Genomic DNA, 144179 nt, shown 5'->3' with positions numbered 1-144179 from the left:
AGGAAGTGGTGAAGACCAAAACTGTGAAGGATTTCAAAGGGGCGTGGGATAAACACTGTTGATCCATAAAGTCTAGAGGATGTATATGAAGAGAAGAGGCACGGGGGCGGCTTGCTTGCAGGAAAGACGGCTACTACCTGGAGATTAATATCCTTATTCAATAAACATACACACAGTTAATGTGACTCCAACATTGCTCTATGCTTCAACAGCAAGAGGAAATGTGGAAAAAAGGATCTGCATCCTCAAAAAAAGCAGGGGAGTAGCTTGCTTGTTACGGTGGTTACTACCCCAAACCAAATAAGCCTCATACTTCATTCTCAATGCATATCCAGCATAGCTCTCTGCTTCAACGGCAGGGAAAATGGAGAATGAAGAAAAGATAATTTATATTCAGACAACAACCACTAAGGAATAAATTACAAAATCTGGGTAAACAAGCATGGGTGTAGCTTGCTTATTACGGCGGTTACTATCCCAAATCAGCTAAGCCTGATACTTCTCTTCACTTGGAATACATATCCAGCGCAGTTCACTGCTTCAACGGCAGGGGGAATGATGTAAAGAGGATATATATATTCAGACAACCAACAAGGATTGAATTGCACAGGCAGGGTAAACAAGCTTGGGAGTAGCTTGCTTATTACGGCGGTTACTACCCCAAACCAATTAGCTAGTTACTTCACTTAGATGCAGCTTCTGCACTGCTCTCTACATCAATGGTGGGGGTGGAAGGGAATTGGAACCAAAAAGTTACCAATAAGGGCCCTGACTTCAACGGTCAGAGTAACAGATAAGTATGAAAACAATTAGGTGTGAAAACTTGCTGGGCAGACTGAATGGGCCATCTGGTCTTCTTCTGCCATCACTTCTATGTTTCTATAACCTTCGGATGAAATGCTCCATACTGGTCCTAAAATATCGTGAAGACAAGGCATATATAAATGTCAAGTGAATTGTCTAAATCATGATGTGGTCCCAAACCATTATTATATGATTGATGCTGTTCATTATAGAGAGAACTAGAATGGAAATATAAAATAATCATGACATATCAATCTCTCTTTCTCTCTTTTGTTCTCTCTTGTTCTGACATTTTCTAAACCCTGCAGGTTGCAATAACCTCTCAGCTTCTCCCCAAACAGCATCTCAAGCACTGAAACTTTCCTCCTAGACAACTGTTGCGGTCCCGGTCGCTAGACTAGCGACCGGGTCCTTACCGCTTCTGCCGCCCTCGGAGTCGCACTGGGATCCGCTGGGGCCTGGGTCCGCTAGGCCGCGTTGCAGCAGCGTCTCCACAAGGGAGACATCGCTGAGGCCCGATCTTGGCTCCACTCCCCGCCAGCAACGCGTGCGAAGGCCGAGGATTTAAAGGTCCAGCACCCGGAAGTGCTGGACAGCCCCCAAACTGACGTCAGATGCCGGCAGGGTATTTAAGCCGGCGTCTGCCTTCAGTTCTTCACCTTGCAACGAGGTCTCTCCTTTGGAGTTCTAGTTGCCGTTCCTGCATGCTGTTCTGCAGTTCCTGTTCTGCTCCTGCTGTTCCTGATCCATTCCTGCTGTTCCTGATCCTCTCCTGCTGTTCCTGTTCCTGCCTCTTCGGTTGCTTCTCTGGTTCCTGACCTCGGCTCGCGCTTCTCTCTCCGTGTCTGCTACCTGCCTCGACTTCCGGATTGTCCTAACGCCTCTCCGCTGCTTGTCTCCTAAGTCCCAGTGGTCCCGGTCCTCACAGGTTCCTCCTGGAGGGACCGAGGACTTCCAGGGTGAAGATCTCGTCACCTCGACTCTTCGCTGCCACCGCATAACTCCCAGTGGTCCGGATCCCCATGGGCTCCTCCTGGGGGGATTTTGGATCTCCAGGGCGAAGACTTCACTTGCTCATCCAGCCATGTACCGCCTCCCGGCCTTCTTTCCTCCTACGGAGCTGCCGCTCCGCCAGGCCGGCCCAAGGGTCCACTGTCCAGTCCATAACAGCAACAACACCACTCAAAAAATCATTCCATAGACAGAGCCCCAGTGTCCTGCAGCTGAGCAAGGGTGGATTCTGTGGCAAGAGTTAGAAAATTATGCAGCAACGTTTCTGAAACTCTGCTGCAACTATAGGGCAGGTTTGTGTAAATGTACCTATATTGATATACTGACGAAAAAGAGACGGTTACAGATATTAAAATGTACATTTGAATGTACTTTTATAAACCTAGTCAGACAATACCATATTTTGTCAATGATTGTCCCCTACCAAATTTAGGAAGTGAAATAAAATAACTGAATTCATGATAGTTTGGCATTTGCAAAATAATAAATATATGGATTACCCAGCAATGCATTTGTATAAGTCTGGGTGAACCTACAATCTCTACAATGTATAAAATATTAGTCTTAACATTCAGAAGGCAATTCAACAAGGTTTGTCTGTCCAGGGATCATATCCCCAGTGGGTCTTACACTACCAACTCATCAGGCTCTTCATGCCAGAGATGCAGAAAACATTAGTCAAGAAATATAAAACTTTCTTTTCTATAGATTAGAATCTGTATTAAAGAGTCTCCAATGTAATGAATCCTCAGATTGTCTTTACAAATGTTCCTCTACTGAAAGTATTTGTCATGTTTATTATGTTTATTTATTTATTTATTTAACAGTTTTTATATGCCACTACCTCTAATATATTATTCAATGTGGCATACAAAAGTGCATAAGCTTTGCCATAATGGCTTAGACCAAAGGTACATCAAGTCCAATATCCTGTTTACAACAGAAGCAAAGCCAGGTCACAAGTACCTGGCAGAATCCCAAGGGGTAGTTAGATTTTATGCTGTTTATCCCAGGGATAGGAAGTGGATTTCTGCAATTCCACCTGAATAATGTTTTATGGACTTTTCTCCAAGAACTTGCTCAAACATTTTTTAACTCAGCTACACTAATATGGGTAGATTTTAAAAAGTGCACACGGGCGTACATGTGAGCGTGCTACCCGGCGTTCACACATGTATGCCCGATTTTATAACATATGCGCACAGGCACACGCATGTTATAAAATCCTGGATCAGCACGCGCAAGGGTGTGCACAATTGTGCACTTTGCGTGCACCAAGCCTGCTCCAAGCTGTGCCACCTTCCCCCGTTCCCTCTCAGGCCACTCCAAAATCGGAGGGAATTTCCCTACTCCCCATCCCACCTTCTCTTCTCCAACCTCCCCCGCCCTTTCCCCCCTACCTTTTTTGTCTTCTTATGTTTCAAAACTTACTTCAGCCTATGGCCCTTCCCCCGCCTCACTCCCAGACGGCTCTAACCTCACCCCACCCCCAGACTGCCCCTTTAGTAAAGCCCTGGGACTTAGATGCATCTCGGGGCTTTACGCGCATCGTCGGGCCTTTATAAAATAGGCCCAGTGCGCATAAGGTACTCTACACACTTAAATCCACTGGATTTACATGCGTAGAGCTTTTAAAATCTGACCCATAGTTTTCAACTCATCCTCTGGCACTGAATTCCAGATCTTAATTATGCATTGACTTAAACATTATTTTCTCATATTAGTTTTAAATGTATCACCTATTATCACCTATTATCACCTATTATCACCTATTTAAATGTATCACCTATTATCACCTATTATCATCCCCATAACGGACACCTTACACAAGACCATGGCCTACTGGAATAAATGCCTCTCAACCATCAACGAGCTTCTAACCAGCCTCAACCTGGTTCTAAATACCAATAAAACAGAAACCCTTATAATAACACCGGAAAAATCTACCCTGCCTACCTCCAGCAACTCTCCAGACACCTCAGGATACACCACCTCACCGCAAGTCAGAGATCTGGGTGTAATTCTAGACGACAAACTCAGCCTCAATAAATTCATTAACAACACCACCAAAGAATGCTTCTTTAAACTACACGTTTTAAAGAAAATAAAGCCACTTCTACGCTACAGAGATTTCCGTACAGTTCTCCAAGCCATCATTCTCCCGAAACTAGACTATTGCAATTCACTTCTGCTGGGACTCCCCGCATGCTCTACCAAACCCCTCCAGATGGTCCTAAATGCCACAGCAAGAATTCTCACCAATGCTAAAAAAAAAAGACCACATCATCCCAATCCTCCGGCACCTCCACTGGCTTCCCATTAAATACAGGATACAGTTCAAAAGCAGCATGATGATTCATAAGGCCCTTCATAACATATCCCCACTCAACTTAACCTTCAAGCTGCAACTTCATACTTCGGATAAGCCGACTAGAAGAGCATATCAAAACAGACTGATTACCCAGCCAGCAAAATCCTCCCTGAGAAAACGCGCTCTATCAACTGCGGGCCCGTCTCTCTGGAATTCCCTACCACCAGACCTCCGCCTGGAGCCGTGCCATATTACCTTTAAGGCGAAACTCAAGACTTGGCTCTTCCTGCAAGCATTCCCAGAGATCTAAGAACTAGAATATTTAACACCTCAGTCCTTTGATTTTAATGTATTTAGACAAGACTATCAATTGCCTTTATTTATATTTAGACAAGACTATCAATTGCCTTTATTTATATGCTTAAAGTTGAACTCAGTTTTGTTCTTTTACTATTTATTTAGATCAAGTGTTCTGATCTGTTCCAAGATTTGTTCCATGTAAACTGCCCCCGGCAGCTTTGTTCTTTTACTACTATTTATTTAGATCAAATGTTCTGATTTGTTCCAAGATTTGTTTCCATGTAAACTGCCCCCGGCAGTAGTTCTTACTGTTATTTGTAAACCGGAGTGATATGTATTGTATACAGGAACTCCCGGTATATAAAAAAAAAACTATAAATATCACCTAGTAATTTCATTGTATGTCCCCTGTCTTTGAACTCTTTGAAAGAGGAAACAACCTTTTAATGTTTACTTGTTCCACTCCACTCATTATTTTATAGACCTCTTTTGTATAATTAATTTAGCAATACAGACAGCATTTGGTTTCCTGGCCTCTCCTGGTGCTGATAACCTAACCGTTAAGGAAACCGATAGTGAATGAAATGGAAATGTGCTATTCTTTGGGGGGAAGGGGATGGAACAGCTCCTCTATGAGGAAAGGCTGAAGAGGTTAGGGCTGTTCAGCTTGGAGAAGAGACGGCAGAGGGGGGATATGATAGAGGTCTTTAAGACCATGAGAGGTCTTGAACGAGTGGATGTGAATTGGTTTTTTACACTTTCGGATAACAGAAGGACTAGGGGATATTCCATGAAGTTAGCAAGCAGCATATTTAAGACTAATCGGAGAAAATTCTTTTTCACTCAATGCACAATTAAGCTCTGAAATTTGTTGCCAGAGGATGTGGTTAATGCAGTTAGTGTAGCTGGGTTTAAAAAAGGTTTGGATAAGTTCTTGGATGAGAAGTCCATTAACTGCTATTAATCAAAATTACTTAGGGAATAGCCACTGCTATTAATTGCATCAGTTCACCAACTCGAGCGTACAAGGGAATCCTTGTGCGGTGGTAATCTTGTACGGAGGTATTTAATGAGGATAACCGATTTGCAGTTATCCTTTCTTTTACCTCCGTCTATTATTCTTTTTATTAAGGTCAAAAATATTTTTTATTTTTTAGTGCTCTTTCGTGTGTTTTTTCTTAAAATCCCTTCTCACCTGCTGCTTTTCCGTCCCACTGCTAGTCTTTCGTCATACTTATCAAGGGCATCGCCTTTGTTGATTTCTCATGGGAACGGAGCTGCTTGTCCGACACGGGCCATGTTTCGGCACGGGTGCCTGCTTCAGGGACTGTGGGAGAGTGTGCTGTGTCCTATGTGGGGTTCACAGCATTCTAATGTCTTGTCAAAAGTTTCTGCTGTCTCTCGTGCGACGCCTTCTGTGTTTGCCTGGGGTGCGACGCCTTCTGTGTTTGAGAGACAGCAGAAACTTTTGACAAGACGGAGGTAAAAGAAAGGATAACTGCAAATCGGTTATCCTCATTAAATACCTCCGTACAAGATTACCACCGCACAAGGATTCCCTTGTACGCTCGAGTTGGTGAATTGTTGAAAAGGGAAAGAGGTTGGTTAGTGATTAATTAATTGCATCAGTAGCATGGGATTTTCTTAGTGTTTGGGTACTTGCCAGGTTCTTGTGGCCTGGTTTGGCCTCTGTTGGAAACAGGATGCTGGGCTTGATGGACCTAGCATGGCAATTTCTTATGTTCTTATGATTAGATCAGACTAATTGCATTCAAAATACTATCTCTTTCTTTGTTTTTTCGGTATTTCAAATGTTTGATGCAGTTCATAATTTAGGAGATGCAAATGACACTAAGGCCTGGATTTATCAAAATGCGATAAGAAAAGGGGTGTGTTTATGCTAATATACAATTTATCGCAATTTGTGCTAATTACTGGGCAACAAATTTTCACAAAAGTCATGTTAATGAAATGAAATTAGTCAATTCTTATAAATTTACACGTGCTAAACATGAATGTGACTGTGAAAATGCAAAATTGACTTTAGTTTTTTTGTAATATGCAATAATATAATTACATCTTGAACTGTATGCCAATAGTAGGAGACCTACAGTTAATACCGTTTGAAAAATGAAGTCATAGACTACGTCTTGGATTTCTTTGCTTGTCTCTTGTACACCTGTTCGGGAGCATCTCTGCGGAGTGTCCAGCAGTAGTCAGCCAGCATGGTAGTGGACCATTTTCCCTGGTATCTTCTTTCTAATGTTGCGATATCCTGATGAAAATGTTTGCCGTGTTCATCACTAACCATATCACAATTGTCAGGAAAGAAATTCAGATGAGAATGCATGAAATGGATCTTTAGAGACATATTGCAGCCAAATTTCTGATACTGCATCAACATGCATTCTATAAGTTCCTTGTAGTTTTCTGCCCTAACATTCCCATGGAAGTTTGTAGACACTAGGCGAAAAGCATTCCATGTTTTTTTCGCATCACCCTGCAGCAAGTTGTCGAACCGGTCATCTTTAAAGAGCTCTCTAATCTGAGGACCCACAAAAACTCCCTCTTTAATCTTTGCCTCACTGAGTCGAGGGAATTTTTCATGCAGGTATTGCAAAGCTGGCAAAGTCCGGTCCATGGCTTTCACAAAGTTTTTCATCAACCCTAGTTTGATGTGAAGGGGTGGTAGCAGGATTTTGTGAGCCTCGACAAGAGCTGGATCCTGGATATTCTTCTGTCCAACTGCTAAATTTTGTCTGCGAGGCCATTCCTTCCACAAGTAGTGCAATTCCCTTGATCGACTATCCCATTCATATATGAAACACATGTATTTTGTATATCCCTGCTGAATTCCCATTAAAAGGGCAACTACCTTCAAATCACAACAGATGTGCCAACTGTACTTGTTATATTGAATGCAATTCAGTAGCTGCTGTAAGTTATGGTACGTCTCTTTCGTGTGGACAGCGTGTGCTACTGGAATAGATGGAAGACGGTTTCCATTGTGCAAAAGCACAGCCTTAAGACTCAGTTTTGATGAGTCTATAAATAGTCTCCATTCTTGTGGTTCATGAGTGATTTCTAAGGCATTCATGAGGCCCTCAAGATCGGAACAGAACACCAGATTACCTTCCTTTCTGAAGAAAGGCTCCAACTGCTCATGTCGCTTTCGATATGAAGCAATTGTGACATCTTCTTCCAGAAGATTCCATTGTTGGAGTCTTGAACCTAGCAATTCTGCCTTGTTCTTTGATAAGTCCAAATCACGAACCAGGTCATTTAGTTCTTCCTGTGTTATTCTGTGTGGGGTTGATAATGTACCACAATGAAAATCTGGATCACTGGATGCTAATTGAGCAGGAGAAGAACAGGTTGGCTCATGCTCATCCTCATCAGCTGAATCAAGAGAGTAATCTGCTGGAGGTGCCGGAATAGGAAGTCCCTCACCATGTGGAACTGGTCTCAATGCAGACGGAATGTTCGGGTAGACTGTTAGCGACTTATTTTTCTTCGTTATTCTGACGGAAACAGGAAGAACCAAGCAGATCTGGTTGAAGACATCCATAAGATAGGTAAGAAGGGAGAAGTGGTGATCGTGGGTGACTTCAATATGTCAGATGTAGACTGGAAAATCACATCTGCAGAAACTAAAAATAGTAGAGCGATAGTGGATGCCATGCAAGTATCTTTGTTCAAACAAATGGTGTTGGAACCCACGAGAGAAGGAGCTATACTCGACTTAGTGCTCACTAATGCAGATAATGTCTCAGATGTCCAGGTGGGCACCCACCTCAGCAGCAGTGATCATCAAACGGTATGGTTTAATATCACTAAAAGAACAGGGAAAATAACCACAAAGACCCGAGTTTTACAGTTCAAAAACACAGACGTTGAGGAAATGGGGAAGTACCTGGAGGAAGAACTTAAACGATGGGAGAACGAGAGAGATGTGGATCAGCAGTGGACCAATCTAAAAGGAGCAATCACCAAGGCAACTGCTCTATATGTTAGAAATGTAAAGAAAAGAAAAAGAAAATTGAAACCTATCTGGTTCTTAAAGGAGGTGGCTGACAAAATTAAAGCTAAAAGAACAGCATTCAAGAAATATAAAGGATCCCAAAGGGAGGAGCACAAAGAAGAATATTTTTATCAACTGAGGGAGACAAAGAAATTAATCAAGTTGGCAAAAAGTCAAGCAGAAGAGAGGATTGCCAAGGAGATAAAAAATGGTGACAAAACATTTTTCAGATACATCAGCGAAAAGAGAAAGGTCCAAAGGGGTATAGTGAAATTGAAAGGTGGTAATGATCAATGTGTGGAGAGAGACGAAGAAATGGCAGAAATATTAAACAAATACTTCAGCTCTGTGTTCACTAAAGAAGACCCTGGAGAAAGACATTCTCTACACAACAAGAAACTGGAGGGAAGTGGAATAGATGAAAATACTTTTACAGTAGAAAATGTGTTGGAAGAGCTAAAGAAACTGAAAGTGGACAAAGCCATGGGGCCTGATGGGATTCATCCAAGGATATTGAGGGAGCTCAGAGATGTTCTGGCGGGTCCGCTGTGTGACCTGTTCAATAGATCCCTAGAAACGGGAGTGGTGCCGAGTGATTGGAGAAGAGCGGTGGTGGTCCCGCTTCACAAGAGTGGGAACAGGGAGGAGGCTGGCAACTACAGACCGGTCAGCCTCACTTCGGTGGTGGGAAAAGTAATGGAGTCACTGCTGAAAGAGAGAATAGTGAACTCTCTACAGTCTGGAGAATTGATGGACCAGAGGCAACATGGATTCACCAGGGGAAGATCCTGTCAGACAAATCTGACTTTTTTGACTGGGTAACCAAGGAATTGGATCAAGGAATAGCGCTCGATATCATATACTTGGATTTCAGCAAAGCTTTTGATACGGTTCCACACAGGAGACTGGTGAATAAAACGAGAAGCTTGAGAGTGAGTGACAAGGTGATGACCTGGATTGCAAATTGGTTGACGGACAGAAGACAATGTGTGATGGTAAATGGAACCTTCTCTGAAGAGAGAGCGGTTTTAAGTGGTGTACCGCAAGGATCGGTGTTGGGACCGGTCCTGTTCAATATCTTTGTGAGCGACATTGCGGATGGGATAGAAAGTAAGGTTTGTCTTTTTGCGGATGACACTAAGATCTGCAACAGAGTGGACACGCCAGAAGCAGTGGAGAGAATGAGACGGGATCTAAGGAAACTGGAAGAGTGGTCGAAGATATGGCAACTGAGATTCAATGCCAAGAAGTGCAAAGTCATGCATATGGGGAGTGGAAATCCGAATGAACTGTATTTGATGGGGGGGAAAGGCTGATGTGCACGGAGCAGGAGAGGGACCTTGGGGTGATAGTGTCTAATGATATGAAGTCTGCGAAACAATGCGACAAGGCGATAGCAAAAGCCAGAAGAATGCTGGGCTGCATAGAGAGAGGAATATCGAGTAAGAAAAGGGAAGTGATTATTCCCTTGTACAGGTCCTTGGTGAGGCCTCACCTGGAGTACTGTGCTCAGTTCTGGAGACCATATCTACAAAAAGACAAAGACAAGATGGAAGCGGTACAGAGAAGGGCGACCTGGAAGGTGGAGGATCTTCATCGGTTGACATACGAGGAGAGATTGAAGATTCTAAATATGTACACCCTGGAGGAAAGGAGGAACAGGGGTGATATGATACAGACTTTCAGATACTTGAAAGGTTTTAATGATCCAAAGACAACAACAAACCTTTTCCGTAGGAAAAAAATCAGCAGAACCAGGGGTCACGATTTGAGGCTCCAGGGAGGAAGATTCAGAACCAATGTCAGGAAGTATTTCTTCACGGAGAGGGTGGTGGATGCCTGGAATGCCCTTCCGGAGGAAGGGGTGAAGACCAAAACTGTGAAGGACTTCAAAGGGGCATGGGATAAACACTGTGGATCCATAAAGTCAAAAGGCCGCCAATGAAGAGTGGGTGACTCGCCAGAATGATGGCTACTGCCTGGACACAATACCCTTATTCAATAAACATACACATGCTTACTGTGACTCCAACATCGCTCTAAGCTTCAACAGCAAGACGAAATGTGGAAAAAAGGATTTGCACTCACAAAGAGGGGAGTAGCTGGCTTGTTACGGTGGTTACTACCCCAAACCAAATAAGCCTGATACTTCACTTTCAATGCATATACAGCATAGCTCTCTGCTTCAACGGCAGGGGAGAAGAATAACTGATACTTCACACATCCAGCAGAGCTCTCTGCTTCAACGGCAGGGGAGAAGAAAAAGGGTTCGCACTCACAAAGAGGGGAGTAGCTGGCTTGTTACGGCGGTTACTACCCCAAACCAAATGTGCCTGATACTTCACTTTCGATGCATATCCAGCATGGCTTTCTGCTTCAACAGCATGGGAGAAAGACTGATACATCACGCATTTCCAGCATAGCTCTCTGCTTCAACAGCAGGGGAGAAGAAAAAAACAACCAATAAGGGCTGTATAACATAGTCTGGGTAAAACAAATAAGCATGGGTGTAGCTTGCTTATTGCGGCGGTTACTTCCCCTACTGCCCCTAACTAATCAAGCTAGATATTTCACTTGGATGCAGCTCCATCACTGCTCTCTACATTAATGGTGGGTGTGGAAGGGAAACAGAACCAAGAGCTAAGAGAAACAGATAAGTATGAGAGAAAAAATGTGTGAAGCTTGTTGGGCGGACTGGATGGGCCGTTTGGTCTTCTTCTGCCGTCATTTCTATGTTTCTATGTTTCTATGAGAAGTAACAGTCACTTATGTGATTCTGCGGCTCTCTCCACATCATGGGGACTGCAAACGGCATTGATGGTCTTGTGCCATTTAACCACCATGAAAGCTGTGTTGCACATGTAGCACAGCATATATGCGGCGCCCAAGGCTTGTCTTGGTCGCCAATCTTACATCCGAAATAAAGATGATATGCCTTCTTCACTTGAGAACTTATACTTTTCTTCTGCTTTGCAAATGTCACTTCCCCACAAATATAACAGAAATTGTCCACGGTATTAACACACTTTTGAGGCATTAGTATTCTGTAATTAATTTACCTAAATGGATAAAATAGAAACAGTTTTATGCAACAGTAGTTTAAACTGTATCCCACGAAGTCTGAAATATTTCAAATGCTCACCCTTTCTGACTGGACTTCATATAGTACACTGCTGATGTCAGCTTACTCAGCAAAAGCATGGCAGTAGAACTGCTTTGCATCAGAAAATGATGTAATAAACTTTGGATGATGTGTGCATGATGGTATTATGCAATATGATGCAATATTATATCATTCTAGGCTTATTTAGGATGTTGTTACAGTCCTACTGGATAAATTTACATGACTAAACATAGAAAGTGAACAATATTAAATATCTTCAAAATGAGAGCCAATAAAAAGTTTTCATGGTCATATTTGTGTTCAGCACAAGTAGGACCTTGTTAGGTCAGTAACACTTTCATTGTTGCCCAGTGTTACTTATGCAAAGAGTTAAGTGAGGGCAAATTGTGATGACATTTTCTGATTGTGCAATAAGTGCCATACTGTTGTAGTTCCTGCATTCAACCACTGGGGGGAGAGAGGAGAGAGAGAGAGAGAGAGAGAGAGAGAGAGAGAGAGAGAGAGAGAGAGAGAGAGAGAGAGAGAGAGAGAGAGAGAGAGAGAGAGACTAGCTGTAATGTCCTTGCCCAAGATAGGAATTTGTATCCCTATGGTAGGTCCACCTAGTAACTCGGGGTGAGGGTTAGGTGTTAGTGTAGGGGTTAGGGGCCACTTTGACAGTCAATGTGAGACGTACGAACAGAACAGTGGTCTCTTGTGAAGACTGGATGGCCTTCAGAGTGAGGAAACTCACTCCAAGATGAGATTTGTGCAATGTTCTCTCCACCAAGCTTGATGTTACCCAGGTAGAGAGTCCATCAAGCTAGGTGGAGAGAACATTGCCCAAATCTTCACAAGAGACCACTGTTCCATTCGTATGCCTCACATTAACTGTCAAAGTGGCCCCTAACCCCCTACACTAACACCTAACCCTCGCCCCGAGTTACTAGGTGGACCTACCATAGGGATACAAATACCTATCTTGGGAGAGGAAATTATGGCCAATCTCTTTCTCTCTTTCTTTCTCTCTCTCTCACATCACTACATGCAATAAAACCTTACAACACAGGCTAACACATGGCTTAACACAATTCAAAAAGGTGTAGTTAAAATCAACATTAAGTCCATTCTAGAAGCACAGTCCAGATGTATTCCACACATTAAGAAAGGTGGAAAGAAGGCAAAACGATTACCAGCATGGCTAAAAGGGGAGGTGAAAGAAGCTATTTTAGCCAAAAGATCTTCATTCAAAAATTGGAAGAAGGATCCAACAGAAGAAAATAGGATAAAGCATAAACATTGGCAAGTTAAATGTAAGACATTGATAAGACAGGCTAAGAGAGAATTTGAAAAGAAGTTGGCTGTAGAGGCAAAAACTCACAGTAAAAACTTTTTTAAATATATCCGAAGCAGAAAGCCTGTGAGGGAGTCAGTTGGACCGTTAGATGATCGAGGGGTTAAAGGGGCACTTAGAGAAGATAAGGTCATCGCGGAAAGATTAAATGATTTATTTGCTTCGGTGTTTACTGAAGAGGATGTTGGGGAGGTACCCGTAATGGAGAAGGTTTTCATGGGTAATGATTCAGATGGACTGAATCAAATCACGGTGAACCTAGAAGATGTGGTAGGCCTGATTGACAAACTGAAGAGTAGTAAATCACCTGGACCGGATGGTATACACCCCAGAGTTCTGAAGGAACTAAAAAATGAAATTTCAGACCTATTAGTAAAAATTTGCAACTTATCATTAAAATCATCCATTGTACCTGAAGACTGGAGGATAGCAAATGTAACCCCAATATTTAAAAAGGGCTCAAGGGGCGATCCGGGAAACTACAGACCGGTTAGCCTGACTTCAGTGCCAGGAAAAATAGTGGAAAGTGTTCTAAACATCAAAATCACAGAACATATAGAAAGACATGGTTTAATGGAACAAAGTCAGCATGGCTTTACCAAGGGCAAGTCTTGCCTCACAAATCTGCTTCACTTTTTTGAAGGAGTTAATAAACATGTGGATAAGGGTGAACCGGTAGATATAGTATACTTGGATTTTCAGAAGGCGTTTGACAAAGTTCCTCATGAGAGGCTTCTAGGAAAAGTAAAAAGTCATGGGATAGGTGGCGATGTCCTTTCGTGGATTGCAAACTGGCTAAAAGACAGGAAACAGAGAGTAAGATTAAATGGGCAATTTTCTCAGTGGAAGGGAGTGGACAGTGGAGTGCCTCAGGGATCTGTATTGGGACCCTTACTGTTCAATATATTTATAAATGATTTGGAAAGAAATACGACGAGTGAGATAATCAAATTTGCAGATGACACAAAATTGTTCAGAGTAGTTAAATCACAAGCAGATTGTGATAAATTGCAGGAAGACCTTGTGAGACTGGAAAATTGGGCATCCAAATGGCAGATGAAATTTAATGTGGATAAGTGCAAGGTGATGCATATAGGGAAAAATAACCCGTGCTATAATTACACAATGTTGGGTTCCATATTAGGTGCTACAACCCAAGAAAGAGATCTAGGTGTCATAGTGGATAACACACTGAAATTGTCGGTGCAGTGTGCTGCGGCAGTCAAAAAAGCAAACAGAATGTTGGGAATTATTAGAAAAGGAATGGTGAATAAAACGGAAAATGTCATAATGCCTCTGTATCGCTCCATGGTGAGACCGCACCATAATTACATAATTACACAATGTTGGGTTCCATTAGGGATGTGCAGACAAAAAGTTTTCATTGATAAGTTGATAAGTTGAAGTTGAGGGTCGATTTCGTTCAATATGGATATATGGAGAATTCCATAAGTTGAGGGTCTGTCCATAAGTTGACCAGCTCCCATTAAAGTCAATGTGGGAAGGATTTCCAGCCTATTTTTGGCTGCAGAATTGGGGTTTTCTTATCAATTGTCATGAAACTTCTGGGGAGCAATCATCACAACAACAAAAGAGCTCCAAGGTACTTAGACTGTGGCAAAGTGGCACCTAAGTGGCATGAATAGCCTAAGGCACTGGAAAGGTGCAAAGGGGTACCAGAAGTGGCAAGAGTGCTTTAAAAGAGGCACAAAGCAGTAGTGAGAATGTCAAAAACACACCTCAGCTTCAAAACAGAGCACCGATAGCAGATGCATGAACCATCAAAGGCAGCACCACAGGCAAAGCGGCAAGACAAGTGGCATTGACATCCAACAGCACAATGAAGGGGGAACATAGCAAGCAGATAGACTAGCACCAACACACTGAGGAACCATGAGAGTGGCAAGAACACCACAAGGAGTTAAGTGAGTCATCTGGTGTATGGCAGCAAAGCAGAGTGGCAGAAAGCTGATAGGGGCAAGACAGGCTGGCAGAGTGGAGGTAGTCTGGTCTGGTCCCTGTGGTTTTGATAGGGGAAAGACAGGCTGGCCCAGGAGAGAGCTCCCTTTCCTTTGTGCAGGGAAGGACTCCCTGGAACGGGTCCACCCCTAGAGTTGGGTGTACCCGGTGTTTACATTGGCGTCCAGTGAATATCGTTGGCGTCTAGTGAATTCCGTTGGCGTCTAGTGAATTCCGACTGTACTTACACACTTCAGCTGATGACAAAGGAAATTGAAGAAGATCTCTCAGAAATAAGAATACTGCTACTCCAGTCAAAATCTGCAATATCAACCTATGTTGACTTTGTACCGTAGAGGTCAAACACTTCTAGGAACACAAAGCCTGGATGAACAGGCACAGCTATCGAGCTCAAACACTTTTAGGAACACAAGGCCTGGATGAACAGGCACATCATTCGAGGACAGAGGTCAATCCCAGCTAGGGACACAAGGCCTAGATGAACAGGCACAGCAATTGAGTTAAAACACCAGTAGGAACACAAGGCCTGGATGAACAGGCACAGCAATGGAGGTCAAACACCAGTAGGAACACAAGGCCTGGATGAACAGGCACATCATTCGAGGACAGAGGTCAATCCCAGCTAGGGACACAAGGCCTGGATGAACAGGCACAGCAATTGAGTTAAAAAACTTGTGGGAACACAAGGCCTGGGTGAACAGGCACATCATTCGAGAACAGAGGTCAATCCCAGCTAGGGACACAAGGCCTGGATGAACAGGCACAGCAATTGAGTTAAAACACTTGTGGGAACACAAGGCCTGGATGAACAGGCACATCATTCGAGGACAGAGGTCAAACCCAGCTATTGACACAAGGCCTGGATGAACAGGCATAGCAATTGAGTTAAAACAGTTGTGGGAACACAAGGCCTGGATGAACAGGCACATCATTCGAGGACAGAGGTCAATCCCTGCTAGAGACACAAGGCCTGGATGACCAGGCACATCATTCGAGGACAGTGGTCAATCCCAGCTAGGGACACAAGGCCTGGATGAACAGGCACAGCAATTGAGTTAAAACACTTGTGGGAACACAAGGCCTGGATGAACAGGCACAACATTCGAGGACAGAGGTCAATCCCAGCTAGGGACACAAGGCCTGGATGAACAGGCACAGCAATTGAGTTAAAACACTTGTGGGAACACAAGGCCTGGATGAACAGGCACAGCAATGGAGTTAAAACACAAGTAGGAACACAAGGCCTGGATGAACACGGACACCCGGATAGTAATTTTTTTTTTTTTTAATGTATTTATATTCTTATTTTAAAATGTTTCTAGCACTTCATACTTGATTAAACTCAGATACTGTAGGTAATTCCCTATCCCCAGAGGAACACAAGGTTTGGATGAACAGGCACAGCAGTCGAGCACAGAGGTCAATCCCACCTAGGGACACAAGGCCTGGATGAACAGGGATAGTAATTTTTTTTTTGTTATTTATGTCTATTCTAATTTTAAAACGTTTCCAGCACTTATTTTTTATTTTTAATTTTTAAATACCGAGGTTTTGGTATCATATACAAATCAGTCCGGTTTACATAGAACAGTGAGATGCACAAAAGGAAGGGGCTTTACATATAACTGTAAGACAACGGGCTTTACATATAACTTTACATATAACACAGACCTGCGTCTCGAACCCTGCCATAATAAATGTAATCAAACCTCAAAACATGGCTGTTCGAACAAGCTTACACTCAATGATCCTCTACTCTTCTGAAATGCCGATTACTTTTCCTGTTCTCCCTGAATCATTGCTACACGCTGAGTTTATCCTTCTCACTGCTAATTTTGACTTTTTTGGTATCTGAACTACCATTTATTATTAGACTTGCCATTAACTAGGGAATATGGTCACAATTGGTTTATTGTATTTATTTTTTATGTTGTTGTTATTTTGATATATATCATGTCCACTTTATTTCAAATTGTCTGTAAAGCCTGTTGCTGAATTATTGTTTATTGTAAACCGAGGTGATATTTTTAACGTGCCCCGGTATATAAAAATCACTAAATAAATAAATAAATAAATAAATAAACTATAAAACAACGTACAACTTGAACATACTTGATACTTGGAACAGACTTCATACTTGATTACACTCAGGTACTGTAGGTATTTCCCTATTCCCAGAGGAACACAAGGCCTGGATGAACAGGCACAGCAATTGAGTTAAAACACTTGTGGGAACACAAGGCATGGATGAACAGGCGCAGCAGTCGAGGACAGAGGTCAATCCCATCTAGGGACACAAGCCCTGGATGAACAGGCGCAGCAGTCGAGGACAGAGGTCAATCCCACCTAGGGACACAAGGCCTGGATGAACAGGCACAGCAGTCGAGGACAGAGGTCAATCCCAGCTAGGGACACAAGGCCTGGATGAACAGGCACACCAATTGAGTGAAAACACCAGTAGGAACACAAGGCCTGGATGAACAGGCACAGCAATTGAGTTAAAACACCAGTAGGAACACAAGGCCTGGATGAACAGGGATACTCGGATAGTAATTTTTTTTTTAATGTATTTATATTCTTATTTTAAAACGATTCTAGCACTTCATACTTGATTACACTCAGGTACTGTATGTATTTCCCTATCCCCAGAGGAACACAAGGCCTGGATGAACAGGCACAGCAATTGACTTAAAACACCAGTAGGAACACAAGGCCTGGATGAACAGGGATACTCGGATAGTAATTTTTTTTTTTTAATGTATTTATATTCTTATTTTAAAACGATTCTAGCACTTCATACTTGATTAACTCAGGTACTGTATGTATTTCCCTATCCCCAGAGGAACACAAGGCCTGGATGAACAGGCACAGCAATTGACTTAAAACACTTGTGGGAACACAAGGCCTGGATGAACAGGCACATCATTCGAGGACAGAGGTCAATCCCAGCTAGGGACACAAGGCCTGGATGAACAGGCACAGCAATTGAGTTAAAACACTTGTGGGAACACAAGGCCTGGATGAACAGGCGCAGCAGTCGAGGACAGAGGTCAATCCCACCTAGGGACACAAGGCCTGGATGAACAGGCGCAGCAGTCGAGGACAGAGGTCAATCCCACCTAGGGAACCAAGGCCTGGATGAACAGGCGCAGCAGTCGAGGACAGAGGTCAATCCCAGCTAGGGACACAAGGCCTGGATGAACAGGCACAGCAATTGAGTTAAAACACCAGTAGGAACACAAGGCCTGGATGAACAGGGATACTCGGAGACTCATTTTTTTTTTTAATGCATTTATATTCTTATTTTCAAACGTTTCTAGCACTTCATACTTGATTACACTCAGGTACTGTATGTATTTCCCTATCCCCAGAGGAAAACAAGGCCTGGATGAACAGGCACATCATTCGAGGACAGAGGTCAATCCCAGCTAGGGACACAAGGCCTGGATGAACAGGCACAGCAATTGAGTTAAAACACTTGTGGGAACACAAGGCCTGGATGAACAGGCACAGCATTCAAGGACAGAGGTCAATCCCAGCTAGGGACACAAGGCCTGGATGAACAGGCACAGCAATTGAGTTAAAACACTTGTGGGAACACAAGGCCTGGAAGAACAGGCACAGCAATTGAGTTAAAACACTTGTGGGAATACAAGGCCTGGATGAACAGGCACATCATTCGAGGACAGAGGTCAATCCCAGCTAGGGACACAAGGCCTGGATGAACAGGCGCAGCAGTCGAGGACAGAGGTCAATCCCACCTAGGGACACAAGGCCTGGATGAACAGGCGCAGCAGTCGAGGACAGAGGTCAATCCCAGCTAGGGACACAAGGCCTTCATGAACAGGCACAGCAATTGAGTTAAAACACCAGTAGGAACCCAAGGCCTGGATGAACAGGGATACTCGGAGAGTAATTTTTTTTTTTTAATGTATTCATATTCTTATTTTAAAACGTTTCTAGCACTTCATACTTGATTACACTCAGGTACTGTATGTATTTCCCTATCCCCAGAGAAACACAAGGCCTGGATGAACAGGCACAGCAATTGACTTAAAACACTTGTGGGAACACAAGGCCTGGATGAACAGGCACATCATTCGAGGACAGAGGTCAATCCCAGCTAGGGACACAAGGCCTGGATGAACAGGCACAGCAATTGAGTTAAAACACTTGTGGGAACACAATGCCTGGATGAACAGGCACAGCAATTGAGTTAAAACACTTGTGGGAACACAAGGCCTGGATGAACAGGCACATCATTCGAGGACAGAGGTCAATCCCAGCTAGGGACACAAGGCCTGGATGAACAGGCACAGCAATTGAGTTAAAACACTTGTGGGAACACAAGGCCTGGATGAACAGGCACAGCATTCGAGGACAGAGGTCAATCCCAGCTAGGGACACAAGGCCTGGATGAACAGGCACAGCAATTGAGTTAAAACACTTGTGGGAACACAAGGCCTGGATGAACAGGCGCAGCAATGGAGGTCAAACACCGGTAGGAACACAAGGCCTGCACAGTAGACGGTCAGGCACAGCGATTCATGTCAGGAACATGTGCTGCAGTTTATTATCTGGAGCATAGGAGGCAATTAGAGCTGCTGCAAGGCTTTGAATAGCTTTCATTCATCTTGCCATTCACAGGGAAAATTTGGAAAGCCAAGCAAAGGCTGGTTTACTTTCAAAAACACTAGCCTTTCGATCAACTCTGGTGCCAGCCATGAGCGGTGAGGGCTCATGATATCCCCTGTCATTGAAAAGACACGTTCACTGGGCACACTGGTTGGTGGACATGACAGATATCCTTCAGCTACTTTGGCTAGGTGTGGCCAGACAGTGGACATGTGTGCCCAATATGCCAGCGGATCTGTCTGCATGTTCTCTATCGGCTCTGAGAGATACCGTGTCACTGACAGCTGTGCTGCTGTCTCCTCCTGTGCTTGGGAGGGCTCAGAGTCACTCAATCCATCGCCCGTTGCACAACTGATGAATCTTTATGGCCAACATGCCTTGGGCGTTCTGACGTGGAGGAGGAGGTACTACCTGTCACTGACACAGGGCTACTCCTGCCTGGGCTAGCAGCACAACTCTGTGACGTGCCTGCTGTTTCCACCTCTGCTTCAAGCCTAATCTGACTGTTTCCGCCTATGGCGCTCCTGTTCACGGACCTTACCTAACAGCAGATCCTTCACATATGACAGACAATTGGTCTGTAAGGCGAGTTTACCTTTCACACGGGGATCACAGACAGAGGCGAGCATGTATGTGCTGTCCTCTGTTAAATAGGGATGTGAATCGTTTTTCAACGATTAAAATTATCGTCCGATAATGTTTATATCGTCTTAAATCGTTATAGAACACGATACAATAGAAATTCTAACGATTTATCGTTAAAAATCGTTAAATCGTGTTAGTGCGCACTAAATCGAGTTAGTGCGCACTAACTCCCCGTTAGTGCGCACTAACTCGATTTAGTGCGCACTAACTGAAAATGATACAAATAAACACTTTCCAGGTCACTGAAGGTCAGTTAGGAATGAATATGTGTTCCTATTGGCTGGCTGCCCTCTTATCTATTGATGTTACCAAGGTTACCACTGAGGTGATGGTTGGGGGGATGGGAAATGGAACTGGAAACTAACGAACACCAACAGAAAATGAAACAAAGTGTTCACACTTCCCAGGTCAGTAAAGGTCACGTAGGAATGAATATGTATGTATGTATTCCTATTGGCTGGCTGTGCTCTTATCTATTGATGTTACCAATATGGTTGGGGGGATGTGAAATGGAAACAGTTGGAAGCTTGACAAAAAAAGTAATGTAATGATCAGCACTCACGTGACTAGAACTTGTTTGTTTATTATTTTTGTTAGCAGGCACCTGAAATGCTAGTGCATGTTGAATTTGCCAATCACTGTGCATTTTAGAAAGGTGGTCCTGGCTGGAACTGTACACAGTTCAAATATATGTAATTGATTGTTGGTAAGTGTATTTTTTAAGTAGCCACACTGGCACCAGTATGTTTACTTTTCCTCCTACTTAACTCACTAGCTCAGCTTTGTAAGAAGGGCTTCTCTGCTTGTGTGTTGTTTTTGTTTGGTGTGAGGAGAGCAGAAACATCAGATCTTTATTCAATCTACTACAGTCATCTCTTACAGTGCCCTATCCCTATTAATACCAGGAGTGTTGTGATCTTCCTGCACACAGTGCCCTAACCCTGATACCAGTCTGAGACAGCTCCCTCCCTGCATTACTAGTGAGAGGCTGACTTCACAGACAGGGGGGAGCTGCCTGACCCTCACTCCTGACTTCCCCCATGTCCCAGCTAGTGAATGGTGTGTGGGTGAGGGGGGGGGGGGGGAGGATGGTGAAGTCTGAGACAGCTCCCTCCCTGCATTACTAGTGAGAGGCTGGCTTCACAGACAGGGGGGAGCTGCCTGACCCTCACTCCTGACTTCCCCCATGTCCCAGCTAGTGAATGGTGTGTGGGTGAGGGGGGGGGAGGATGGTGAAGTCTGAGACAGCTCCCTCCCTGCATTACTAGTGAGAGGCTGGCTTCACAGACAGGGGGGAGCTGCCTGACCCTCACTCCTGACTTCCCCCATGTCCCAGCTAGTGAATGGTGTGTGGGTGAGGGGGGGGGGGGGGTGGATGGTGAAGTCTGAGACAGCTCCCTCCCTGCATTACTAGTGAGAGGCTGGCTTCGCAGACAGGGGGGAGCTGCCTGACCCTCACTCCTGACTTCCCCCATGTCCCAGATAGTGAATGGTGTGTGGGTGAGGGGGGGGGGAGGATGGTGAAGTCTGAGACAGCTCCCTCCCTGCATTACTAGTGAGAGGCTGGCTTCACAGACAGGGGGGAGCTGCCTGACCCTCACTCCTGACTTCCCCCATGTCCCAGCTAGTGAATGGTGTGTGGGTGAGGGGGGGGGGAGGATGGTGAAGTCTGAGACAGCTCCCTCCCTGCATTACTAGTGAGAGGCTGGCTTAACAGACAGGGGGGAGCTGCCTGTCCCTCACTCCTGACTTCCCCCATGTCCCAGCTAGTGAATGGTGTGTGGGTGAGGGGGGGGGGGGTGGATGGTGAAGTCTGAGACAGCTCCCTCCCTGCATTACTAGTGAGAGGCTGGCTTCACAGACAGGGGGGAGCTGCCTGACCCTCACTCCTGACTTCCCCCATGTCCCAGCTAGTGAATGGTGTGTGGGTAAGGGGGGGGGGGAGGATGGTGAAGTCTGAGACAGCTCCCTCCCTGCATTACTAGTGAGAGGCTGGCTTCACAGACAGGGGGGAGCTGCCTGACCCTCACTCCTCCAGGGTATTGTGATCTTCCTGCACACAGTGCCCTATCCCTTATACCAGGGGTGTTGTGATCTTCCTGCATGCAGTGCCCTATCCCTATTAATACCAGGAGTGTTGTGATCTTCCTGCATGCAGTGCCCTATCCCTATTAATACCAGGAGTGTTGTGATCTTCCTGCACGCAGTGCCCTATCCCTGATATCGGGATGTGTGCAAGAAGATCACAACACCCCCGGTATCAGGAATAGGGCACTGTGTGCAGGAAGATCACAACACCCCCAGTATCAGGAATAGGGCACTGTGTGCAGGAAGATCACAACACCCCTGGTATTAGGGATAGGGCACTGTGTGCAGGAAGATCACAACACTCTTGGTATTAATAGGGATAGGGCACTGTGTGCAGGAAGATCACAATACCCCTGGTATCAGGGTTCGGGCACAAGTTCTAGTCACATTGACTGATCACATTACTTGTTTTGTCAAGCTACCAACTGTTTCCATTTCCCATCCCCCATATACTGTCAGTAGGAAACTTGGTAACATGAATAAATAAGAGGGCAGCCAATAGGAATACATATTCATTCCTAAACTGACCTTAACTGACCTGAAAAGTGTCAAATTGTATCATTTTCAGTTAGTGCGCACTAACTCCCAGTTAGTGCGCACTAACTCCCGTTAGTGCGCACTAATCGGAAAAAACAATTTTTAACGATTTTTTAACTAAAAAATCGTGCCTAAGACGATTTTCTTGCCCTGCCACACGATTTCTATCGTTAAGACGATATGGAAAACGATTCACATCCCTACTGTTAAAGGCCTTAATCTGTCTTTCACCTGCTGCTGCAAAACGTCCAGACACTGCAGCACCTCAGCAGTCATTCCCTCTTGCTGTTTAAAGGCCTCCAAATGGTCATCCAGGAATTTCACTATAGGGATGATGTCGGCCAAGGTGGCACTTCTGGAACTCAGCTCCTCCGTGACATCCTTGAAGGGCTGCAGGATTTTTACCAGCTGACTCATGACTAACCAATCGCGATGCCCTAGGGGATTCTGCACACCTATGTCCATTCTACCAGAAAGTTCATGAAGGGGTGTCTGCAGCTCCAGTAACCTCTCCAGCATCATAAAGGTGGAATTGCACCGGGTGGCAATGTCTTGAATGAGACGCTTCTGAGGCATATCCAAATCAGTCTGCTTTTGTCGGAGAACCTGCCCCGCCTTGACACTTCTGTGGAAGTGTGCTGCTATGTTCCTGCACTTCTGTATTAACCTACGCAGGTATTCATTCTCCTTGTCATTGGACTCCAAGCCCAGCGCTGACTTCACTACCAGATGCAGAGTGTGGGCAAAACATCGGATGTTCTTAAACCGCCCATCGCTTATTGCCTTAACCATGTTTGCACCGTTGTCTGTGACAAAAAAGCCTGCCCGCGTTTTACTGTCTCGCTGGTGTACTTTCCAGCTCGCCAGCATCTTTCTGATGCATGCTAGAATATTGGCTGCGGTATGGGCCTGGTCCGCCAGGTGGGTGTGCAGTAAAGCCCACCTCCACCCTGACACTTCTTCAGTAATAGAGCTGCTGGCTGCCCCTGCCTCTGCCATGTCCCACCAGTGTGCTGTCAGAGAGAGGTAAGAGTGTGCAGCATTCATGGCGGTCCAGATATCACAGATGAAATGCACTCTTCCATCTGCCTTACCTAGCAGTGCTTGCAAGGGACTGCGACACTGCTTGTACAGGCTGGGGATGACCTTTCTACTAAATGTGGTTCTGGAGGGGACTTTGTAATTTAGAAGTACAACCTTCAAAAAATGCTTGAAACCCACATTCTCCACTAACTGCAAGGGCTGGTCATCAAGGGCAATCATTTCCCCAATGCTCCTGGTTACAACTTTTTAGGCTGCCTGCCTCCTACCCCGGGATAGCGTTACCGCACTCCACCCCATTTCCTCCATGGTGGATTGTCGCTTCTGCCACATGTCACTGGATTGCTGGCCTGCCGCCTGACTGCTAGAAGGGTATGAGGATGTGGGCTGACTCTGCTGCTTTCCTACCACTGCACACTGCTTGAAATGGGTCCCCCGACTGAAACTGCCACCATCCCCAGATGGCAGTAATCTTGTTGGGTGTTGCCTCTTAATATGATGGTTCATGCCAAAATTTGTTAGATGTCCCATTTGCTTGCCTCTGCTAATATCCCTGGCACAGTAATTACACCGAGCATAACGCGGGTCTTCTGTCGCTTTAAAATGTTTCCAGATCGGAGATTTCTTTTCTGATCCTCCTCTCTTTACCACCTTGGGGTTGGAAGCTGGCACTGGAGTTGAGGTACTAGTGGGTTGTGCACCCTGAGAAGCAATGCCAGCGGGGGCACCAGTCGTCACCCTCTGTCTCCTGACACCTCTTCCTCCTCCTCGATATCACTGTAATCTCTCCCCTGCCGCACAGTTCTGGAGGTGGAGGCTAAGACAGGACTAACTGATTCTACAGAAGATTTGTCAGCTACTACTTCTTCCATTTCTGATGAGAATCCCACCCAAGAAGATTCTTCTTCTGAATCAGAAGCTAACAGTGCCAGCGCTACCTTGTGACCGCTAAGTCTTAGTTGAGACTTCTGTCCTCCGGCTGCTCTTGGGTGTCTAAATTTTGTCGGGATTGACTCTTCCCTCTCCTCCAAAACTACAGGGCCAGAAACAAGTGGTGGCGATGGGGAAGTATCATGGGCCGATTTCGTTTTTTTTGCCATGGAACTGCCATCCCCTACAAAGAGTTTAGATTGCGACAGTTGCCTTTTTAGCTGTACTGGTGATGTTGCACTTGTGTCTTTTGCGGTGCCTCCGCTGCCAGTCCCAATAAGTCGATTGCATCTCTCTTTCCCTGATATTATGGATGATTTTATGTGGTAACACTGCCCACTGTCCCACAATAATAATGTTCAGTCTGTTTAAAATTCCCAAATGAACAGACCCACTCAAGAACAATGTTCGGTCTGTTTAAAACACTAAAATGAACTGACCCACTCAAGAAAAATGTTCAGTCTGTTTAAAATACCAAAATGAACAGACTGACTCAATAACAATGTTCACTGTCTTTTTAAAATACCAAAATGAACAGACTCACTCAAGAACAATGTTCTTAAGTCTGTTTAAAAATACCAAAATGAACAGACTCACTCAAGAACAATGTTCGGTCTGTTTAAAACACCAAAATGAACTGACCCACTCAAGAACAATGTTCACTGTCTGTTTAAAATACCAAAATGAACAGACTGACTCAAGAACAATGTTCAGTCTGTTTAAAGTACCAAACTGGACAGACTCACTCTCAATAACAATGTTGTAAAATCTGATTAAAATTCCCAAATGAACAGACTCACTGAAGGACAATGTTCAGTCTGTTTAAAATGCCCACCGCCTCACTGCCTCCCTGGCAGTGCACTCAATGTGTGTGTGCAGTGCACACAGAACTAGCTTGCTTTTAAGCAGATAAGAGGCAGAGTACTCCCGGCCCTGGAACTTCCCAGCATAAAATGAACAGACTCACTCAATAACAATGTTCAGTCTGTTTAAAAATACCAAAATGAACAGACTCACTGAAGGACAATGTTCAGTCTGTTTAAAATGCCCACTGCCTCACTGCCTGCCTGGCAGTGCACTCAATGTGTGTGTGCAGTGCACACAGAACTAGCTTGCTTTTAAGTAGATATGAGGCAGAGTACTGCGGCCCAGGCACTTCCCAGCACAGACCCACTCAAGGACAATGTTGTTAAGTCTGTTTAAAAATACCAAAATGAACAGACTCACTGAAGGACAATGTTCAGTCTGTTTAAAATGCCCACTGCCTCACTGCCTGCCTGGCAGTGCACTCAATGTGTGTGTGCAGTGCACACAGAACTAGCTTGCTTTTAAGTAGATATGAGGCAGAGTACTGCGGCCCAGGCACTTCCCAGCACAGACCCACTCAAGGACAATGTTGTTAAGTCTGTTTAAAAATACCAAAATGAACAGACTCACTGAAGGACAATGTTCAGTCTGTTTAAAATGCCCACTGCCTCACTGCCTGCCTGGCAGTGCACTCAATGTGTGTGTGCAGTGCACACAGAACTAGCTTGCTTTTAAGCAGATAAGAGGCAGAGTACTGCGGCCCAGGCACTTCCCAGCACAGACCCACTCAAGGACAATGGGTTGAGTCTGTTTAAAAATACCAAAATGAACAGACTGACTCAAGAACAATGTTCAGTCTGTTTAAAATGCCCACTGCACTGACAGACTAAGTAATTGGAATTTAACAAAGCAGGAATTTTTGACCCTCCAGAAACATGGATGACATTGAAAATATTAATATCTCTCTCCAAGCCAGCCCAACACCCTCAATGGTAAATAGTGGTCAATGATAGCTGACTAGACCACTAGACTGCTTGAAAGAAACAGGAATAGGAATACTAGTGACTGTAGCTGACCCATGCCACTAATACAAGACCAGGAAATGGAATATTTTTCTTTCCTTTGTTAGCCTAACACAGAATCTGTTCTGTGTTGTCTAATATCTGCTTCTGGTTCTGCTTCTGGTTCTGGTTTTGCTTTACTGCCTGCCTGCCTCAGCCTGCCTCAACCTGCCCAGCCCACCTCCCCACAGAATCGCTGGAAATGTCCGTGAGCCCTCGTGCTGCTGATGCTTATATAGTGGGCTCGTCAGTAAATCCTCAGAGAAGCACTGAATGACAGCGCGATTCGCTGCATTCAGTGCTTCTCTGAAAACGTGAACACAGATTTGCTGCGTTCCGGTATCCATGCCGACCTGTCCAACCCTTTCCTGTGAGTCACTGCGACTCACAGGAAATGGTCAGACAGGTCGGCATGGTTACCGCAGGGGCGCCGCCATTTTGAGGTAATCTGGGGCTCCGAGCTCGCAGCTAATGGCGGCGAGAAAAGCGCGCCTCGCGGTTCAACTTATTCAACGTAGCTATGTTGAATACGTTGGAAATCGCGATCGTTGCGCCTCATCACTTTTTTAAGTTAAAAAAAACAACACCCCTGGTATCAGGGTTAGGGCACTGTGTGCAGGAAGATCACAACACTCCTGGTATTAATAGGGATAGGGCACTGTGTGCAGGAAGATCACAAAACCCCTGGTGTCAGGGTTAGGGCACTGTGTGCAGGAAGATCACAACACCCCTGGTATCAGGGATAGGGCACTGAGTGCAGGAAGATCACAACACCCCTGGTATCAGGAATAGGGCACAAGTTCTAGTCATATTGACTGATCACATTACTTTTTTTGTCAACTACCAACAGTTTCCATTTCCCATCCCCCCAACCATCACCTCAGTTGGAACCTTGGTAACATCAATAGATAAGAGGGCAGCCAGCCAATAGGAATACATATTCATTCCTAACTGACCTTTACTGACCTGGAAAGTGTCAATAATTTGTATCATTTTCTGTTAGTGTTCCTGAGTTTCCATTTCCATTTCCCATCCCCCCAACCATCACATCAGTGGGAACCTTGGTAACATCAATAGATAAGAGGGCAGCCAGCCAATAGGAATACATATTCATTCCTAACTGACCTTTACTGACCTGGAAAGTGTCAATAATTTGTATCATTTTCTGTTAGTGTTCCTGAGTTTCCATTTCCATTTCCCATCCCCCCAACCATCACATCAGTGGGAACCTTGGTAACATCAATAGATAAGAGGGCAGCCAGCCAATAGGAATACATATTAATTCCTAACTGACCTTTACTGACCTGGAAAGTGTCAATTTGTATCATTTTCTGTTAGTGCACACTAACGGGAGTTAGTGCGCACTAACACGATTTAACGATTTTTAACGATAAATCGTTAGCATTTCTATTGTATTGTGTTCTATAACGATTTAAGACGATATTAAAATTATCGGACGATAATTTTAATCGTTGAAAAACGATTCACATCCCTAGCTATTATAGCTAGCTACTGACTAAAAGTAGGAGGGAAAATAAACCTATTAATTTAAGTGGCCAATTCAAAAATGATGCAAATGAATATTATGCATATATCAAACAAATTCTAGTCACATGATTGATGACATAATCACAATATCCACAGACACACTACAGTAGGATTAGAACTTCAAGCTAATAGCTCTATCCCCCATTCCCATTCCCCATCCCCCATATAAAACAATCTGTAAAAAACAGCACCTCGGCTGTTGGTAACCTTGGTAATGAATAAAAAACAAGAAGACACCCAATAGGAATACATATTCATCCTTAAATTGACAAAAAAGTGTCAATTTAGTATCAATTTATATTACTGCGCACTAACATATTTATTTATTTATTTATTTATTTAAAATTTTTTATATACCGACATTCATCCAGGATATCACATCGGTTCACAGTGTAACGCAAATATACGCCATGCATGGCGCTTTACATGGAACAGATAAAACATGTTAACAAGGGAATAACGGGATAAGAGAACATGGGATAAATTGCATTAAATATTAAACAAGAATTGCAATTATATACATATGTACAATGTTGAGAGAACTGAGAGAAAAGGGATTTGGGAATATTAGGGGGGGAGGGGGGAGTGGAGAGCAGAGGGGGGAGAAGAGGGGAGAAGGGGGCGGAAAGAAGAAGGATGGGGCAAAAGCGGGGTACCGAAAGGGGGGCCGTGGAAAGGCAGAGTGGAGATTAGGTGTATGCTTTGGCAAATAGCCAGGTCTTAAGCTTCCGCTTGAAGGATTTCAGGCATTCCTCTTGCCGTAGTTCAACTGGCATTGTGTTCCAAAGGGTCGGCCTGGCGATGGATAGTGCACGGGCTCTTGTGGAGGTTAGTTTGTGGAGTTTGGGAGAGGGGATAGGCATGGTTGCGAGATGTGCATGTCTGGTAGGTTTATTGGACTGGTGTAAGCGGAAGGATTCATTGAACCAGTTCATTTCAGGATTGTATAAAGCCTTGTGGATGAGAGAGAGTGCCTTATATTGTATACGGGATGCTATTGGGAGCCAATGTAGATCTTTTAGAACAGGTGTAATATGGTCATGTTTGCGTAGGTTGGTCAGGATTCGGGCTGTTGTGTTTTGCAGAATTTGAATGGGATGAATGGCGTTGTTAGGAAGGCCGAGGAGCAGGGAGTTGCAGTAGTCTGTTTTGGCAAAGATAGTGGTTTGAAGCACTGTCCGGAAATCAGGGGCATGCAGTAAGGGTTTAAGTTTTTTCAGTGTATGGAGTTTAAAGAAACCATCTTTAAGTATATTGTTGATAAATTTCTTCAGGGTAAAGTGCCCGTCGAGGATGATTCCCAGATCATGGACTTGTTGGGCAAATTTGAACTGTGATAGAGGGGGGAGGATCGAGTGGTTGGGGGGTGAGATGAGCATGATTTCAGTTTTAGTTGTGTTAAGGGCTAGGTGGATGGAAGAGAGGAGATTGTTTATGGATTGGAGGGTATCATTCCAGAAATCCATGGTTTTCGAAAGGGAGTCAGTGATGGGTATGAGCAGCTGAACATCATCAGCGTATATGTAATGGGGGAGATTTAGGCTAGAAAGGAAGTAGCAGAGGGGAAGGATGTAAATATTGAAGAGGGTAGAGGAGAGGGATGATCCCTGAGGGACACCTTGATTAAGGGGGATGGCATTGGATACGTGATTGCCTAGCTGAATTTTGTAGTCTCTGTTGCTGAGGTAGGATGTGAACCAGTTGTGGGCAACACCTGTAATGCCTATTTCAGTTAGGCGCTGTAGAAGAATGGGATGGCTGACGGTGTCAAATGCGGATGAGATGTCAAGGAAGGCAAGTATGTATGATTGTCCTTTCTCAAATCCTTTAAGAATGTGGTCAGTCAGTGAAAGTAATAGAGTCTCCGTGCTGTGAGATTTACGAAAGCCAAATTGTGCGGGGGCAAGAATGTGATTGTCTTCAAGGTATTCTGTCAGTTGCTTGTTGACAGTTTTTTCAAGGAGTTTAGCGATGAATGGAAGGTTAGAAATAGGGCGATAATTGGCTAGATCAGAAGGGTCTAGTTTGGGTTTCTTGAGGATCGGTTTGACAATAGCCTGTTTCAGGGGGAGCGGTACCTGTCCAGAGTTAATGGATAGGTTGATAATGTTTGTTAAAGGTTTAGCAATAATATTGGGTATTGTGAGGAGATGTTTTGTGGGTATGGTGTCAGATGGGTGCGTGGAAGGTTTGGCTTTTTTGATAAAGGTTTCAATTTCTAATGTTGAGGTGCAGTCTAGAGAGGATAGCACTGTGGTATTTTTGCTAGTCATTGTATGGATGAGATCAGGTTCAACGAGGTTGATGGGAATAGCAGAAGAGGGGAACTTTGATAGATATATCAATGCGCACTGTCATGATAGACATATATCAATGCGCACTGTCATGATAGACATATATCAATGATAGACATATATCAATGCGCACTGTCATGTACCTAGTGCGCACTAATAATCCGTTAGTGCGCAGTATGGTGTGGCGGCATGTACTGCGCCCTAATTCCAGAGACCGCGCACTAATGGATAATCCATGCGCACTAACATCCGTTAGTGCGCAGTAATAAAAAAACGACTTTAACCCGAAAATTCATGGAATTTTGATTCTTTTTTCCAACTTGCCGAACAATGACGATTTAGACAATGTCGTTGGCATTGCCTAAATCGTGAAAAACGAATGCACATCTCTACTATCTAACCCACCCCTTGGCCTTACCTAAATTCCCCCCACACCTTATTCGATGGAGTTACTCCTGCCTCCGGCAGGTGTAACTGGTACGCACCGGCACGCGAACCTCCGGCACGGCCGATGTGCCAGAGGTTCTGGGAACGCCCCTGGCCATGCCCCCAGACCACCTTCACACCCCGGCCACGCCCCTGATCCACCACCATGCCCCCGGCCCCACCCCGATCCACCCATTTTCGAAAGACCCGGGACATATGCGCATCCCGGGGCTTGCGCGTGCCGCTGAGCCTATGCAAAATAGGCTCAGTGCACGCAGGGGTAGGTTTTTGGGGGTTACGTGCGCATCTTATGTGTGCAACTCTTTGAAAATCTACCCCTGAGTTTTTAAAATTCACCTTTAGTGGTGAATTTTGATTTTCATTTCCTTCACTGGCTATTCTCTTTCATTGAATTAAAATCTCTCCGTCTCTCTCTCTCTCGCACATATACACACACACAAGCACTTGCAAGTTCTTTGAATAAGTTATAACATCCATCAAACATTAATACTGTGTTATATCCTCACAGATATGCCCTTAGAAGTTAAAAAAACATGTTTACCTCATTATTAATTTGTCTCTAAAGGTTTGCATAAGGGATGATGTAAGAAATTATTTCTCAACCTAGCAATTAAATTGTTACTGCTCTTCTGACAATAATAGTTGTTGTCTCTAATAGAAAATATTCTAATACTAGGATGAGCTCTAGAGGAACAAAACAAAAATATTTGCAATATAAAAGGAAGGGGAAACAGGATTCAATGGAAAATAAAATTTATCTGGAAGAGATTCCACTTCTCCTGTCTCATTTCTCACTGTAAAATACAAGTTTAGCAGGAACATTCTCTCTGACTGGAACACTTTGCAGATGGTTTAGTTTGTGTGATCGTCCAGCAGACAGGAAGGATCAGGGTGCTGTGTAATACAAATTATTAAGAGGTGCCTGATGTTTTCAGAAGTCATGCTGCTTTTATTAACATTTCTGGAGCCATCATCAGAAAATTCACCGCCCAGATCTGGCTGCAGACTGAACATTGGTGAAAAAAGAGAAGACATTCTTAATTACTCACAGAATGGTGATCTGATACTTGGGGGAATTGTTCAATTAACTTTAACAAATAATGAAGATCGTTCTGCATTCATAGAACATCCTTATGCATATTCTTGTTTTTTGTAAGTATTACAGATTCTTCTAGTTTTATGTGTAATGGATGATCTGTTTTGGCAGCTATACTATTTTATCTCATGGATCAAAATGTTGCATGAACTACTTCAATTGTATGCAAATATGTCTCATGGATATTCATTATTAATGTCAATATTCAAAAAACTCACTGAGCATTACTTGTCAAGATAAAGTTATATTTATATAACTTCATTTGTATATTCAGTGGTTCTTATCCAGATAAAAGTGTGGCTGAATATATCTGGATAAAGTTATCTAGATAATTTGACGCCTGCTATTTGACTGACCAGAGTTACCCAGGTGACTTTGCCAGCCAGTGATGAATATCGTATCTGCGCAACTAAATTTAAACTGCCCTGGGAACACTACTAGTGCTGTCCCTTTTCATTCAGCTACATTTTGTGGGTGCAGTAATTTGCCCAGAGAGGATGCAGCCAGTCAATGGTGGTCTAGCAACAAGATTAATCTAGGTACCCTCCAAAGCAGCAGGACAAATCTTTAGAATATTAACTCCATTGTGGATAAGCAGAAATCCTGTGTGGCTGGGAGTTGCTGTAGAGAAGTTTGGGGCACGCTGCTATTGTGGGGAGAATGAAGGCCTCATGTAAAATGGTAAATTGTAATTTTTTTATAATACTACTATTGCTTATCATTTCTATAGCATTTTGTACAGCACATGCAGTGCTGTACAAAAAAAATAAGAGACAGTCCCTTCTCAGTAGAGCTTTTAATCTAATCAAGACAATCCTACATTTCAAAAGAGACTTCGGGAGTTTAATTTATTAAGAAAAATGGTTGCAATAACTAAGACTGTGATTAGGATAAGATTTAAAAGCAGCTTTGAAAAGAATGGATTTTGGATTGAATTTGAATAAGGACAGAGAGGTTGCGTGACATCAATACCGGAAGTCTATTCCAAGTATACAGAAAGGAAAGGTGGAAAGCACCGAGCTGGGAACGAGCAGAGTTCATGAGGAGAGGGGTAGGAAGAGATAAGAGAGGAGAGGGAGTGAGGAAATTGTAAGGAGCCAATATACAGGTCGATACAGTAAAGTGTGCTCCGTCGGAGCGCACTGTCAGCCTGCTCTGGACGCGTGTTTTCCCTTACCCCTTATTCAGTAAGGGGAGGAAAACACGCGGCCCACCCGTGGCACCTAATAGCGCCCTCAACATGCAAATGCATGTTGATGGCCCTATTAGGTATGCGCGCGCGATTCAGTAAGTAAAATGTGCAGCCAAGCCGCACATTTTACTCTAAGAAATTAGCGCCGACCCAAAGGTCGGCGCTAATTTCTTCCGGCGCCAGGAAAGTGCACAGAAAAGCAGTAAAAACTGCTTTTCTGTGCACCCTCCGACTTAATATCATGGCGATATTAAGTCGGAGGTCCCCAAAAGTAAAAAAAAAGTAAAAAAAAAAAAATTTGAATTCGGCCCGCGGCTGTCGGGCCGAAAACCGTATGCTCAATTTTGCCGGCGTCCGGTTTCCGAGCCCGTGGCTGTCAGCGGGCTCGAGAACTGACGCCGGCAAAATTGAGCGTCGGCTGTCAAACCCGCTGACAGCCGCCGCTCCTGACAAAAAGGAGGCGCTAGGGACGCGCTAGTGTCCCTAGCGCCTCCTTTCCCTCGTTTGCACCGCGTAGCCTAATTTAAATACTGAATCGCGCGTACCGGCGAGGGGCCGGTGCGCGCGCCGGGAGAGCTAGTGAAGGAAGCTTTGGTATTATCATAAAGATTTTCTAAATGTCTCTTGTCTGAATGACCAACAATAAAGCCAAATATTTATTTTCATATCAACAATTACTTTTTTACTGTTTAAATAATTCTGTAGCCTAAGCCCACCCCGCACCCCCACCCTTACCCTTTGTCTTTATTTTGCCTAAGTAACCGGATATGGAATAAAAGTGACATAAGAACAATTCCGGAAATGGTCTCTGACTAACAGAGTAAGCAAGAATTCACTATGGGAAAAAACAAACAGGAAATGTGTCACCCCTAATAAAACACAAAAGAAAACATACCCAGAACTCTGTACTCAATGTTTTCTGCTATTTGGGACTGCAAACCTAGTCAAGCTTTAAACACTGATGCTGGAATTATCCTTAAAATCAAAGAATAATCCTTCCTGTGCTGTTCTTAAAACTGGTTTTACCAAGTCACCAATGAATGCCTCAGACCAATAACATACGTTACCCAGCCAGGTCAGCCTCTTCCCCTTGTAAATAACTCTATCTAATGCTATCCTCTCCTCTATTTCTCTTCTCCCAGTTCCATTCTCCTTGTTATTTGTAACTGCCTCCTTCTACACCACCAAGTTACTTTGTTATTTATTGTGCACCCCTGTTTAAATGTAAACCAGCATGATGTGATTGTATCATGAATGCCAGTACATAAAAATCTTAAATAAATAAATAAATAAATAAATAAGTCTTTTCCCCTTGCTTGTCTGAGACCACTTAATCTTCCCAATATCCGCAGTAATTCAGGGCTAAGCAGTCTCTGTCTCACTCTCTGTCTCACTCTCTCTCTCTCTCTGCCACAGGTTATCAGACGGGGGGGGGGGGGGGGGGTGTGCAAATAGAAATGTAAGCACTGACTATTGGGCTGCAATAGGTATCTGAGCAATTCCCCTCTCTCCCATTACCTCCAGACCTCAGCAGTCACTTTACTTCCTCTAGTTGTGCTCTCTCTCCCCTTCAGGATAAAACCATCATCTGATGGGAGCCTACCTGTGGTTTAGATCAAAACAGCAGGATTTGAATTTGGGGAGAAACAATGCAAAGGGGTTTTCTCCCTGGGAGCTAATTCATTGAACCTCCTTCTGGGGCCGATGCTATAATAAACGCGCCCGCTTTCTTAATGCGCACATGGCGTCTGCAAGGGGGGGTGCCATGCTAAAAACAAATTAGGGGGTTGCGCTAGCAAGGAGGTGCTAGGGTCATTGCGTGACCTTAGCGCCTCCTTCCTAATGCGACCCCGTGGTTACCGGCATCAGTCTTCATAACTGCAGTCTATCGGTTATGAAAACCAATGCTGAGTATATCGGCATCGGTCTTCAATGAATCCGGCTGAGGTTTTTTTTTCTTTTTTTAACTTTTAAAGAAGTACAGAAAAGCAGTTTTTTTCTGCTTTTCTGTACTTTTTTTCAAATCGCTCAGCAGGCGTTAATAGCTGAGCGATAAATGTGCGTCTGAGACGCACATTTATTTTTTTTGTATTGGAGTGAATGAGTAATAGCCTCATTCACATGCATTTGCAAATGATGAGCGCTATCTCATTCACTCCACGTGGGACACACAGTAAATAGGCACTAATGCCCCTATTGCATTAGGGAGTGGATTAGCGCCTATTTAACCTGCATCTGACTGTGGGTTATACAGTGCACTTGGCTGAGCGCATTGTATTGCATCGGCACCTGTCTGTGGCTTTGAACCTTCTCTCAGCCTTCCTATCTAAGTCTGCCACTGTTACTGCCCTGCCTGCTCCTGGATCTCTTATACTACCTTGAAGAACTCCTTAAACTTTGGACACTGGTTAGCCAGTTTATGTTTAGATCAGTGTTGTTAATGCTACTATTGCAGCTGCCTTTGCTGCCTTCAGTTTGTTGGACTCTTTATAGAACTGTTATTGTTTATCTTTGCTCCTCTCATGTTGCCTTGGGGATTTTGATGCCTCTGTGCTGCTTGTGATATCCCACTCTATGTCTTGGAGTTTTAAATGCCTCTGTGTGATGCCCCACACTCTATGCCTTGGGGGAGGTTGATCCACTCTGTCTTTCCGTCTCACTCGATCTGCTATTGTCTTCTCTTCTTCTCTGCAACTACTATTAACTTCTGAAGTAGATTGCAGTGAACACCAGTCTGACACTTGTCTGTTTCTTCTCCGTCTCAGTGCTTGTATGTTTGAGAATGGATTCAGCACACATACACAGTATATGATAGACCTTATTTATTTATACACTGTGAGCATTATTGGATTTAGTATTGTACTGTACAACTGTAATACACCACATACTTGTAGCCAGACATGGACAGTATTTGCCTCTTCCAAGCATTCTAATTTTACTTGCTATGCAATACCACTAATCCTGTTGCATTGTTCTTCATCTACCATTTTTTATTCTAATCACCAGCACTGCTTTTGTGGTTGCTCCAAGCTATTCTTGCTATCTTTGGATGATTCCTCCTATGCTCCAGCTGTCTTTGGGTTTCTTTCAAAATTCCCTTCCCCTTAGATTTGTCCTGGAAATTTGATGCTTTTCACACTTGCTACACCACTCATAGACCCGTGGAGTCTTCATGTGACTCATGGTACCCATTGCCCCACAGCTTTTGATGCCGTTCATCTTCCTGCATTAGATCTCACTGTATATTTTGGGGCCTTGCTGCCTCTCTTCTTCGGTTTTGTTCTTCACCCTGCCATTTCTGATTTTATTTTATCCACTGCTGGTCCAGGCCAAATGTGCTACCTTTAGCAGTTTCCACCTCTTCTCCAGCTGTCTTCAAGATTCTTCCCAATTCTCTTATCCTATGGTAACTGCTGACTCCTGATCATGCTATGGCAATGTGATACTTTAACCAGACCTTACCCAGTTATCCTTTATGGTTTCATTTTCTCTTTGACTTTTTCTTCATGCCCTTGCTGTTCTTATAGACAATTGGTGTTTTCAGGTACTTAGTTTTTGATGGATTATGCCATAGCAAAATACAGGGGAAGCAGAAGTACAGCCCTCAAAATCAGAACCATGCTCTTTTATTATTACTGCTTCTCAAGTATTTGCAAGGAAGAAGAAGAAGATGAAGTATGTCCTAGATTCCCTGACTCATAGGATATTGAATAGCTACTGGCTGAAGAGAACTTGGGGTAGGATTGCCAACTGTCTGGATTTTCTCAGGACAGTATGAATATTAGAGGGACTGGAAGCCATGAGGAGGGCTAAAATGACTGGAAAATGTATAGATTTTAGCTCTCCATGTCCAGATATGGATCCCTTTTATATATCCTTTACCAGGCTTCTCATCTAATTTTTCTGTGGAGCTCTGCTTCTCTACCCAGCACCACAGTGTCTCAACTAAATGCTTCCCCATCCACATAGTCTCTTTTGCAGTGTATAGTTCAAGCATCAATTGTTTGAACTGTGTAGGGCACCATAGTCCACATGATTCAATTAGCTGACCTTTAAACTGAGCCCACAAGAGGAGCTAGAACATGGGACCAGTGATTGCCAGGCCCTCTGGGCCCAAGAAAGGAAGCAACAAAGCAATGGCCAAGCCAAAGAAAGAAGACATTGAAGCTGTGGTCAAGACCAGGCCCTCTCAGCCAAAGACAAGAGGCATAGAAGTGGTAGCCAGGTCCTCCTGGCAGAATAAACAAGCCAGGCAAGAGGTAGCTGGGCCCTCCTGATTAAAAAAAAAAAAAAAAAAAAGCGCAGAGCATCAGCAGTGATAAGCCTACATGGCCAAAGAGAGGAGCAATGTCATTCCAACTAAATGACGAAGAGGAGGTGTCCCAATGCCATGAAGGAAGCTGCAACTGCTCTGCTTGCACAAACTGGGAGAAGACAGTGATTGAGTGTGGGTGGTGGAGAAAGCATGCATATATGTGGGGGGAGGGAGAAAGACACATCATATACATGTGGGGAAGGGAGAAAGAGACAACATATATATGTGGGAGGGGGAGATAAAGAGAGTATATGTATGTATATGGATATATGGAGTGAGAGAGACAGTGCATGTGTGGTGAGAAAGAGAGAATGTGTGTGTATGTGTGTATGAGGTGGGTGAAAGAGAGTATGTGTATGTGTATATGGGGTGAGGGAGAGACATCACATGTGTGTGTATGGAGTGGGGGATAGAGAACACATGTATTTGTGTTTGTTCATATAGAGTGGAAGAGAGAGAGCACATGTGTATCTGCACCTCAACGACTTCAGATCAGTACTACAAGCCCTTATCATGTCCAAATTAGACTACTCAAATGCCCTACTACTAGGCCTTCCCAAAAACTCCATTGGCCCCTTACAACTGCTACAAAATGCCGCAGCACGCATTTTAACAAGCACCAAAAAAAAGAGCATATTACTCCCATCCTAAAACAACTCCACTGGCTTCCTATAGCCTCCAGGATCCACTTTAAGACACTCTCACTCATACTCAAAGCCATCCACAATCCAAATATGCAATGGTTCAGCGACTCCCTACAGTTTCGCTCCTCCACCAGACCTACCCGCATGCAGTATCTTGCCACTTTACAAACACCCTCCCCTAGACTCACACATCTCACCTCAACCAAGGAACACTCACTTTCCATTGCAGGTCCAGCGCTATGGAACTCCATACCCTCCAACTTACGCCGAGAACTCTGCCCAAAAAAATTCAAGCAGGAACTCAAAACCTGGCTGTTCAAGCAAGCTTACCCCTGAGACCTTCTCTTCGGCACGTTCCTCCTCCCCACCCCCACCGTCCTTCCCTCCATAATTCACAGCCCTCTGTTTCAAAGTTATAATGTGTAATCACCTCTCAGTAACATATCTATGTATGTTCCAGCAATGTAACTATGTTTGTTACCTCATCTTATAGCCGCCCCCCCCCCCCCCCGACAATATCTTAAATTTATCACTTGTACTCAATTCCATTGCTTGTACATAAGTTAAAGAAGATTAATTTATATATATATATATATATATATATATATATATATATATATATATTCGAAAAAAGAATATTATACTTTAAATCTTCCATCCCTTATTATAGTTTCCCCTCCGTAGTTCACCCCACCTAGTAGCTCCTTGTTTATGTTCTTCCCATTCCCAAGTTTCATAATAAGTTCTACTGTAAAGCCACTGTGGCTGCATTTCTGTTTAATGGTAACCGATGTGATGTTATTAACGAATGTTGGTATATAAAAACGTCAAATAAATAAATAAATAAATAAATAAATAAATAAATGTGTATGTGGGAGAAAGTACATGTATGTGTGTTGGATGGGATAGAGTGAGCCCATGTGTGTATATGTATTTGGTGAGGCAGGGAGACAGCATGTGTGTGTGTATGAGGTAGGAGAAAAAGCAGGATTAATGTTGAGAAGGTAGTAAAAGAAGGGTACTTGGATGCTATGTAGAAGGTAAAAGACAAAAGAAAGAGGCAGGTAGCAGGGGAGATCATGAAAAACAGAGGAAGATAGAGTGCTGATGAGAGGATTATAGGCAGAGGAAATAGTTGATCAAAATACCTCTAAAAGTAGCTGCCATTAATTTTTCTACTATGGAAAACCTTTTCTCAGCTGGAGTAAATAACCAGGATGCAAACTTTACTAAAGTTTCTGTAAAATGATTTTGGAAACATACGTATCGAGCAGTGCCTGAACATATACCATCATCTGTAATGCTTGGGCAGGATCACACTCTGAAAACACAGCAGCCTGCTTCAAATAATCAATCAGGGATGTTAAACATGTTTGTGATTCTAGAGTCCAATTAATTAGTGGGCCTCCCTTAGCATCGGTGAAAATTCCATAAAGAGGTGCTACTTTCATTGAAAAATCCTGTACAAAACGTCTACCAAAAGTATAAACCCTAATATAGATTGCAATTGCTTCAGTATGGTTCAAGGCTGCATCTGAAGCATTTTTTCTTTAAAGCTAGTGGTCAGACCTCTACTTTTCTTTGATATTGTTAATCCCAAAAAAAATCCACCATATGTTTTTCTATAGACAATGTTCTAAAGGAGACAGCATATCTTAAAATTAACCAGACTTGTGATAAAGTTTCTAAATGCTCAATTTCAGTGTGATCAGTCAACATAGACTGATACATTAGAAAAAAATGTTTTAAACGTTTTGCCACATCTACTGAAAAAATAGCTGGGGAATTTAAAAAACCTTGTGGGTGGCACATCCAGACCAACTGAGTGCAATCTTACTACCTAGCCATACTGCAATATTCCTAATATTAGTGGATATTGATCCAATAACAACCCTTATTTGAGTGATAAGTAATATGGCAATTAAAGTTGGTATAGCAGCGTGTCTTACACTGGCTGCTCCTACTACATACCTCATCATATCTCTTGTAATACTTCTTATTAATACTATTTCAGTTCTACACTGATTTGCATTTAAATTAGCCATCTCAACTGCTGAAGCTGGGAAGTATCCTTCTGAGACATTATCCCCTGAAGTCCAATGTTCACTAGCAATTGGTCTGTGCCTGTTAACTGAGGTAGGAAAATCTAACATTTTTCCCTATCCAGCCTGAAACAGTTAATGTTGTGGCAGCAATAATTATAGAATTATGTCCATTTACTTGTCTATCTATTATTCTCCAAGTAGGTATTTGTAATTGGACAGGGGGCTGCAGAATAGTATCTTGGGTATGTTAGTTAAATACTGTTCACCTGTATCCCATCCCCCATGCTGAATTATAAAAGTAATATTTTCTTGACCACTTAAAACTGGATAGCCTTGTGCAGTGACTTCCAGTTGAAATACTGGCCAACCCCTGAATTGTTGAGCCATTATATAGGGCTTAACACTACTCTTCTCTGGGTACCTAGGCTTTTAAGAAAAATTGCCCTATTAAAAATATAACTTTGTCTGAGTATTGAATAGTCCCATCTAAGGTGCCAAATTGTCTTGGTTCTGTTCTGATAGATAGTTCTAAGTAAGAAGGATGTTAATAAGGAGTGGCCTTAAGGGTTACTGACTTGATCTTAAAACCCATGTCACAAAAAATTAATAAATCAGTATACCTGAGAGTATATTTAGTTCAGTTAATTTTTTATGAAAACTGAACCACTCAAATAATTCAGTCAGAGATATATTCTCAAAGGAAGAACATATTTTTTATTTTACATGAGAAAATTATATAATTAAATTTAATTGATTTAATCAATAGAAGTCATAGGTATATAAAATAAAATTAAAAATGGTTGCTTAGCAAATACAAGTTAAATCAGTCAGAGTCTCATGCGTTCTATATTCTGGATAGAATAACAGCAACCCCGAGTGTCTGAATTTCATTGTATATATACCCTTTCTATTGTGGACCGTTGATGGCTTATAGTAAATCTTTGTCAATATGCCCATGTTCAACTAACTCAGAATTCTTCTGTCCTCATGCGTTCTAATTTTCTAAGCATCTACATATATGCATGTCCAAGAAAATATATAACTATAAAAGATACTTTGATCTTACATCAGGCATGCTAATTCAAGACAACTGTGTGCCTTTGACCTAGTATAATTATTCTATCTAATTGACAAATAGCATATTATTTAATTTATCTAACTTTAATATATATTGTAATAATAAAAAGAACTGAATCTCATAATGATTAAAATATATGAAATACTAAATACCATAGACACATGTCCATCCTAATGGTAGAAAGTCAAAAGACATTCTTGTTTATCTAGAGTTTGATGCTAATTAAGACACAGACTCTGGCAACTCTGGCATGCTAGAAGACATTAATCACACTTAACAAGGTGTTAGAAGCGTTGGCAGCGGCAGGCCGCGTCCGGGACCAGGTGTCATGGCGGCCGGCCGCAGTCGGCCGCGATTGAAGCAAAGCCGACAGCCGCAGTAATACTAACTCACCCGGATCGCCGGCATGGTTGAGGCTGCCTGCAGAAGCAGGCAGCCTTCTTCTTCTCTCCCTCTTGGCCACTGCCATCGCTGTCGGCAGTGTGGCTCCACAGCGATCTGGCTCCTCCTCCTCTGCTCCTTAGGGCCGTGGGTGCGGCTGAAGAGAATTCTTAAAGGAGCCATGACAGGAAGTGTCATGGCTCCCCCTGAAGCTCCTCCCCCGGTTTCCTGTACTTAAGGCAAGGGCTGAGCATTCAGTCCTTGCCTTGGTATTGAGGTCTTTGCTTGGTTCCTGTGTTCCTGGTATCCTGGTTCTTCATCCCGCTTCTGCTTTGCCCTCCTTGCTGGATTGATTCTTCTGGACACCGACCCCTGGACTGGCTTTTGGATTTTCTTCAACTTCTCTATAGAGACTACCTACGACCTGCTGGAGGCGCCATCCATCTGGAACCCACGACCTGCAGGAGGTGCCTGCATCCAGACCATCTTCAGTCTTCAGGGAGTCGCCTAAGTCCCAGCGGCCATGTCCCTTCGGGCTCCTCCTGGGGGGATCACGTCCTTCCAGGGTGAAGGTCGCTCTACGTCTTCAACAGGCCTCGCCATCTGACGATAGAGATCGACGAGGGGTTTCCTCTTTCGCAGCAGCACAGACTCTACCTCAGAACAAGGGTCCACGCTCCAGGTCCTAACACAAGGTGCTGTCTGATTTCCCAGTCCTGCAGCTGTACATCATGTGTTAAGAGATTTTATTGTATTTTATTATTTTGTAATTCTCTTATTTAGTCTTATACCTATTTGTTAGCAATTTCAATTTTAATTTTAATGGGCAATTCAATATTTTTTTTGATATCTTAATACTTTCAATATTTTTAATTTTACACATTTTATTAATGTAATCTTATAGTTTGAGTTTTTTGATATAGTCAATATAATATGTTTTATTGGACCAGGATTAATACTTGGTTCTCATTTTATGACATGAAGTGTATACAAATGTTCGGTATATAAAAATGTAAAAAAAATAAATTAAATAAATAAATAAATAAATAAATAAATACATTCATAAGAGAAATAAGAACAGAGTTTAGGAAAAAAAACATTAAAAATTGTTAGTCATTTTTTTTAAAAAGGTTCAAAACAATTCAAAATAATTCAGAATTGGTCAGAGGTATTTCTTCACGGAGAGGGGGGTGGATGCCTGGAATGCCCTTCCGAAGGAAGTGGTGAAGACCAGAACTGTGAAGGACTTCAAAGGGGCGTGGGATAAACACTGTGGATCCATAAAATCAAGAGGCCGTCAATAAAGAGTGGGTGGCTCACCAGAATGACGGCTACTGCCTGGAGATAATACCCTTATTCAATAAACATACACATGGTTACTGTGACTCCAACATCACTCTAAGCTACAACAGCAAGAGGAAATGTGGAAAAAAGGATTCGCACTCACAAAGTGGGGAGTAGCTGGCTTGTTACGGCGGTTACTACCCCAAACCAAATAAGCCTGATACTTCACTTTCAATACATATCCAGCATAGCTCTCTGCTTCAACGGCAGGGGAGAAGAAAAACTGATACTTCACGCATAGCTCTCTGCTTCAACGGCAGGGGAGAAGAAAAACTGATACTTCACGCATATCCAGCATAGCTCTCTGCTTCAACGGCAGGGGAGAAGAAAAAAGGATTTGCACTCACAAAGCGGGGAGTAGCTGGCTTGTTACGGCGGTTACTACCCCAAACCAAATAAGCCTGATACTTCACTTTCAATGCATATCCTGCTTCAACCGCAGGGGAGAAGAAAAACTGATACTTCACGCATATCCAGCATAGCTCTCTACTTCAATGGCAGGGGAGAAGAAAAACTGATACTACACGCATATCCAGCATAGCTCCCTACTTCAACGGCAGGGGAGAAGAAAAACAACCAATAAGGGCTGAATAACACAGTCTGGGTAAAACAAATAAACATGGGTGTAGCTTGCTTATTGCGGCGGTTACTACCCCTACTACCCCTAACTAATCAAGCTTGATATTTCACTTGGTTGCAGCTCCATCACTGCTCTCTACATTAATGGTGGGGATGGAAGGGAAATAGAACCAAAGAGCTAAGAGAAACAGATAAGTATGAGAAAAAAATGTGAAGCTTGCTGGGCAGACTGGATGGGCCGTTTGGTCTTCTTCTGCCGTCATTTCTATGTTTCTATGTTAGGTTATTGGTTTTTATACCATTGCATTTTTTTAAGGTACAGGGTACCCATATACCATGTCATACTGAATTTATGTACATGTCTCAAGCCATTCTTTATTACATGCTGACAAGTCATGCCCTGCTATAATATAATTTTAGTATATCTGGAGCAGATAAATTCAGATCTAACTTACTGACTCAATCTAACCCTCCACTTCAGTTTCCTGATTTTAGATCTAAAGTCTGAGCTAGGAAATGCCTATGATTCAGTTCCAATCCTACAGGATATATCTGTAAAAATGCAGAAGTTAATTGTTTATCTCTATGAAATTGATTCAGTCTTTATTTTATTTATTTATTTTATTTATTTATAGCTTTTATATACCGACATTCAAATGAATATCACATCGGTTCACATACAACTGGGGAGTCAAAAACTGGTAGAGAGAAAGGAAGGATAAAAGTTACAATTAACAGGGAATCATAAGGAACTGGGAGAGAAAGCGGAACGGTCTAAGGGGCCAAGTCAAAGTGTGAGCAGAAAGAATACAGCAAAACTTAAAACTTTGTTGCCATAGGAACTATATTACAAAGTATATTTACAAAACTGTATGACAGTGAGAAGCATTAGCTGTTGCTTTAAGTTTAAAAGTGTAAGATATAATACTAACAAAAGAAATTATATATATTTCAAAGGGTCTTTTACAGGTACACATTTCTAAAACTTGCTTTCTATGTTTAAATTTCCATCTTTTGCTGCCCCTTCAGGTTTTCTTACATGGGAAATACTGCTTTTAGATATTATTTCTAAAATACCATACTTGTATTCATCACTTCTCATTCTATCTTCATTATTCCACCCATTACCCTTATGCTTTTCAAACATAAAATGTCAACTTTAAGAATATTTAAACTCATGTTTATATCCAATCTTTTATTAAGAAACAAATGTTTGTTGTTAGAAATATAGCCAATGATCTTGAAAATTAGAAATGAATAAAATACATTATAAACTTCCAAATTCAAGTTAGGAAAATGAAATACATTAACTAAAACTGCTAAAGAACAGAACTTGCTAAGGAAAGGTTGCAATATTCTTCAATCACAGTTCCACAATTCTTTTAGAATGACAATTATATCTATGAATTAAAGAGCATATTTTCTGAGAAAATAGAAATAGTGAAATGTTGAGAGATTTCTATAATTGAATATAATGTATTATAAGATGCATTCATTTCTGTGCATTTATTGATAATTCTAATATTCCTATAGCCAAAATGCTAATTATTTACGACACCTGCTGGCCTTTGCTTTTGCCATTGAGGAGATCAACAATAGCACAGATCTTTTACCCAACATTACTCTGGGATATCTGATGTATGATTCTTGTGTAAGTGATAGCATCTCAGTTTTAAACATAATGAGAATACTGTCTGTCAATACGGATGAGGTTCCCAATTATGACTGTTCTCAGAAGGGCAGAGTCATGGCTTTCATTGGACACTTGATGTCTTCTCCAACCTATTCATCAGCACAAATCACAGGGATTTACAGATACCCTCAGGTAAGGAAAATAATTATGTTTTTCAATTTCTAACATTGTATAACATATGATTCCCTTTTTAAATGTCAATATAATTGAATTAGATATTTCATTAAATGTTTTTAAATAATCAATATCAGTATTACAAAAAAATAAGGTTTAGGTACGCCATTAGAAAACAAAATAAAAACAGATAAAGCATGGCAGCATCATTTAAATCTCATAAATGAAGTAAAATGTGGGGAAGTTGAAGAACAGAAGAGGTTCAAAGTACTATGCAGTAAGTCTGCTTTGAAAATTATCCATAAAATCTTCCCACACAATGTACTTCTGTTGAAATGTCCACAAAACTGTTTTCATGAAAATGTACGAACATACTTTTTAAAATCTGAATTTAGGCATGTAATTGCACACTCCTTTCCAACTCTGTGACCAGGAATATCTGTGCTCTGTGTGGGTAAACTTACGCATGAAAATATTATGGGGCGGATTTTAAAAGCCCTGCTCGCCGGCGCGCCTATTTTCCATAGGCCCGCCGGCGCGCACAGAGCCCCGGGACTCGCGTAAGTCCCGGGGTTTTTCTAGGGGGGTGTGTCGGGGGCAGGGCCGATCAGCGTGGCGTTTTGGGGGCGGGACGCGGCGTTTCGGGGGCGGGCCCGGGGGCGTGGTTTCGGCCCGGGGCGGTCCGGGGGCGTGGCCGCGCCCTCCGGAACCGCCCCCAGGTTGCATCTCGGTGCGCTAGCGGCCCGCTGGCGTGCGGGGATTTACTTCTCCCTCCAGGAGGCGTAAATCCCCGGACAAAGGTAGGGGGGGGGTTTAGATAGGGCCGGGGGGGTGGGTTAGATAGAGGAAGGGAGGGGAAGGTGAGGGGAGGGCGAAAGCGAGTTCCCTCCGAGGCCGCTCCGATTTCGGAGCGGCCTTGGAGGGAACGGAGGCAGGCTGCGCGGCTTGGCGCGCGCCGGCTGCACAAAATCGGCAGTCTTGCGCACGCCGATCCTGGATTTTAGCAGATACACGCGGCTACGCGCGTATCTACTAAAATCCAGCGTACTTTTGTTGGCGACTGGTGCGCCAACAAAAGTACGCGAACGTGCATTTTTTGTAAATCTACCCATATATGCACACAACTTTACCTGTGTATCGACTGCTGGAAATTTTTCAAATGATCATATCTGTGGAAAAAGTGATGTTTTACCCAAATAAGCCTTTTGGAAAATTATCCTCCCTGTGCCTTCCATATGCACCTCCTCCTCTCTGCCCCCCCCCCCCCAGGATATTTATAATCTGATTGGAGACACCACTCATTACCAGAGCTTAGTATCAATGAACTCATACAAACTCTGTCATGTCTTCTCTGATGGGAAAGAGGGGAAATATTTAACTTCATGTCATAGAAACATAGAAACATAGAAATGACGGCAGAAGAAGACCAAACGGCCCATCCAGTCTGCCCAGCAAGCTTCACACATTTTTTCTCTCATACTTATCTGTTTCTTTTAGCTCTTGGTTCTATTTCCCTTCCTCCCCCATCATTAATGTAGAGAGCGGTGATGGAGCTGCATCCAAGTGAAATATCTAGCTTGATTAGTTAGGGGGTAGTAGGGGTAGTAACCGCCGCAATAAGCAAGCTACACCCATGCTTATTTGTTTTAACCCAGACTATGTTATACAGCCCTTATTGGTTGTTTTTCTTCTCCCCTGCCGTTGAAGCAGAGAGCTATGCTGGATATGCATCTAAAGTGAAGTATCAGGCACATTTGGTTTGGGGTAGTAACCGCCGTAACAAGCCAGCTACTCCCCGCTTTGTGAGTGTGAATCCTTTTTTCTTCTCCCCTGCCGTTGAAGCTATGCTGGGTATGCGTGAAGTATCAGTTTTTCTTCTCCCCTGCCGTTGGAGCAGAGAGCTATGCTGGATAGGGGTGTGCATTCGGATTGACCGCATTAGTAAAACGCAACTCATATTTTTTTTTTACTTAAAAAATTGATTCGACATAAACGATCGGATTTCCCACATATCGAACATAGATATGTTCGATATGTGGGAAATCGCGATTGTTGAGCCAAAATAAAAATATAAACCCCCTCACCCTCCTTAATCCCCCCCCCCCCGACTTACCACAACTCCCTGGTGATGGAGCGAGGAGTGAGGACGCCATTTCTGCAATCCTTGGCGAGAAGCATGTGACGTCGGCGGCACGTCGAGTGACGCCGGCGTCACGTGATTCCCGGCTCGTTCGCGCCGGACGGCTCGTTCGGCCCAAAAAGAACTTTTGGCCAGCTTGGGGGGGCCTCCTGACCCCCCCAAGCTGGCCAAAAGTTCTTTTTGGGCTGAACGAGCCGTCCGGCGCGAACTCGCCGGGAATCACGTGGCGCCGCGTCACTCGACGTGCCACCGACGTCACATGCTTCTCGCCAAGGATTGCAGAAATGACGTCCTCACTCCTCGCTCGATCACCAGGGAGTTGTGGTAAGTCTGGGGGGGGGGATTAAGGAGGGTGAGGGGGTTTAAATTTTTTTTTTGCACATATGTACATATACCCAACTCATTGGATTTTTTTTATGTCCATATTGGCCGCAAGTGGGACCCCCTTTCGGACATAAAAAATATGAACATAAAATTTTGCTCTGCACATCCCTAATGCTGGATGTGCATCGAAAGTGAAGTATCAGGCACATTTGGTTTGGGGTAGTAACCGCCGTAACAAGCCAGCTACTCCCGGCTTTGTGAGTCCAAGTATTTCAGATTGTAACATTACCAAGGGGACATTATATACTATTTTGATATTCTAAAATAAAAGTCTTCACATTAAATGTTCTTCCAATGACATAGCAACAAAGTAACATAATACATGATGGCAGATAAAGACCAAAGATCTGCTGACGAGGTGTTCAAGTTGTTGCTGTGAAATGATGAGGATTTAAATACTTTCCAGCTTTCTCCAACAATGATAACCCTGCTGCTTATTTTGCCCTGGTTTGACATTTGTGGAAAGGTATGAGGTGTACTTCATGGGCTGATTACGCAGTCCATCATCAGTCTATATGCAGTGATGCTGAGGTGAGTAGGGGCAATCACTCTCACAATACCAAACCAGAAGAGTGAGGAAACCTGCAAGGGCTGCTGCATCCATGTTTCATATTAGATGCAAGGTTGAACTGCTAAGAAGACTTGCAAAGAGAGAGTAACTGACCTCCTAATCTCACTTTCTCATTACAAAAATAAAGGCAAATATTGCCAGAGATGAAGAAATTGTTGTTATCAGATGGCTACAGGCCACCAGGCAAAGACTGAGCCAGTCTCATTTCTACCCCATTGCATGCATAAAAGTATAGTTTCTGCTTTTCTTGGAGACATTAGAACTACAAGTTCATAGATATAATATAGGGAGCGGAGGAGAAGTTTAAATCAGAACAGGATCAGACAATCTTGGGCAGATTTTTAAAAAGTACGAGCGCACGTACTTTTGTTCGCGAAACCGGCGCAAACAAAAGTATGCCGGATTTTAAAAGATAGGCGCGTAGCCGCACGTATCTAACCCACCGGCGGCGCAGGGCTTTTAAAATCTACCCCTCTTTGTTTGTCTGAAATCTAAACAGATTGGAAGTGTAACAGTCCCTCAATATGACAATCCATAAACAGGCAATGAATACACAAACAGGAGGCTTCTTTTATTTTCTGTGCATTCTCCTGTAATCTCATCTCTTTCCTCCTGGAATATATTTTTATTTTATATTTATATTCTGCTTTCCACAGCACTTCAAAGTAGATTACATTCAGGTACTGTAGGTATTTCCCTATTCCCCAAGAGTTTATAATTAAGTTTGTACCTGAGGCAATGGAGAGTAAAGTAACTTGCCCAAGGTCACAAGGAGCAACAGCAGGATTCAAACACTGGTCTTCTGGGCTTTAGCCCACTGCTCTAATCACTAGGCTACTCCTCCACTCAGACTGCTGTTGGCCTTCTTATTCCCAAAGGATTATCTGCTTATTATTCAAAACTTAAATCTCTCCTCTGAATTCTTTATCCTTTTTGGATCAAAGCACCAGATGGAGGGTTATTTAGACAGGCAATTCATCTCAACCTCTGCCTTCAGGAAAGGGCTAAGGATAGAAGCCAAGTTTGGCATCCTATATGCCTAGCCCCGCAGTTTCAGCATCTGGTGATTCCTCCCAGCTCACCTCCAATGCCAGAGTCCTCTGTTATTTTGGTCGGTCATGGGTCAGCTCCAAAACCAGCTGCTCTCACCTCTTGCCTGGGACCATGGGGAAGACATGGCAGGTTGCCACACTAGCTGAGCCGTGCCACACTGGGGATGCTGCTCAACTGAGCGGGGCATCTCTTGGCACACACGACTTGGTCATATTTAAAGGGTCTGCCTCCAGAAATCCAACATGGCACTTGCGGATGATGTCACTGGCTCTTCTCTACTTAAGGCCAGCTCAGACCAAACTCAGACACCTCAGCAATATTTACTCCTCCTTGGATTAGCTGTTTTATGCATTGCTGCTGGTTCCTGATCCTGCCTGTATTCCTGTTTCCAGTTCCTGCTTCCTTGGAGTTCCTGCGTCTTCATCTGGTAGTCCCTTATCTTTCTTCATTCCTCTTGCTGTTCTTCCCAGCCTTCCTTCCACTGGATTTATTCTTTAGCTTGGACCCGGGCTTCATCTTTATTTTAGATTATTGGCTGACCTGGGAATTCCTCTTGACCTTATTGATCACTGCCTGCCCTGATCTTGGTTTTGTGCTCGTCTCTGCTGTCTCCCTGGCAGTATGTAGAGTTCATTGATGTTATCAGCCAACAGCAGGCTGATGTTCTACCCTTGCACAGGGTCTATGATTGCCCTATAGTACTTCTGCTGGGAAAGATCTCACTGTGGGGTAGAGTGCATCCTCTTTCTGAGTCGGAAAGCATAGCAATGTCCAAATATAAACAAGATAAACTGGCCAAGGGATTTATTCAACCCTCTTCCTTTCCTGCTGGTACTGGATTTTTCTTCATAGCCAAGAGGTATGGGTCCCTTTGACCATGCATTGATTACCGTCGCTTGAACAAGATCATGAAGAAGAACCAGTACCCTTCACCACTGTTCACTGAACTATATGATCGACTGAAGGGGAACACATTTTTACCAAATTGGACCTGTGGGGAGCATGCAATTTAATTTGCATTCGAAAAGGTGATGTGTGAAAATCGCTTTCAATACATGTGATGGCCACTACAAATATCTGGTCATGCCATTTAGCTTATGAAATGCTCCCATGGTTTTCCAGATGATGGTGTGAGATATTTTAAGATATGCTACATTCACATGTAATTGTCTATCTGATGATATTTTTATACACACTAGAAATTTGGACTAGCAATGATCACATGCCAAGCAAGTGCTACATCATCTCAAAAACATCATTTTTATGCCAAGCTAGAAAAATGCTCTTTTGAGCAGAAAGAACTCCCCTTCCTGGGGTATATCATATCCATAACTGGACTCCAGATGGATCCTGAGAAATTGAATGCAATTCTCCATTGGTCCTGACTGGTGGTACTCAAGGCACTGCAATGGATCTTGGGCTTTTCTAATTATTGCCACCAATTTATCCATAACTACTCTTCACTGGCTTCTCTGCTCGTGGCCTTCTCTAAAAAGGGAGCTGACCACTGGGTATGGAATCAGGAAAGCCTCCAAGCTTCAAACTGCCTTAGACAGGAATTTATGTGTGATCCTTGTCTTTGCCACCTGGACTCCACCAAGAGATTCATACTATATGTCAATGCCTCCACACTTGGAGTGGGAGTGATCATGCTACATGACCTCCAGGATGCTCTCGTAACCTATGCCTTCTTCTGGAGAAAATTCTCCTCAGCAGAGATAAATTACACTATCAGCAACTGAGAACTGCTAGCAGTTAATTTAGCCCTTGAACAGTGGTGACTCCTGATGGAAGGCACCCAATATCCAGTAACAATTTACACCAACTATATGAAGCTTGAATACTTGGCACAGGTGCAATGATTGAATCCCCATCAAACCCGTTGGTCCCTATTCCTTAATTACTTTGAATTTGAACTGTGATATCAACCAGCAGATAAGAGCCAATATGCTGATGCCCTGTCCTGATCTTTCAAGGAGGAGAACCTCCCAGACCTCACAATGGCCATTATTGGTCCATCCAGGATCCTGTTAGTGGCTACTGTGACCATACCCTCAGGAGTAGACTGTGGATCCTTCACATCTTCAAGAATGGGTGCTAAAATGTCTTATGATTCATGCATTTCAGGGCATCCAGGCTTTGCTAGGACCTTAGAACTACTTACCTGCTACTACTGAGGGCCTCATCTGTTGCAAGATCTAAAACAGTACATAGATTTGTGCTTGACTTGTGCCACAAATAATACTCTCAGAAGCCGGCCCTGGGGACTACTTCAGCCATTACCAGCTCCAAGGGAACAATAGACATGCCTTGCTACATATTTTAACAGTGATCTACCACCTTCAGGTAAAGAATCCATCAAGCTAGGTTGAGAGAACATTGCACATATCTCAACTTCGGGTGAGTTTCCTCACTCCAAGGGTCATCAAATGTTCACAAGAGAGCACTGTTCTGTTCGCACGTCTCACATTGAATATCACATTGAATGTCAAAGTGGCCCCTAACCCCCTACATTAATACCCACCTAGTAACTCTCTATGGGAGGCCCACCTCGAGTTACTAGGTGGGCCTCCCATAGAGATATAAATACCTATCTAGGGTTAGGGCATTATGGCTAGGTGCTCTCTCTCTCTCTCTCTCTCTCTCTCTCTCTCTCTCTCTCTCTCTCTCTCTCTCTCTCTCAAATGCCACATTCTGGCACTTATGACAAAGGTATCACAATTTTCAGTAACTTAGTTCTTCACATAGGTATTAGCACAAATTGTGAAACACTGCCTATTACCATAAAACACACCCTTTTTTCTATCACTTGTGGTATTTAGTGCATTTTGATTAATCCAGGCCAAAGTGAAAAGGATGCCCATTTAAATCAGAGAAAAAAAATTCTGGCAAATTAATAGGAATGTGCTGAAACAAGTAGATAAGTCTAGGCAAAATATTCATTTTGATTACCCCAATTCTCTCCACGCATATGATCAACAACCCTGAGAAAATTTGCTGCTCATTGAGTATTTTGTTATATTCCAGAGCATAATTTGTCTTGTAGATGTCAGACCAGTTTGGGGGCAGAGAAATCCCCAAATATTTAAATCCACTTGTGGCCACCCAGAAATGATATATACAGTGTGGTATCAACTGCTCTGTTGCTCCCCTTAACTAAATAATCTACAGTTTTTGATAATTTACCATATACCAGGACACCCGGCAGTATTCTGGGTGCTGACTTTTAGGCTCTGTAAGATAAAACAACAAGTTGTCTGTGAAAAGTGAGATCTTGTGATTTTTGCCATTGAACCCAAACCCAGTTATCTCCTTATCTAGCCTAATCACCTGTGCAAACACCTCAATGGGCAGATCAAACAGCAATAGAGAAAGGGGGCACCCCTGCCATAAAGAAAGTTTTCCAGATAGGGATCCGTTAGTAAGTAAACTGGCCATAGGATCTGTAAATAAATGTTGGAAAATAGACCCTTAGGTCAAGATAGAGTTAGTGCAACCTGCAGGGATGAGCCCTACAATTCCCCACCATTGGCAGGCAGAACTGGCAGGAGCAGAGGTCCAACAGGATCTTCAGCAATACCAGCCCTCTTTTCCCTAAGCTTGAGCTCTTGAGTGCTGGGGCTGGCTGGACTTAGGTGCATGCCTCTGTAGAGGTGAAGATCCAAAGCTTAGTAGATAAAGCAGGCCAGTACAGTGAGAAGTGCATCTGGGATAGGCCACAATCAGGACAGGTGACAGGCAGCAGAGTCTGGATGAGGCTGAGGTCAGAATCAGGCAAAGATGAGGTACAAGCTATGGTCAGTGGCAGGCAGAAGTCAAGTAGCATTGAGATACAGTCCAAGGTGAAGACAGAAGATCAGTCCAAAGAAGAAGATAAAAAGGAGGAAGGTGAGGGAACACAGAACACAAGGAGATGCTGAAGACAGATGAGAGGAAGACTGATCACAGATGAGAAGCTCTGGAAAACCAACAGGAACAAAAGCAATGCACTTCTCCAGGAGGAGCTGACCTATTGCTGAGGCACTGGAGGACCTTATGGAACAGCTTTGTATGAGGACCAGCATGTGATGACATCAGAGGGTGCTGTCTGGCCATTCCTGCCACTGCTGTTAAATGTGTGGGACTTTGTCACGTGCACTCTTAGGGAGGCAGGAGATGAGAATTTCTGGAAGGTGGTCTGGGGCCCGATGTTCCAGCAGCATCCTGCTGCATAGGAAAGAGGCTGGTTGTAGCAGCACAGTGCGACTTTCTGCCGTGCTCAGAGGAGGAAGCCGTGTGGGGGCCTTGGGGAGCAGCAGGAAAGATGTGGCTTCTGGAGGTTATACAGCTAGGCCTGGCTGCAGGTAAGGGCGGTGGACCGCGAGTTGGGCCCACAGTCCACCAAAATCAAAAGCACCCCCTCCTGTAAACCCCCTCCCTGAGGGTTTAGGTTTCCTGGGATCCATACCTTCAGGAGATTCTTATCTATGATATTGGATGCTGGCTCCCAGGTGTTCTCATCTGGGCCATAGCCCTCCCAAGAGATAAAGTACTCTCATTTCTTACATCATTGATGGACATTGAGAATTTCCTTTACCTGATAGATAGCATCAACCTTTGAGGAAATTTCTTGCAGTTTAGGTGGTTTCCTTGAGGGCCACAAGAGAATTAGTGGTTTCATGAGAGAGACATGGAAGACATTGTGAGCTCCTATGGAAGACACGAGACCAATTTTCCTGAGGATCAGAAAATTGCCTATGTATCTGGAAGCAAGATGCATAAATGGTAACCAGAGCTGAATGTGGTGGATGCTAAGCCAGACCTTGTCCTCTGGCTTGAATTGTAGTACAGGCCTTCGGTGAGCATCAGAAGTGTTCTTGGATTTGTCAGTCACTTTCTGTATCATCTCTCTGGTGCATACCCAGAGTTCTTGATGTTCTAGAGCAGAGCTTTCCAAACTGTGTGTCGGGACACGTTAGTGTGTCGCCTGCAGTGTGCAGGTGTGTCGCGCAAGCCCGGTCAACTCTGATGCGAGTTTGGGCTTTTTTTTTTCTAGAGATTCACTTTTTTTTTTCGGTTTATGGGTTGCTTATTATTGGGTGATTTTTGCTGTCAATCGCGTTTTTTGGGGGGCTTGGTGGGTGGAACGAGCCCAGCCATCCTTGCATTGGCTGCTGCTTGCCGATGAGGCCTGGCCATGAGGAGTACTGACTGCAAGCAGCAGTGTCTGGTGATCATGGAAGGGAGTGAAGCACTTAACTGGCAACAATCAAAAAGACGAGGTACATGAGTGTGGGGGCCAGACATGTGCTGGGGGGAGAGAGATGAGTGAGTGGGGGGCAAACGTGCTGGGGGGACAGACATGTGCTTGAGGGGGAGAGATATGAGTGTGTGGGGGCCAGACATGTGCTGGGGGGAGGAGAGAGATGAGTGTGTGGGGGACAGACAATTTGTTTTATTGTTTCTCATAAATTATAACAATAACATGAATCTTGGAATATATATTTTTAATATAAATTTAAGGTTTTCATGAGATAGGTTGTATTGTGAAACATTTTATTTATGTATATATTTAAGGAAACATACATAAATTGTCGAAATATGTTTCGTTCGTTTAACCTTTAACCTCTGGTTTACTAGTAGACTGAATTACCGTGTCGTGAAATTATGTTTGTCTAAAAAGTGTGTCACCAACGTGAAAAGTTTGGAAAGCTCTGTTCTAGAGACATCATTTGGGATGCAGATGATGGAACCATGAAAGGAATAGGGAATGGAGGTAGAGGCTCTATACACAATTTGGAAGGGTGAACATACTCTGGTTGTGAAGACATGGGAGTTGTGAGTGAACTGCCCAAGGCAGAAGTAAGGCTCAATTATCCTGCCCGTTATTGGTATAGGGTCTAAGGAAGCAGTTCAAGGTGCTGTTGGTATGTTCAGCATAACCATTGTCTTGTGAGGGGTGTGCCATTGTGAAGTCCAGAGATATATTATTTTTTTTGTATAAGTACTGGGCTATAAATTGGGATCTTTGATTGGAAATGACCTGCTGTGGGTAAGCCATGCTGGTAAAAGATGTGCTGAGTGAAGAGCTGGGCCAGTTCTGGAGCCATGGAAAGACCAGGAAGTGGAATGAAATTGTCCATATTTGAAAAAAGGTTGATCATGACCCAAATGACAGAGCAACTATTAGAAAGAGGAAGGTCCACACAAAGTCAGTGGACAAGTGGGTCCAGGGTTCCTTGGGGGCCAATAATGGCTGTGACAGCCTCCAGGGTCATCCCAATAAAGATTTATGCTGTGCACAGGTGGTACAAGAGTCCACATATGCTCAGACATCCCATTGCATCTGTGGCCACCAGCAGTATTGTTGGAGAAAGGCAAGTGTCCAAGCCCGATTAGGGTGTCCTGCTACAAGGGAATTGAGAGACCATTTAAATACCTTTTTATGGAGTCTGTGTGGGATGACTGTCTTCCTTGGTGGAACAGTCATGATGGTGAACAGGAAAACTCTGGCTGGATTCATGATATGCTGGGGAGGCACTGGAATGTTCTCCGGTTGGAAAGAGTGGGAAAGGGCAACCACACAAGCATTCTTAAGTGTTAGATACCTGAGCTTGAAATCAAAATGGGCAAAGCATAGAGACCAGGTTTGTTGAGCATTCAAATGTTGGGCGTGCTGCAGGTGCTCCAGGTATTTATGATCAGAGTAGATGGTTATGAGGCGTTGAGCACACTCCAGCCAATGGTACCACTCCTCATGGGCTAACTTAGATATGAGGAGTACTCTATCACCAATTCCATAACTGCTTTTGGTGGGGGACAATTTTCTCAAGAAGAAGGAACATAGGTACAAGGTGCACTTGGCAAAGTGCTGACTTAAGATGGCCCCTATCTCCATCAATGAGGCATCCACATTGAAGACAAAGGTGAGAGTAGAATCCAGATGATGGAGACATAGATCTTATAGGAAGGCATCTTTTAAGTCTTGGAAGGCCATCACAGCCTCAGGTGCTCAAATCTTGACGTTAGCCCCTTTTCAAGTAAGGGACGTAAGAGGAGCACCAATCTTGGAGTAGTTAGTGATGAAATGTTTATAATAGCTGGTGAAGCCCAACAACCTTTGTAGGGCCTGCAATTCACTTTGCTGGGGCAATCACTGATACTATTGAGTTTGTCCGGGTCCATGGTTATGACTCCTGCCCACGGAGCTTCTCCCCGCAAGCAGCTCTCTCACCTCCCGTGCTGCTTGTTTTCTGATGTGGCTGGACACCGCCAATACTGGGCCTTCACCATGGCAGGAGCCGCGGACTCTGCTTGCCTCTTGTGGCCTGGAGGCCGCCCATCAGACTCCTCTTCACCGCGGCAGGAGCAGCAGTCTTCAGTGTCTTCTTTGCAGCAGAGACGCCGACATCTTACCATTCCGCGGCCGGGGGAGGCCGCAGTTTCCTGTCTTGCCTAGTGGCCGGAGCCGCCCTTGATACCTCCTGCAGTGGCAGGAGCTGCTGCTGACATCGGGGCCTGCTCCTCGGCCCAGCCCTGCTTCACTGTCGTCGGCATCTGTACAGGGCCACTGTCCATGGTCCTGCACAGCTTCCTGTTTCCTGCCTCTAAGGCGCAGGCCGTGCCTCTTCACAAGATTTAAAGGGCCCACGGCCGTATATGCCCCGGGCCCCACCTAATGACTACTTCCTGTCTCAGCCCTATAAAAGGGCTTCTCCTGCACTCCTGTGTTGCCTTGCATTGGAGTCACTCGCTCCTGGAAGTCTCATCTTCCAGCATTCCGTCACTTCTTCATTGGAGCTCCATGCCTCGTCTTGCTTCCAGTGTCTTCATTGTTTCCTGTGGCCTCCTGATGTTTCCTGTCTTCATATCCTGAGGTTCCTAGTCCAGGCTTCCTGATGTTCCACTTCCTGATGTTCCAGCCTTACTGATGTTTCCGAGGTTCCGTTCCTTCTTTGTTTGTCCCGAGTCCTCTTGAACCTCCAGCTCCTTTGGTCCTCCAGAGGACACCTTGCCTCATATCGGAGTTTCTTCTCAGCTGGATTCTCTTCCTGTGTTTCCAAGTTCTCTTGACCCTCCAGCTCTGGTGGTTCTCCAGATGACACCTTGTCTCGTCATTGGAGTCTTGTCTCAACTGGATTCCCTTCCTGCACTTGACCCGTTTTCTGTGTGGTCTTTGACCAGCCTTCCAGGTTATGTAGGGTGCACTACAGGGATAGGGTGGTCCGTGACCAGCCCATCATCTCATCCAAGAGTCTTCAAGTTCCTCATCTCGTCGAGAGTCTTTCAAGATCCTCATCTTCTTCCAGTGTCTTCTCGTCTACGTCGCAAGGCCTCTGTCTGCCCTGATCCTCAGTCCGGCCTGCTGCTTCTTGCCGATACTCAGCGGCAGGTCCAAAAGGGCTGGGAATGGTCAGAGGACTCTTCATATACCAGCACAACGTATTGGCTTCCAGAAGCATGCAGGTCCGGCAGAGGGTCAGACTTGTCTTTGCCCATGCTGGGACACACCTTGCCAAACCTCGGTGCCATCTCTGATTCATCTGGGATCATGCCAAGATTGAAGGGCACACATCACCCATCTATGGGACTGCTCCCCTAGCGCTCCCCTAACATAACAATGGTGAAGCCTTTACTGGAGATGATGTACCCTAAGAAGGAAAGGCTTTCTTTCACAAACAGACACTACTCCAGTTTGGAGTATAATTGATTGTCATGGAGGTGCTGAAGTACTCAGCAGATATCATGTTGTTCAGAGAAGATATGATTAGAAAAAAAGAGGATGTCATAAAGGTACACCATGACACAGGTATAAAGGATGTCTCTGTAAATCTACACTGGTTACCAGTCAACCACAGGGTCCTACACAAATCTCTAACTTTAATTCACAAATCTATTCATAATCTCCTTCATCTCGACCTTGAATCCCCATTCAAACTCCATACTTCCAACAGACCAATGAGAGAAACCTACAAAGGAGCACTACAAGCCCCACCAATTAAAGCCACACGCCTCATCTCGACCATGGACCGAGCTTTTTCGACAGCAGGACCAGCCATATGGAACAACCTCCCCGCAGAACTCAGACTGGAACCTTGCCTACTAACATTTAAGAAAAAACTCAAAACTTGGCTGTTCCTCCAAGCCTTCCCTGATCCATCAGACTCTCATTAGATGATTAATCCGCTCATGAATATGGAACTTCGCTCCTCCACTAATCACTTCATTTGCTAGTTATCTCCCCTAATAATTTAACTGGCACTAGACCACATTCGGCCATGACTCACTGTATTTAATTTAATACCCTCTTAGGGCCTTTCTTCTTCCAGCTGAATCAGCTTCCAAGTTTTATGGTCCTTGTTATATGTAACTTTTGCTTCCTCTGATTATAAAATGTTGTTCCTTATGTTATAGTTATCTACCCCCTGTTCGATGTAAACCGACCTGATATGGTATTCAACCTTGAAGATCGGTATAGAAAAATGTTAAATAAATAAATAAATAAAAATCTCATTCATCATCTTTTGGAAGACTTCCAGGACATTATATAACCCAAATAACATCACGAGGTACTCATGTTGAAGGTCATCTTCCATTCATTGTTGGCAAGATTGTAAGCCCCTTGGAAATCCGGTTTGGTAAAGCTTCTTGCCCCTTGCAGGTGATCAACCAAATCTGAAATGAAGGGCAGTAGGTATCAGTCCTTCTTGGTGACTATATTAAGGCCACTGTAATCAATGCAGGAACAGAGTATCCTATCCTTTTTGGAGACAAAGAAGAATCCTGCACTGGCTGAAGATGTGGAGTGGCAGATGAACCCCCTGTCCAGGTTCTCACGGATATACTCCAACATTACCTTTATCTCTGGGAGCGACAATTGGTATACCCTGCCATGTGGTGGATTAGTACCGGGCAACAACTCGATTGTGCAGCCAAACTCCTTATTAGGGGCTAGATACTCTGCCTTCCTTTTAGAGAATACATCTGATAAATCAGCATATGGGGGAAGAATGCTGGCCAGTGTGACTGCCAAGGAAAGGCATGGAGGAACCTTCACATTTTCTAGGCAAGAGTTGTGGCAGTTGGGGCCCCATTTGGAGAGCCCCAACTGAGAATGGAGTTTTAGCCAAGGTTGCCCAGGACCATGGGGTGAATTGCTCTGTTGATGATATGGGATGAGATCTGCTCGATATTTAGAGTGCTAATGCACAGGGTCACTGGTACGGAAGTAAGGATAATTCTTACAGGTAATGAGTCTCCATGAATCGAGGAAATTACTATTCAAATATTCTTTTGGATGGTTGGAATATGCAGGAGATCCTCCATTGTTTTCATAAGAAAGTTCCCACGAGCAATGAAGCACACATGGGCCAGGATAGAGAAGCTCAGATCATCCATGGTGATGGTTACAGGAAACATTAATTGAGGAAGCAGAGTCATGAAGCCTAGGGTCAGCCCACCACTGGACCCTAGGCTCATGAGTTTCCCAGTCTGATATGGCACTGTGCTATGCAATGCCCTGGACTACCACAGTAGAAGCATAGTCTAGACTGACATAAGCATCCCTCTGGGGATAGTGTCTATGACCCAGCTACATCAGTTCCTCCATCTACACCACTAGAAGTGTGTCCAAAGTGGGTAATTACAGTGGCAATGGTGAGCAGAGACTTACAGCGTTGGGCCTCTTAGATGGACATAGATCTTTGGTAAGCTTCTAGAGGCAGCAATTTATCCTGCCGGCCATGTCAATAAGGCCCTCCAAGGATTCTGGAAAGTCCCAAGTTGCCAGCTCATCTTTGATTTGAGATAAGACCCCTTGAGGAAGATAGGTTGCAAGTAGTCCTCCCTCTCATTGAGTTTCATTGCTAAGGTCCAGAACTCTATTGCATAATACATTAGGGATCGGTTCCCCTGACATAGGTGGATGAGATCCACACTGGAATCAGCCTGGCAGCCAGGGTCATCAAAGACGTTTTTGAAAGTGGAAACAAATTGCTGGATATTTTGGAGAATCAAGTCAGAACATTCCCAGAGTGGTGATGCCCATACTAGGGCCTTGCCATCCAGACAGGAGAGAATGAAGGTAGTCTTGGTAGCTTCTTCTGGTAAAAGAGCCAACTGGAGCAAGAAGTGCATATAGCGCTGATGAATAAATCCCTTACATTGCTTCTGATCCCTGGTATAATGGGGAGGTTCCAGCAGTGGAATAAAGGGGCAACTTGAGCCACTGGAATAGTTGGAAGTGCTGTTGGTAGAGACAGTAGAGTGGGAATTTCCGTAGACTCCAACCAAGCATTGAGATGTTTCATGGAAGCTGCCAGAACCTTGAGGAAAAACTGTTGTTCCTGGATCTTGTGAGCTAAGCCCAAAAGGGTCTGAAGGGCAGTGGCCTCTGCCAGGTACAAGGCCTTGGCATTCTGTTGTGGAAGTGGACCCTTAGACCGAGGTGGAGTTGGCTCAACATGAAGGAACGAGCCCTGCAGGTAATCACTGTTGGCAGGTGAAGGTGGCAGGAACAGAGATAAAACAAGAGCTTCACCAATACCAGCCTTCATTTTCCTCAGGTTGAGCCTTTGGGTGCTGGGGCCAGCTGGACTTGTGTGGGTCTCTGTGGAGGTGAAGATCCAAAACTTGGTAGACAAGGCAGGCCAGCACAGAGTGAAGCACAGTCAGGTGAGGCCACAATCAGGAAAGGTGACAGTCAGAAGAGTCTGGACAAGGCTGAGGTTGGAGGTAGGTAGAGGTCAGTTGAAGATGAGGTACAGGCTAAGGTCAATGGCAGGCAGACGTCAAGCAGTTTTGGGGTCCAGTCCAAGGTCAAACCAGAAGATCATTCCGAAGAAGAATATGAAGAGGAGGAAGATGAGGGATCACAGGAACACAAGGAATTGCTGAAGACAGTTGAGAGGAAGACTGACCATAGATGAGAAGCTCTATAAAATCAGATTGCTAGGGAACTGAAGTCAGGAGCATGACAGCAAAGACAGTAATCAGGAGACAGGAAACAAGAATGCAGGCAATGCACTTCTCTAGGAGGAGTCAAACTATTGCTGAGACACTGCAAGAGCATCTGGAGCAGCTTTATATGGGGACTAGCATGTGATGTCATCAGAGGTCACTGTCTGGCTATTCTCATGCATGCTAGGGATGCGGGAGAGGAGAATTTGAAGAAGGTAGTCCAGGGCCCAATGATCCAGTGGTGTTCTGTGCACTGGAGAGAGGCTGGCTGGAGTTGTGCATCTTCCTGCTGCACTCAGAGGAGAAAGCCATGTGGATCCACCAGGAGCAACAGAGCAGAAGTGGACAGGAGGCTGTGCAGCTAGGCCCGGCCAGCAGATAAGGGTAGTGGGCTATGGGATGGGCCAGCAGTCTGCTAAATGCAACAATACATCCTAATCCAACACACAAAATTTGTGTCAATGTCATATTTTTTAAGCACCTTGAATAGAAAGGATCAATATTGCTTATCAAATGCCTTCTCAGCATCGAGTGCCACCAATAAACCCTGAATTTTATATCTATGATCCAGTGAAATGATGTGAAAGGCCCTTCTGGTGTTGGCTGTGGACAATCATCCCTTTATGAATCCTTTCTGATCTTCCTGCACCAGCTGAAGGATTATCTCCTCCAGCCACAGCTGCATAACCTTAGCCATTATTTTGATGTCCGAGTTTAGTAGAGAGATGGGCCTATAGGAGATGGTATCCAGTTACTACCGGCATTTCTTGTGGATGAGCACTATGGTAGCATCAGTCAGTCTGTGTGGCATGATGGATCTTCCCAGGAATATTCAAACACAGTCACCAGCAGAAGATCCAGATCTGAAAAGAAAGTTTTATAAAAATTAAGAGGAAATCTATCTGACCTGGACTCTTGCCAACTGGGAGCAGCTTGACCACCCTACCCATCTCCTCTAGCAGAACTTGTTCTCTTAAGTGCTCATTCTGATGCTCAGCAATTTTAAGTTTATTAATCTTCTCTAAATAAGCCACAATGTCATCTACTGTGCAAGATTTCCTGCCAGCGTACAAGTCCTCATACTATGCGTGGAATGTATCATATATAACCTTGATATTACTAGACACTTCCCCATTTGTGGTGCATATTTTCATACCAAGCATACCCTTCACCCTCCTTCTCACTAAACTGGCCGGTAACTTACCCACTTTGTTGCCATGCTCATAGAACCTTTGACACATGAAGCATAGAGACTTCTCTATGGAATCTATTTGGAGCAGTTCTAATTCTTGCCTTCCCGATAAGAGCTGTCTCCAAATATTCTTGGAGCACTCTTGCTTATGTAACAATTCCAGCCGTGCAATGCCCCTTGCCAATGACCTTTTTCATGCCCACGTACCTTTTTCAGGTACTGGTATAGCCTATTATTTTACCTTGAAGAACAGCTTTCAAAGTTTCCCATAGGACTACCACTTGACACACCCATTCTCTTTTAAGCTTATCATGTTTTTTATCAATTAGGTGGGTTTCTAGCAACAGAGCTATCTGAGTCAAGTACTGCTTCAAAAAGAAGAAAATACATATTCTCTTAATTGAGGAGGTAATTCCTTGGATGTTTCAGGACACCAAGTTTACTTTACAGTTAGTCATCCTCTATTAGTATAACAATTAGAAGCAGGCTCAGGCAACCGGACCCACTGTGAAAAACTGTGTTTCATTGAAAGACATATAAAGAAAAAGATACATTGTGCCCCTCATTTTTTTGTTTTAACAAAGATTGTGTGTCCCATAAACAAATCTTACCAATCCCCTCCTGAACTTACCTCCTGTGGATTAGGAGAAGTGAGACATTCTGTGTCCTTTCTTACCACTGTCTTGCCTTCCCACTCTCCCCATAACCAAACTCTGTCCAAACTTGCAGCAGAAATCTTCAGCGGGAGTATCCTCAGGGCTGGAGGTCTGTCACCCCCCATCTAAACATTTCCCATCCCACTCACTCCCATCCTGCCCCCAACAATTAACTCTCCCCCTAACAACAAACAACCCCCATTCCCCACCCCCTAACTCACCCCACCCATCCTCTTCTTCTCCTCCTCCCTCCAACAACCATTTTTCCCCCATGCCACTTCCTTTCTCTCCTTTCTTCAACGTAAATTCCACAAAAAGGAAAGACTTTAACACCAAGAAAACTGATGCATAAAATCCCAGACATGTCTAAGCTGAGTGAGGAAGCCATTCTCCACTGAGACTGAAGAGCAAGTGGTAAAATAATAATATGAGTACTAGGGATGTGAATCGTTTTTGAACGATTAAAATTATCGTCAGATAATTTTAAAATCGTCCAAAATCGTTAGAGTGCACGATACAATACAAATGCCCCCGATTTATCGTCAGGGGCATTTGTATTGTATCGTTAAATAGGGCGCGGGAAAACCGGCAAACCAAAAAAACCCTAAAACCCACCCCAAACCTTTAGAACAAATCCCCCACCCTCCCGAACCCCCCCAAAATGTTTTAAATTACCTAGGGTCCAGTGGGGGGGTCCCGACGTGATCTCCCTCTCTCTGGCCTCGACTGCGTTGAGAGAAATGGTGCCGGTGGCCCTTTGCCCTTATCATGTGACAGGGCAAAGGTAGCGCCGGTGCCATTTTGGTTCCTGGCTCTTGACATCACATGTGCAGTAGATCGCCCCTGGACCCCCGCTGGACCCCCAGGGACTTTTGGCCAGCTTGGGGGGGGCCTCCTGACCCCCACAAGACTTGCCAAAAGTCCAGCGGGGGTCTGGGAGCGACCTCCTGCACGCGGGCCGTATTGCCAATCTTCAAAATGGCGCCGGCGCTACCTTTGCCCTCACTATGTCATACGGGCGACGGTCACTAATTTCACACACACCCTCCTTACTGAAACCAATTAAAAAAACATTAAGAGAAAAAAGAAAAAGCAGACCCAATCCCTCCCTTCCACCTCCCCACTTCCTTGCCCAAGTCCACGCCCTTGCTTATCAGTCTACTCTCCAGCTGCGAGAAACAATGGCTAAGATGAACTAAGACACAGAAAAAGAGAACAGCAGGGAATCACTGTGACAGCAGCACAATTTGAGCATATAGTGTTCACCGGGTCCAGCTCAATGCTCCCTCCCTGGCATTGCTGAGCACTCACTGAATTGCTGTCCTGTGATCATGCTTCAGCAGAGGTACCAGCTCAATTTTGTTTCTGTCCTGGTAAGGCCTCCCTAATCTGCTCCAGATATCTCTCAGATACACTGGCAAGTCAGAGATCTTTGCTTGTTGTTAAAGGTGACCTTTAAGCATGCAGAGTACAGCAGGGCATAAGAGAGGCCACGTTGTTGCAAAGTTTTCTTGATCATGGCATAACCATGATCTTCTTTTTCACCACCATCAATAAGTCTTGAAAGAACATCACCTTCTTTTTTTTTATAAAGGATCTCTCCCCTTCGTGCATGCCACATCCATGATGCAGACCCTGTTTGGGAAGGCATGCAGCTGCAGGATGACGGTGCGCAGCCTCCTGCCTGGACCTGGCCTTGGAGCCAACACCCCATGATCCCTTTCCAACTTTATTCAGCCCTCAGACATTGACATTCCCAGTTCCTTCAGCACCCACCACCGAGAAAAGGGCAATTGGGGTCGATCCTTCCTCTCCTTCTGGGAGGCCCACTAGTTGAATGTTGCGGTGGCGCCCTCGATTCTCAAAATCATCGATTTTATCAGTTGTCCCTGTGAGCCGTCATTCAAGGAAATCCACCTTGCACCTCGCCTCCATCAGGCATAGCTGAAGGTCCTCCACCAGGGTTTCAACTTCCTCAATGCACAATGAGTTATTCTGCTCTGATGCCAAAAATCTGCTACTTTTATCCTCACAACCACTAATTCTTTATTTAAATTCATGGTGAACTTGGTGGCAGAGTATTCAAATATCATTTGCAGTTGCTTGGTGTGTCCACTGGCTTTGCAAGCATAGGCCACTTGTCATCTGAGGTCTGCTCTTCGGCCTGCACCCTGCTGCTGCTCAGCGTTTTTTGTCCCGATTTCTGTGCTTTACCAGCCTTATCTGCCCACATAGTAGGCAGCAATTTAGAGGACTTTTCTTTCAACATGTTTGAAGCATCAAAAGGTTAGGAGTACTTAGGATGCTAACAGATTTTATGCCAGGTGGTCAAGAATGTCATCCACATGCATCTTCAGCCTTCAGTGCATCACATGATCCTCCCCTTTGCACCAATTTTGCACATCACAATAGTTATTTTTCTTAAGCCTTGCTTGGAGTAAAATGGTATACACAATTTTTTTTCATTTGCATAGGTTACAAAGTTATGACAATCAATGAGACATTTCACAGCTTAGAACATGGTCTTGAAAAAGCATGAAAGGGCATCTACTCACTGTTTCTTCACTGCAGTTCAATTTTAAAGCTTGAAATTGAAGCAGTTGAAAAAGAGTGACCATCTGGCCTGCTATGGGTTGAGGCATTGCACCTTTTGCAAGTATTCCATATTTTTGTGCTCAATGTAGATAGTGACCTAATGGCTGGCTCCTTCTAGTGAGATGTCACCATTCCCCTAGTAATAGTAAAAAATGTACCACTTTCCTTAAATTTTATAAATGGGCACAAACTACATATTCATGAAAAAAAATATATTTTTTTTTTGTGTGCAATATTTAAACACTGAAAATTATAAGGAAGAGATTGGGAGTTTCATATAATTTGAGCTGTAACCACCCAGGTAATCAGTATGTATAATCATGAACTACCAACCACATTCCAGCCTAAAGTGTTCATTTTTTGAAAAATATTTAAAGTGAAAATATTATAATTTGCATACAAATTATTTTACATTATTTCTTAAGACTGCATACTACATATACTTCTATTTGGGTAGATCATGTGCTAGATAATATTTCAACCTCTTCTTGGTGACAAGCATGATAATAGATAAAGCAATGACATCTAGTTATACTTTCTTACTGCTTTCCTAACGAGGCCACATTTTTAAAAAAATCCTTCATCAGGGAATGTTCCTTCTCTCTTACTGTGCCAATGAACACATCACTTGAAAAACCTTCTTTGCCAATGAACAATCAGTGCACAGATTGTGCCTATTTCTAAAATATAAGGAAAGGTTTACATTTGTGATTATTGTGGGTTTTTGTTATGTTTTGTGGACCATTCCTCTAGTGCCAGTTTCACAGCAAGAAGCTCTAGATCCCCAATCATATAGTTTCTCTCTTCCTGTGTATAATTCTTGGAGAAGGAGGAACATGGTAGGAAAGTTCCTTGATCATTGTGCTGGGTGAGGATGGGCCCCTATCCCATGGATAGAGACTTCCACCTCCACAATAAAAGGCTGAGTGGGATTGGGATGTCTCAGACACTATCCTTGAGAGAATGTTGTTTGAGAGAGTGAAAGATCTGTTTAATCCCCTCTTGTCATTGTCTGGTTTTCATACTCTTCTTGGTAAGGGCAGTTGCTGGAGCTGTGAGAAAGTAATATCCAGGTATAAATGGTCTATAATAGTTCAAAAACCCTAGAAAAGTCTACAGCACCATAATGGGTTTCATCTTTGTGGGGTCCACGTGAAAGCCGAGCTGGGAAAAGACATATCCTAAGAAGGAAAGTTCTTCCTGCTCAAACATGCATTTTTCCACTGTTGCATAGAGATGACATTCCCACTTCCTTGATGCAATACCAGTATTGACAGAGATCTGGAGAATATAAAGACTTGGTAATGCAGGAGGTCCCTGAAGATCTAATTTACCATGCTCTGGAATACCAAAGAGACATGACTAAATATGAGTAGTGACCGTCCCTCATATTAAATGCTGTCTTCCACTCATCTTCCCCACAGATTGCATATGAGGTCATATGCTCCCTGCAGATCCAGCTTGGTGAAAATTCTTATCCCTTGCAGGTGTTCAAATATTCCAGTATGTCCCTATCCCCAAAGGCCTTGCAATCTAATTTTGTAGCTAAGGCAATGGAAGGTAAAGTTCATGGCCTAAGGTTACAAGGAACAACAATGGATTTGAACTGTGGTTTCCCTGGGTCATAGTCTGCTGGTCTAACCACTAGGCTACTCTTCCTCTCCCAATTCTAACTCCAAGATAAGGAACAATGGGTATTGGTTCTTTTTATTGATTGCACTGAGGCCCCTGTAGTCTATATAGGGCTTAAGAGATCATTTTGCTGATGAAGAAGAAACCCGCAACAATCAGAGGACTAAGGATTCTTTGATAATGTTATCACCTGCCCCAGAGGCAAGAAAGGCTTTGGTGTGAACCAGAAAATGCTCTGTGATTAAGCAAACAGCAACTAATAGCTGTGAAGGACCGTATGTCCTAGGGTTGTCTCTCTAACCAACCATAGGTGCAGGAGTTTCCTGACTTCTCAGGACATTGAAAAGCAAAATGTCAATGTGACATAATATAAACATGTCCCAGCTGCCTGCATCACTGTTTTTCTTCAGGGGAAAGCTTACCACAGCCAAGTTGCATGGGTTCTTAAACAGGCTTTGACTCCATACTGGGTGGAAGTATAGAAGGGTGTTTTGAAAGTGGGGTGCCAGCTGGATAGGCCTCCAGGAGGCCCAGTTCTCCTAAGCCCATTCTTTGAATCTTTGGTTGACTCAGATGGCCAATGTGATTAAGCCCTCCCAGGTGGGTAGAATATCTTGTCCAGCAAGCTCAACTTTAATTCAACCAGACAGTCCTTGCCAGAAGATGGCTGTCTGGCTGTCCTATCCCAAATGGATCTTCAAGACTAGAATATGGATTGGACTGTGTAATCCCCAATGGTGCTCATGAACTGCTGGATGTTGAGATGCTCTACCACAGTGGAGGAGCTGTGACCAGTGACATCAAAGATGAGGTGAAACTTCCAGAGAAATTTCTGTAGGTGCAGAAGTAGAGGATCCTCATGCTCCCATAACATGGAGACCCAAGTTAGGACTGTACCACCCAATAGCAACAGGATGCACATCATCATGGCTCAATCTATGCGGAACAAGACTGACTGAAGCTCAAAAGGCATGTGACACTAGATCAGGAAGCCCCTACATTGGTATTGTGGTGGCAGTAACTTTGGAATGAGCCTCAGAGGGGAGGCTGGCCCAGTCTGTTATGAACCTACCAGAGGGGGACTTGATGTGACTGATGTTGATGGCAGGGTATCCATTTGAGCTGCACATCTCTAGAGAGCCACTGTCACCTGATCTAGAACCCTTGCTGAGGTTGAATGCTTTGAGCAAGACCCAGAATAGCCAGCAATGTAGCCAGGTTTGCCAGATGGGAGTGGTCCCTTGTTGTTATGGTGTAGTTGGCACAGCCTAGGAAGTGAACCTCCTAGGCCTACACTGACAGCTGGTGGATGTACCCTAGATGAAACTGATTGGGATATTCACCTTTATCAGCCACTTTCCACACTGGTTGAGCCCTTGGGTTCCGGGGGCTGGCAAGACTTAGGCGGGAGTCTTTGAGGATATAGTGTGATAGTGAGTCCAGGACCAGGCTATGGTCAGACACAGGCAGCAACTAAAAATGGTTGGAGTCCAGGCAAGGGTCGTGGCAGGCAACAAGCAAGAGTACTTGAGGTCCAGGCAAAGGTCAGTGGCAGGCAGCAAGCAAGAATAGTCAAGATACAGGAAAGGTTCATATCCAGAAGTCAGTCTGAGGGAAATACAGGCATGAGACAAGAGGTACTAACAAAACAGGGCAGTCTGGAAGAGATGAGGCAAGGCAGGAATGAAAAGACAAGACAGGTAAGGCAAGGTTGAGACAGATGCTGAGGCAATATGCACTGCTAGTCAGACCTTTTGCTGAGGCATCTGCATGGAGCATGGCTGGGGTTTAAATCATCAATAGGTACCTCTCCCATTGTTCCCACCACGGGACCTATGAATACCAGTGCAAACCTATGACAGGCCTGGGAGAAGAAGATGGCAGCATCATAAGAACCATGTTAGGGCTTGAAGTGATGCTGGTGAGTGCAGCCAGTCATGGCTACTGACCATGAAAGGCAAACATAACACATGACTATATTTAGCTTAGTTGAATTTCTAGTGTTCTATATTCAATAACAAAATGTTTTTGTTCTTACATTAGATAATGTATTGTTTTTCAACTGGAAAGGGTATTTTATGGAAAAAGAAGACAAACCTTTCTATAAAAATTGTTAAAATTGTTTTTAGAAAAAAAACAATTGAGTCCTTGGATTATTTTTAAGCTACTTCTTAGTCACTGTTTCCTTTGTAGGATTGGGTCTACGTCTGGAAGTCCATCCAGTGTTATAATAGACTTTACTTACAAGAAGGTGTCAAGCGGAGGTTGTGACCATCAAAAGACTAATTATTTCTTTTCTCCCCAGGTTTGGAGGAAATTCTTATAGTATTCCTCTTTGAAGCTTATGAACTAAAAGAGAGATTATGCAAAGTGTTCTCCCACTTAGAGAATATCAACAAATTGTCAAAGAACAAAGATGTAAAATTATATGAGAATTTGTACCTTTTCAGGAAGGTGATAGCTTCCTACATCACTCATGAGTTGTGAGAGGACTTTCCATAGCTGGCAGTGGCAGGGCTGGCCTACTTCCTGTCAATTCAAATGTGTATTTTACAAAATGTCTGATACAAATTATTGTTCTATGCTAAATAACTTTTCCTTTGTAGGCTGGATCCTGCAGACCAAGTATAGTAGTACCCACACAAACAGTACTGCCTGTTTGGGTTTTGTGCCCCAATCAGGCAGATATGGCTACTCATCTCTTCAGTGTAATGTAATGATTATGTGGTTTTGTATTCATGTATTTTATAATGCAATAAGGTTTGTGTTTAATGATGTATTGTAAAATGTGTGCATGATTTTTACATGTGCACAAATATTGAATAAGTGGGAAGGGGTATAATAGCCCTGTTAATTCATTACTAATAGTAAGAGATGTGCTTCATTTTTGGCCCACCGCAAGAAATTTCGTATTTCCCGTGGTTCGGGCCTTTGTAATTAGGGGAACCTGAATTTTGGGTTAGCGTGCACTAACAAGAGTTAGTATGCGCTAATTCCCCCTTAGTGCACACTAATTCCTGTTAGTGCACGCCAACCCGAAAACTGAATGTTCCCAAATTTTTGGGAAACTTTGGTTTGGTTTTCGGGTTCCCCGAACCAGGACGAATTAGGCAAGTTCATTGAAATTGCTTAATTTGTCCTAAACAATTACACATCCCAACTAATAGTGCCCTTAGTATATCCAGTAACTAAGGATAGAGAAGAGAAGAGTAGGTTTTAGCAAATGAATGAACCATTCAGTACAGCCCCTCCCTTTGAGGGTACTTGGATGGGTTAACAAAAGCATCTTGCAGCAGTGCAATCTGGGAGCAGCATAAATTAGTTTGAAATTTAAAGGCGATATGGAGCCTTTCCTTTGCTGATTTGTTGGTATTCCCTTGGATTCAGGTACTACTTACCTGCAGTTCCTGGGCAAGTTTGAAGAAACATCCCTTTCAGTTCACTAACTGGCTGGCTGAGATTGTTTCTCAATTATTCTTGGATTTTGGACATTTTTCTTTTTAAAAATCCTGTGATACTCTAGGGTGTTGCTTGGAGTGAGAGAGTAAGAACCCTTTCCCTGGGGGGCCCAGGATAGAGCAGACCTGCCATGCTGTGACCTTCCAATGAAACTCGCTTTCCTGAATACCATAACTTTTATAAAATATTTTCTATAACTTCCATGTCTGTCTGTCAATAGCTTAAATACATTTCTGTTCCCTTCAGATCAGTTATGGAGCCATGGATCACATCCTCAGTGACAGGGTTCAGTTCCCTTCCTTTTACCGAACCGTCCCTGATGAGAGGTCTCAGTATGAAGCAATAATTCAATTACTGAAGCACTTTGGCTGGACCTGGGTTGGGATCGTGGCATCGGATGATGACAGCAATGTGAGAGCCAGTGAGGAGCTGAGGAATGAGATTATCAGGAGTGGTGCCTGTGTTGACTTTTTGGTAATTTACAATGAATACAATCATAGAACATTCAACACAACTGCTAAAATAATAAAAAATACAACAGCAAATGTGTTTATTGTTTACAGCAGATTTTCCCATTTTATGAACCTATTGAATGACCTCGTGATTTACCTAGAGTCAAATTCAGTGCTTGAGAAAGTTTGGATTTGTTCAGCTACATTATACATTTCACCAGAATCTTTACTTAATAACATTCTTTTTCTATTCAATGGATCTTTGATTTTCTCAGTTAAGAAAGGAGAGATTCCTGGACTTAAGAACTTCATGTACAGTTCCTCTCACTCCAAAATATTACATAGAAATCTGCTTTCTGAGTTCTGGAGAAAGACATTTTATTGCAGACCTGTAAATATTCCTGAGAATGAGATAAGTTATTTCTACGATCCATGCACAGATGAAGTGGAGCTGAGATTTTCTGATGGAACAGAATTTGATGTGAATAACTTTAGATTCACCTACAGTCTTTACATTGCTGTATATGCAGTGGCTCATGCTTTACATAACATGATTTCACCCAAAATGCAACAGAGGGAGTTTCCACAAATATCAAGTCTGATGCAGAATATTCACCCTTGGCAGGTAAGCAAAACATGGTTTTAGTGCAGTTTATGCTGTGAAACATACAAATGGCTTTGGAGTGTCCATCTGTCTATTCATCGATCTGACACTGATGTCACAGGGATGGACGGGCAGGTGCAGATACGTAAATGCACTGGGAAGAGTGGTGAGAAAATGAAGCAGGATGTGGTCTTTGCTGCCTGAGCACTACTTCATCCCAGGCAGGCCAGGACTCATTGGCTCTGTCTGCATTCCCCATAGATTTGGTCTGTAAGGGAGGCAGGAGCATGTGCAGGAGAGGAGAGAAACATCTGCAGCAGAGGTGGGGCTGAGAGCAGAATGAGAATGGGGGTGGAGGAAGGCGGAGATGCAGGAAAGGATTGTAACTGGGTGGGAAGAGGAGAGGTCTGCACCAAAGTGTGTGTATGAGGAGTTGGGAGGAATGCAGAGAAAAAGACACTGGGGTGTGGAGTGGAGGGCGAGATGTGAGAGCAGCACTGCTCTGGGCTGGATTTGTTGTGGCTCTTGTACTCTCACCAGGGGAAAAAGGCACTCAACAGGTACTCCAACAACCCCATTGCACAAATGAAATTATTAGTACATGAAAAGTATTTCATGATCATGGTGAGTGCACAGATAAAGTAAAATAAAAAAAAATCTATAAAAAACACTACTCATCAAAATCAAAGAAAAAATTCAAAATTAAAGTAACAAATCTCATATTTCAAACTGCATTCAAAAACCAACTGCTATTCAGGTGTTATTAACACAATGGCAGACTTAACTATGATCATTACTAAGCAAATATCACTCCTGCCACACATGACTATGAATGTGCAATAAACACAATTCTAAACTATAACCAATTTCCCAAATGTTGGTTCAAATTAAAAAAAAAAAATTCTTGCACAGTCCCAAATTTTAGCAGCTCCCTGAATGTTAGTGCATCCTTTTTTTTATTTAATTCTTTATTTATAATTTTTTTTCAAATACAAATGTCATAACAACATTATTTGAATATATTGAGAATACTAAGAGAAAAAACATAATCTCATTTCATGAAACATTATATTACTTAAATAAGTAATCTTTTCCCAACTATCTCTTCCTTCTGTAATGTAACATAACATTGTAAAGAAATATAGTAATTAAATTCTATTCTTGGACAAATTGTCAAGCATTGCTGAGACTTAGGATATCAACAAGGAGAAAACTATTCTTGAAAAATCAGAGGATAGACATTTACATAGCTCACAACAGTATATCCAATTTTTACCCTAGTCATTAAGAACCATAGGTGATGACGTGACTGGTACTTGTGCCTCCAAAAATTGCTGGAGTTGTTCTATTTGAAGAAAAACAAACATTTGTTCACCTCTCTATCTCACATTTACATGGGTAGTGTAAAAGGAATGAATAACCCAAAGACTGAACTTTTTGTCTGGTAGTTAAAAATTCTTTCCTTCTAGTCCTAGTTATAGGAGCTAGATCTGGGTACAATTTCAATGTTTGGCCATAAAACTGTATTGGGAATTTCTGAAAATATCTACGCATAACTTTATTGACATCTCGTAATGTTATAAATGATATTATTAATGTATTCCTTTCTAGAACATCAGTGCTGGAACTTTCAAGGAAACTAGTTAAGTTGACAGGAATATTTTGAGACTTAACACCTTTCCTTTCTAAAGTGAAAAAAGTATTAATTGAGGGAAAATCTGAATCATTAAACATTAAGACTTCTTTAAAAAGCCTTTTCAAAGTTACAAAGGAAATTTCTCCTGCCAATTTCGGAAAATTTAGTATTCTAATGTTGAGATGTCTAACTCTGTTTTCAATTATTTCCAACCCTTTTGAACAATATAATTGATCTTTCACTATCACTGCACTTATTTTCTGACAAGCTTTTATAGCTTTATCATTTTCATTCACTTTAAGAACAATATCATTAATTTGTTGTTGTGCATAATTCATCTTTACTTGAAAATTTGAGGAGACATTATCTATTTTACTTTCCAGCCTATTGATGGCTGCACTCAGACCAGACACAACATCCCATATAGTCTCAAGCATTACCGTTTCAGGTCTAGTAACAACAAGTGGTAGTTGACTTATCTGCTCTGAGAGCTCCTGATCACACTCTTGCTCATTATCTTCCCCTCTAGATGGTTCACCACTTTTCATAGATGTTCTCACCACTTCTACAGAGAATTCCCTCCCAGATGCAATCTCAGAGAGTGCTCCCACTGATCCACAAACTTCCCCTTCTTCTTGGGGAGATTGTTGGACCACTTCCTCTCCTGAGCCATGTTGTGCAGGTAGTAGACGAGTGTTAGGGCTTAAGGATGCCTCCTCCGGGGTGGACACCCGTTCTCCTCCACAGGTTCATCCAATGGATTCACCAGTAGCCTCATTTTCCAGTTGTGTGAGGAAGCGATCAATATCCAGTTGGGTTAATGAGGGTAAGGGCTCAGTAGGAAAAACCCTTATTTTCCCTTTCCTTTTGGGTGGCATATTAACTGTCTAACTCCTTCAACTGTGATGATACTATGCTCCTCAGTGCTATGCTTGAGTAGGCTATAATAACTTGATAATGAGGGGACCTTAGGCTTTTCAAATGAAAAAATAGTATCCAGGGACTGAAAGGTCGAAGCTTGGCAAGAGGTGGAGGGCAACGATCCAGTATAATGGTGTAGTTGTAAATACGGAAACACCTCTTTCACGGAGAGAACATACAACTCCTGGAGCTCCGGAAAGGGCAAAATCCGACCCTCAGGCATTAGTACATGGTCCATTTGTGTTATTCCCTTGCCTCCCCAGGGGTGAAACACATCTGTCTGTGAACCCGGTGTAAAGTCTGGGTTCCCTTGTACCGGCCAAAAATATGCACATGTCCGATCAGTCTTCAAACGCATAAGTTTGAACCATGACATACGAATGGGTCTAGTAATGACAATTTGCACAAGGAATGTGGGAAGCTTAGTGGACTGGGACTGCAGAACAAATTTAAGAGCTAACGCTTTATCTGCTAAAACATTGATAAAGGTGGACGTGTCCAGCAGCCAGTCCCTGACTATCCAAAGGTTGCTGGCCAGATTATAAAGCTCTGGGACTCCCAAGCCTCCCCAACCCCACCTCTCTCTCAACCAGATCAGAGGGACTCTATCCTTCCCACCCCACCAGAAAAACCTTCTCTGAGCTTTGTTGAGTTGTAGCAAATCTACTCGATGTATTTGAAGAGGTAAATTCTGAAACAAATAGCGCCACTTTGGAAGAATAGTAATCTTAAAGAAGTTGACCCTTCCCCCCAGTGACAATGGCAAGGAGATCCAGGAAAGCAACCTATCTTGAGTGGCCTTAAGCAAGGGGTAGACATTCAATTTATATAGGTGGGAAAGCGTACAAGGGATAGTAATCCAAAGGTAAGTGAATGAATCAGGTGCCCATTGTAGAGGAAAATCTGCTCCCTAGTCCCTCTGTAGGCCTTCCAGAGAGGACAAAGCCATAGATTTATTCATATTTAGCCTTAGGCCCAAGAAAACACCAAAGACACAAATTAATTGAAGAAGGGGGGGGGGGTGTAGGGAACCACGGGGATCTGTAAGAAAAACTAGTATGTCATCCGCAAAGGCGGCATACTTAAAGGTGATAGACTGAAACCGTAAACCCTTTATCCCCTTAGCTAACTGGATTGATTTTAGTAAGGGTTATAACTGGAGGATAATTAATAACGGTGAGAGAGGGCATCCCTGTCGGGTGTCCCTGGTAATAGGGAATGCATCAGATTTTGAACCATTAGCTATTACAACCGCTTCTGGAGCCTAATACAAGAGGTGTATCACATTAAAGAAAAGCCCCTCAAATCCCATCTTAAGTAGCACGTGAGATACTCTCATTCCACCCTATCAAATGCTTTTTCAGCATCAAAACTTATAACAAGGAATGGGGATTCCATTTGCTGACACATTACCATGGCAGCCAACACTTTATGTATATTAGTGAGAGCATATTGTTTCCTGATAAAGCCCACTTGATCTAGTCCAATAAGCGATGGGAGTATCTCTGCCAATCGGTCTGCTAATATTTTAGCAAAAATCTTTCCATCAAAATTTAAGAGGGATATTGGGTGATAAGATTCTGGCAGTAATGAGTCTTTCTCTGACTTGTGAATAAGTGTAATATTTGCTGTTTTGGTATGAACAGGGAGGGAGCCTAGCTCCAGCAATTCAGAGAAAATGCTTACCAATAGGGTTCCTACCAAATCCGCCAAGCACCTGTAAAACTCTGCATCATAGCCATCCGGCCCTGGAGCTTTGAGATGTTTTGCCTTCCTAATAACTGAAAGAACCTCTTCCAATGTAATTGGCATATTCAGCCCCGTTTTCTGGTCCACAGTTAGAGATGGGAGATTTAATTGGGAACAGAAACGATCGCAAGCCTGGATTTCCCACCCCTCTGAGGAGTATAGTTTACTATAAATTTCCCTAAATCTCTTCAAAATAGCGGTATTCTCCGTGAGTGTCTGACCAGAAGTTGAGAGTAACGCTGGGATGTGACGAGGACCGCGGGTAGAGCACACTAAATTTGCAAGCAGCTTACCTGATTCATTACTATGCTGATAAAGCTTGTACTGATAATACAGGAAACTCTTTCGGGCTCTCTGATGCAGTAATGTATTTAGTTCCTCTTGGATTGTCAGAAATTGCGCCCGAACCTCACTCGTATTAGCTCTATTGAAACGGGCCCTTGTTCTATTTAATTGGGCTGTCAAAGTCAGAATTCTATGATCCATAGCCTTTTTTCTATGGGCCATATATGAAATAATATCTCCCCTCATCACCACCTTTGCGGCATACCAAAATAGTCTCGGGGAGGTTCCATGTTGTGCATTTAGTTCTACATAGTCCATCCATCTAGCTCGTAAATACTCCTGAAATTTAACATCATTGACTAGATAGAATGGAAATCACCAATGAGAGGAAGCGGGGCTAGAAAGACCCAATACTAAGTCCAAGTGGACCGGAGTGTGGTCAGAAATAATAATGTCATCAATAGCAGCTGCATGCACCTTGGATATATCACTCGCGCTGATCAAAAAATAGTCTAACCTAGAAAGGGTACTTTGTGCTCTAGATATATGGGTGAAATCTTTTTCACCAGGGTGCATAACACTCCACACATCTATCAATTGCAGAGAGCATTCCAGGAAGGAGGGTCCTTTGCTGTATCCTGAAGAATGTCTGGCAGGAGGAGATTTATCTAGATGGGGATCTCGATATGTGTTAAAATCACCCCCCACTATAATAAGCTCACCTAAGTACGGTGACCGGCTGCAGGATGCCACAACCAGTAAGCACAACAGCTAGAGCTTCAAGAAACTATTGCTGTCCCTGAATTTTCTAGGACAAGCCTAGAATGGCCTGCAGACTGGAAGCCTCTATTGGGTCCATGGCATTGACAATCTGTTAAGCTGGTGGACCATAGGACCGAAGGGGAGTTGGTGCTACCTGTGGTGAGGAGCCATACAGGTCCCCACCATCAGTAAGCAAGGCTGATGAAAGGCAGAGGCCCAGCTGGAGCACCACTACTACCAGCCCATGTTCCACTTAAGTTGAGCCCTTAGGTGCCGGGGCCAGCTAGACTTAGGTGGGGCCTCTGCAGCAATGAAGTCAGTGCTCAGGCCGAGGTCCAGAATGAACAGCAAGTTCAAGGTCAGGGGTCAGTTGAGGTAGGTCATGGTCAAAGTCCAGGGAAGGGTTGAAACAGGTGGCATAGCTCATGGTCAAAGTTCAGGCAAGGACTAAGGCAGGCAATGCAGCCCATGGTCAAGGTCCAGGCAAGGGTCAAGGCAGGAGGCATAGCAAGGTCGAGGTTCAGTCTGAAGTCAAAGCCAAAATCAGTCCTGAGGAAAGAAGAAGGAAGGTGAGAAACACGGGAGACAGGAAGGAACTCAGAACTCAGGAACAACAATCCACTATTCAGAAGTGAGGAGACCTATTGCCAAGGCAAAGGCTACAGGCAGGATCCAGACTTATATATTCCTGGGTAGATGATGCCATCAGCAAGGGTCACATGGCTTTTCCCTCCATGGGCCGTGAAGATGATGGATCAAGTTGGCAGTGGCTCCCCACTGCTACCAAGGAGCTCAGCACCAGGTAAGCAAAGCCAGCATGGGGCTTTGTGGCTGGCAAGTGTAACACTAAGTAAAAACTGATCCATAAACAACAGTGACAATTAACATGACAGAAATTTCAAATCTGACTGCTTTCTGACTAAGTTCCTAACAAAGCCAGACAAACCATTTAATAGGGATGTGCAGAGGGACGTCATACGTTGCACTCGTGATTTGGATTCGTCGGGGAGAAAATGCATTGCATTTGGCCGTATGGCGCCCCGATGCGTTAATACGGTGAGTTATATTCGTGTCCCAGCTAAAATTAAAATTAACTACAACCCCCCACCCTCCTGACCCCCCCAAGACATACCAAAACTCCCTGGGGGTCCAGCGGGGAGTCCAGAAGCCATCCCCTGCATTCTCACACCCTCGTTTGCCGGTTTCATCATGGCGCCGATAGCCTGTGTCACAGGGGCTACCGGTGCCATTGGTCAGCCCCTGTCACATGGTCACCGGTGCCATCTTGTGCTCCTACCATGTGACAGGGGCTGACCAATGGCACCAGTATCCCCTGTGACATAGTATGGGCAAAGGCTATTGGCGCCATTTTGAGTCCTGGCATCGGACGGTCGGCGTGCAGGAGGTCACTCCGGGACCCCCGTTGGACCCCCAGGGACTTTTGGCCAGCTTGGGAGGGCCTCCTGACCCCCCACAAGACTTGCCAAAAGTCCAGCGGGGGTCCGGGAGCGACCTCCTGCACGCCGGCCATCCGATTCCAGAACTCAAAATGGCGCCGATCGCCTTTGCCCTCACTATGTCACAGGTACTGAGGGTTGGCCTCTGTGACATAGTGAAGGCAAAGGCGATCTGCTGCCAGTGTTCAAAATGGCGCCGATCGCCTTTGCCCTCACTATGTCACAGGGGCCGACCGTCAGTACCTGTGACATAGTGAGGGCAAAGGCGATCGGCGCCATTTTGAGTATTGGCATCGGACGGCCGGCATGCAGGAGGTCGCTCCCGGACCCCCACTGGACTTTTGGCTAGTCTTGTGGGGGTCAGGAGGACCCCCCAAGCTGGCCAAAAGTCCCTGTGGGTCCAACGGGGGTCCCGGAGCGACCTCCTGCACGCCGGCCGTCCGATGCCAGGACTCAAAATGGCGCTGATAGCCTTTGCCCATATTATGTCACAGGGGCTACCGGTGCCATTGGTCAGCCCCTGTCACATGATAGGAGCACAAGATGGTGCCAATGGCCATGTGACAGGGGCTGACCAATGGCACCGGTAGCCCCTGTGACAAAGGCTATCGGCGCCATGATGAAACCAGCACCGAGGGTGTGAGTGCAGGGGATAGTTCCCGGACCCCCCGCTGGACCACCAGGGAGTTTTGGTAAATCTTGGTGGGTTTAGGAGGGTTTGTTTAAATTTTTATTTAGGTGGCCGAATAAAACAGAAATCTGTTAAATACGTGGGGAGTCGCGATGCGTTTCGCCTCCCCACGTATTTAACAGATAGGACAAAATACGTTGTGCATCACAAATACGTGGAAAACGGATGCACACCCCTACCATTTAAATATGGGTCTCGGGATCCCCAAATTTAGGAGTGTAATTAGTTTGCCAACATAGGTGCTTAAGTTAGCTGCCTTGCTCTAAATATCAGTAGTAAGTACCTAACTATTTTTTCCTACTATGACTCCAACCCCATAGTAATCAGTTTTTAGGAATCTAGATTTAGAGACTCAGGCCCAGTCACTTATAACTCCCAATAGGGGCTAAAATTGTATGAAAATTAATCCACAATTATTTCACACAAAATTTACCATTTCATATCATAAGAACATAAGAAAATGCCATACTGGGTCAGACCAAGGGTCTATCAAGCCCAGCATCCTGTTTCCAACAGTGGCCAATCCAGGCCATAAGAACCTGGCAAGTACCCAAAAACTAAGTCTATTCCATGTAACCATTGCTAATGGCAGTGGCTATTCTCTAAGTGAACTTAATAGCAGGTAATGGACTTCTCCTCCAAGAACTTATCCAATCCTTTTTTAAACACAGCTATACTAACTGCACGAACCACATTCTCTGGCAACAAATACCAGAGTTTAATTGTGCGTTGAGTAAAAAAGAACTTTCTTCCTTGTTTCAAGATAAACCAATACATGAAAAATCTTCAGTTCAGAACTTCAGCTGGTGATTTGATTATCTTTGATGATGAGGGGAAACTGCAAGGTCAATTTGATATTGTAAACTGGTTGATCTTCTCTAATGGAACTATCTGGAAAAATCAAGTTGGAAATTATAATGCATCTGCTCCTCAGGGTCAGCAACTCCTCATCAATGTGAGTGCGATTGCATGGAGACCAAATATTACACAGGTAAGAACCAGGCATGCGTCCACTTTTCAAAAAAAGTTCAAAACCAGATTTTTTTTATACCAGCAAAATATTTCATGGTCCATTACATTTATTCCATGAACCTTTTCCCAAAAAAATCAATAAGAACTCTTTTATTCAGCAAAACTACAATGGAAAATGATATGTTTGCATGATCAAGGGTTCTACAGTGCTGATTCAGAGAAGATACAAACAAACTGGCAAACTCACATCATATCTGTCTGACAGTTTCCAGATTTAGTTGAGAACTTCCCCAGTAATCCATAAGAAAATCCCAAAATTCCTTCAAGCTTGATTCCTGTTTTGAATTTGAACTTACGTTTCCTGTTTGTATAGTATAATTTTGATACAAACAAAATAAATAAAGGCATAAAAAGTGAGGTTTTTTTAAATATCAAAGAGTTTTAGGGATATTAGGTGTTGCTTGTCAATGCAAGAGCCAGTGCAAGCATATTTGGTGCCCAAGGCAAAACTGTGGTCTTTCGTCCCCCTCCCCTAAATTACCAGCGGCAGTGGCTCCAGCACAGCACTGCCTTTACTGACATTCGGCTCGATACAGTAAGGCCGCGGTAAAAACAGTGCGGCAGTGTCAGGCGCACCCTTCCTCCCCGCACGCACAGTTCTCCTGACCTAACGCCTGATTCTCTCTTCTAATCGCATGCAAATGCATGCCGCGGCTGTGAAGCGTTAGGGAAGGGTTATGCCCGCGCAACCCATTTTACTGTATAGGTGCTGTAACAGCGCCTATACAGTAACCTGGGTGCGCTGGTACCTGTCATTTCAAATGACATTTGAAATGACAGGCACCAGGAAGTGTAAAAAAGTGTAAAAAGTGTAAAAAGTGTAAAAAACAAAAAACCTGTGTGTTATATAAAAAAATAAAAAAATGTTAAATACCTGTCGGAGGGCCGTGGGTCCAGGCGGCCGGTGGGCGGCAGGCAGCCATCAGCGGCATCCGGTAGTCCCTTCTCCCTTCCTCCCGATTTCGCACGGGCATCCATCCAGGCAGAGGGAGCCGACGGCGAACGACCTCCGGCTCCCCCTGCCTGGATGAGCGCCAAAATCGCACGGGCGGGTCAGCAGCGGGGGGGCGGCGGGTAGGCAGCAGCGGGGTCCGGGGGGGCAGCGGCAGCAGGATCCGGGGAGCGAGTAGCAGCAGCGTGTTCGATCGGGCAGGCAGGTAGGTGGCAAAAAAAAGATGGCCGCCTGCACGGGAAAAGCGTGCAATTGGCCGCTGAAGACGTGACGTCACGACGTTTCGCGTCACGGGGTGTGACGTCACGTCTTCAGCGGCCAATTGCAGCTTTCCCCCGTGCAGGCGGCCATCTTTTTTTCCCACCTACCTGCCCGATCGAACACGCTGCCGCTACTCGCCCCCCCGGATCTCGCTGCCACTGCCGCCCCTGGATCCTGCTGCCGCTGCCCCCGGACCCCGCTGCTGCCTACCCGCTGCTCCCGGATCCTGCTGCTGCCCTGCCGCCCCCCCCCCCCCCCGCTGCTGACCCGCCCGTGCGATTTTGGCGCTCATCCAGGCAGGGGGAGCCGGAGGTCGTTCGCCGTCGGCTCCCTCTGCCTGGATGGATGCCCGTGCGAAATCGGGAGGAAGGGAGAAGGGACTACCGGATGCCGCTGATGGCTGCCTGCCGCCCACCGGCCGCCTGGACCCACGGCCCTCCAACAGGTATTTAAAATTGTTTTATTTTTTTATATAACACACAGGTTTTTTGTTTTTTACACTTTTTACACTTTTTACACTTACTGTAGCAGGCCCGAGCCTTGCTACTTTTTCGTTTGTTTTTTTTTTTGCTTCGGGAGGAGGGGACCGGACGGGGCTGCAGGAGACCGGACTGGACCAGGGCGGGTAAGCAATGTTTTTACACTACACTACACTACACTAACTCCTACTAGGGGGAGGCGGTAAACTAGCAGGTTAAGGCCGCGGCAGAACAGCGGGTTACGGAGGAGATAATATCAGCGCCCGTTACAGTATCGCAGGGGAATAGCTAATTCCTTCATTATACAGCTTTTTCATTCATTTACATGCTGGGTGCGGAAAGGGTTTAGGAAAGGGTTTAGGAAGCGCTAAGGACGCGTGAAACTGGAGACTGTATCGCTGGATGGCCTTACTCGTCTGTATTGTGCGCTCCCAGCACGTTACAGACGGGGAATCTTTAACTCAACGTTACTGTATCGACCTGATTATTGGCTGTGGTACAGCACCCTTCTAGATATCACACTGGCAGGATTTGCTGTCCCCAAAATCTTGGTGCTCTAGGCGACCATCTAGTTTGCCTAATGAGAGAACCGGCCCTGGGTGTTTGGATATTCAATATTAAAATGTCTAGGACAAGAGAGTCCCCTGTTTGGACAATAATATTTAGAATCAAGCTCATAAGTAGCTTGTTTATACTAATGGACCTTTTCACAAAAGCATGGTGAGCATAATGTGGCTATACATGAATGTGTAAAGCTGAAAAAGGCTGAAAACTTGTGTATTAATGCCTGCATCACCCTTACAACAACATTTCTTTGGCTGCTTTGATAAACACCTAACTCACGCAGAGTGTCATTCCAAATTCTCTAAATAGAGCTTCTATTAGAGCCCTGTAAAGGGAGCAAAATCTGGATTACACAGACCCTGCAAACTTTAGGTCCATTTTCTCCCTATCATTCTTGGCTAAGTTATTTGAAACTACTGTCTTGAATCAGTTGTTTGATTTCATTGAAGAGCATGAAATCTTGGATCCTCATCAGTTTGGTTTTCAAAAATTCCTAAGTTCTGAGTTTTTAAACATAGAAACATAGAAATGACGGCAGAAGAAGACCAAACGGCCCATCCAGTCTGCCCAGCAAGCTTTCATACTTTTTTTTCTCTCACATACTTATCTGTTTCTCTTGGCTCTTAGTAACCTTTTTTCTTCTATTTCCCTTCCACCCCCACCATTAATGTAGAGAACAGTGTTGGAACTGCATCTAAGTGAAATAGATTAATTAGTTAGGAGTATTAACCACTGCAATAAGCAAGCTACACCCATGCTTATCTGTTTATCCAGTCCTTGTTGGTTGTTGCCTGAATATAGATCCACTTTTCTTCATTCCCCCCTGCCGTTGAAGCAAAGAGCCATGCTGGCTATGCATTGAAAGTGAAGTATCAGTCTTGTTCCCCTGCCGTTGAAGTAGAGAGCTATGCTGGCTTTGCATTGAAAGTGAAGTATCAGTCTTGCTCCCCTGCCATTGAAGCAGAGGGCTATGCTGGATATGTGTGGTGTCAGACTTTCTCCCCTGCGTTGAAGCAGAGAGCTATGCTGGCTTTGCATTGAAAGTGAAGTATCAGTCTTGCTCCCCTGCCATTGAAGCAGAGAGCTATGCTGAATATGCATTGAAAGTGAAGTATCAGGCTTATTTAGTTTGGGGTAGTAACCGCTGTCACAAGCAAGCTGCTCCCCACTTTTTTGTGAATGCAAATCCTTATTTCCACATTTCCTGATTGCCGCTGAAGCTTAGAACAATGTTGGAGTCACATTAACTGTGTGTATGTTTATTGAATAAGGGTATTATCACCAGGTAGTGGCCGTCGTTCCCGTGATCCAGCCACTCTTCATTCACATCCTCTAGACTTTATGGATCCATAGTGATTATCCCACACCCCTTTGAAGTCCTTTACAGTTTTGGTCTTCACTACTTCCTCCGGAAGGTCATTCCAGGCATCCACCACCCTCTCTGTGAAGAAATACTTCCTGACATTGGTTCTGAGTCTTCCTCCCTGGAGTTTTAAACTGTGACCCCTGGTTCTACTGATTTTTTTCCAACGGAAAAGGTTTGTTGTTATCTTTGGATCATTAAAACCTTTCAAGTATCTTAAAGTCTGTATCATATCACCTCTGCTCCTCCTTTCCTCCAGGGTTTACATATTTAGATTCTTCAATCTCTCCTCATAAGTCATTTGATGAAGACCATCCACCTTTTTGGTCGCCCTTCTCTGGACCGCCTCCATCCTGTCTCTGTCTCTTCGGAAATACGGTCTCCAGAACTGAGTGCAGTACTCCAGGTGAGGCCTCACCAAGGACCTGTACAAGGGGATCATCACTTCCCTTTTCTTACTTGATATTCCTCTCTCTATGCAGCCCAGCATTCTTCTGGCTTTAGCTATCACCTTGTCACATTGTTTTGCCAACTTCAGATCGTTAGACACTATCATCCAAAGGTCTCTGTCCTGCTCCATGTACATCAGCCCTTCACTCCCCATCGAATACAGTTCTTCTTGATTTCCACACCCCATATGCATGACTCTGTACTTCTTGGCATTGAATCTCAGCTGCCATATCTTCGACCACTCTTCCAGCTTCTTTAAATCCCATCTCATTCTTCCGGTGTGTCCACTCTGTTGCAGATCTTAGTGTCATCCGCAGACAGACAAACCTTACCTTCTATCCTGCCTGCTATGTCACTCACATAGATATTGAACAGGACCTGTCCCAACACCAATCCTTGCGGCACTCTGCTTAACACCGCTCTCTCTTCAGAGTAAGTTCCATTTATCATCACACATTGTCTTCTGTCCGTCAACAAGTTTGCAATGCAGGCCACTACCTCGGCACTCGCTCCTAAGCTTTTCATTTTATTCACCAGTCTCCTGTGCGAGACCATATCTAAAATATGTACACCCTGGAGGAAAGGAGGAGCAGAGGTGATATGATACAGACTTTCAGATACTTGAAAGGTTTTAATGATCCAAAGACAACGACAAACCTTTTCCATAGGAAAAAAATCAGCAGAACCAGGGGTCACGATTTGAAGCTCCAGGGAGGAAGATTCAGAACCAATGTCAGGAAGTATTTCTTCACGGAGAGGGTGGTGGATGCCTGGAATGCCCTTCCGAAGGAAGTGGTGAAGACCAGAACTGTGAAGGACTTCAAAGGGGCGTGGGATAAACACTGTGGATCCATAAAATCAAGAGGCCGTCAATAAAGAGTGGGTGGCTAGCCAGAATGACGGCTACTGCCTGGAGACAATACCCTTATTCAATAAACATACACATGGTTACTGTGACTCCAACATCACTCTAAGCTACAACAGCAAGAGGAAATGTGGAAAAAAGGATTCGCACTCACAAAGCGGGGAGTAGCTGGCTTGTTACGGCGGTTACTACCCCAAACCAAATAAGCCTGATACTTCACTTTCAATGCATATCCAGCATAGCTCTCTGCTTCAACGGCAGGGGAGAAGAAAAACTGATACTTCACGCATATCCAGCATGGCTCCCTGCTTCAACAGCAGGGGAGAAGAAAAACTGATACTTCACGCATATCCAGCATGGCTCTCTGCTTCAACGGCAGGGGAGAAGAAAAACTGATACTTCACGCATATCCAGCATAGCTCTCTGCTTCAACGGCCGGGGAGAAGAAAAACTGATACTTCACGCATATCCAGCATAGCTCTCTGCTTCAACGGCAGGGGAGAAGAAAAAAGGATTCGCACTCACAAAGCGGGGAGTAGCTGGCTTGTTACGGCGGTTACTACCCCAAACCAAATAAGCCTGATACTTCACTTTCAATGCATATCCTGCTTCAACGGCAGGGGAGAAGAAAAACTGATACTTCACGCATATCCAGCATAGCTCTCTGCTTCAACGGCAGGGGAGAAGAAAAACTGATACTTCACGCATATCCAGCATGGCTCTCTGCTTCAACGGCAGGGGAGAAGAAAAAAGGATTCGCACTCACAAAGCGGGGAGTAGCTGGCTTGTTACAGCGGTTACTACCCCAAACCAAATAAGCCTGATACTTCACTTTCAATGCATATCCTGCTTCAACGGCAGGGGAGAAGAAAAACTGATACTTCACGCATATCCAGCATGGCTCTCTGCTTCAACGGCAGGGGAGATGAAAAGCTGATACTACAAGCATATCCAGCATAGCTCCCTGCTTCAACGGCAGGGGAGAAGAAAAACAACCAATAAGGGCTGAATGGCACGGTCTGGGTAAAGCAGATGGGCATGGGTGTAGCTTGCTTATTGCGGCGGTTACTTCCCCTACTTTCCCTACTACCCATAACTAATCAAGCTTGATATTTCACTTGGTTGCAGCTCCATCACTGCTCTCTACATTAATGGTGGGGGTGGAAGGGAAATAGAACCAAAGAGCTAAGAGAAACAGATAAGTATGAGAAAAAAATGTGAAGCTTGCTGGGCAGACTGGATGGGCCGTTTGGTCTTCTTCTGCCGTCATTTCTATGTTTCTATGTTTCTAAAAGCCTTGCTGAAATCCAAGTAGATGACGTCGAGCGCTCTTCTTTGATCCAACTCCCTAGTCACCCAGTCGAAAAAGTCAATTAGATTTGTCTGACAGGATCTTCCTCTGGTGAATCCATGCTGCCTCTGGTCCAACAATTCTCACGACTGTAGATAGTTCACTATTCTCTCTTCATTGTTGGAACATTTCTAGAAAAGGCCTTGAAACTTGGAAAGTTTCATTCTCGTATCTTTAGACATTTCCTAAGTGTTTGACACTGTCGATCACAAAATACTACTATTTAGGATTAAGGAATGTGGCCTGTCAGGTACAATTTTGGCTTGGTTTTGTTGTTTGAGGACCAAGCTAGTCAGGAACCCCCATGGGAACAGTCTATGACTACGGGCAAGACAGATCTATGCTACCAGCCACCTCCCCTGTAGGTTGACCCCTTGGGTTCTGGAGGCCAGCAGTACTTAGACAGGGGCTGAAGGTTGAGGTCAAGCTCAACTGGAGACTGGAACTTAGACAAGGCTGGAAACAGAGGCAGGCATTGAACACTGAAGCAGGCTGGGGCAATGGAACAGCTGGAATACTGGAAAAAGCTGGGACAAAGAACAGGACAGGACAGCCAAGACAAAGACTAGACCAAACAGGTAACACAAAAGGCCTAGTGAGGCCACTGAGCAAGGCAAAAGCAGAAGGCCTAGGGAGGCCACTAAGCAAAACTGAAGGCTTAAGAAAGCCACTGAGAAAAACTGGAGCAGAAGACTTTGGAAATCCACAAAGCTTTCAGAGACATGGGGCATAGCAGAGAGCCAAATAGACTAGATGACAAGGCCCTGAGGATAACAAGAGGCAGGGTTAAATAGGCTATGCCCTGCTAAGTCATGGGATCATGGTGGCTGTGACTGAAGAGAGGAAAAGAGTAGCTCACTGAGGGCCTCTGATGGTTGGAAGGCTGCATAATAGGCAGAATCACAACAGGTTTTGATCATTTATTTCTGAATGCACACAACAAATTAGAATCAGAAAACATAATTCACAATGGTGCTGTTTGTAGATTGTGTGTTTCGATTGATTCTCTTATATCTGTTCACCATCAGTGACCTGTGATCAGGTCTGGCTTCTTTAAGCTGAGAGCTCTGTATGGTCTGAAACATATGTTGAATAATGCTGATTTTAAAATGGTTGTCCAGGTATCAATACTACCTCTGATTGACTATTCTAATATTGTTTAACTAGGTCTTCCTATCCTGGCATTGAAACTTATCAGGTATTAATGAATACCACTACTTGAGTTATAGCAGGTAAAAAGTGTAGATACCACATCAGATCAGTCTGAATGGCCAGGAGCGAGGCAGTTGTTCTTTCATTCCTGGCTAGCAAAAATAAGGTATCCAGGAAAATGGGAAGGTTTGGGGAGAAGGGGGACCAGTATAATTTGTCATTATATGTGGGTGGGTAGGAGGTAAGGGAGGGGGATGCAGACGAGTGTACAATTCATTGGAAACCAGCACAGGGATCCTGGGTAAAATACTGGTGATTTTTAAAAGATTGCAATTGGTTTGGAGGTGACATTAGTACAGCCTAACAGAGCTTTTGTATACGATTTTGGGGAGAGAGTGGGGATTGGTTTGCTTGCCCTATTGTTTTTTTTTTTTTTTGCTTGGTTATGACAATTCTACTTTGCCAGATGTCTTTTAAAAATATCTGATTAAGTAGCATGTTATCCACCCACACAAAGCCACATAACTGAAAAACTTACTTGGCTATATTCAAATGTACTATAACTCTAAGTTTTTTTTGTAGCCGGATAACTTTAAATAAATATATACAGTGAGATGTTTATCTCTCTGAATATACAGGACAAGTTATCCTGCTGAATTTAGCTGGATAACTTGTCCATTAAACTGCCTACTGAATATTGGCCTCCAGATATCTTTCTACATTACATCTAATATCTTATTACATTTTTTTTATCTCATATCACACCCTAGATTCCTCGTTCTGTGTGCAGTGAGAGCTGCCCTCCTGGATATAGGAAAGCCCCTCGGGAAGGAAAACCCCTCTGCTGCTATGACTGTGTCCCATGTCCTGAAGGAGAAATCACCAACATGATGGGTGAGTAAAATGAAGAATGGCATGTTGGATAATCAGCATGAATGGTATGAAACAGATGAAGAGGAAGATCTTAATCACCTGTAAAAGTTGGTGGTATTTTTTTTATAGTATTACCTGTGAAAGACAGGATATTTTATACCAGGAATCACAATGCATGGATTAAAATTGGTTGCACAGTAGAGTGGATTTGATTTAATGGGGAATGTTTATATTGCCTCTTTCACCTGTGTCAATCGTGGAAAACTCTTTTCTTTCATTGAAAGGAAAAGTTTGATCAATGTGGTCCATGTCATGATCACCTTATGGATGAATCATTGTAATGCACTATATAATGGAATTCTATCTAAGGGTTTACATCAGCTCCAGCTCATACAGAATGCCACAGCCTGAATGCTAGAGGATTGCACGAGAAAATCATACCCACTCTATGTAACCTCCATTGTCTACCAGTATTCTGTTGAGTCAAAATTAAAATCCTAACCTTCAAGGCCCAAGTGGAAAAGATCCATATTTCATGAAGAACTGGTTACCCGTTTATGCTCTTGCTAGGTCTTTAAAGTCCTTTTAAGGAGCCTACTTATGCAAACCAATGACAAAAGAAAACAAACGATCTGAAATCCATCTATGGGCCTTTTAGGGTGCTGTCATTATCTTCTGGAACTGTTTCCCAGAACAGCTTTTTTAAATGCAAGACTAGAAGCATGTGAAAGTATGGTTCTTCAGTCAGGCCTTTAAGGGTGATGATAAAAAATGGAAGCCCTACACACCTTCCTAGATGAGCTGCACACTAACAGAGCTCAGTGTTCTAATCTCTCCCACCACACTTTTTAGCATCTATGAGGCCCATGGCTACAATGAGCCACCTGTTATGTGACCTCTGTTACTTTATTTATGCTATATTTCCTTCCGGTAGTTTCTTGTAGGGATGTGCAATCATTTAGGATGAATTAGGGAATTTCAATGAAATTCCCTAATTCATCCTGGTTCGGGGAACCTGAAAACTGAACCAGACTTTCCTGAAATTTTGGGAAAATTCAGTTTTCAGTGTGCACTAACCTGAAATTCGGGTCCCCCAAATTTCAAAGGCCCAAACCACGGGAAATACAAAATTTCCCACGGTGGGCCAAAAATGAAGCCCGAACAAAATGTTCAGGCTTTGCACATCTCTAGTTTCTTGTTTACTTATGGTGTTTTACTCCATTTATTTAGGTGATATATTGATTTGCTTTGTTTACTAATGTGGTTGTTTAAGTTTACAGTTTATTAACCTTTATGAATTGCCAGGTGTGGAATGGCTCTTGGTAATTAACAATAAAAATATACATATTTTTTTCAGCAAACAAATAAAACATATGATTGACCATATCAATAAGATAACTACTGTACTAGCCTGATAAGAGGTATTAAACAGATTATCAGAGTGTTAACATGTAAGCTTTATTGAAAAGGTTCAGATTTCCTTTAGTTAAGCTTTGAATTTGTTAGGGTCAGTCTCAAGTCTTGAGCTGATCGGAAGAAAGTTCCAGAATTCTAGAGCTGCTATGCAGAAGTTTTTTTTTTCCCTTGTCTTTTGAATCCGAGCCAGGTTATGTGATGGAACTTCAAGCAGGCCTCTGTTTTGTGACTGCAAATTTCTGTTGGTAGTATAAATTTTGAGGAGTGCATTAGCCCCTGGAATAGAGTTAAGCTGAAGAAGATGATGAACCATAACAGAAATCTTGCATTTTATCCACCCCTGAATTAGGAGACGATGTAGCCTGTAGAGCACAGGAGAAATGTGCTCTTTAATGTGCATGCCATAGATAAGATGTTCCATGGCATTTTGAAGCAAATGCTTTCAATGTAATGACAGGAAAACCTAGATAGACCACATTGCAGTAATCAAGTGAAGGTAACATTAAAGTCTGGACCCAAGAAACACGAAAGTAGGCGATCTAAAAAAGCCTTAGGAAGACAAAAAGGATAGATGCCTGGGTCTTTTTCAAATCTTTATTGGAGTAGAGACGTAGTTAAAATATAATGCCCGACTGTGAAAGCTGCGAAACTCGGCCTGAGTCGGGCATTATATTTTAACCACGTCTCTACTCCAATAAAGATTTGAAAAAGACCCAGGCATCTATCCTTTTTGTCTTCCTAACATTAAAGTCTGGACAGCAGAACGGAAATCCTCAGCATTAAGTAGTCGCTTAAGGACACGAAGTAGTCATAATTTGAAGAAACCAGATCTGATGGTGGACTTAATCTGCTGTTGAAAGAAAAATCTGGAGTCTAACCAGACACCAAGGCTTTTAACATGAGGAGAAATATTCAATGAGATATTATGACATGTTAATATAGCTGGGATATCAGTACTGGAAGTATGATGGTTGTATTTTTGCTAATGTTTTATTTATTTATTTATTTATTTATTTATTTAAGGTTTTTATATACCGGCAATCATGAGCACATATCTTGCTGGTTTACATGAAACGGGAGTGCATTAAATACATCAACTAGAACTGTGGTGATCGAAGGAGCAGTTACAAATAACAAGGGTAGCAGAACTTGGGTAAGAAGGAAGAGATAGGAAAGAATAAACGGTTGAACGGTATACAAATAAATTAAATTAAATGTTAATTGTTTAATTATACAAAATTTTGCTTGTTATTAATATGGAGGTCAATATTCAAAGCACTAAAGCAGCTTGTCCAATAAGTTCATGTTATGCGTGCCGGTCATGAAAGACCCGTGGCTTGGCCCCCTCACCTCTTTCAAAGTAATCCAGCATCTTGTCCCTTGTCTCTGGTGGCTGTGGGCCACTGGCTCTGTCCTCGGGCCACCCCTGGTGCCTCTGGCTCTACTACAGCTCCTGATGCTCCGCATTGGGCTCTCCGTATGGCCCGCGAGAGACGCCATCCCGTCCAGTGCCGTGCCCCTCCCTAGGTGTGCGCACATAGCTAGTCTTTAAATAGGGCCCGCGGCGGGAACCTGGCCGCGGCCCCGGATGATGACGTCAGCAGAACTCCGGTATATAAGCCCTGGCTCCACTCTCTCAGATTGCCTTTGCAACAGGTCCCCTTGCTAGTCGAGTACTCTTGTTGCTTCTTCAGTTCCTGGTTCATGATCTTGATTGTCTTCGTTCATGTTTCCTTGTTCCTGTGTTCCTGTTCCTTCATCTCTACTTTGGATTGCTGACCTAGTTTGACCTCTGCATTGCCTGGCTACTCCGTTGCCTCTCTCCAGCCCCGGACCTCTGCATCGCTTGACTACTCCGTTGCCTCTCTCCAGCCCCAGACCTCTGCATTGCCTGACTACTCCGTTGCCTCTCTCCAGCCCCAAATCTCTGCATTGCCTGACTACTCCGTTGCCTCTCTCCAGCCCTGGACCTCTGCATTGCCTGACCACTCTGTTGCCTCTCTCTAGCCCCGGACCTCTGCATTGCCTGACTACTCTGTTGCTTCTCTCCAGCCCTGGACTTCTGCTTCGTCTGACCATCCTTTGACTCTCTCCTTGCCTAGACCTCAGCCTTGCTTGCCACTGCTTCCAGATTGCAGCCAGCCCTGATCCCAGCTTGCTTAAAGATGCCTCTTCAGCCTTTGTCCTAGACGTGGTTCATTCAGGCTTCGGCCTGCTCTTGCTCGGGCGCCCTCTGTTAGACTATGTTCCTATTGGCACCTGGGTCTCTGGGACTCCACCTTGTCCAGTACAGACTGATACTTACACTAGTTGCTGCCTCTGGGATGACCTTGATCCACCCATCAACGACCACTGACAGAAGCCACCTAAGTTCAGCTGGCCCCAGCACCCAAAGGCTCAACCCGCAAGGAACGAGGGCTGGTATTTGTGAAGCACCAGCCAGCATCCATCCATCAGCCCTCTCTGCCTGCCGATGGTGGGGACCTGTAGGATACCTCCTACAGGTATGTCAACCTCATCTCAGTCCAAGGGTCCACCTCTGGCGCAACACTTCAGACTTAGCCAGATAAACTGTGGAATTTGAATTTCCAAGCAAATTGGCTGAAGTCAGTGAAAGAAGCAAAACATCTTAATTTGAACTCTAACACTAGGATTTCAAACCAAGCTTAATGTAACTTTCAGGCATCTAACTGAAGTAGAGGGAATAGTTCCCATAAATGGGAAAAGTGGCCCCACAGAGGAATGAACAGCTCAAGTGCCATGAGAGGAGAAAAACAGAATGAACAGTGGCAAAAACATCTCAAGATACCAAGAGAGAGGCAAAGCAGCACCAAAAGAGGAAGGAACATCTCAAGGCACTGAGAGAGAAAAAAGCAGCAAAACAGTATTACCAGCCAAAGAATGCAAAAACAAACAAACCCCAAGACCAAAAATAAAGATATTCTCCTAAACCTAGACACATTAAAATGATATGTACTTCAACAGAAATCAGCTATATGCAAGATTTGATATTTCTCAAACTATTTAATACTGATATAATGCTAAAATTCCTGTTTTCATTATTATCAGCCTAGATTCACCTTTTCCAAGCTGTTTACTCCTGGGCAAATCACTGACAACAATCATCACAATTATCAATTAATACCAATCCTAGAAATTTGACAAGGTAAACTTTTTAACTTATATTTCTATGGACTTCTCCTAACATTTATCCTTTAGCTTTAACAATCATCATCAGCCTTCAAACTTCCTAACTCTGCTGAACACCACTCCAACCAACTGTGAATCCAAGTCCATGCTGAACTTGCCAATAGGGATCTGATTCAGCAGAACCTTTTGGTTCTGCCTTCGTTATTTATTTATTTATTTATTTATGTATTTATTTATTTAAGGCTTTTATATACCGACTTTCTTGATACAGATCAAATCAACTCGGTTTACATCGAACTAAGCAGAACTATAACCAACAGTTCAACAAGTGACATTCTGAAGGAGCATAAAAGTTACATTATAACAAGGTTGCCTTAATTGGGAGAAGGAAAAAAAGAGGGGGAGAACAAAAGATAAATTAATATACAATAAATTACTATATACAATGGAGTATGGGAGGGAGGCAGGGGCCTCATGATGATTTGTGAGCAAGATAGCGTTTGTTTATTTACATAAGCGGTATGATAATTCTAAATCAGGCTGTTGGGCTAGTGGCTGGGAAGGCTCGGCAGAACAGCCTGCAATGGGAAATTACATTTTTTTTTGGTTCAGGCCCATTTTTTTTGGCTGTCCCGATTTTCGGGACAGCCAAAAAACAAATTTTCCCAAAGGGAAAATCTACTTCAGTTTTCAGGATGGCCAAACCAAGATGAAAGCACATCCCTACTTGCCAATCTGTTGCAAAACTGCTTCATCCTAACCCAGTTATATAATTCATATGGTTCCAAATCACAGAAATTCTCTTCAAAAAAATTGTCAAATGCACCCCATTCAGAAAATACCTATAAAAGCTATGGGTAGCTTCTATCTTTCACAGAACGTTTAAAAGTCAGTCATTTTCCACCATCTCTGAAGTGCATTCTTTTTAACTTTCCTTTCCAACATTATATTAATGCTTCCATGTTATCATTAAGATATCCATCCTCATCATCAAGTACAAAACAAAAAGATAACTTAGCCCATCAGATCAATCCAGTTGGTACAATCATTTAACTAGTGAAAAATTCCTCCTCTATAGCAGAGCAAAAAGCCAATTAAACTAGCAAAAAACTGATAAAGCCTTGATAAGAAGTGGATAACAAAATAAGGACTGAAAGAGCTCTCCTTTCATTTTATTTATTTATTTTGGCTCTCCAAAGTTCAGGGTGCATTATAAAATGAAGAGTTTGTTTATCTGATTGCACATGGACTAATGGTAAGCTGTTTCAGAGTATGTGTAAGTCTAATAACAGTGAGTAGTAGCATGTTAATGTATACAAAAAGATTGAGGGCCTTATTTTCTAAGGCTATTGCACGCTTGCGCTACCAGCGCAAGGTGTGATAGCTAGAAATTGTAGCGCACACCTGCGAAGGTGACATCGGGGCGGAGTCGGCCCTGGAAGAGGAGGAGTCGGGGCATCACCGGGGCCGACTCTGCAAAGACGGCGCAGACAGCAAAAAGGTAAGGAGCCTTTTCGCTGCCTATTTCGTTCTGAATAACTACACCTTTTATGGTGTAGTTATTTGGCGCGTCGCCGGCAGCGATCGCACCGTGGCTGTGTGATTGCTGCCAGCTAGAGCAGGACCGCCCCCCCCCGTTCTGTGAACTTAGAAAAACCACCCCTAAGTTTGTATTTATTCACTTAAATTATCATTAGTACTTTGTATTTGCTCTGATCAATAGTAGACCTCGGAAAAGGTTATATTCCAGAAGTAAATCCACTTCCCACAAACATTTACTTTAATACATTGAACAAAGCAATTGGCCAATTCCTGCCTCCTTTATTCTAAGGGAACTATTCAGAATTATAAGACTGCAGACATTTCAAATTATAGTATTTCCTGTGACCTGAGGCATAGAACATAGTCTTAGCAAAATTTTTAATTTAGATAATTATATTCAATCACAAATATACTGAGCTCCAAAATCCTTCCAATATCAGAAAAACAGAAAAGCTAAATAGAAGACCAACCCAACTAAATTAAAAAGGAAAATTATCAGATTAAAACTGCTCAAAAACATAATCTACAGGCTCTTGTCCACAATGGACTTCAACCAACATCATTAATTTGAGCATTTACTTTTCCTAATAATAACATTTGTCACCTATTTTATTCTTAAATGCAAAACTATTAAAACAAACTTCATTGCAAAAAAAAAGTTTTTTAAAATGTACACTTACTCAAGCACATTAGCCACTATATGCATTTACTCAACTAGACAGCAATTCTTTTAAATGCCTTTCCTGTGGTCTCAAAACATTTCTTTGAATATCCAAATGCTCAAAAAAGGTCCATGCAACCCAACATTGACAATGTTTCGGCAGGGGAGATGGAATGATCTGAAATAGAGCACAAAAACAAAATATGACAAACCCAAACAATAATATGTTAGAAAATAAAGAGAAACAGACAATATAAAGAAAAAAGAAAAAGCTAACCAGTGGTTACTCTCAGCTGAACTCGATTCACCAAACTGCTAGAAAATGGCTGACATGGTGTTTTCAAAACAGCCAATATTTAAATGGCCACAAAACCACACTTGCCACCAATAAAAAAAATCACATGAAAATGGACCAGTTGATTTCTTTATTCAATCCTAGGGATCGACCATTCTTAAAAAGAAAATCCAGTGCTGTTCAGCCTGTAGGTCAGGAGGCGTAAATTATGATCACATCCATGAGCATCTAGCTTAATCTGTTGGAGGACAGTAAAATACAACTCATCAAAAACATGGTTGAAAAATATGATGTTCCACCACTGAGTAACTAGAAAGAGAGGGAGATCTCTTGCTAAAGAATTAGCTTTAAGAAGAACCAAAGACTTTGCTAGAAGAGTGAGGTCATAAATATATTAATCTTTCTTTTGTCTTATTGTTTGTTGACTTTATTTGAAATCTGAACTGAGAGCTGTAAATATTCTTCAGTTAGTTTAAATCAACTATCAGTAAAAAAGTTGGAAACCACTGACTTTCAGTGTGATTTTTGTTGCAAAAGACTTGAAGATTATCAGTGCTATGTAAGGTGAAGGGAAAAGGGGCTTGTTCCTAGTTTAATACAAAAGCTACCGCCCCCCCCCCCCTTTTTGACTTGCCTAGATACCATTCAAGTCTTCATTATTCAGATGAATTAATTCCACTTTTATCTTCTCAGTATTTGGATGCTTTTATCACACCTTCAAACTTGCTAGAACCCTTTAACATCACTAAGCAAGTCAAAAAGGTATAGGGATAGATATCAGAACTGATTCTCCTGTAAAAAATAATGTGGGTTATGGAACTTTTAATTGGGGGAGTGAGTGAATGTGATGGATGAGTGGGGTATGTTTTATTAAAATGTATTTGGGTAATGCTGGCATGTCCATGTTGTGAAGAATGTTTGTGAAAATATGATATCATGTAACTGATATATGTGCAAAACTTTTCTATGTTTATAATGTAGGAATTCAATTAATAAAGTATGAAATATATAATTATATGAGATTTGTTTATGAGGCACTATAAGAGATAGTGGTTTAATACATTGTTTTGTAGAACACAATATATAGTTATGTGATATTCCCTACATTTGTGAAAGATTATTAATACCTCAGACCATACAAGGGTGGGTCCCTTTGGTTGCTGTCTAAATCCAATTCCCCTTTTCCCTTGGCTTTTAATGTGGGGAGCAATGTTTCAGTTGCGCTTAAAGCATCAAGACTTATTGGTTAAGGATCATAATTTCCGTTAAAGGTTGGAACTTCCATACTAGCAAGTTATCCCCATGCACGCATTCTTCATTTCCTTTAGGACTTTGATATAAAAGCAGTCCTATGCTTTTTCCCCTACGTCCGTGCATGAGTATCCCAGATCATAGAAGTCAGGGACCTCGATTTTTGTCTGAATCCTATTCCTCTTTTCCCCCCTGCTGTCTAAGTGGGGAGAAACTGCTGCACCAGCAAGTTGCCCCCTGCACGCTATTCCTCATTTCTGTCCTTTAGCCATCTAAGTGGGGAGCAATGTTGCAGTTTCATTAAAAGCATCAAAGTTAAGGGTAGTAATTTCTCTGTCTTCTTCTAAGGTAGTAACCATCGCACCAGCAAGTTACTCCCCTCACACGCTTTTCTCATTTTCATCCTCTAGCCTTTAGAGATCCACAGTGTTTATCCCATGCCCCTTTAAATTCTTTGACTGTTTTCATCTTCACCATGTTTTCCAGAAGGACATTCCAGCCATCCACCACCCTTTCCATAAACAAATATTTCCTGATATTGGTTCTGAATCATCACCCCTGGAGATTCATTTTGTGACCCCTAGTTCTATTGTTTTCTTTCCAATTGAAAAGGTTCAAAGTACCTGTGGGTCTTATCATTTCTCCCCTGCATCTCCTCTCTTCCAGGGTATACATATTCAAATATTTCAGCTTTTCCTCGGTCGCCTTTGTCTGGACTGCCTCCAATAAGATGTGAGAGGGGAGCCCATGAAGGTAAAAGATGTATTGGATGAACAGATGGGCGAGCTCTGGAGCTTAGGGTAGACCAGGAAGAGGCATATAATGGGCCATTTTAGAAAATCAATCCACCATGACCCACATCATGGTGTGGTCATTAGAGGGATGGAGGTTCATGATAAAAATCAGTGGACAAGTGGGACCAGGGTTCTTCGGGCTGGCGACAGCTTTAACAGCCCCAAGGTATGTGTAGAAGAGCTCTTATGCTGGGCATAGGTAGGACAGGATTCCCCATAATGCTTTACATCTGCTAGAGATATGCATTGTTTAAAGCTTTCGGGTCAGGCTTCAGTTCATTTTCCTATGGTTTTTGTTTTTTTTTTTTCATCAATTATCGATGAAGTGCGTTAGTGCACATTAATGGGCATTACTGCAAACTAACAACCAGTTAGTGTGTACTATCTCCAATTTAGCGCACATTATGTCGAACGAGATAGTGCCCACTAATTAGATGTTAATGCGCTTTAATGTCCGTTAGTGCACCCTAACAGGTTAGTTAGTGCGCCCTAACAGGTTAGTTAGTGCACCCTAACAGGTTAGTTAGTGCACCCTAATAGAACTTACAGAGCACTAAGTAGGTAGTAGTGCGCTGAAACTAATATTAGTGCGTATTACAAAAATGCTACTTAAAAATTAAAAAGAATCAATTCCTTGAGGAGTTCGTTAGCTAGATATAGTTCTGTGTTCCCATTGGTTCTCTCCATCTCTTGCTAACAAACTCCTCAAGGAATTGATACTTTTTAATTTTTAAGTAGCATTTTTTTAACATTGCTCGGTTAGCGCACACTAATTGAAGTTATGATGCACTAAGCCGTAGTTAGTGCATGGTGAATTCAATTAGTGTGTGCTGCCCATCTGGAGGTAGCATGCACTAATCCTTAGTCCATGGGCACTAATCAAGGTTTAGTATGCAGCGATTTGAATTAAGGCGCACTGCCCATCCGGAGGTAGCGCGCATTAATCCTTAGTCCGTGCACACTAATCAAGGTTTAATGTGCGGCAATTTGAATTAGTGTGTGATGCCCATCCGGAGGTAGTGCGCACTAATCCTTAGTGCTTGCGCACTAATCAAGGTACAGTGGCAGTAAATTCAATTAGTGCGTGACGCCCATCTGGATGTAGTGCACACTACTCCTAAGTCAGTGCGCACTATGTCAGCATTAGTGTGCACTAACAGCACATTAGTGCACACTAGACTATGCATGCTTCATGGTGTCCTCAGGGGCATTTTGCTTCTTCAATGCACAGTAACTTTTAGAAGACAGACATCAAGCCAAGCAGAGTGCACTGCTGCTAACCTGCTCAAGCAGAGTGACCTGGGAGGAATATACCTGATTAACCAGAGCATAAACACTAAGGGGCGGATTTTCAGAGCCCTGCTCGCCTAAATCCGCCCGGTTTTGGGCGGATTTAGGCGAACAGGGCCCTGCGCGCCGGTAAGCCTATTTTACATAGGCCTACCGGCGCGCGCAGAGCCCCGGGACTCGCGTAAGTCCCGGGGTTTTCGGAGGGGGCGTGTCGGGGGGCGTGTCGGGGGCGGGCCCGAACCGCGCGGCGTTTTCGGGGCGTGTCGGGAGCATTCCGGGGCGGGCCCGGGGGCATGGCTACGGCCCGGGGCGAGCCGGGGGCGTGGCCGCGCCCTCCGGACCCGCCCCCAGGTCGCGTCCCGGCACGCAGGAGGCCCGCTGACGCGCGGGGATTTACGCCTCCCTCCGGGAGGCGTAAATCCCCGACAAAGGTAAGGGGGGGGTTTAGACAGGGCCGGGTGGGTGGGTTAGGTAGGGGAAGGGAGGGGAAGGTGAGGGGAGGGCAAAGGAAAGTTCCCTCCGAGGCCGCTCCGATTTCGGAGCGGCCTTGGAGGGAACGGGGGTAGGCTGCGCGGCTCGGCGCGCGCCGGCTATACAAAATCCATAGCCTTGCGCGCGCCGATCCAGGTTTTTAGCAGATACGTGCGGCTCCGCGCGTATCTACTAAAATCCAGCGTACTTTTGTTTGCGCCTGGAGCGCAAACAAAAGTAGGCTATTTGCGCTCCTTTTAAAATCCGCCCCTAAGTATATAAGGTTTTGTTTTAGTTTTTTTATAATATATAGTTAGTTAACTATTAGTTAACTATTAGTTAGTTAATTATTAGTTACTATTAGTTAACTATTAGTTAGTTAACTATTAGTTAACTAAAAATTGCAGTTACAATTTTTTTTCATTAAATTTATTTAAATTTTTTTCTCGCTAAAGTAGCATAAAATATAAAAATATTAATATTAAATGAAGTACTTTATTTCATTTTAAGTTAAGTTACATTAGGGGAAATAAAAAGTTTAACACACAAAGTACTTCATTTTATTTTATGCTACTTTAGTGAAAAAAAAAAAAAAGTTTAACACAGAGACTGACAACCTGGCCACAGTTCTCACCAGTTTTGTCAGCTGTCCTTCAGAGATGGCAGAACTGCCTGGCCTGTCACTCCCTCCTCTCCCCCATATACCAGCCAGTGAATTTATTTATTTATTTATTTAGGATTTTTATATACCGACCTTCTTAATACAAGTATCAAATCAGGTTGGTTTCCAAAGAACAAAACTGTCGCGGTTAAGGCGTTACAATAAACAGAGTTTCTGAACATAGGAACATCAATAAATATTACATAGGCAACAGTAACTCGACAAAGTAACGTGGATAAATATGGGTACTAGCTAAATAGGGGTAGTGTAACTTGGGATATACATTTAAAAGAATAATGTGTAGATGGACGCAAACATGGGTAGTGCAAGAGCTCGACGAACTAATGCATCAACAGAAGAGTGTATTCAATACAGGTGGGTGTATTCAATACAGGTGAATGATGTGTGGATGTTGGGGGGGGGGGGGGAGGATCGTGATGGGTGAGAGCTCTCTGCATTATATAGGGGAGGGGAGGGGGGGTGATAGGCCAGGTAGTTTCCCCGTCTCTGAAGGACAGCTGTCTGTTCAGAAGCTAACACCTTAATGCAGGGAGCTGCTCACCCATCACGAGCCTTACCCCCCCCCCACACCCCCACACCATTCACTGGCTGGTACATGGGGGAGGGGAGCAGGTGACGGGCCAGGCAGTTCCCCCGTCTCTGAAGGACAGCTGTCTGTTTAGAAGGTCACACCTTAATGCAGGGAGCTGCTCAGCCGTCACGATCCTCCCCCCCTACACACACGATTCACTGGCTGGTATATGGGGAACTGCCTGGCCCGTCACCCCCTCCTCTCCCCCATGTACCAGCCAGTGAATGGTGTGTGGGTGTGGGGAGGAGGATCGTGACGGGTGACTGATCTCATTCCTGTTTTTAAATTTTTAACTTGTTTTCTGAATTTTGATCTGTCTTGTCGTGTAAAGAAATACCACCTACCAGCAGGGACAAGGCTGGGCTTTCTGGGCCTAGCAGGAGCGGCCACCAGAGGAAGACAGAGGCACCAGCAGCTAGTGAGCCAGTAGTATATCTGGGGCTGAAAAACAAAATCCTTTTTTTTTAGATCAGTCAGTTTTAATGGCTGGGACAGATGTATGTGTGTATTTGTATATATTATAATGACACTGAGGGACTACGAGAGTAAACTAAGGAATGGAAGGAGAAAGAAGAGATTTGTGGTGTACCTTCATATTCTGTCTAATTTGAGAGAGTATCTTTTATTTTTCCTTCCAATCCTTCAAATTATGTACTATCTCTAATCTATCTAGATTGATATCCCTCCGCGCTCCCCCTCCCTCCTTCTCCCCTGTTATGGATTCCTCATTTTCCTAAAACCCTCTAGGTTAGTAAACTATGGGGTAGATTTTATAAACTTGCTCACACACATCCAGATTTGCTTATTTATTTGCCATATATGTATTGTTCTATGTCTCAAGTTGATTTTTTTTTCCATTTCTTTATAGGCCAAGAAGAAGCAGTGGAGGTAGCAACAGCAGCCCGGTTCTGCCATACTTCCTGCAGGATCTCCTCCTAGCTGTGCATGCCCTGCACAGTTTTCCAAGCTGGAGGAGATCCTGCAGGAAGTACGGCAGTTTAGGGCTGAATGTGATGCAAATTTCATAAATTTGGAAAGGAAGTTGTCAGACCTGAAGGAGGCCTCTCAGGAGCAGAGGGCAATGGCATATCATGAGGAGGATATGCCAGTGACCTCCACTCCAGAGCAGGAGCCTCCTGGGTTGCCACCTTCCTCTCCAGATGACCCTGCAAAAGGATGAAATTCACATCACATTTTTGTAATTTTAGAAATATTAGTGGACTGAGAATTCTTCTAATGTGACAAACTGTCCAGTGTGTTTGATTACGTTCATATATGTCTTTCTGTATTTATATATTAATATACTATTAAAAAAAGTTATTTAACTTAGTAATAATAATTATTACTAAATTAGGTTGAATGGTACTAAATTACAGAGAGCAGACATATACGTATTATAATCCAACATATTTCTATGTTTGTTTTTTTTTTACTAGTATGACACTCAGTCATACACTTTCATAAAATATTCAGTCTGGTTGAATTAGCACAAGTTCTATACTTACTTGTGAGCAGTAGCGCCAACGTCAAGGCTTCAACCATGGCTACTGACCATTCATACATCTTTCAACCTGGCCAATGCAATATTGTGCAGTGCACTGCACTCAGGCTACTGCAACGACACACATCGATGTCAAAAATTGCTGCATGACCATGACAGCCATTTGAAGCGGCAAATGTAATGCTTGTGATACTAAAGTATGAGTAAGAAAGCAGAATCATGAAAAAAAAGCCCTTCTGAAATGTACAACTGCTGGGCGCTCAGTTTTTCTTTTCTTATTATTTCTGAAGGTCTTTTGTTTGTTTTACATGATTCTGCTTTCTTAGTCCTAGTACTTAGTAATTAGTTAGTACTTTACTATTAGTATTACAATGAACAACAACACTGGGACTGGCAGAATCACAGTATTGCAAGCATTAATACATTCTCTGCTTTAAATAGGCTCCTAGCACACATGGCAATGTTTGGTATCGAAGTGTTCTTGCATACACATTAACAATACACACAGTCCAGGGTGTGTATATGTTTATTTTAATCAATGTATTGTACATTGGTGGGATATAACAGGCATAGCTAGCCATTAGTAGCCAGCAACCTCTCTGCGTACTCTTCACCTTGAGAGAAAACATACTAAAATCATTCAAACACCAATAACCCTAAGAAATAACCAAAAAATTGATCTAGCCGAAAAAGTAAGGAATCTGGGAGTAATAATGGACCCAGAAATTAACCTGAAGCAACACATATCTTTAAAAGTAAGAGAAGGCTATGCAAAACTTATGGTCCTCAGAAGATTAAAACCATTACTCACACCTGCCCACTTCAGAACAGTATTGCAAACACTTATCTTTTCTAGCACTGACTACTGCAACGCACTCTTACTAGGACTCCCAAGCACATCGATAAGACCACTCCAGATACTTCAGAATACTGCAGCCAGAATACTAACGGGAATAAAGAGGAGGGACCATGTAACCGAAACTCTAGCAGACTTACATTGGTTACCCATCGAATACAGGATAAAATACAAAGCCTTATGCACCATACACAAACTAATATATGATAAAGAAGCAGACTGGCTAAACACAGCCTTACGAGTACACGTTCCACAAAGAAACCTCCGCTCAGCAAACAAAGCACTACTAACAATCCCTTCAGTAAAGTCAGCAAAATTAACCCAAGTGAGAGAAAGCAAATGTTGCTTACCTGATGTAACAGGTGTTCTCACAGGACAGCAGGATGTTAGTCCTCACGAATGGGTGACATCGAGGATGGAGCCCTGTACGGAAAACTTTTCTGTCAAAGTTTCAACAAGCTTTGACTGACACTGGCACACTGGGTGCACTGAGCATGCCCAGCCTGCAATTATCCCTGTGAGCCACAGGTGTCTCCCTCAGTCTCGTCTTATAGCTAAAAAGCGCAAGCGAAACTAAAATAAAAGTATACAGACCCAACTCCGCGGGGTGGCGGGCGGGTTTCGTGAGGACTAACATCCTGCTGTCCTGTGAGAACACCTGTTACATCAGGTAAGCAACATTTGCTTTCTCACAGGACAAGCAGGATGGTAGTCCTCACAAATGGGTGAGTACCGAGCTGAGGATGCCCGGGAATGCACCAGATACACCGCAGATGCGCAAAGGCGTAACGACTGAGGTGGAAATGGGAACGGAGGGCATCCGCAACACCATAATGGGTTCGTGGAAGGATGTTGGGTAGTGAATTGAAAAAAGTAAGAGTAGGCGGACTGGCCAAACATGGAGCATGCCGGCTAGTCAAATGTAAGCAATAATAGGCTGCGAATGTATGGAGAGGACTCCAGGCTGCAACCTGATAAAAAAGTACAAGCAGCAGTAACCAAAGGGAAGCTGTTAAGGCTAAGACGGACACAACAGTATGTGGATACCCACAGTGTTGTAGTGAAATGTCTGCTTGTTGGTAGGAAAGGAAATATAGACCACTTAATCAGAAGGATTAGGTCTGTGTGGCCACTGGAAGTAGCAGCTTGACCCTTGCATGAAGGAAAGAGTCAAGTGGAATTCACATGGAATGCAGTGCAATGTAGATAGAATGTAAGTGCAGCATTACTGTCCAGGAATGTGGAAAACCCAGTCTCTCCCTAGGGCGAGAGAGAGAGGTTAGGAAAAATTAATAGAGTATTTCCTGAGGAAAGGAGATACAACATCTACCTGAAAAGGATAGAAAGTTGAATGCGTAGAACTACTCTGGCAGAGGAACGGAGTCAGGTGAGTATGGAAAGAGTGCATAACTCACGGACCCTGCTGGCAGGAATGACATTAAGAGGGAAAGAAGTTCCCTTGCCAAACTGTGGAAGAGAGGAATGGAAAGGCTCAAACGTAGAATGTATGAGACTTATAAGGAGAATATATATGTTCATTCCGTGATTAGAGAAATAGAGGCGGCTTGATCAGTGGATAATCCATGGTAAGCCGACTCAGAGAGGATTACCGAAAACGGGAACCCAACTCCCAAAACGATACACCTCCTAAGAGAAAGGTGTATCTATGTGGAGGATGTCTGGAGAACAGAATCCGAGGGAGTAAGAAAAAATGGTGGAAAAGTAAAAAGGGTAATAATACCTCTTTTTTTTTTTTTTTTTTTTTTTTAGCGTCAGGAGGTAAAGCCTGCCATATTAAACGGCAAGATTTATGTTTAGAAGGTTTTGTGACGCTACCAGAACCTAAGAACATCAGTAAGTCTATGATTTGGGACTGACTGGTGAGGGAATAAAAGGTTACTGATATGATGGATTGAGAAGTATGGGAAGCATACTGATCTCAGTCAGGGAGTGGGGAAAAGAATACTGAACCCCATCCCAGTTCAACATTAGAAGAATGCTGGCTACGAGAGGCAGCAGAAGAGATATATTGAAGAGGCCTTTGATGGAAGAAAAGGCATCTAAGGGAACGCATAGGAAACATGTGTAGGGAGCAGAACCTGTGCATCGTATGGAATGATGCAGACGCAGAGGAAAGTTTAGTTAAACTCAGCGTTAAAAGATTTGCCCTGTACACATGTAATTGAGACCATTCGAGAGGATAGAACCTACGTGGAGAAGGTCAGATAGAGCGTTCATTAAATCTCTTAGATATGTGGCCCAAGGACGCATGAAGTGAACAAGGGCCAAGGGTAGAGCTGCGCAGCTGTCTAGCAGAGCAGCTAAGAGGTTGTGCGTGCTTATGAGTTGGAAAGCACATTGTCCCTATGCTGTCTGTCTGTATGCACAAAGAATTGTTGCAAAAGCAGTATTGGAAGGCATAAGGGCATAACTCATGGGTGCAACGTCCAGGAAGTTTATGAGAAACTATGCTGGAGTGCAATAGATGCATAATGGGTTGACAGCTTTCAGGAGAAACTTTATAACCCTAAGGAATTGCGAGCATGAGTCGAAGGAGACTAGGTCCTAGTTCGAACTGGGATAAGAATCAGGGACGAAAGCAATGAAACCACTTAGGTCCATTGAGTATAGAATGTCACTGAATATAACCCATAGCAGTTTTGAATTATGAGAAAAATGCATAGTGGGAAGAAACCCCATAGCCCAACCATGAAAAGTTGAAAGGTTGAGGTTATGGAAAATATGCGCAGGGACATATAACAATGTATCAGAATGTCTGTGCGCATGCTGGACAAGAGGGTCTTAAGACTGTGGTGTCCAGAAGTGTTACAGAAGGGATTTATGGCAGTGACAGTAATCCCAGTTAGTAAATGTATAGTGAGTCCTGAAAAAAGTGAGAGCTCCTTGCATGTACTGAAAGTGGTTAGCAGTAGTCTATGCAAGGAAAGTGAATGATGTTACACTCCGCAGAGAAAACAGCATTCACCAACAGTGATGCAAGAGACAGTTCACTTACCGAAGCTGGTGCCGGCGGCAGAGCTTGGGGTTGTAATGTTGACTCACCATAAAGCACATAGAAACATTAAAATAATGTACTTACTGCAGTATGGAGTGATGGTAACCAAAGATACCATTGTACCTGTGACGTCTAAAGAAAGTTGGATTTTCTTAGGTCCAGGATGTGCGGAGAGTAACTATTTTCTGTTAAAAGAAAGAATAGTGCAATTAAAACTCCCCAACCCCCCTCCCTTCTCCCCTCTGCACTTCGTAGCGCCTGGGGGAGTGTACCGGGACTTTGGTACAAGGTGGGGTGGCCGCTCTGATATCTGACCAGATGGGAGACCAGGAGGTGTCCCAATGGAGGATATCATGTAGGCTCCTGCAGGTGTGTGAGCGGTAAGTGGTACCCGCATTTCTGTATGCTGTACAAGGAGACACTGAGACCTGTGGCCAGGCCTCAAGGTGGACTTGTACATGGGGCAATGGTTGCTGAATCTCATGTTTAGCAGATCAGCCAATGCAGCTGGACCTTGGTTGGGAGGGAACCAAGAGTCAGAGCATTGGTCGGCACAGGGACTTGTTACTGACAAGAGAAGAAGCCCTGCTGCAATCCCAAGAAGATAGAGGGGTTCTCCTGATATTGTGGCTAACATAGCTAACATAGTGATATGTGACACTAATACAGTTCTAAAAGGCACATGACCCAGAACTTTTCGAACCACGGTCCGAATGGGAGAACACAACTCTATGGGAATGCCGCCGAAGCGGGTACTTACCATCCGACGTGGATCGCCGCAAGACGAGCCGGTGAAGATTGTTGACCCCGACGGTCTCCGGAGTCCTCGAGGGTAAGGCCGGGGACGTAAACGTCCATCTCGCTCTGAAACCCGGTATGGTGGCACAGGTACAGAGGAGACAGGCCAGGCGTGAGTGGCATTTAGACTGCTAAGTGTAACAGATGGCCATAGTCCCACACCACTTGACGGTGGGGCACGCCAGGAACAGAGGAGCCCTAACGGAACTCATGTTCCCTTCCCTCGTCACAGCGGCTCGATGTGTCGTGACGCCAATGCAGAAGCTGTCGGACCTGGATCCGGAAGTTCTGGATCACCAAGGACTGCCAAAACTGTAGGAACAGTGCTGATGGCAGTGGTGATGTCGCTCTGCCCGAGCGTTGTCCAGCCTGGAGAAGGATGGCACCGATGTGCTGGATGGCGTCAGCGGCGGACGATCACGATGTCGGCGATGATGGGTGCCACGGTGCTCGGCCCGGTCTTTCCCCAGCGCCGAGATGGAAGCCCTCGTCGTCCTGGAAGGCGATCGATGACGAACTGTCAGCACGCCTGCTCTGCTCCTGACACAATGGAGTGTCTTAAGCTAATACGGGGCTTAAAAAAGAACCCAAAGCGTGGAGCAATGTGAGGAGGCGAGGGTATTATGTGGCGGTGCTATGTCGGTATTGACGATATTGAAGGCAACCTAAGGGGCTTCGAGGATATCATCAAAATGGGTATGAAAAATCGTCGATGACTGGCCAGGAGAATGATGACAGTGACGGGCACTGACAGCAGTGGCATAGGTATCTTTGAAACGATGTGGAATCGAATAATCGAAAAACATTGCCGTTATTGAAAAAGATACCGGCATCGACTGAGTCGAAGTCGAATCAATAGGGCGTCAAGGACACCGAAGGAAAACGGAGGTGTCGAGGGCATCGATGCATGGAGGCGGGCATTTATGCCGTTTGTGGCATGGCCACGGGCATCAACTATAGGGCCACAGACGTTGACGGTATCGATTTGGACAGACTCAGATTTCCAAGTGTACATGGCATCGGTGCCCCAGACACGTGTGTCGGTGGCATCGATATGGACACGTATGGAATCGATGGCATGGATCTCCCAGTCGATGAATTCCATCCCGGCATCAACGCCAGTCCTGGAATCGGCATGGGCATCGATGCCAGCCATAAGGCTGGCATTGGCATCAACGCCCATCCATGGAATCGAGCCGGCATGGATACCCACCGATGGGACCCACCTGGGCATCGAATTTCACCGATGGGAGCAGCCTGGCATCGACTGCCCTCGATGGATGCATTCTAACATAGATGCCCATGGATGAAACACCTGGGCATCGGTGTCCATCGATGCAAAAGGACCCGGCACCGATGCCATCGACGGACGGCCATCCGGCACCAATGCCATCGACGGACAAGCCATCCGGCACCGATGTCCATCGATGGGGACCATCCGGCACCGATGTCCACCGATGGGGACCATCCGGCATCGATGCCCACCGACGAATCGATGTGGCACCGATGCCCACCGATGGAAAAGGGCTGGACATCGGTGGGGAGGATGGGGCATCGATGGCATCCCCAAAAGGGGGGGTGGCATCGATGAAGTGACCCTGGGATCGTTAAAAAGTGTCTCGGGCAGCGGTGGCGGCGACCCGAGTATGCATGGCAGTGACTAACAGCGTGTGCGTCAATGGCATGCATCCGGGTAGGGACGGCACCGAGGAAGCCCAAGGAAAAAAACAGTGCGTAGGAGGAAAAAGCCTGGTAGCACTGAAAAGCAAAAAACATGGATAAAGGCATCAGGGCACCGTGGGGGGAGGGGCGCTGATGACATATAAAAGCCCAGGGCGGTTTAGGAGGGTCCCGGTGTAGCGATAGGGTATCGACTGCGTGAGGGTACCAGGGAACGAAGGACTTGAAGCTACAGAAGTCCTAAAGTTAAGGAAAAAATCCCTACCCCACTAGCATAAGCAAGCAGAGTGTCACAGAGATACTCGCAAGCTGTTTAAAGCTAACTGAAAAATGGGGGAAGGGAAGGCTTCAGTCAGTTAACAGCCTTAAGATAGTGACAGGAACCGACCGAAAAATAAGAATTAGTACTCACCGAGCGTCGTAAAAACGTACGCGGAGGGAGACCTGTGCAGGGAAAAGTGTTTTTTGAAGTGAAAAGTTAAGTGTTTCCATGAGGTAATTAGTTAAAAAATCCTCACAGAGCTCCAACCGCTATGCTGACTGCAGAGCGGAAAAAAGAAGACTGAGGGAGACACCTGTGGCTCACAGGGATAATTGCAGGCTGGGCATGCTCAGTGCACCCAGTGTGCCAGTGTCAGTCAAAGCTTGTTGAAACTTTGACAGAAAAGTTTTCCGTACAGGGCTCCATCCTCGATGTCACCCATTTGTGAGGACTACCATCCTGCTTGTCCTGTGAGAAAGGGCTTTATCATTGGCTGGGCCCATACTATGGAACACGATGCCACCCGAACTCAGATTACAGAATAATCTCAAAACTTTTAAGAAAAATCTAAAAACATGGCTCTTTAAAAAAGCCTTCACTAAAGAGTGTGGAGGGTAGAGAATGAAAGTACAAGGTAATGCAGATGAGAATGAATTTAATCAATCCTACTTTTAAGAAGTAATATTTCAAAGTGATAGTAACTCAATAATATACCTGGACTTGACCAACATTACTCAAATAATGATTTTATTTATGAAATTGTAACCGAACTTTATTGGCACCTGTTAGAATGTAAGATATCCTACATTTACTTACCTTAGTCTATGTGCCTATTTGTAAACCGTTGCGATGGTATATAACTTAGCGACGGTAGAGAAAAGTTTTTAAATAAATAAATAAATAAGTACATTTTATTGCATTGGCCTGAAATTCTTTCATACTTCATTCATACAATTATTTTGTTTTGTAAATAAGTCTGAGACTCATGCCTCAGAGGTGGACGCTAGGGGAAAGAAGGCAGAGGCATGGGAGTGAATGAGAAGCCTGTGTGTGCAGTTGTGTCTGTCGGAGAGGGAGCCTGGGAGTGAGAAGCCTGTGTGTGCATGTTGTATCTGTGGGAGAGAGAGCTTGGGAGTGAGAAACCTGTAGGGATGTGAATCGTGTCCTCGATCGTCTTAACGATCGATTTCGGCTGGGAGGGGGAGGGAATCGTATTGTTGCCGTTTGGGGGGGTAAAATATCGTGAAAAATCGTGAAAAATCGAAAAATCGAAAAATCGCAAAACCGGCACATTAAAACCCCCTAAAACCCACCCCCGACCCTTTAAATTAAATCCCCCACCCTCCCGAACCCCCCCCAAATGACTTAAATAACCTGCGGGTCCAGCGGCGGTCCGGAACGGGCTCCTGCTCCTCAATCTTGTTGTCTTCAGCCGGCGCCATTTTCCAAAATGGCGGCAAAAAATGGCGGCGGCCATAGACGAACACGATTGGACGGCAGGAGGTCCTTCCGGACCCCCGCTGGACTTTTGGCAAGTCTCGTGGGGGTCAGGAGGCCCCCCACAAGCTGGCCAAAAGTTCCTGGAGGTCCAGCGGGGGTCAGGGAGCGATTTCCCGCCGTGAATCGTTTCCGTACGGAAAATGGCGCCGGCAGGAGATCGACTGCAGGAGGTCGTTCAGCGAGGGTTCCGGCGCCTCGCTGAACAACCTCCTGCAGTCGATCTCCTGCCGGCGCCATTTTCCGTACGAAAACGATTCGCGGCGGGAAATCGCTCCCTGACCCCCGCTGGACCTCCAGGAACTTTTGGCCAGCTTGTGGGGGGCCTCCTGACCCCCACGAGACTTGCCAAAAGTCCAGCGGGGGTCCGGAAGGACCTCCTGCCGTCCAATCGTGTTCGTCTATGGCCGCCGCCATTTTTCGCCGCCATTTTGGAAAATGGCGCCGGCTGAAGACAACAAGATTGAGGAGCAGGAGCCCGTTCCGGACCGCTGCCGTTCCGGACCGCCGCTGGACCCGCAGGTTATTTAACTCATTTGGGGGGGGTTCGGGAGGGTGGTGGATTTAATTTAAAGGGTCGGGGGTGGGTTTTAGGGGGTTTTAGTGTGCCGGCTCACGATTCTAACGATTTATAACGATAAATCATTAGAATCTCTATTGTATTGTGTTCCATAACGGTTTAAGACGATATTAAAATTATCGGACGATAATTTTAATCGTCCTAAAATGATTCACATCCCTAGAAACCTGTGTGTGTGTGTGTTGTGTCTGGCAGGCTGTAGTGTGCCTCAGCGGGTGGTGTCGGGGATGGAGCGTTCATGTCTTGTGACATGAACACTGCTGCCTCTTGTGGCTTCTTCTGGGGGCCACAAGAGGCAGCAGTGGCAGTGTGGTAGTAGTGACACTACTGGGTGCCCCAGCAGGCGGTGCGGGGAGCATAGCTGACCAGAGCGAAGCATCTCTTCCAGCCCCCAACTTTGCATCCCAGGCCTAGACAAGAGGCTTATTCCTCCTCCCAGTCATAGGGAACATCTGGATACCCAAGCAGTGGAAAGTTCATTTTGATGAAAACCAATTGCTCTACTAAGTCTGGAGACAAATGTGCATGGTGTGGACTCACAATGTTCCCTGTCATTGAAAATACTCTTTCACTTTGCACACTGGTTGGTGGGCAGAAAAGAAAGTGCTGTGCTACTATGGAAAGATCAGGCCACATTGAAGCTTTCTGTGCCCAATATCTCAAGGGATCTGAGTCCATGCTCTGAATTGGCTCAGACAGAAAACTCTTAACCTGAATTTCTGAAAGCTTCTCTTGCAGGTATTGCTGCTGGTCAGCACCACTCACAGTTCTGTCAACAAGTAATGCTCTTCACTGGTACATGAGACCCAATTCATGAAACTTGGGATGAGATTGGTCTCATGGCAGGGGAGCAGCTGGTGGAAGCAGTTGAGCAGGATGGAGTTGGAGACTGAGAAGAAGATGATCCTAATTCATCATCATCATCCTTAAAACTGACCCTCCAACATTATATTTTCAACCATTGCAATCAACTTGTTTTTCCAGAGCAAAACTGCCTTTCACATGTGGGTCACACATTGTGGCTAACATATAGCAATCCCTTTGCATGAGAGGTGTCAACCTTTTCTGTATTTGCTCTTTTAAGGATTTCACAAGCAGTAACACTTCCTTCTGGAACTCTGGCTGATGCAGAAATTTATCTAATACCTGCTGCAGTAGATAGTATATTGCAGGGATGACATCACCTAATGTGACTGTAGCTGAACTCATTGCATCAGTATATTCTTTAAAAGGCTTGAGGACATGCACCATCTGTGCAATGTTTGTCCAGTCCTGACATCCAAGAGGACTTTCCAATCCAACTTCAGATGCCATTGCCAAATCATGAATGTTGTCTGCTATTCACACAACCTCTCCAACATAAGATAAGTGGAATTACATCTGGTAGGCAAATCCTGAACAAGGTTGTACAAAGGTGCCCCAACTGCTATTTGACTCTCACTGAGTTGCTTCCCACTTTTCACACCTTGGTTGAAATGCCCAGCTATTTTGTGACACTTTTCAATCAACCACTTCAGGACTTGACTTGTACCACCTTCCTTGGCACTAAGTCCCAAAGCATCCCTCACTACCAGGTGCAGGGTATGTGAAAAACATTGGATGCCCTTTAATCCACCATCAGCCAGAGCTTTAAAATATTGGCACCATTGTCAGTAAAGAAATATCCATTTAAACATTCCATATCACTGCTTCTATGTGCCCATTCCATCCTTCCATCATCCCCTGAATTGCCTGTAAGATATTTTCTGAAGTGTGGCTCTTGTCTAGCACTTGAGCATGCAGTAAAGCCCACCGGTATCCTGGCAAAATCTTTTTGGAGCTGCTGGTGCTACTGCTGCCACTGCTTATAGGTAATGCCTCATTCAGCTGCCACCAATGTGCTGTTAGAGACAAATATGCGTGCATTACATTCATACTAGTCCAAATATCAGTGGTGAGATGGATGCTCCTCCCCTTTGCCCTTGCCATCACAATCTGCATTTCAGCATGACATTTTGGGTATAGGGAAGAAAACGCCTGACAGCTAAATGTAGTTCTTGAAGGAAGTTTGTAGTAAGGGGTAAAATAATGGATCACCTGCTTAAATCCCTCATTTTCTACAATCTGCAGTGGATGATCATCCACAGCAATCATTACATCAATATGCCTGCTTCCTACTCTGTGACATTGCAGAAGGACACCACCCCATTTGCTCCATGGTAGCTTGCCGCTGCTGCCGAGGAAGAGGAAAAGGAGACTGCTGCTGCTGCAGATGCACACAATCTGTACTACTACTTTCCTTCTGTGGCTTCCTTGTTGCTTTACTTGAAGCCTGGACAAGCACAATAGTGGGACCACCTTCTTCTGCAAGTAACAGTGCTCTATGTTCTTTTTTAGGTGATATTTCATGTTGCTGTTAGTAATATGTCCAATAATTCTTCCACGGTTCACTATCTTTTTACAATGGATACATTGTCCAAATCTCTGATCAGCCACAACATGATAATGTTTCCAAATCTTAGATGTTATTCTACTGTCCCTTACTCTAGGCCGGATACTTGTTGTCATTTTCATACTAGTAGCATTAGAAATAGTAGTAGTAGTTTTAGTCACATGCTGATGTTCTAATGGTGTAGGGGTATCACTACTGGCACTGGCAGTGGTTGTTTTTGCAATCTGACTGACATTGTCATTGGTGGTATTCTCCTCCTCCTTCTCCTCCTCCTCAGAATTTTTACTAGCCAAGAAACCCTGATCATCAACATCATCATCCTCCCTCCTCCTCATCATCATCATCAATATCTGATTCATCATCATGCAAGACTTTCTCTAGCACTGTTCTTTCATCTAAGAATTTGACCTTTTCTTCACATTGTTCTGATTTAGCTCCTTCCTTCCCCTGCAAGTAACCTTGTGCTTCTACATCCTTATTCTCTTTCATCTCAAAAAATCACAGTTTTTTCCTAGGGACTGGCAGACTGGTCTTTCTGGCACCAGTGCTCTTGCCACAAACAATTTGCCAGCCAATACTAGTAGTACTACTAGTACCATGTTTTCTTCCAGAAGGGAGTGGCATGATGTCTTGTGGTCAAAAAAGGATATAGTGAGTGAGTGACACTGATGATTGATAATTTGATATACTATATATATATATATATATATATATATATATATATATTTTTTTTTTTTTTTTGCGGTATTGCGTGATCTGATTGATGAATGACTGTCAGCTAGGCACAGTCAAAGCTGCAAATGCACTGACAACTAAGCTGGCAGGCACAGCAGTGAGACACTAGTTTGGTATTTTTAAAGCTTTAATTGATATACTAGTGGCTCACTGTCTAGAATAGCTAGCTAAGCTATAAATCTAGTAGAATGATATAATAAATCTACTACACTACTGCTGCACTGTTTGGTATTTTTAGATATATAGCCCCAGACCACAGGACAGATATAGAATATAGGATATAGTGACACTAGTAATCTGATTAATATACTAGTAGTGGCTCACTGGCCAGTGACATTAGGCTAGAAGCCTAGCTAGCTATAATAAATCTAGTAGATTGATATAATAAATTAAGAAATCTACTAAAACTCTACTGCTGCACTACAAAGAAAGCTTTAAACCTTAGCGTCTTAGTGTAGTTTTGTGCAAGGAACACTACGCTAGGTTTAAAGCTTTGAATACCGCCAAAAATTATTGTCCCTCCCAACGCAGCCATGTTTGGCGAAACACGGGTCCGTGTCGGGAGACCCCTTGTGTCTGAAAAATTGTGCACCTTGAAGCAATGGAGTATGCCGTGATAATGAATTAAAGATTCTTTCTTATGAAGTTCGAAGTATGGGACTGAGTTCATATTTCCGCATTCCCTTGATGCTTGTTTTATTTAAAGACACTAAAGAATACATTGAAAAAAAAAAAAAAAGAATGATCAAACAAATAATACTGTAGGTAATGAAGAAACAGAACTGAAATTTGAACCAAAAGAAATTTTATGGATAAAAGTGATGGTGGTGCTATTTCTACATTATATATGTTACAATAGAAAAAGTAACAGTCATATCCAGTGTGAAAAGAAACAAATTATTGTAACCTATCAGCCAAATTGCTTAAAATGTTTGTTTTCTTGATTCCTTGATAGATATGGAAAACTGTGAGCCCTGCTCAGAAGATCAGTGGTCAAATCCGGAGAGAGATCGATGCATCCCAAGAGCCATTGACTTCCTTTCCTATGAGGAGCCTTTGGGTCTGGCTTTAGCTTCTGTTGCTATTTTCTTTTCTATGGTAACTGCTGGAGTGATGGGAATTTTTAAGAAACATAAAGATACTGCCCTAGTGAAAGCAAATAATCGTGATCTCAGCTTCATCCTGCTCACCTCCCTTATGATGTCCTTCCTCTGCTCCTTTTTATTCATTGGACAACCTCTAAAGGTGACCTGTCTGCTACGACAACCTGCATTTGGGATTATATTTGCTGTTTCTATTTCTTCTATATTGGCTAAAACCCTCACAGTTGCTATGGTCTTCAATGCTACGAGACCTGGCAGCAGGTTTAAGAAATGGTTAAAGACCAGAATATCCATCTATCTTGTTCTTCTGTGTTCAGTAGGTGAAGTCCTGATATGCACTGTGTGGCTCCTCATGTCTCCTCCATTCCCAGAGTTGGACACAAAATCTGAAACAGGGAAAATGATATTACAGTGTAATGAGGGATCTGTAACTGCTTTCTATATTATGGTTGGATACATGGGATTTCTGGCATTGTTAAGTTTTGTTGTTGCTTTCCTAGTAAGGAAGTTACCTGACACATTCAATGAGGCCCAGTTTATCACCTTCAGCATGCTGGTGTTCTGCAGTGTTTGGGTCTCCTTCATCCCAGCATACCTGAGCACCAAAGGCAAATACATGGTGGCTGTGGAGATATTTGCTATCCTGGCCTCCAGTGCTGGTCTTCTGGGCTGTATTTTTATTCCTAAGTGCTACGTTCTTTTGCTAAAGTCTGAAACGAACACAAGAGAACACTTAGTAAGGAAACATTCAAAGAATAACAATTTCTAACAGAATTTTGCCAGAGGGAAATGCCAGTTCTGCTCACAGTACTTTTGAGGTATTCAAGATGTCATAGGCTAAATGAACATAAAAACGGAGAGAGAAACACTGAATAAAATGATAATAAAAAACAATTGTGTGATGTTGAATTTACTTCACTCTTCTATTATATTTGATTTTGAATCTCAAAAAAAGTGAGTGAAAAAGTCAATGCATAGTAAAAAAATTGTTCCACTGCAAGTAGATGCCAGCTAGATGAAATCATAACTGTCATTAAAAAACACCCACTATAACAATGTGTGTTCAGAATTAACTTTAAAAATACTCTTTTACTTATCATATGAATACATAAAATCTTTGTAACATACATTCCTTATGTGTGTGTGCTTTATTCATTTAAATAGAAATTCCTGTACAAACACCCCACCCCTAATAAAGGATCCCTGTTTCACAAACCTCCTTGGCTTTTTCAGGGGAACATTCAGACAAAACATCACAGCTCAAGAAAAATGTATCTCACTGTAGGATAGGACTTTCCAATCTTTTGGGCCGATTCAGTCCGCGCGATTCTGTATTTAAATTAGGTGGTGCGGTAGAAACAGGCAAAAGGAGCGGTGGCTGTAAGCGGGTTTGACAGCCAACGCTCAATTTTGCCAGCGTCGGTTCTCGAGCCTGCTGATAGCCATGGGCTCGGAAACTGGATGCCGGCAAAATTGAGCGTCCGGTTTTCGGCCCGACACCCGCCGGCCCATTTAAATTTTTTTTTTATTTTTTTTTCTACTTTTTTTACTCTTCTGAACCTCTGACTTAATATCGCCATAATATTAAGTCAGAGGGTGCACAGAAAAGCAGTGTTTACTGCTTTTCTATGCACTTTCCCGGTGCTGGCAGAAACTAGCACCTACCTTTGGGTAGGTGCTAATTTCTTAAAGTAAAATGTGCAGCTTTCTGTATTGCGTGGGCATACCTAAAAGGGCCATCAACATGCATTTGCATGTTGAGGGCGCTATTAGGTGCCGCAGGTTGGACGCACGTTTTTCCGCCCCTTACTGAATAAGGGGTAAGGGAAAACGCGCGTCCAAGGGCAGATTAACAGTGCGCTCCATCGGACCACACTGTACTGTATCAGCCTGTTTGAAAGTGCAAATATACCTTGAGATATTTGTGCAAATCTCGTCACTACAACTCAAAAAATCAGAATTATAAATGGTACAGAGAAGGGTGACCAAAATGATAAAGGGAATTGAACGATTCCCCTGTAAGGAAAAGTAAAAGAGGTTAGGGCTTTTCAGCTTGGAGAACAGACTGTTGAAGGGAAATATGATAGAGGTCTATAAAATAATGAGTAGAGTGGAATGGGTAAATGCAAATTGGATGTCTATTTTTACAAAAAGTACAGAAACTAGGGTTGATGACATGAACCTATTAAGTAATACATTTAAGACAAAAGGAGAAAATATATATTTTTTTACTCAACACCTAACTAAACTCTGGAACATTTTGCCAGAGGATGTGATCAGTATATTAGTGAAATTAAGCAATAGCTTAATAATCAACTTTTGTATAAAAAAGTAGTTGAAGACCTCACCCCATGATTCATTCTCCAAAATCTGAGAGAATGAAAACAATCAGAGAAGGAAGGTTTCCTAAGCCATCGTGCGATCCGATATCTGATGCCAAACTTTCCTATGATCAGGGCTTAATTTGATGACCAAAAGGAAGTAGAACTGTGGAGAGCCAGAACCAGAAGTGACCTGTGTATAGAGGAGGAGCTAAGGCTGAATGTGAACTCTCTGTCACACACACACATATCTGACACATTATTCACACTTGGTAGGAGAAGGACTGCTGGGGATTAAGGATATAGGATCATTGAGGTAAAGAGCAGAAAGGTGGACAGAGATAATGGGAATGGGCTCTTTTCCTCTAACTCCCTCCTCCTCTCTGTCCTGGTGATCCTGATCCTCTGTCCCCAGCTCCTGTGCTCCTTGCACCCCTCCCACCCCAGTGATCGTGAATCTCCTATCCCTGGTGATCCTCAAGTCCCTCCTCTGCCTGGAAATTCACCCTTTGCAGCAACTTTCTTCCTCTCCCTCTTCAGTCAGTAAAGTACAGGCCTCCTCTTCAAGGCAGAGTCAGCTGGTCCACCTCTGCTTTGGGATGGAGGGCGGGAGGAGACTGGAGTGCACTGCCTGCTGTTCTCACTTTCCTTGGATAGGAGAGTGAGGCCTGGAATTAAACATAACCTGCTTTGTTGCCTGCTTTGGGGTGGATGGAAGGGAGCAAAGCCTCATCCTTCTGCCTCCCTCCACCACACCCACTCCTATCCCCTCCCCTCCCTCCTATCCCTTCACTCACTCATTCACTGCTGCCGCCCCCCCCCCCCCCCCCCCCAGTGTGATCAGGAGCAGCAGAGGCAGCAGAGCCTGGGATGATGGCAGGAGAAGCAGGAAGTCTGACATTCACCCCACATCTCTTTTGTTCCATAGCTGTTCCTCATCATAACCATTTAAATTGTGCTGGGAAATTACACAAAATCCTAAGCCATGTGGTCACCCTTATGTCTGGGTAAGCAGCTTCAACTCTCTGCTCTTCTCTGCTTCCTCTAAGAGCTGGGGAGGCATAAATAATCCAGGCCACTACTGGCTCACTTCCGTTTCCTCAGGGGAGCTAGAATTAAGATGCAATGACGGCTCTGTTCTGCCATCTTAGCTCCCAGAAAATAGGATCTAAGATGGCAGAACAGATGAACTTCTCTGTAATGGACACAAAAAAGGGGATTAATTAGTACTAGTTTGAAAGTAATGAGCAATAGTGCCACTCATCAAAATCAGGGCTGAAGCCTTCACAATTAGCACTACTACTCACACTTGTGCTAATTCAAAACCTTTTCATGTCTATTCTTTGCTCTGCAGCAACTGTTTTAGTATCATCCCATCCCCTTTTATTCATTGCTATACAGGAGGAGAGGTAGGGAGAGGGGGAAACGTTGGTAGTGACTGGTTTAGGGAGCAGAGTGGCTGTTTTCTTTTCTGTATGCTCCAGGCTTACTTTCTCCCTTTCTCTTCCTGGAGGGGAGGGACTGGAGATCAACTCCCCCGGTGCTCTGCTGATTAAGCCTTAGAAGAAGTGCCATAACCGTGTTCCTGCTCATTCCCCATTAAATTAAGCTTTGCCTAAGATCCCAGTCTTCTATACAGTTCTGAACTTAAACATAAAAATATGTTGAATCCGCTAGGAAGACCAATAGTGGCATCACTTGTTTCTGTTTTTGAATCTTTAATTTATTTTTGTGGATCTCCTTCTGCAAGCTGAAGTGCCTCACACTCAATCATATGGAAAAGATACCAAGCATATGCTTAATAATCTCTAGATGTTAACATTAGAGACACTGGATATAAGAATGGTGATGCTGGATATTAATTATTTGTACATAAACATTTCACAACGTGAAGTGCTAGGAATTCTGGAGCTTATTTTGAAGAAACATCCTAAACCCCAGTGTATTCCATCAGATTATGTATTAATGATGGCAGAATTATCCTTAAGCTACAATTATTATTCTTTAGTGGATGAATAAGAACATAAGAACATAGCATTTGCCAAGCTGGGTCAGACCAAAGGTCCATCAAGCTCAGTATCCTGTTTCCAACAGAGGCCAGTCCAGGGCACAAGTACCTGGCAGAATCCCAGAGGGTAGATGGATTCCATGTTGCTTATCCCAGGGATAAGCAAAGTATTCTTTATGTTAGAAATGTAAAGAAAAGCAAAAGGAAAATGAAACCTATCTGGTTCTCAAACGAGGTGGCTGACAAAATTAAAGCTAAAAGAACAGCATTCAAAAAATATAAAAGATCCCAAAGGGAGGAGCACAAAGAAGAATATTTGATTCAACTGAGGGAGACGAAGAAATTAATCAAGTTGGCAAAAAGTCAAGCGGAAGAGAGGATTGCCAAGGAGATAAAAAATGGTGACAAAACATTTTTCAGATACATCAGCGAAAAGAGAAAAGTCCATAGTGGTATAGTGAAATTGAAAGGTGGAAATGATCAATGTGTGGAGAGAGACGAAGAAATGGCAGAAATATTAAATGAATACTTCAGCTCTGTATTCACTAAAGAAGACCCTGGAGAAGGACCATTTCTACACAAGAAGCTGGAGGGTAGTGGAATAGATGAAAATCATTTTACAGTAGAAAATGTATGGGAAGAGCTAAAGAATCTGAAAGTGGACAAAGCCATGGGGCCTGATGGGATTCATCCAAGGATTCTGAGGGAGCTCAGAGATGTGCTGGCGGGTCCGCTGTGTGACCTGTTCAATAGATCCCTAGAAACGGGAGTGGTGCCGAGTGATTGGAGAAGAGCGGTGGTGGTCCCGCTTCACAAGAGTGGGAACAGAGAAGAGGCTGGTAACTACAGACCGGTTAGCCTCACTTCGGTGGTGGGAAAAGTAATGGAGTCACTGTTGAAAGAGAGAATAGTGAAATATCTACAGTCCGGAGAATTGATGGACCAGAGGCAGCATGGATTCACCAGGGGAAGATCCTGTCAGACAAATCTGATTGACTTTTTCGACTGGGTAACCAAGGAATTGGATCAAGGAAGAGCGCTAGATGTCATCTACTTGGATTTCAGCAAAGCTTTTGATACGGTTCCGCACAGGAGACTGGTGAATAAAACAAAAAGCTTGGGAGTGAGTGCCGAAGTGGTGACCTGGATTGCAAACTGGTTGACGGACAGAAGACAATGCGTGATGGTAAATGGAACTTTCTCTGAAGAGAGAGCGGTTTTAAGTGGTGTACCGCAAGGATCGGTGTTGGGACCGGTCCTGTTCAATATCTTTGTGAGCGACATTGCGGACGGGATAGAAGGTAAGGTTTGTCTTTTTGCGGACGACACTAAGATCTGCAACAGAGTGGACACGCCGGAAGGAGTGGAGAGAATGAGACGGGATTTAAGGAAGCTGGAAGAGTGGTCGAAGATATGGCAGCTGAAATTCAATGCCAAGAAGTGCAAAGTCATGCATTTGGGGAGTGGAAATCCGAATGAACTGTATTCGATGGGGGGGGAAAGGCTGATGTGCACGGAGCAGGAGAGAGACCTTGGGGTGATAGTGTCTAATGATATGAAGTCGGCGAAACAATGCGACAAGGCGATTGCAAAAGCCAGAAGAATGCTGGGATGCATAGAGAGAGGAATATCGAGTAAGAAAAGGGAAGTGATAATCCCCTTGTACAGGTCCTTGGTGAGGCCTCACCTGGAGTACTGTGTTCAGTTCTGGAGACCGTATCTACAAAGAGACAAGGACAAGTTGGAGGCGGTACAGAGAAGGGCGACCAGGAAGGTGGAGGGTCTTCATCGGTTGACATACGAGGAGAGATTGAAGAATCTAAATATGTACACCCTGGAGGAAAGGAGGAGCAGGGGTGATATGATTCAAACTTTCAGATACTTGAAAAACTTTAACGATCCAAAGACAATGACAAACCTTTTCCAACAGAAAAAAATCAGCAGAACCAGAGGTCACGAGCTGAGGCTCCAAGGAGGAAGACTAAGAACCAATGTCAGGAAGAATTTCTTCACGGAGAGAGTGGTGGATGCCTGGAATGCCCTTCCGGAGGAAGTGGTGAAGTCCAAAACTGTGAAGCACTTCAAAGGGGCATGGGATAAATATTGTGGATCCATCAGGTCCAGAGGACGCATATAAAGAGCAGGTAGTAAAATACTGCACGGAGCGGCAGTAGCCACAGAGGCATTCACGGAGCGGGATGCCAGTGGCCAGTGGTAGGTGTCCACCTTCATGGAGCGGAAGGATGTAGGGCTGTCATCTCCCAATTAAATAAAAAACAAAAACAAAAAACAAAACAGGGATGGGATCCATCAGGTCTAGAGGACACATATAAAGAGCAGGTAGTAAAATACTGCACGGAGCGGCAGTAGCCACAGAGGCATTCACGGAGCGGGATGCCAGTGGCCAGTGGTAGGTGTCCATATAAAGAGCAGGTAGTAAAATACTGCACAGAGCGGCAGTAGCCACAGAGGCATTCACGGAGCGGGATGCCAGTGGCCAGTGGTAGGTGTCCACCTTCACGGAGCGGAAGGATGGAGGGCTGTCATCTCCCAATTAAATAAATAATAAAAAAACCCAGGGATGGGATCCATCAGTTCTAGAGGACGCATATAAAGAGCAGGTAGTAAAACACTGCATGGAGCGGCAGTAGCCACAGAGGCATTAACGGAGCGGGATGCCAGTGGCCGGTGGTAGGTGTCCACCTTCACAGAGTAGAAGGATGAAGGGCATCCATCTCCCAATTAAAAAAAGAAAAGAAAAAAAGAAAAAAAAAACAGGGATGGGTTCATGGGCTTATAGGTATTACCAATTATTAGGCTTTTCAATATTTGATGATAGTTAATGTGACTTTCAAGGCATTCTTCACTTTCGGTGCATGTCCGGCATGACTCCTTGCTTCAATGACAGGGGAAAAGAAAAACTGATACTTCACACATTTCCAGCATTGCCCTCTGCTTCATGGCAGAGAGCTATGCTGCCGCTTACCCAACTAATCAAACTTAATATTTCACTTGGAAGCAGCTCCAGCACTGCTCTCTACATTAATGGTGGGGGTGAAAAGGGAATTAGAACATAAGGTTACTAAGAGCCAAGAGAAACAGTTAAGTATGAGAACAAATGTGTGAAGCTTGCTGGGCAGACTGGATGGACCGGTTGGTCTTCTTCTGCCGTCATTTCTATGTTTCTATGTTTCTATGTTTCTATATTCCTGCAACTGCACCTTAATAATGATTTAAAGATCTGAGCCACACTGGAAAGAAAAGAAAGAATTTGAAAAGAAGCTTGCCATGGAAGCAAAAATTCATAATAAAACCTTTGTCAGGTACATTCAAATTGACCATTACATTCAATTTGACCATTAGATGATAGGGATGTGAATTGTTTTTGAACGATTAAAATTGTCAGATAATTTTAAAATCGTCCAAAATCGTTAGAGTGCACGATACAATACAAATGCCCCCAATTTATCGTCAGGGGCATTTGTATTGTATCGTTAAATAGGGCGCGGGAAAACCGGCACACCAAAAAACCCTAAAACCCACCCCGAACCTTTAAAAAAATCCCCCACCCTCCCGAATCCCCCCAAAATGTTTTAAATTACCTGGGGTCCAGTGGGAGGGTCCCGATGCGATCTCCCTCTCTCTGGCCACGGCTGCGTTGAGAGAAATGGCGCCGGTGGCCCTTTGCCCTTATCATGTCACAGGGCAAAGGTAGCGCCGGCGCCATTTTGGTTCCTGGTTCCCGACGTCATGCATCCAGGAGATCGCCCCGGACCCCCGCTGGACCCCCAGGGACTTTTGGCCAGCTTGGGGGGGGCCTCCTGACCCCCACAAGACTTGCCAAAAGTCCAGCGGGGGTCCGGGAGCGACCTCCTGCACGCGGGCCGTATTGCCAATCTTCAAAATGGCGCCGGCGCTACCTTTGCCCTGTCACATGATAAGGGCAAAGGGCCACCGGCACCATTTCTCTTAACGCAGGTGTGGCCAGAGAGAGGGAGATCATGCCGGGACCCCCCCACTGGACCCCAGGTAATTTAAAACATTTTGGGGGGGTTTGGGAGGATGGGGGATTTGTTTTAAAGGCTCGGGGTGGGTTTTAGGGTTTTTTTGGTGTGCCGGTTTTCCCGCCCTCCCCTGATTTACAATTTTTAACGATTTAAAAAAAAAAAACAAAAAAAAAAAACACGACAATAAGATTTCCCTCTCGCCACCAGCCAAAATCGATCGTTAAGACGATCGATCACATGATTCACACCCCTATTAGATGATCAAGGAGTAAAAGAAGTGCTTAGGGATGACAAAGTCAAGGCAGAGAGACCAAATCAATTCTTTGCTTCAGCATTCACTGAGGAAGATATAAGAGATAGACCCATGCTAGAAATGATATTCAAAAGTGATGATTCAGAGGAACTGAAACAAATCTCAGTGAACCGGGAACATGTACTAGGATAAATTGATAGATGGAAGAGTAGCAGATTACTTGGACCAGATGGTATACATCCTAGAGTGCTGAAAGAACTGAGAAATTAAATCGCTGACCTGCTACTGGAAATTTCTAAACTATCAGTAACATCATCTATGGTACCTGAAGACTGGAAAGTTGCCAATGTAATGCCAAATTTTAAAAAGGGATCAATGGGTGATCCAGGAAATTACAGACCAGTGAGTGATGTCTGTGCCAGGTAAAAAGGTAAAACAATCATAAAGAAAACCTTTGCTGAATATATAGATAATCATAGTTTAATGGCAGAAAGCCAATATGGATTTAGTCAAATGAAGTCTTGCCTCACAAATTTGCTACATTTTTTGGAAGGGATAAATAAAAATGTGGATAAAGAAGAACCGGTTGATAGGGTGTATCTGGATTTCAAGGAAGCATTTGACAAAGTTCTTCATGAGAGACATTTTAGGAAATTAGAAAGTCATGGTGCTAGGTGGCAGTGTCCTATTGTGGATTGCCAACTGGTTAAAAAAGAGAGTAGTGTAACTGGTAAATTTTCCCAATGGAAAAAGGTGAATAGTGGAGTGCACCAGGGATCTGTTCTTGGAATGTTGCTTTTTAATATATTTAAAGAAAATCTAACCCAAGAAGTATAAGAATGGTCCAAATAAAGCAATAAATGATAATAATGACATTTATCTTATGAAAATGACCATCATATTTATCACAGGACTAACAAACAGACTCCATGTCTATTTTTTTTCTGAACTGTGAGAAGTGTATTTTTCAGGTAAAGTTTCTTATTGCATGTAAAAACATTACTTAGCCCTTATGAGAAATCACACTTATCTGAGAGCTTGTAATGTGCGTCTAGGAGTCGCCTTTGCTCATATCAGCTGGTGTACATTAATTTCTGGAGATCCATGGGCAACCCAACACTGCACAGTTTCAGAAGAGGTCTTCTTTCTTTAGGGGTCACCTAAGATACTGTGGTCTTTCTCTTGTATAGATACCAGTTTCTAAAATATGCAGCATATACTTGCAGTCTTTAACTTAACTAAACAAAACAAAACACCCTCATATTGTGAAACAATATGATGTATATCATTTAAAAGCACAAGGCAATAATGCTTTAAAACTGAGCATGAAGAATGTGAATATAGAGACTTACTATTGTTGACTCCTTAAAAATGAAGGTCTTTTCATATGAACGGTTCTCGAATAGAGAACAATTATTGCAAAACAAAGCTAAATCAAATTTTGAAGAAATAGTATATGTTTTGAAATATTCCAATATGGCTGAGAAAATTAAAAAGATTGTAAAAAAGCATTGGCATATTTTAAGTTGCCATTCAGTCTTTAAAAATTTTCTGTTTTATCAAAAACAAGAGGACAAAATATCAAAGGTTGGTGAGAGCGGCATTGCCAATGCAGATAATTCCATGAGCTACAATTACAGGTCACAATGTGTATCAAAATTTTGATTTATGTGACAATAATATTTCTGGACTAAGCTGGGAAGAAAGAAACACAGGCACTACAGTAAAAAGAGGCTTTAACACCGATTGTCAAAAACATAGGGGTAAATTTTAAAAGGAGAGCACGCGACATACATGTGTGCGCACTACCCGGCACGCACACATATATGCCCGATTTTATAACATGCGCGCGAAGGCGCGTGCATTTATAAAATCAGGGGTTGGCGCGCAAGGGGTCACAATTGTGCACTTTGCGCACAACTAACCATGCTGCCTTCCCCCGTTCCCTTCCCCCTAGCCTGACCAGCCCATCCCTTCCCCTAATCTTTACCCCCCTAGACCTACTATAACCCTCCCTGACCTTTGTCTTAGCTTTTGAGCATGTTGGCCGACTGCTGGCGAGTGATCCCCGGCACAGCGGCAAATGGCCGCTGTGCCAAGAGCCTCTGACTCTGTCCCCACCCATGCCCCCGGACCACCCATGCCCCGCCCCTTTTTGCAAGCCCCGGGATTTACACGCGTCTTAGGGCTTTATGCGTGTCACCGGGCCTTTTTTAAATAGGCCCAGTGCGCGTAACCTTTTAAAAATCCAGCCCATAATGTTGTATATGCCATATAGTGTCCATGTAGTAAAATATACATTGGGATTAGAATGCGAAGTATTAGAACTTGTTTAATTGAACATAGAAGTCACATTAACACCACAGATGAAGGAGCACCAATGGTTACACTTTGCATTGAGACAGGACATCAATTTCAAGATTTACATTGGACCATTTTAGAAACATTCCCCCGTCACCGTGTGGAGGCAATTACAGAATAAAGATCAACCAGAAGGAAACCTGATGGATTTTCAAATTAAATACTGTATATCCAAATGGACTCAATGAGAAGATCAAATGGAATTGTTACGATTGTGGACCCTGGGGCCAGCTAGAAGATGGTGATGCAGCTCTGAAGGAATACCCACAGTGGAGTCGTAGCCAGGAGGTGGACTTGAACCAGAAATCTGAGAGAATCTTCACCACTGGAGACCCGAGATCCCCCCGGGAGAAGCCCTTGGAGACCCGAGCCGCTTGGACTTAGGCGTGGGCTCTGGGGATGAAGGTATGAAGAGGGTCCCAGGAATAGAGAATCCAAAGAAGAAGTCAGAGCCAGGAGACCAACAGGAACCTCGCCACTGGAAGCCAGCGATCCCCCTGGGAGGAGCCTGTGAGGGCCTGAGCTGCTTGGACTTGGTTGCAGTCTCCGGAGAATGAGGGTCTTGAAGATAAATCCAAATCAAGGCAGGCAGCAGAGATGCAAGACTTGGAGGCAAACCAAGGGTCAGGGCAGGCGGCAGACAGCAGAGACCAAAGACAAGCCAGAAGTCAGGACGGGCAGCGAAGCAGGATACCGAAGAACAAGCCAAGGGGACGCAGGAACAGGAGCAGGCAAGGATGGGATGGAACTGGAACAAGGCTGGGGCAGGACTCAGGAACACGCTGGGACAGGAACAAGCAGGAGCAAAGACAGCAACTAGCAAACTCAGAGAGTGAACCTCACTGCAAGGCGAAGAGGGAGACTGTGAACCAGGTTTAAATAGTTGCCAGTGCCTGATGTCAGTTCAAAGGAGAAATTGAATTTCCCGCGCTGGTCCCTTTAAATAAGCCGGCTCTGCGCGCAACTGGGGGGCGGGGTGCCGTCATGGCAGGAAGTGCAGGAGCTCGGCGGTGTCTCCCTCATGGAGACGCCGCCACGGACAGACTAGGCTGCGGTCCAGATTAGAGGACCACTGTGAGTTGCTCCAGAGCTGGCTGGGAGAGAGGTAACAGCCCGGTCGCGGCATCCCACGACCGGGGATCATAACAGTACACCCCCTCTTATGCTTCCTCCTCGGGGGACCTGGTGCATTTGGATGCTCCTGGTGAAAGCAACGGAGAAGTAATTTGTCCAAGATATTGACTGCCAGCTCCCAAGTATTGTCTTCAGGGCCACAGCCCTCCCAAGATAACAAATACTCCCACCGGCAGTGCTGGAAACGAACATCAAGAACATCGCAAACCTGATAAATGGAATTGTCTTCAGCAGGAGTGTTGGAAGGATCAGGAGGTTTGCGATAAACCTTTGTTACTGTCAAGATTCTAAGTAGAGATATGTGAAAGACGTAAATGTTCATCGAACTAGGAAGGGATAGGCGGTAGGAGATGGCACCTACCCTCTCGGATACCCGGAATGGACCAATGAACCGGGGCACCAATCGCATGGAAGGGAGGCAAAGGTGAACATGCTTCGTGCTTAACCATATCTTATCACCAGATTGAAATACCGAAGTGGGACGGCGATGTTTGTCCGCATTCCTTTTGGCAATGGCCGCAGTTTGTTGTAGCTTGGTCTGAATGGATTCCCAAAGATAATGGAGCTGCTGTGCAGATAAATGGGCTGCGGGAGATGTTACAAAGGCAGAAGTAATGGTAACTTGGGTTCATGACCATAGACCAGTAGAAAGGGAGACTCGCCCGTGGCTGAATGAACATGATTGTTATAAGAAAATTCAGCCCATGGAAGAAGGGAAACCCAGTTATTTTGTTGGTCCCCTACGAATGTTCGAAGGAAGGTCTTTAATGAGCGATTGGTATGTTCCACTTGTCCGTTGCTTTGGGGATGAAATGCAGAAGTGAAGTATAGGCACTAGGGATGTGAATCGTATGCCCGATCATTTTAACGATCTGGTTCGGCTGGAGGGAGAAAAAAATCTGATCGGTAGAGATGTGAATCGGAATCGGTTCCAATTCACATCGCTAATTTTTTTTAGTGAGGCCCAAGCCGATAAAAAAAAACAACCCACCCAGACCCTTTAAAATTGACCCCTTAGCTTCCCCCACCCTCCTGAACCCCCCCAAAACTTTTTACAAATACCTGGTGATCTAGCAGAAGTCCCGGGAGCGACCTCCCATTCTTGGGCTGTTGGCTGCACTAATAAAAATGGCGCCGATGGTCCTTTGCCCTTACCATGTGACAGGGTATCCGTGCCATTGGCCGGTCCCTGTCACATGGTAGTAGCACTGGATGACCGGCGCCATTTTTAAAGATGGCGCCGGCCATGCCCGCGCCATTTTTAAAGATGGTGCTGACCATCCAGTGCTCCTACCATGTGACAATGGCACGGATACCCTGTCACATGGTAAGGGCAAAGGGCTATTGGCGCCATTTTTATTAGTGGCAGCCGACGGCCCGAGAACGGGAGATTGTTCCCGGGATCACCACTGGACCACCAGGTAATTTTAAAATGTTTTGGGGGGGATCGGGAGGGTGGGGGAAGCTAAGGGGGCGCTTTTAAAGGGCCGGGTGGGTTGTTTTTTTTTATCGGGCCATCGGCGCCATTTTTATGAGTGGCAGCTGACGGCCCGAGAGTGGGCGATCGGTCCCGGGGCTTCCACTGGACCACCAGGTACATGTAAAAGGTTTTGGGGGGGTTTGGGAGGGTGGGGGAAGGGATTAGTTTTAAAGGGTCGGGTGGGTTTAGGGGTTGTTTTGGTATGCCGGTTTTCCCACCCTCCCCCCAAATAACTTTCTTTAGTGGACACTATCCCGATTAATGATTTTTTCACGATAAGTCGGGGGAATTTCTATTATATCACACTCTAATGATTTTTGACGATTTAAAAAATATCGGACGATATTTTAATTCGTCAAAAAACGATTCACATCCCTACTAAGCACACACTCCAAACTTTTTACAAAGAGCTTTCCAGTATCTAGCCGTGAATTGTGGACCTCTGTCAGAGGTGATGTGAAGAGGGAGTCCATGAGTACGAAAAATGTGTTGTATGAAGAGTTGTGCTAACTCCGGCGCAGACGGAAGTTTGGGCAGAGGCACAAAATGGGCCATTTTGGAAAACCGATTCACGGTAACCCAAATAACAGTCTTCCCCTCCGATGATGGTAAATCCACTACAAAATCTGTGGACAGATGCATCCTTGGTTCAGCAGGGACTCGTAGTGGCTGTAGAAGCCCCCAGGGGCGACCGATCAATGGCCTTTATCTGGCACATGTTGGACAAGAATCAACAAGGAGGTGAACATCGCATCTTATGTGAGGCCACCAGTAGTATCAAGCAAGTAGCTCTAAAGTCCTCGCTCAACCAGGATGTCCAGCACTGAGAGAGTCATGGGCTCAGGAAAGGACCTTTTTTCTCAGACAAACAGGGACTTCTGTCTTTCCGGGAGGAGGCAGATCTGTTGTAGCCACGACCACACTTGCAGGGTCTAAAATGTACAGGGGTGGATCTGGCGAGTCCTCGGATTCCGGATTCCGTGATAACGCATCGGCTCATATATTCTTTGCTACAGGCCTATAACGCAGAGAAAAGTGGAATCGACTGAAAAATAGGGACCCGAGGGCCTGTCGTGGATTCAGCCACTGAGCACAACATAGGAACTCCAAATTTTTGTGATCCGTATATACCACGATGGGATGCTATGCCCACTCCAGCCACTGTCTCTATTCCTCAAAGGCGAGCTTAATAGCGAGGAGCTCCTTATCACCGATACCATAATTTTTCTCCACAGGGGAAAACTTCCTGGAGAAGTAAAAGCAAGGTAGTAACCTTCCCTTCTCAGAGACCTGACTGAGAACCGCTTCATCTGCAATGTTCAAGGCGTCTACTTCTACTATAAAGGGTCGTAGAGGATCCGGATGGTGAAGGCAGACATCCTGCAAAAAGGCCTTCCTCAATTCTACAAAGGCTAGATAAGTTGATGGTGGCCATTCCTTAGGGTTATCACCCTTTTTGGTGAGGGCTGTAAGTGGTGCCACGTTTTGGGAATAGTGAGAGGTAAACTGTTAAAGTTCTCAAATCCAAGGAACCATTGTAGGGCCTTGATCCCTACAGGCTACAGCCAATTCTTGATAGCAGAAACCATGCCTGGGTCCATTTGGAAACCGGTTGATGAGACATTGTAACCCAGGAAGGGTAGTGACTCCTGTTCAAACATACACTTTTCAAGTTTAGCGAAAAGATGATTATCTGTAAGCCATTGTAATACCTGTCTCACATGGTGGCGATGAGTCAAAAGATCTTTGGAGTAAATCAAGACATCGTCTAGATAGACTATCACAGACAAGTGAAGCATGTCCCTGAGTACCTCATTCATTAGGTTTTGGAAAACTGCTAGAGCATTACAAAGCCCAAAGGGTATAACTAGGAACTCAATATCCGTCGCGTGTGTTGAAAGCGGTCTTCCATTCATCTCCGGGGCAAATTCTTACCAGATTGTAAGTGCCACGGAGATCAAGTTTAGTGAAGATTTTAGCTCACTGTAGCTGGTCTAGGAGTTCTGGGATGAGTGGAAGAGGATACCTGTCTCGACGAGTGATAGTGTTGAGACCTCTATAATCCATGTAGGGTCAGAGCGACCCATCCTTTTTAGCAACAAAGAAGAAACCAGCCCCCGCTGGCGAGTTGGACGGGCAAATGAATCCACAATCTAGGTTTTCTTTGATGTACTTTGACATGACTTGTGTCTCTGGAAGGAACAACAGGTATACCCGTCCCCTAGGAGGAGTTGTGCCAGGCAATAGCTCTATAGCGCAATCAAAAGGCCGGTGCTGTGGTAAAAGTTCTGCCATCTCTTTAGAAAAGAGATCCTGGTAAGCAGCATAGTGAGATGGTAAAGTAAGTGACATAGTCATCAATGTCAGTCCAGGCCGAGGTATCGTCGGGAAGCAGGACGAGAAGCAGTGTGGACTCCAGGCTGCAATCTGCAGGGTGTCCCAGTGGATGGTAGGAGAATGTTCTTGGAGCCATGGTAGTCCCAGAACAATAGGATGGACGGCCTTCTCAAGAACTAGAAAAGAGATCTCTTCCATATGGAGCACTCTGGTGCGGAGAGTCAGAGGTGCAGTCGACACAGAGATACTCCCAGGAAGCGGCGTGCCATGAATAGAGGAAATCCAAAGTGGAGGGTTAGGAGGGACTACTGGGAGTCGTAATTGTTGTACCAAATCCATGAGAATAAAGTTCCCCCTGCTCCAGAATCAATAAATGGGGGAGTGGAGAAGGTTCCTCCGGGGAACTCAAGGGTCACTGGTACCGTACATTGAGGAGCAGAATTAACGCAGCCCAGGGATAGCCCCCCGATCATACCTAGATGCTGAAGTTTTCTGGTCATTCAGGGCACCATGCTAAGAAATTCCCCTTATTCCCGCAGTATAGGCAAAGGCCTAGCGTGCATTGACATCTCCTCTCTTCAGAAAAAAGAGAGCTACGTCCCAGTTGCATGGGCTCTACACCTTGATTGCCTGAGGAGGCAGAGGGAGTAGCCAAGGGTCAAGAAAATGCAGGTGCCAAGGTAATCAGTGGACTATTCTCCCTTCATGAGTCCATTGTTAAAGCCTTCGGTCGACCCTTCCCGCTATGTCAATCAAACTGTTAAGGTCGTCTGGAAGGTCACTAGCCGCCAGCTCATCTTTGAGGTGTGAAGATAGCCCCTCTAAGAAGATTCCGTGAAGACTGTTTTCTCTCCAGTCCAACTCGGTAGCCAGGGTGCAGAACTCGACCGCATATTTGGCTAGTGGGCAGGACCCCTGGCGCAGGCACAGCAAATCAGCAACTGCCATAGATTTACACGCTGGTTCATTGAATATTTGTTTGAATGCAGTTACAAAGTGCTGAAGATTTCCCAGAATGGGATCATTATGTTCCCATATTTATTTATTTATTTGAGGTTCTTTATATACCGCCATTCGTTTAGTAACATCATGACGGTTCACATACAACAAAGTTTCAGCAGCAGTGCTAGAACAATTAGAAAATAGCAACAGTGCTTTACAATTAACGTTCAACTAAAGAAGGACCATTAGAAAAATATAACAATGCTAAACTAGAGCAACTGAAAGAAGGTATATGGCAATGTAAAACAGTAGTAATAGTAATAAAATAATTACAATAGGTTGATGCATGAATTATATACAAATAGTACAATATTTATAAAGGGTAATATTTATTTATTTATTTATTTATTTCGGATTTTTATATACCGACATTCTCAATACAAGTATCGAATCAGGTCGGTTTACATATAACAAAACTTTCGCACAAAAGGCGTTACATGGAACAGCGTTTCTTAACATATAACGTATAACATATAGCATATAACCTATAACATATAGATATTAATAATAAATTAAATATTACATAGATAATAATAGTAACTCGTCAACAGGACGTGGGTAAATGTTCGGCATGTTTATAGCGAGAATAAATATCTAGAAAAAATTAAAGGGTAGACTAAATTGTGATATGAGGGTACATAGACCATGTTGATGTGCAAAATATGCGAGAAATGCATGAGTTAAGGAAGACTGATGAATCAGAGAAGAAGTCTTAAACAGGTGAGAAGTTCAGATCTGACGTGGTTGGGTCTTGAAGGGGGTATAGGTGAAACTAGGATCTGGTGTTTGGGCTATTTTTCTTTTTGGCCGGTGTCTAAGTAAACTTGTGATTCTGTATATGTTTGCCTGAAAAGCCACGTTTTTAGATTTTTCTTAAAAGTTAGATGGCAGGTCTCTTGGCGTAGATCTGGCGGTAGTGAGTTCCAGAGTGTGGGTCCGGCTGTTGAGAGTGCTCGTTTTGTTAATGTGGTTTTGATTGGGGGAGCATATAAGGAACCTTTGTAGTTGTGCCTGATGGGTCTTTGAGATGTGTGGAGGCGGAGATGCGAATTTAGATTTAGGTGGGCGATGCCCATTATATCCTTGTGGATCATTGATAGTGTCTTGTAGGTGATTCTAGCTTTTATAGGAAGCCAGTGTAGGCTGTGAAGAATAGGTGTTATGTGGGCTCTTTTATTAGTGTTGGTGAGTAGCCTTGCTGCTGCATTCTGCACCATCTGTTGCATTCTGCACCATCTGTAATGGTCTGGTGGATAAAGCTGGGAGACCTAGCAGTAGTGAGTTGCAGTAGTCCAGCTTAGACAGAATTAAAGACTGGACTACTAGCCGGAAGTCACTGAAGTGAAGAAGAGGTTTGAGATTTTTCAGCACTTGGAATTTGAAATAGCATTCTTTAGTTGTGTTGGTTATGAAGGATTTTAGGTTAAATTTGTTGTCGAGACGCACCCCCAGGTCTCTGACGGAGGTGGATAGGTTAGTGTTTGGATATGAGATTGCCTGAGGAGGCAATCTCATATTCAATATCCAATAGGGTAGTAGGGTGAGGGTAGTAGGGTATAGGGTAAAAGGGTATTAGGGTAGCAGGAGGGGAACTTAGGTAGCATAGAGGGATAATATATATTTACAAAGCTTAGACTCAGGGAAAAGCAAAGGGGGAATTGCTGGAGAAAATGTTTGGTACTTTATGTGAATGCTTTTAAGAATAACCATGTTTTAAGTTTCTGCTTGAATTTTTTTGGGCATGATTCCTGCCGCAGTTCAGGTGGCATAGTGTTCCAGCAGGAGGTGCCGGCTATAGCGAAGGCGCGTTTTCTGGTTGTGTCTAGTCTGGTAGTTTTGTGAGGGGGTAATTGAAGTGTGGCTGCATGTTGAGGTCTGGGGATTCTGGAGTGTTTGCGGAACTGAATGGCATTACTAAGCCAGGTCATATTCTCAGTGTATAGGGTCTTATGTATTAAGGATAATATTTTGAAGGTGACTCTTTGAGCAACAGGTAGCCAATGTAATTCTTTAAGTATGGGAGTGATATGATCTGACCTTCGTGTATTAGTGAGGATGCGGGCCGCAGCATTTTGTAACATTTGTAACGGTAGGATGGTGGAATTGGGAAGGCCTAACAAGAGGGCGTTGCAGTAGTCAATTTTAGCAAATAATAGGGCCTGAAGCACTGTACGGAAATCACATTGGTATAGGAGGGGTTTGAGCTTTTTTAGAGTGTGTAGCTTGAAGTATCCGTCTTTTATAATATTGTTGATATGTTTTTTAAAATTAAGCTGGTTGTCTATTGTTACACCTAGGTGGGGAGGCCCAGGCCAGGGTCCTCTCGTCCAGCAAGGATACGATGTAGTTGGTTTTTACCAGATCCGAAGGGAATTGGGTAGGCAGTAGAGTAAACCGTATGTAGCACTGATTGAGGAAACCGCGGAACTGTTTGGCTGGTAGATGCGTAGAGGCCGCCAGGCCGGGAGTAGGAACCTAGAATGGAGTGGGAGGCGATACCGTAGGGGTGGAATCCAAGCGGATTTCCAACCTGTCTTCCATTACAGTTAGGACATCCAGGCAGTGTTGGTGCTGCTGCAGGCACTCGGCAATACCAGGAATGGCCTGGAGGCCGGAAAGATCCGCCGGGTCCATGGCCTTGCAAACTGTTATAATTGTGGTCCCTTGGGCCAGCTAGAAGATGGTGATGCAGCACTGAAGGAATACCCACAGTGGAGTCGTAGCTGGGAGGTGAACTTGAACCAGAGATCCAAGAGAATGTTCACCACTAGAGACCCAAGATCACCCCGGGGGGAGCCCTTGGAGACCCGAGCCACTTCAACTTAGGCGTGGACTCTGGGGATGAAGGTCTGAAGAGGGTCCCAGGAATAGAAAGTCCAAAGAAGAAGTCAGAGCTATGAGACCAACAGGAACTTCACCACTGGAAGCCCGCGATCCCCCTGGGAGGATCCTGTGAGGACCTGAGCCGCTTGGACTTAGGTGTGGTCTCCAGAGGATGAGGGTCTTGAATATAAATCCGAATCAAGGCAGGCAGCAGAGATGCAAGACATGCAGGCAAACCAAGGGTCGGGGCAGGCGGCAGACAGCAGAGGCCAAAGACAAGTCAGAAGTCAGGACGGGCAGCGAAGCAGGATACCGAAGAACAAGCCGACGTCAGGAGCTAGGAAGACAAGCCAAGGGGACGCAGGAACAGGAGCAGGCAAGGATGGGCTGGAACTGAAACAAGGCTGGGGCAGGACTCAGGAACACGCTGGGACAGGAACAAGCAGGAGCGAAGACAGCAACTATCAAACTCAGAGAATGAACCTCGTTACAAGGTGAAGAGGGAGACTGTGAGCCACGTTTAAATAGTTGCCAGCGTCTGATGTCAGTTCAAAGGAGAAATTGAATTTTCCGTGCTGGTCACTTTAAATGAGCCAGCTCTGCGCGCGCGCGAGTCTAGGGGGCCGGGTGCCATCATGGCAGGAAGTGCAGGAGCTCAGCAGCATCTCCCTTGTGGAGACGCCACCACGGACAGGCCAATCTGCGGCACAAACAGATCAGAGGATCGCTGCGAGTTGCTCCGGGGCTGGCTGGGAGAATAAATTAAAAAAAAAAAGAAAAAGCTATCTTCTTAAGTTGTTCTGGAGTTTATTTTCACAGGTACAACTTTCTTTTTTTCATGAGAGAAGGATCATAATGCACGTGATATCCTCAATAAAGAAGAAAATCTCTGCAATTTTATAATGTGAATAGCCAGTGTATTATTACACTTGTTCTAAGATCAGTACCGGTATTTTTCAGAATATATACCTTTTTAACCACAAGGAGATGGTCATATCACATTCTTTTCTTGATAGAGAATTGTCCAAAAAATTTTTCTAAGCAGTATCAACTTTTCTCCAAAGGCTTAACATCAGGATTAAATACAGTATTGAAATGTTATTCCTTAAAAAATTTGTGCTTAAGGAATCAGCAATAGTAAGCCTCTACATTCACATTCTTCAAGCTTAGTTTTAGAGCATTATTATATTGTGCTTTTAAATGACATACTATAATTTGCCAATGATGAAAACAACACTCATTCAATTTAATAAACACTGTTTAACAAGAAAAAAAAATGTTGAGGATGGAGTGGAACGTTTCATAACTACTTGCGTTTCCAATGCCACTCCACTGGCAATGGGAATTAAATTTTTTAATCATTAATGGTCAACTATCAACCACTTTATCTTTATGTTTTATGCGTGCAAAAAAACTATAAAAATCTCAAAAAAAGTAAAAAAAAGGTCCATGTGCAATTTGCTTATTTGAAACTGTCTTTTGAAATAAGCAAATTGCACATGGACATTTTTTGACATTTTTATACATAGGGGATGGAACAATTCCCCTATGAAGAAAGGTTAAAGAGATCAAGACTCTTCAGCTTGGAGAAGAGACAGCTGAGGGGAGATATGCTAGAGATCTATAAAGTAATGAGTGGAATGGAATGAGTAAATGACATTAATCAGTTGTTTACTCTTTTGAAAAGTACAAAGACCAGGGGACACACAATGACGTTACTGGGTAATACATTTAAAACTAATAAGAGAAAATATGTTTTTACTCAATGCATAATTAAGCTCTGACATTCATTGCTAGAGGTAAAATAAATTAGTAAAGCTGTGTTCAAAAAAGGTTTGGACAAGTTCCTGGAGGAAAAGTCCATTAACAATTATTAAAGGAGAGTTGCAGAGATCCACTACTTATCTTTGGATAAGCAACATGGAATGTTTCACTCCTTGGGATTCTGCCTGGTACTTGTGATCTGGCTTGATCACTGTTGGAAACAGGATACTGGGTTTGATGGACCCTTGGTCTGACCCACTATGGCAAGTGTTGTGTGCAGATAAGGGGGGCAGCCACAACTATGGAGGTGCACCGCCTCCAAAGCAAGTGAGGGAGTAAAGACTGGGGGTGGGATGCTGAGCTCAATTTAAAGGCTTGTCAGCCCATTCACCAGCCTCTTCTTTTGGCATTTTTTTTTTAAGGTAAGACCATGCATATCAGCTTATCTTTCTCTTCCACGTTTTTCTTGTAGCCTACCTTTGATTCTAATTCTAGTTTGTTGATTTCTGGATGCCATTATCTTTTGTTTGTTTTCGGCTGTCCATGTTGATTGTCATCTTTTTCCAGCATCTTACCTGATTCCCAGGTAAATAGTGGTCCCCTGTCCTGCTAATTTGGTTATCAGGTGGGCCAGTAGATTAAAACATTTTGCGAGTGTGAGCACATCACTAGTTATCTGGATGAGGACCAAGTGTCCTTTCTTTAGGTATTTTCCCTGCCATTTGCATGGCTTTAACAGCAGGCAGTTTGGTCCAGTTGGGCTCATTGGTGACCAGGTTGATCAGTGGAAGCCACATGGAGCTACAAGCATGTCTTGTATGGGTGCCTGCAAGGTTCCAACAGGGAACAGGAAACACCATTACAGTGGCGACTCATGACTGACACTTCTCCTCCCAGCCACTACCTTCAGTCTTTTCTTTGCATGTGAATTCACAAAAGGAAGTTACATGAGGAATGCAAGCCTGAGGTGTAGACAATCATGGTAATGTACTCTCTGATGTGTCCCCTGATGGGACTCGCTTTTCTGTAAGATCCTGCCTGGAGGCCAGGCCTTGATGTATGTGGCTTGCCTGACTCCAGGGTTGGGGATAGTGTTGTGACCTACTCCAGAAATGGGGTTTCTCTGTGCCAGAAGTCTTGGAAATAAGTCCAGTTCATTCTCTCCCCTACTCCCATATAGAGGCTGTGTACTGGTCAATCTTGGGAGTGAGAATTCTGGATGATGCATCTAGGTGAGGTGCTAAGTTTTCTGGCTGCTCCTGTTGCACAGGAGGTGGACCCTTGGGCTGAGGTGGAGTTGATGCTTCCCGTAGGGGAAGCCCTATGGGTCCCCACCATCAGTAGATGGAGCTGGCTGACTGACAGAGGGCAGTTGGAGCTTCATCAATACCAGCCCTCGTTCCCCATGGGTTGAGGCCTTGGGTGCCGGGGCCAGCTGGAGTTAGGAGGGCCTCCATCTGAGGTCTTCCGGGAGATGATGAGGAAATCAGCCAGGATCAAGCAACAGTAGAGATGAAGAGTATGTACTGGACAAGGCGGTGTCTTGGAGACCCGGGCACCAAAAGGAACAGAAGACAGGGGGCACCCGAGTAAAAGCAGGCCAAAGCCTGAAAGGCTAAGTCCAGAACTAGAGGTGTCGTAGAACAGGCTGAAGTCAGGGCAGGAGGCAACAAAGGAGCAGTGGCAAGGCAAGGCAGAAGTCAGGCCTAGGAGATGATCAGGAGCATAGACAAGCAAAGCAGAGATCTGGACTAGGAGATAATCAATAGCGTAGTCAAACAAAGCAGAGGTCAGGTCCAGGAGAAGATAAATGGCGTGGTCAGGCAAAGCAGAGCTCGGATCCAGGAGAAGATCAATGATGTGGTCAGGCAAAGCAGAGGTCAGGTCCAGGAGAAGATAAATGACGTGGTCAAAGCAGAGGTTGGGTCCAGGAGAAGATCAGTCCGTAAATCTAGTTGACTAGAGCGAAGCACAGGAACCAGGAGAAGATGAAATCAGGATCAGGAACATGGAAGGAATAGGAACCAGGAACATGAGGAAATCACCAAGGAGGCAACAAAGGACACGTCCAGTGTGGAGACCTGTTGCAAAGGTGACTAACAGGAGCTGAGCCCAGCCTTATATACCGGAGCCCAGAGATGACATCATCTGGGGCCAAGGGATGGATTCCCGCCTCGACCCCTTTAAAACGAACAGAGATGTATATGCACATACCTAGGGATGAGCAAGGCATGGGATGGTGGCTTCTCTCTGCAGACCATGCAGAGAGGCCCGCTGAGGAGCACAGGAGTCTGCCTTGGAGACAAGAGCACTGGAGATGGCCCGAGGTCAGAGATGGCAGCCCACAGTTGCGAGGGAAGTGGAGCCAGACACTGGAGCAGGGAGAAGAGGGTAAGAGGGCCTGGCCGCGGGCTTGCCATGGCCGGCACATGCAACAGTACCTTTCTCACGCCCCCTCTTGGAGGTCTGGGTTTTACCCATATGGGCACGGTGAAACTGTAGGAGGAGGTTTTTATCCAGGATGTTACGAGTTGGCTCCCACAAATTCTCTTCTGGGCCATATCCCTCCCAGTAAAGGAAGTCTTCCCACCGACGGCCCCTATGGCGGACATCAAGGACTTCATAGACCTTGTAAGTGGTGTCAGACTCTGCAATCAGCTGAGAAGTTTTGGGAACCTTATGAGAAGGCCAAGAGAGAATGTCTGGCTTTAAAAGTGACATGTGAAATGTGTTGTGAATTTCCAAAGTTGGCGGCATCCAAAGTTGGTAGGTAACAGGTCCAACATGATGGATGACTGGAAAAGGTCTGATATATCTTGGTGTGAACCTTTAGGAAGGTATCTTAAGATGAACATATCATGTATTTCACCAGATGTTTTGACCAGGAAGGAACTCAGGAGCAGAGCGTTGATGAATATCCATGGACTTCTTAGCCCAGGTTGCAGTTTGGTGCAGGCAAAGGTTTGCCTGATTCCAGAGAGCCTTAAGGGCATCTGCAGTAGCTTGTGTGCTGGAGAAGGTACTGACAGCGGTATAGGTATTGAAGGCCAGGGTTGCTTACCATAAACAATGAAGAATGGTGATGTTCCTGTGGCAGTGGTGAGATGGGAGTTGTGGGAGAACTCTGCCCAAGAAAGAACATTGACCAGTTGTCCTGCTGGTCATTAATGTAGGCGCGGAAAAAAGCCTTTAGAAAATGATTTGTACGTTCGTCTTGACCATTGGCCTGTGGATGGTAAGCTGTGGTGAGGCTGATGTTGATGCCAAATTTGCAACATAAGAGTGCGCCAATAACGGGCGACAAACTGGGGACCTCTGTCTGAGACTATGTCCTTGCGTAAGCCATGTAGACAGAATACATGAAGGAAGAACAGGCGTGCCAATGCTGGAGCAGAAGTTAAGCCCGGCAATGGAACAAAATGGGCCATTTTTTAAAACCTGTCAATGGTAACCCATATGTGACCTTTAGATGATGGAAAGTCCACAATGAAATCCATGGAAAGATTTGTCCACGGTTCTTCTGGAGCAGGAAGTGGTTGGAGAAGATCTCAAGGTCAACCGACCAGGGGCTTTTGTTGAGCGCAAGTATTGCAGGAATTGATGTATGCTCTGGTGTCAGAGATGATAGTTGGCCACCAAAAGATTCACTGGAGTAATGCAAGTGTTCGTGCCCATCCTGGGGGGCCAGCAAACTTGGTCTCATGTGCCCACTGGAGAACAATTTCAAGTGGGCTACGGGGCACAACAGTTTTCCCAGCTGGACCTGGGAGAGTTGCAGGCAAGCAGATACAAACATCTGCCCGGAGGTTTTTCTCAGCTGGGCAATACCCGAGTTCAAAACTGAACCTGGAAAAGAACAAGCCCATCAGGCTTGATGGGCATTGAGACGCTGGGCATGACTCAAGTGTTCAAAGTTTTGGTGATCAGTGGGAATTGTAAATTTGTGCTGAGCGCCCTTTAACTAAGGGTGCCATTCCTCCAAGGCTAGCTTAATTGCAAGTAATTCTCGGTCTCCAATACTGTAATTCTGTTCTGCAGGGGAGAACTTACGTGAAAAGAAGGAACACGGGGTCAGGGAGCCGGATGTTGAATGTTGGCTCAGAACCACCCCATCCCCAATTGCAGAGGCGTCCACTTCGACCAGGAAGGGGCGTTTTGAGTCTGGGTGATGAAGGCATGGTCCAGTGAGGAGGGTATCTTTAAGGCACTGAAGGGCTGTAAGTGCTTACGGAGTCCAATTCCAAGTGTCTTGGCCCTTACGGGTCATCGCTGTGAGGGGAGCAACTAGAATCAAATAGTTGGAAATGAAATGGTGGTAGTAGTTTGTAAATCCTAGAAACAGTTTCAAAGCTCGGAGGCCCAAAGGCAGAGATGTTATGGTTAATGGTCCCACGGGGGGCAGACCCGTGAAGGACAACGGTTTCAAGCTAGACTCCGGACAAACACAGATTTGAATGTTTTATTAAACAGTGTGAATGGCCACCAGAGGTGGCAGTAGTGAATAGTGGTTGTAGAGCCCGGCTGGGCACGTCACACACAGAATGCTGGAACAGTGGAGCCTCTACAAGGCAGTGCTGTAGTAGAGACAGAGTTATGAGAACACAATAAGATTAACATTCAGAGTCCCAATGTAGAAATAGGAGAAGCTCTGAGGCAGGGAAAGCAGGCCCTCGAGGAGCAAGTATCTGATCCCTTAGAGCAAAGAGACTCGGTAGCGTTGTACTCACTTAGCAGTAACAGAGATTCCACTAGACGAGAGGTCTGGCACCAGAGCAGAGAGCAGGTGCTCGAGGAGCGAGTACTTTATTCCAGTGAAGCAGTACTGTGGAGAGAGATGGTTTCTGTACCCACTGATGGTACCTGTAAGTTAGTTCTTTCAAGTAGAAGGGTAGAGGTTGCAGTCAGCGACACAGGGAACATGGGCCCTCGAGGAGCGAGTACTGGTTTCCTGATAGCACCTGAAAGAAGCAAAGAGGCCCCCAAGGAGCGGATACCCTGTCAGAGACCCTGAAGGGTAGTAAGAGTTCCAGATAACGCTGGAGTGGCAGAGTAGTTTAGGAATGGATAGCGAATCCCATCCGTATGAATCCTGTTGCTAACTCAACGAGCTAGCAAATACTGTAGGCAGATATACCCGGAAGATGTGACGTCAGAACAGGGGGATGCCCCTGAGGTTCACGCCAACGTAGAGTTAAAGATGAGGGCGGCATGCGCGTGCGCACCCTAGAGGTACCTTGAAGGAGAAAGGCAGGAGGCAGCACCAAAGCCGGTCCGGGGACACCAGAAAGAACGGCAAGCAGACTCCGTGGCAGCCATCAGTCCAAGGTGAGCGGGAGGTGCCAAGAGTAGAGAGAGGTAGGTGGGGTGAAGCCGTCGAAGACCAACGGATGCAACAGTACCCCCTTTCAAAGGGCGACCTCCAGCCCTTTTACCAGGTATTAGTTTGTGTGGATGCATCTGGTAAAACAGAAGAAGCATCTCCTTATCCAGGATATTTGCCATTGACTCCCAAGAATTTTCCTTGGGGCCATAACCTTCCCAAGACAGAAGGTATTCCCAAGTTTTGCCATGTATTCTTACATCCAGAATAGCTTCAACCTTATATTCAAGGTCTTCTTCTGTGGTAATAGAAGTTGGTTCTGGAGACTTGGAAGATAACTCACTGAGAATGAGTGGTTTCAAAAGTGAAACACGGAATGTGTTGTGGATTTTCAATCCAGGTGGTAGCTTCAGACTGTATGTAATGTTGCCAAGACGTCAGAGAATTGGAAACGGTCCAACATAGCATGGAGCAAATTGAGTAGAAGGCAACTTTAGTCTCAAGTGCTTAGTTGACAGCCAGACTTTGTCACCAGGGTGAAATACAGGCGCTTTAGAACGATGAGCATCGTAAGATTTCTTTGCTTGTTCACCTGCTTTGATTAGCATGTCTTTAGTCTAGTCCATAATTGATGGATATCATCATCAGTGGATTGAGCTGCTGGGGACGACACAGAGAGTCAGTGGAAGTGGCAGTGAAAGTAGTTGTCCATAAACCACTTCAAATGGTGTTGATCCAGTGGATGATGCTGGATGTGCGTTAATGGCTAATTCTGCCCATGGCAACAGTTCGGCCCAGTTATTCTGACGGCAACTCACATAGGCACAAATGTACTGTTTTAGGGTTCTGTTCATCCTCTCAGTTTGGCCATTAGATTGAGGATGGTAGGCAGATGTATAATCCAGAGAGATGTCAAATAGCTTGCACAAAGCCTTCCAGAATTTTGCTGTGAATTGAGATCCTCGATCAGAGACAATGTGCTTTGGTAGGCCATGTAGGCGAAAGATGTATACGATGAAGAGCTTAGCAAGCTCCAAGGCTGAGGGTAAGCCAGGCAGCACTACAAAATAGGCCATCTTACTGAAACAGTCAGCCATCACCCAGATAGTATTCATTTGGCTCAGCTCCTGTTAGTCGCCTTTGCAACAGTATTCATTCCTCCAGATCAACTACAAAAAGTCTGTAGTGATGTGAGTCCATGGCTCCTCCGGAACTGGCAGCAGTTGTAGCAATCCCAAGGGCTGACCAGAAGTAGGCTTATCTTTAGCACAGTTGGAACATGACGCTGCATAGGAGTACATGTCTTCCTTGATTGTAGGCCACCAATAGTACTTCTGTAATTTAATCAGGGTACAGTGTTGACCAGGATGGCCAGCCAGCTTGGAATCATGAGCCCAGTGTAGTAGTTTCTTTCTGAGGTTCTTCGGTACAATCATTTTATCGGCAGGCACAGAATGGATAGCCGCCAAGATGACTTTCTTTGGGTCGATGATATGATGAGGTTCTTCAGGAACATCCTCAGAGAGGAAAGAGTGAGACAGGACATCAGCTCTGGTATTCTTGTCTCCGGGATGGTATTTGAGCACGAATTCAAAGCGATTAAAAAACAAGGACCATCTGGCTTGTCTTTGGTTAAGACGTTGCGCATGACGGAAATACTCTAGATTCTTGTGGTCCGAGAATACGGTAATTTGATGTTGGGTGCCTTCGAGCCAAGGCTGCCATTCCTCGAATGCCATCTTATTAGCCAGGAGCTCTTTATCTCCGAACCCATAGTTCTTCTCTGCAGGAGAAAAGTGTCGCGAGAAAAAGGAGCAGGGCTTTAGAATCTCCAGTTTGGCTTAATATGGCCCCTACTCCAACATCTGAAG

At 44.1% G+C, this 144179-nt stretch overlaps 1 protein-coding gene across 1 annotated transcript; it reads left to right on the top strand.

Moving 5' to 3' along the window:
* Positions 1-37287: 37287 nt before the first annotated feature.
* LOC115077685 (extracellular calcium-sensing receptor-like) lies at positions 37288-116267 on the top strand. The gene is made up of 7 exons (XM_029579976.1): positions 37288-37457; positions 45125-45416; positions 71264-71491; positions 71876-72094; positions 80338-80565; positions 88814-88937; positions 115351-116267. The coding sequence occupies exons 1-7, from the start codon at positions 37288-37290 to the stop codon at positions 116265-116267; spliced, it is 2178 nt and encodes a 725-aa protein (XP_029435836.1).
* Positions 116268-144179: the final 27912 nt, after the last annotated feature.

Source organism: Rhinatrema bivittatum, chromosome 16, assembly GCF_901001135.1.
Source record: "Rhinatrema bivittatum chromosome 16, aRhiBiv1.1, whole genome shotgun sequence".
Lineage (NCBI taxonomy): Eukaryota > Metazoa > Chordata > Amphibia > Gymnophiona > Rhinatrematidae > Rhinatrema > Rhinatrema bivittatum.
The sequence above is the reverse complement of the archived record's forward strand: the minus strand, read 5'-3'. Positions and strand labels throughout refer to the sequence as shown.

Coding starts and splice junctions, on each gene's coding strand:
- LOC115077685 (XM_029579976.1), top strand. CDS start 37,288: ATGGGACCAGTGATTGCCAGGCCCTCTGGGCCCAAGAAAGGAAGCAAC. Junction 80,566..88,813: donor GGAGACCAAATATTACACAG/GTAAGAACCAGG, acceptor ATCACACCCTAG/ATTCCTCGTTCTGTGTGCAG. Junction 88,938..115,350: donor AGAAATCACCAACATGATGG/GTGAGTAAAATG, acceptor ATTCCTTGATAG/ATATGGAAAACTGTGAGCCC.